Source organism: Tamandua tetradactyla, chromosome 5 (genome assembly GCF_023851605.1).
Source record: "Tamandua tetradactyla isolate mTamTet1 chromosome 5, mTamTet1.pri, whole genome shotgun sequence".
Taxonomy (NCBI): domain Eukaryota; kingdom Metazoa; phylum Chordata; class Mammalia; order Pilosa; family Myrmecophagidae; genus Tamandua; species Tamandua tetradactyla.
The window spans coordinates 138,263,324-138,390,557 of record NC_135331.1 but is presented as its reverse complement, the minus strand read 5'-3'; the positions used below and the strand labels follow the sequence as shown (position 1 = coordinate 138,390,557).

At 35.8% G+C, this 127,234-nt stretch overlaps 1 protein-coding gene, 1 long non-coding RNA gene and 1 pseudogene across 3 annotated transcripts; 1 reads left to right on the top strand and 2 right to left on the bottom strand.

Annotated features, from left to right (window-relative positions):
- Nucleotides 1-12,836: 12,836 nt before the first annotated feature.
- Nucleotides 12,837-118,651, bottom strand: LOC143682774 (uncharacterized). 2 transcript variants are annotated; one of them, XM_077159264.1, is made up of 5 exons: nt 118,554-118,651; nt 115,625-115,681; nt 108,002-108,054; nt 59,073-59,143; nt 12,837-12,998 (listed from the first exon to the last, which is right to left on the bottom strand). In XM_077159264.1, the coding sequence occupies exons 2-5, from the start codon at nt 115,665-115,667 to the stop codon at nt 12,854-12,856; spliced, it is 312 nt and encodes a 103-aa protein (XP_077015379.1). In that variant the 5' UTR covers nt 115,668-115,681; nt 118,554-118,651; the 3' UTR covers nt 12,837-12,853. The 2 variants fall into 2 exon arrangements, with proteins under 2 accessions (XP_077015379.1, XP_077015380.1); XM_077159265.1 differs by having other exon boundaries at nt 108,011-108,054.
- On the bottom strand, nt 25,109-31,889 carry LOC143682353 (T-complex protein 1 subunit zeta-like; annotated as a pseudogene).
- Nucleotides 74,520-84,937, top strand: LOC143682773 (uncharacterized). Its single transcript, XR_013175273.1, has 3 exons — nt 74,520-74,728; nt 82,725-82,883; nt 84,664-84,937. It is a non-coding gene; the product is annotated as an uncharacterized LOC143682773 (long non-coding RNA).
- Nucleotides 118,652-127,234: the final 8,583 nt, after the last annotated feature.

Sequence of the window (127,234 nt, the reverse complement as noted above, 5' to 3'; positions counted from 1 at the left end):
AGAACGCTAGTCTTTGGGTTTAGGGCCCACCCCAGGGTGATTTTACCTTGAGATCTTTTCATTATATCTGCAAAAACCCTATTTCCAAATAAAGTCACAGTCTGAAGTCCCATGTAGACACAAATTTTGGGGAGCACTATTTAACTCATTACAGAAAGAAATAAATTTATGAAGTTTCTTGTAAAACAGCTTTCTATAAACATAATTTGACTTTCTTCTTAAAGTTTTAATATTAAATTAAATTTTTATTTTTGTAAAATGTTCTGTGTATCAGAAAAAAAATGTAATATTTTTAAGTTCCAGCTGGCTTCTACAACCATTTTTTAAAAAAGAAAAATGATAAAATAATATATTGTTGGTTGATAACAGGAGCCACAATATCATGAAGGATAGTCATGGAATTTCACAAAGAGGACAACTTTCTCAAAGTCATAGAGCAGAACAGAGGTTTATTCATGAAACCAATAAAATCATCGTATTTACAGAATGGACCTGCAATATACCTTATACTTATTTGTCCACAGTAAATGTCTAAAATAAATGTCTAAAAGAACAGCCCACAATGACCAGGGAATAAGATGAACAGAACCCACCTCTGTCCCACTTCCAAATAACTGTGGCAAAGCATGTACAAATTTTCTTGGGTGAAATCTGTTCTCATTATTCTGGACACTGCTAACTTATACAAATAAAGTTGGTCTGAACTGATGCAAGAAAAAAGCACAAGCAAAGCAGCACTGAAATTCAAATTGCTGTAGCATATGAACTGATTGAGGGACTCATTGACTGGCCCAGTGAGAAGCTTAAATTAGGTTCTGGCAAGTAGGGTAGGAGTGGTGATCTTAGTTACCAAAACTTCCTCCTGAGAGTCCCTAAAAAATCAGATCTATTTTCTTAAGAAATGTATAAATCTGTTCCACGATAAATTCTATGCTTGCTTGTACCTACCTCGCATGCCTATATTAGTGAGGTAAATACTGAACTTGAAACTCAGTAAGTAATATTTGTTTTGGATTTACTTTTCAAAGTATTTACGAGATCTTCATTTGAGAAAGTTATTAAAAAGTATTGACAACCCTTTCCTCAAATAAAAATATTGCTAAGAAGGAGCTTGAGAACTTAGCTTCCCTCCTATCTCCAGCTAAGCCACTTCATCTCAGAGGCATATTTCTGAATACTAACTTGATGAAAACCATTCTAACACCATAAAATCACACTAAAAGGTTTCTCCAAACAACTGGTTCTATTATCTCATTAGGATGGGATTCTCACACAATTATATAAGATGTTTCAGGCAGAAGTTTGAGTTGGAACACGGTTTTCATTAGGGTTTTCAGTATGTTTGAAGGTTATATAAATCTCAGGAAATCTGCTTTTGACACACCCAATTATCTCCTTGCTATAGTTTACAGTGACCAGGACTGATGTCAGTCTTTCTCCTCCCAGGCAAGGTGGAGTTTAGCAATTATTAAATTTACATATAGAATGCAAAATTTAATACCAGACCTAGTTCCCAAAAGCTTATGATTTATACTTAAATTATTCGGTGTAAAAGAGAAATAACATCATTCTGGAACTTTTTTTTTTACCTCCAAAGGAAGCCTGAGAGAGCAAATCCCATAGCTGGAGTTTATAATTTTTAAAGTTATTCGTATGATGTTTTCAGTATGTGAAAGGACCAGAAGATAAGTTTCTCTTCAATGCAGTAAAATCTTTAAGTAAAACAGATTTCAAATAAATACAGCCATCATTTAATTTTCTCTTTCTCTTACTCTTACTCCCTTCCTTCCTTTAACCTTCATTCCCTTCTTTCTTCTCATCCTCCCTATTCTTCCCTACTACTTCCTTCCTTCCTTTCCTCCTTCATTTCCTCCCTTCTTGCCTTCCTTATAAAATATTTGAAGGAAGAGAAAGAGCAAAATGATAATATCAAGGACTTAAACGTAAAAAATAATGACACTAATTCTATTTGCATGCAAAGTCCTGGAGATAGTAGATTCTAGCAGCATCTGTTTATCTGGGCAACACCTTCAATGCTGTCCCAGGAAAAGTAATTTTTAAATGACAACCCCAGGGTCTGTAGAGTCTGGAATCATACAGCAGTCTTTCGTCATCTCAAGATACTGGCAGAAGTAGAAGAGTTTTTCCTTTGTATTAGAATTTTTTAAATGAAAATTAAAAATCTTTAGTTAGTGTCTGGTGAAACAATAAACCAGAATTTCATTACCTGAACACTCCTTTTTAATCAGTTTTTAACTGTAATTCTTTTAAAATTACATCTCCTGCTGATATTTGGAGAGAAATACGTCTTCTTGGAAGAAGCCACCTAATGGTTTGAGAAAAATGCTCATTTTCTAGGGTACAAATGACATTCCCTTCTGGTATAAGAAGAAAATGTGCTTTATATTTATTTGATTTTTATTTTATATATAATATTCCTAAGTTAAATTGTTTCAACAGTTTTATAAAACACATAACAAATTCAATTGTCATTACATTTTGAGTTTGGGGAGACTTTATAGAGGAGTGACCCTACAAGAAATTGAAAGTGTGGCATTAGAGTGTAGGTAACAGTCGAGGTCTGGGGTTATTAGATACGGAGTGGTCTACTGAGGACTCTTTTAGGTAAAGCTGGACAGAGCTCACCAGAGAGGCTAATTAAGTGAACAAACAGCAGAGTGTTAAAGATAGCACTTTGTGGGGAGGCCACCCACATTTAGGGGACTACAAAAGAATCCAGCCAGGGTATCCAAAAAGAGTCAAAATGATAAACTTATAGATGAGTGCAGTCAGTTGCCCTTAATTCTTTTTACTATCCTCAATTCACCAGAACTGCGTTCTTTATATGAAGGGGTCACTCTTTTGATGAGTTTTGGTTTGCTAAAGCTGCTGGAATGCAATATATTGGAAATTGAAGGGTTTTTGAAAAGGGAATTTATTAAGTTGCAAGTTTACATTCTAAGGCTATAAAAATGTCCAAACTAGGGAAAGATACCTTGGCTCAAGAAAGGCTAATGTGTCCAGAACACCTCTGTCATCTGGGAAGGCACGTGGCTGGCATCTACTGGGGTCTTTGGCATCTGATTTCAAACACCTTCCCTGGGGGTGTTTTCCTCCTTCATCTCCAAATATCTTTGCCTTGTCAGCTCTAAAGCTTTTTCCAAAATGGTTCCCTCTTAAAGGACTCCAGTAATCAACCCTGCCTTGAATGGGTGGAGACATATATCCATGGAAACCACCTAATCAAAAAGTCTCACAAAACTCAGAGGGTCATATCTCCATGGAAACAACTTAATCAAGAAGATCCCACCATAAACAATATTTAATCGGGATCAAAGAACATGGCTTTTCTGGGGTACACAGCAGCTTCAACCTGGCACACCATACTTGGGGTGAATCAGAATCTTGGGAAAGTCCTGTGGTGATTTAGATTATGGTTTAGGGAAGTGGTGTCCCCTTCCTTCTCTGCCCCTGTAAAACATCTTTCAGGAACCAGGGTGTCAGTTGAGAGGAACGAGATTTCATGATGCTAGAAGGAGCAAGCTGGCTTGGTATATAGAAGATTGAATTGGGGTTCAAGAGTTACAGCTCATACATTTAAAGGAACCAATTAGAAAAGCTTAATCATTATCTTTGTCCCTTTCTTTTTAGTGGCAAAGTGAGCATGCTTTTTATTGCATTAGAAGAGGAATTATAATATTAAATTATTGACTTTGAAAATTTTAAATTTTCATCTGGATACAGGCTCCTCTTTGGAAAAAATAGCATTTTACTTTGCTAAGCAAAACAAATAATCTCTCCCAATACTGTCCTAAATAGAATACACTCATGTATATAATAATTATTTTCTTTTGTAGCAGGAAGTAGCCATGTTGCAAATATGGGCTTATTGTTATTTTATAACGTATGCTTTATAATTAGAAAAATAATTTTGAAGCTGAATATTGGAAATTAAAATTTATCAAAATTCAGTCATATACAAGGCACTAGAAGCAATATAAAACCAGTTGCATCAACATAGATTGTAATTTCAAGAATAAATGTTAGGGTAATATTAAATGATATAATGATATATATTAATATCAGTATCTCTTCCTATATCAATTGATATTTATAAAACTTGAAATGGATGTTTTAATGAGTTCAACAACTTTTGATGCCAAAAATATTTTGTAGTTCTTTGGAAATGCAAATAATTGTTCCTTCAAATGACTTTTGATTAATATTCTTAAAATAATAGAGGAAGTCTCACTCATGGAACCTGGATAAGGGTGGTATTTGATTCTCAGACTCTGGACTGTACGGTAGGAGCTCTGCAAAACATATTGCAAACTTAGCTATAGGCTATATATAGAGAGAAGAATAATCAGTGATCAGAAGGAATGTGCCTCCCAATTTGCCTTAATTTTCACTTTCTGAATAAAGCTTTTTAGTGCTCTCTCTCTCTCTGTCCCTCTCTCTCTCTGTCTCTCTCCCTCCTAACATGATACCTGTTCATTCCATCTTCATGTTGTAGATAGTTACTTAGTTGCAAAGATCCCTATGAGGTTAATTACTTGGAAGATTAATAATGCCCTTTCCCTCAGCATTTATTCTCCACCTGACCATGGGGAACTTACCTTGAAAAATTCACATTTTGAGATTAGCGAAAACCATGCTGCTCAATATAGAGCCGATAGCCATATATGACCACTTATATTTAAATCTCAGTTAATTAAGATAAAATAAAATAGAAAATTCAGCTGCTCAGACTCATTACCACATTTTAGACACTCAGTAGCTACATGGCTAGCAGCTACTGCCTTGGACAGTGCAGTTCTAGAGTTGCAGAACTGTTTCATTATTGCAGAATGAAATGCAATGCACTGAGCTAGACTAGATATTTTATGAAATATTCCCTCTCTAATTAGACTCCTATATCTGGCTTGGTTTCTAAAGTTAAAGTAAATAAAATAGTAAATAAATAAAATGGTAAATAGTAATTAGTAAATAAACATGACTGAGCTACTTTAAAACCATATTACATTTGTTTAATGTGGCATATGTAGGTTCATATTAAGATGGAGGCAACTTTTATACGAATTGGTAAAGAAATCCCCAAAGGAAACTTTATGCACACAAAACAGGTCTGGAGGCACCATTTGTTCAGGTGAAACTAACGCTCATATGGCTTACAAAGGACGCTTTCAATGTGACCCCTGAATTATTTGTTCAGTGCAGTTTTTGTAATCTTAAAATTAGAGTGTTTTGCTTCATTTCTTCAAAATATTTTGCAGAACTAGAAAGGAAAATTGAATGCTCTATTTTTGCTTTCCTTTACTCAGTCTTTAGGACAAGCTGTTAAATTAGATCATTAATTTCTATATTACAGAGCCATATTTCCTTAGTCCAGATATTGTCAAACTGTGGCCTAGAGAGATTTAAGCTTCATAATCCCATTTTAAATTTGGAGGAATATAGTGAAAAGAAATGAATGTCAGTCTTTAACTCAGTTAAGAATGACCTGTTATTCTTAACTGAATGTATCTTGACCATCATCTCATACCGTAAAAAAACAATATGAATATGACAAGTAAAATAAAAAGATTTTAGAAGAAAATATAAAAGAATATCTTTGTAACCCTTGATAAAAAGGTACCTTTTACAAAGACAAAAATATTTTAGAGTGTAAAGGGAAAATGATAAATTGTACTGTGTTAAAATTAAAGATTTCTGTTCATCAAGACACCATTAAGAGGTCAAAAGGCAAGCTACAGAATAGGAGTTATTCATATAATGGACAAAGGATTTGTATCCAAGATATATAACTCCTACAGATCAGTAAAAAAAGAAGACCCAATTAAAAAATGGACATGAACTTCAAAACGATGATGTCCAAATGACCAATATATATGAAAGTTGCCTGGCATCATTAACCATCAGGGAAATGCAAATTAGAGCTATAATATGATTTCAATACACATCCATCAAAATGACAGTGAGGAAAAACACTGAAAATAACTCTGTTGGTTGGAGTGTAAATTTGATCAGAACCCTTGGAAAAGTATTTGGCAGTGAAGTTAAGCATACACATACCCTATCACCCAGCAATTCCACTCCAAGATATATCTAACAGAAATATGTACAAATGCACACCAAAAGGCTTGCACAAAAATGTTCAAAGAAGCACTGTTCACCAGAACATAAAGTACTACAACTCAAGTATTCAGCAAGAGTAAAATGGAGGCTTTTTAGTCTAGTCATTCAGCAGGATACTATACAGTGGTGAGACTAAATGGACTACACAATGTACAAGAACCGGAATGTATCACATAAATATAATATTAAATGAAAGAAACACGACATGTTAGGTACATAATTATGGGCACATAATTTATGAGTCCATTTATGTAAAATTAAAAAAATAAATAAACCCACCTATAATATTACAAACCTGGATGGTGGTTGTGCTTAGAAGAATAGTGTCTGAGAGGGGACTGGCTACATGAGTGTGTTCACTTTGTGTACACTTTCAATGAGCACTTTTCTGTGCGTATATTATTTTTAATTAAAATGTGCATGAAAAAGGATAACAGTTTATCAATTTATGACTTTAGTGCAGAGATGATATACACCTGGGCAATAGGCTTTCACAAAGTCCTGTGTTGCTAAGCATATAAAATTGATATAGGTGGAAAGTAAGTCTAAGTATTCAGTACACTTTTATCTTGAGAGAGAACCTACAGAAAATAAGATCAGCCTACAGAAGTCTTTAGAACAGAAGCTTCCTGGGCCTTCAGAAAATGCTAAGGAAAATCCAGTTGGTTCTACCTAGGACCCCTCAGCTGGGCTTTCATTTACTGAGCCCTACCAGAGGATCAGAGAAAGTCTTCTGGTTGTTTCAATTCCAGCACAGGTATTCTGATGTTACTGAAATTAAGAGCATGAGCCTGTGGAGCAAAATTATCTGAGAAATGATATCTGTTAACACATACTGCCCTCAGTGATCTCTGAAGGCCATAAAAATCATGGCCTGAGAAAGCCTTCGTGCATCTGCTTACTCATGAGACATTCATTGGTGTCAGTGCAGAGAACTCAAGGGTGGTACAAAGTGTACTCATGTCACAGTGGGCCTTTTTTCAATGAAATGCTCAGATGCATTTGCCTGAACATCCTGTGCTTATATCTGTACATCTAGACATCCACTAACTGATTTGTTAGTTTATTCAATGAATGGTTAATGGAGGTTTACATTGTGCAAGACATTTACAGAGAAAGCAAAATGGAACCAAATGTTACTTCTGGAAATTAACTATATTTTGAATTCCCCTGGGGTAAAATGTCGTGCTACCAATATTCTCTGGTGCCAAAAATCTGCAAGTGAAAAACTGTATGCTCAATTAAGTCCAGAAAGCCAGACGAGAGCTCCCAGATTGCACTCCTCACAGTTTGTATACTTTATGCCAAGACAAGTTCATTACCTTCTAGGACATTTCTAAGTATTAATATACAAGAGTAAAAACAAACATTGCTTCATATTCTCTGAAATTAGCCGAAGGGCATCAAGAATAGGAAATTTCCTCCTAAAAGAAGTTAGAAAGTAAAAGAAAAATAAGTACTTTCTAAAGAGAATTTTATTTTGAAATTGTAAATTGCAAAAGACTTTAAGAAGAAGTACCAAAAATGCCTGAAAGAAAGTATTTGAAATAATTCCAAATATAGGAACAGAGTACCTTTTATCAGGTTGCCAAAATAAAGATTACTTTGTTGTTGGTTAAAGGACTTGACTCATTAAAATCTACTTATATAGGTGATGAACTTGTTGGGTGAGAAATCCAGCTTTCAGAGAGAGAAATGTTGTAATGCATTTAATGAATCTGTCCATGAGATAGGGGTCCATGAGGAAGAAACTTAAGCCCCAGAGAATATGTTTCACAATATGAATATTAAGAAGGAACCCCACGAGGCCCTTCTTTTAATCTACATTCACTGAAAACACTGGTACCTTCTAAACTCTGCTTATTCATGAACTGGATTAACTAAGTACATAAACTGCTGCTTTCAGCTCGGGTTCTCCTGTTTTCTGCCAGTAAAGGTCACACTGACTCATACACAAGACCTTTTGATTATATCTCAGAGGTAGCTGATCCCATTGCACCTGCTTTTGAATATCTGGCAAGAGACAGGCTTACAAATGAATACAGCTCTTTCAAAAAGTTGCTTATTTTAAAATGAAATTAGCATTTCCATAGGTGCCAAACCACTGGCAGAGAATAGGTACCTCTGTGTGAGCTGAAGACAGGTACATTATGGAATTGTGGCAGTATCTACACGTTCACCTTACACTGTGAATGATGCCTCTAAGTGTTTGCTGAATGAGTGAGTGAACGCACAAAAAAACTATTTCCTTTGTCCCTTTTAACTCCACTTGCCAGCATTTTATTTTGTCTGCATAGACTTATTTTATGACTCTACAGAGCAGGAGGAAGTATGATTTAAGCATGTCACCTCTTTTCACAGTTCTTCTTGCCTTCCCTCAAATATCAACCATACTTGTCACATGGACAAAATCTTTACTGTCACAGTCATTGAAATTCAACCATTAGAATTATCTTCTTTTTAGATTAACCAGTGCCTAAATCTTTCAAAGGATAAGAGGGCAGAAGGAGAAAATTTGTAGGGTATGGAGAATTAAATGGAGCAAAGGGGGCACTGAATGCAACAGCAAGAGGTAAGACTTCATTTTGTGATCCAGTGGAGAACCAGTGGAGGTTTGGGGCAAGGGAATACCATGGGTGAATGTGTGTTTTAGAAAGAAATTTCTTGTGGTTATGTGTACAGCTGATTAGTAGAGCCTAGAAGCAGGATGTTCAGTTCAGTGGTTATCCTTATAGTACAGGCAGCAGGTGATAAGGCCTGACACAACTAATCCGTGCTCTTTAGCAATTAAGATAGTGGTTACCCTTGTGGGGTGTGACTGGGAGAGAGCACAAGGTAAGTTCTAGACTACTAGTGAGATTCTGCTTCTTGATCTTGGTACTGGATATTTAAATTTTTTTTTTTTGTTTTTGCAAAAAAGCATTGAGCTATATATATGTGTGTGTGTGTATATATATATATATACACACACACACATATTTTAAACTCTTTTATTGTATAGCATAACATATATAGAAAACAAAGAAAGAAAAAAGCATAGTTTTCAAAGCAGTCTTCAACAAGGAGTTACAGGACAGATCCCAGAGTTTGTCATGGGCTACCATATGATCCTCTCAGATTTTTCCTTCTAGCTGCTCCAGAATATAGGAGGCTAGAGGGTGTAAATATTTTTTTATCATCACAATTGACTTTTTTCCTTCTTTTATTTTTATTTTATTTTATTTTTTGAGCTATATATTTTTGTACACCTTTGTACATATAATTATTACATGTCAATAATAAGTTTGAAAGTTAGATAATGCTGCCTTGATTAGGGCTGTAGGAACAAATAGGAGGGTCAATTCTAAAGATAGAAAGCCTAAATTTGTACAATACACAGGAAAGAAGCATAAAGGAGAGGAGAGAATAAAAAATGCCTTTGTGATATTTAGTTTTAGAAATGGAAGTCATTCTATTTTTAGAGTTAGGAACTTCATGAAGAAAAACTGCTTCTGGGGAGAATTGATGAGTTCAACATTGGAGATATTTGATGTCAATAAGACACTTAGGTGGGACTATCCAATAAGCAAATATGAATGTTGTTTGGCAGCTGATATTTTTAATAGATAAGAGTTAAAAGTAAGGAGATTATTGGAAATCACACAGATAGAAGTACGTGGTTAAACAATAGGAATATAGGAGCGCCCTAAAAGATCAAGAAAAGAAGATAATTGAGAACTGAACCCTCAGAAAACTTAATCTAGGTAAAAAATTTGCCTTAGTCTTTGGCATTGTGGCTTTGGAATACATTGCAGTTTAGGAACATATAAAATGTATAGTACATGTTTTTTATCTTATGGGTTTTTAAGATTTAAGCCTTTTTATTTTCTCTATTTTTCAAATCATCTTCAACAAAAATGCATTACTTTTGAAATTATATAAGAAAGTTATTCAGTGAAATAAAAATACATTACGTGGAATGCCATGATGCTGAAATTTAAGTTATTAGGGTAATATCTGAAAACAACAGCTACTGTGGTTGTATGATTACATGCTTTTTGTTTAAAGAAATACATATTTTTAAACATATGTTTTTAATTTTTTTCTTCAAAAATATCCAACTAAATGAACATGAACCTTCTTATTTTGTCATGTTCCTTTTATTAACTTGCATAGTTTTATGTAAGGGAAAATATAGATATAGCCTCAGTGTGACTTTTATAAAGAGTCAGGGATCACATACTAAGAAAGTATTATCACAATAAAATAATTCATTGGAATCTGTAAATTTTACTTAAAAATTCAGATATTGCATATTTACATTTGGATTTAGTCCTATTCCAAATAGATTAGTCCTATTCCAAATAGATTAGTCAGCTCATTAAGTGCTTATAAAAGATTAACGGAATGGAAACATCATGAAGGGAAAACATATTCTTAAAAGAAATTCCAAATAATTTTCAACTGTTCCAGAAGGTTTTAATTATCAATATGAATTTGCTGGAAATCTTTACTATTATGTAATGCACATAAATCTTATCTGTGAAAACTATAAATTTAACCCACTAGTCATAATTTCTTTCAGACTTATCGTGATGACACGTGCTGGGAAGGATCTGCTCCAGCTGTCACATGCTCTAGTGCAGTGACAGGCATCTATTATGACAGAGATCGTCAGTTAGACACTAAATTGGCCATCCCCATCTAAATAAATAGCTAAGAGGAATGGGTTTTTTTGTAACAATTCATTCCTCAAAAGGTATGCTAGTTCACTAGTTTTGAGTTTGCTTGGCATGTAGAGAATATTTTCTTGGAGAATGCAAGGTAACTTGTGGGATTTGTACTAAAGATTTGTAAGGATTATAGTTTCCTGGAGAGCAAGTTTTCTTTATTATTTTTTAATATCATCCAATATAACAGTCTGTGTGTTCCTTGTAAATTTTACTCATTGCTTGTTATAAAATGCAAGATGATTAATATTTGTAGCATTTACTTCTTAAAGGAAAATATTCTTATGCTTTTAATTACTTCAAATACATACATTTCACATTTGAAACTATGGACCAGAAAAATTTATCGGATGTACCAAGAAATACAAAGAATCAATCAAAGATCAATATATAGATGATAGCATATTAAAGACAAATTGAAGTTTTTCCCTTTGCTAGGTAAAATGAATTTCTCTATTCTTAAAAGGATAAGATTATAATGCATTTCTTTCACGGGTGGTTGTTTTTAGTGCCTAATATGCTACCAAGGTGCTTGAGTATAGCTCTGATATGAAATGTCAAGTTCAGATTCCTGACATGTGGAAAGAATATCCTAATTTCACTCCCCCACCCATTCCCACCCTTGTCCCCATTTCTTAAAACCCTTCAGTACAATGAACACATTCATTACCATTTTCTCTTTGTTTCTGAGGCAACTGATGGACTCTTCTCCAGGCAATGATGATTCAAGATGTTGGAGGGAACAAGGCCAGGACTGTCACTAGCCTTGCCTTTCAAAATGTTCCAATCACATATTAATCCTTTTCCAAATAGATGCCGGACAAATCCATTTTGACCCAGAACCAGAAAAATGAAGCCAAATCTAGAATCATCCATTCTGGCTAAGGTCAAACCACTGGCAAATGCATTTTTTAAAATTTAGTTTTTTTAAGGAATTAAATCCAATTCCTTCCCACATGGGGAAAAGCCAGTAATGAAAGCTGATGGTGGTAAAAGTGAGACCTAGGAACCACAGGATATATTTATTTTGGAAAGGAAAGTTAAAACACTAAGAAGTTAAGCCATAAAGCATTTTATACACCAGTTTAGATTAAACCAACAGTTTAAAAGATAAATATTTTGCATTTTTATGCAGATATCCTAGATAAAAGGACTGTCATGCTAAGAGAAAATTTAAGATTACTGTAAAAAAAAGCCTCCATGAATGGTTTCTGAGGTATATGTAATTTTATAGCTTTATCTTGTTTTCTCAAAGAAAAATAATTCTCAAAATAATATATGTAAACTTTTCAACCAGATAGATGTCTAAAATAGAGGCCAGCAATTTCTTAAAAGTGATGTTAAAAGTAAATAAGAATGGTGGTTAAGGATAGATATGATTGGAGCAAAGAGGTTTGTTGGCCACTCTATGTGGTGCTATGATCATGTAGTTTCTATCTAAGAGCAAGCAAATGGATAATGTATCTTGTGTGGGGATAGAAGGATCCCAGGGGTTAGTGCAGTAACCTGGACTGATACCACCAGCTCAACTGGTATTACACCTAGTCAAGAAGGGATGGGGGCACAATTGGTACCTGAAACTGAATTTGAATGCCTTGAGAGAAGCAGCACCTTTCAATGGAAATGGCACAGCTAGCTCAAGGGAACATTGCAGGGTGGGTGCCAAGAGAATAAACACCCTGACCTTGCTTTACTGTCTTCCTTTGATCTCCTGTTGAGGCTCCCTGTTGGTTGAGCTGAAATCTAACTGGAAGCCAGAAGCAGCAGGTGGAGGAGATGTTGAAGTAATCCGTTGCAGACCAGTCTCCAGATAGGGAGCAGGTGGAGAAATATCTGGAGGGACAAATAGCTGCCAATGACCAGATGAAACAAAAAAATCTTCCTTCCCATCCTCAGGGATCCATTTACAACCTCAAAGGCTAGAAAACTCTTTATTCCCTTGTGACTTAATTAAATTGACTCATTTCTACTTATTCTTTTATGGTTTTTATTCATAAAATAATCTTTTATGAATTAGAAGATAAGGATTTCTTCCAGCTTTCTTTTTTCTGCAGTTCGAGCATTGCACTTAAAATAAATTTTACCAGAACATCTCTTTCCTTTCTCTCTGGCTGTCCTCTGTATCCTCTTTTAAAAATAAAGATCTCCATCCTGTAAAAAAAAAATAGTTTACTACTGCCATGTACTTTATTGTTCTTGTGTTTGCATGGGCATGTGTGTGTGTTGTCTGAAGTCTAACAGGTATTCATAATACATGTATATGTTTTTGCGAGAAGATTTTTCTCATTAGGTCCATTTTGAATTATAATTCAAATATTAACAGTCTGACCTAGTTTAGTAACACTCATAAATTTGAAAGCATATTTCTCATTCATTTTATGGCTTGACAAATACTGGAAAAGGTGAGGTTCAGGGCTTATTTTTATGAGACATTAGGTGATATCACATAACATCTAATCCTTGCTTAGATATGAACTTGAAGCTAGACATTGTAGTACTAATATTAGAATGGTCAATATTATCCCATCCTAGCTTGGAAATACAAATGTCTTTAGGACTGAGACAAAATTATGTTTCTTGGAAGAATACCATTTCTCATTACTTACCCATTCTTGGCTATCAACTATGTGACTACCATAGAAGAAAAATAGTTCTGATATGATTTCCTATTCACTGCACTGTAAGTGTTGCTTAACAGAATTTTATAGAATGGACCCAGTCTTTGACAGCATTTTCATTAGGACTTTGGCTTAAATTCAGATTGGATTCTTAAGAAGTCCGCACACAACTGACGGTTGTGTAATAGACACCACTGGTGCCCTATGGAACATTTTTAGCAACTTAGTTCCTAGTTTCTCTGTGCATTAATGCCAACTGCTTCAACCCCTGAATTCAGAGGTTTGCTTTAGAGTTTTGGAAACTTTTGTTTGCCCATAAGAAGAGCCAGAAGTCTGAGGAGTTTCTTTCACCCTCTCCCACTCCCAAAATGCCCATAGTTAAGGAATGATTATTGTGCAACTACAAAATCCCACCTCCTGCATTGGTGGAGCAAACTCTGAAGTGTACTTTTTACGCCCTCCCACCACAACTCCAACCAGGGTCAGACTGGTTGAAATCAACTCCTTGTTGTGATTATTCCCCTTCCCTTTTGTACTATCCCTACTCCCTCATTGTTGTTGTTGTTATTGTTTCTTTTTGCATGGGCAGACTCTGGGAATTGAACCTGGGTCTCTGGCATGGCAGGCGAGAACTCTCCCTCCTGAGCCACCATTGCACCTCCCTCACTGGTTTTCCATGAGTGTATTCCTTTAATACTTGCACTAATACTTGCATCCAGATTCCTGACTTAGTTGTTGCTTCTGAGAGGACCCAACCTACGACAGGTTGAAAGGAAGGCCAAAGTCTTTAATGGTTGTTTTATCACAGATTGGAAATTAAGAATATGGAATTTAACAGGCATTAATAAAGAGGCCTGCATGGGAATTGAAAACAAACAAGCAGAGCAAAACAAAACAAAAGAACAAGTGCATGGAAGAAGAAGCCTAGCTTGGTTGTGCTTAATACAATACAAGATCAGGATAGTTTAATAGAATATGATCATTATATAACTCAAGCTTGTATAAGTAAGTTGATGTAGTATTTTCCGTGTAACAGAGGTGAAGAGCCCGAATGCTAGTGCATTATAGTCTCATTATGTTTGGTATTTATGAAAACATTCAGTCCAAGAAACGGGCATTTTATGCATTTTAAACAGAAATAATTTAAATACAGTGAATTAGATTATTGTTGGAAGGGCTGCAGAGGCAGGCGCTAGGCTAGGCCCCAGGAATGACTCATAGTATACCACAGGACTCACCTGCCAGGGGAACTACTATATGTCCTTTACTCAGGAAAGAGTAAAGAGAATCAGGTGGCTGCCCTTGAAAAGAGTGAGTTCAAGAAGATACTGCTGCAGCTGTGATCTTGGGATGAGGAAGGAGCACTTGTTGCAACTGTCTGAACAATGTGGAGCTGAGCAATCTTGGCACACATGAGGTTGGAGATGGGATGCTGGAACCTCTATGAACATCCCTGCCTGCCTGCAGAAAACAGCCAAAAAGCAGCATACAGATGGCCTCCATCTCACTTGCATTCCAAATATCTCATGATTCCTTCTACTTGAAAGACCTAATTTTTCAACCAAAATCCTAGTTCGAGAAGTCTGAGAAATATGGCGCTTAGCTTCTCCCCTTTGAAGTATTGTCAGCCTGCTTGAAGGAGGTGGGAATATTACGGAGTGTTCCTCAAGGCCATCAGGTTGCAGGCTCCAAGGAGAATCATCATTCATATTACAAAGCAGCGGCCTCACACTGCCAATTACCCATATCACTCACAACACTGATAAAGACCATCTGGAATCAAGTGTTCAATTTTAAGTGTGTGTTAGAGAAACTAGTGTGTATTTATGGATAACCTTCAGAATGAAAAGGGGCTTAAAAACCACATCAAAAGATAAAAGGAATGGAAATGGGAATTAAAATAGCAGTTTATAAACATTTGAGGAAGCAGGTGTAGACTTGTTATAGGTTTCAGTATACATCAGAAAGAAAATCAATTCATACAGGCTAACAAAGAAGCAGGTTCCAGTTTTTTTTTTTTTTTTTAATATTTTTATTGAGAAATCTTCAACACGTAGAGTCTATAGAGGGCATACAATCAATGGCTCACAACACATCACATAGTTGTGCGCTCATCACCATGAACACTTCTAAAACAGTTGCATCACTTCCAAAAAAGAAATAAAAAGAAAAAAAGAAAAACAAACAAAAAAACCTTGTATATCTCCTACCCCAAATCCCTCTCTATCATTGCCAGGTTGGGTTTTTCATTTGAAATTTCATCTAAGAGTTCTTTCAAATCTAAGGTCCTATGATCTTGAGTTATTACAGATATTTGCCGATAAGTCTAGGTCCCGAATGTACTCTTTGCAAGGTTCAAAGTAAAGTATGACTTTAGAGGCCCTTTCACTTTCACCATTTTCTAGGATATTCTACTACTTGTTTTTTCAAGGGCTGTGTAACATTTTCATCTCTTTTATTTCTCTATTTTAATTTTATTCAAAAATTAAGTTTTCCTTGAACAATAGTTTTACATCCTACAATTATTCAAGATAAATGTTTTCTGAAATAAAAAAGATGTTATTCATTAATATCATAATGTTATATTTTGAAAATATTTAATAGTTAAGAAATGAATATTCTAGGAAAAATTGGAAAAAACAAGGGAAGGTATGTAGTTTGGTAATTTGGGCAGTTGAGAATCAAAATGAATTCTACCAGGAAAAATTGTGAAATATATTGAAAAATAATCCAAAATGCAGGTATTTTATGGGCAGGAGAAACCTAGACTACTGTATTGCCAAAAGACACTGTGATGAAACTAGAGAGCAAATGATTCTGCCATCTGTGGTGTCAATAAATTAAGACTGATATAACTTTGGCCTGTTAAAGAAGGATCCCCATGGACCAAGGTGGAGATGGTTTTATAGTTTCAACATTGCAATAGTTGGCTTTAGGAAACAGAATTCTAGAAATACATGACAAAGAAATAGGGAGATTTAATGAAGGTATTAGTCAAAATGATTGAGATCTGAAGATGGATACACAGCAGTAAGTTGTATACTTATTATTTACACTTGTAATATTTTAAAGGATATAGATAACTATTGTAAATAAAATACCTAAATTAAAGCACTTTCATGTAATGAATCTTTTGGAAACTGCAATGGAGTATATATATAAAAGAACATTTTCATATGAAAACTCTTGGGTTCAGCAGTAACTGAAAACATTTCCCATCCTTTAAAGGGTGAAATGGAAATTCATCTCTTTAAAGAAATAGAAATAAATATTCATGCCAACTCAATGGTTGCCTAAACCAGCAATAAATTTCACATGCCATGCACTCTAATGAACATGATTTGCTAAAGGAAGAATAATAGAAATAAAATCTCAAATATATCTGTGCAACATAGAACAACATTTAAATAGAAACAACTCACATGTGGACAATGGTGAAATTTAAAAACAGCAGCTTTAATTTTGGTGATCCATGCAATATAAACAAGTGAATTATTTTTTTTCTTGAAAGTCAAGGATACTTTTTCACAGTATACTTATTTTCATTCATTCAATTGTGATCTCTCATCCAGCATATCATAAATTGTGCACCAGTGTGTTTAAGGAGCAACATATGCTGAGCAGATCTTGCTCATTGACTATTGTGTGATCCTGAAAGTAATTACTTAACTACCTACCCTTAGGTTGTCTCTTCCTTGATCACACCACATTAGAAAGAAACAGTTTTGATCAGTTCGTCATTTTTTTTTTCCTACACATTTGCTCAGATAGATAATGTTGGCAGGCACAGATGAAATAGGAGGCTTATGTCAGGCTAGACTTTGTCAGTTTGTGACAATGAGCACTTGGGGATATGAGGTGATTTTCAGTGTGGGCAAAGCAGATGAAACCTGCTTTAATGAGGTTGCTGGCACACTGCAAGATCAATAATAGTGACCATGGACCTGTCAACTACTATGTACCAGGCACTATTCTACTAGCTTATTCTATAAGCTCTATATATATCCTCAGCCTTCTGAGGCAGGTGATAGTAACACGTCATCTCCATTATACAGTGAAGAAAGCACTGAAGAGCAGAGAGGTTAGGTAACTCGCACAAGGCAAACACAATATTCGAATCCAGGTTCCTAAAGATTGACTAAATTATACTGCCTCCATATATTCGGAGTTGTAATTGTTATTTCTAAATTTTGAGATACTGAGCTGTTTGTATATAACCTGGTCATTCCTAGGAACTTTGGGTATTTATGTGACACCTGAGACTCAGAGCTCTGAAACTATGAAAGTTAGCAGTATCCCATGCAGCAACTGTTCGAAAAGATAAAACAGGGATCAGACTTCAACTAGAGATATGAATGAAGCTGATCTGGATAAGACTGGGTGGATCAGAATTCAGGGAATGAATGATATAGCCCATATTTTACAACATCAGCGTCTGTGCGAGACCAAACAGAGATATGTTTATTTGGTGCAAAATGTATATTTTGGGTAGCACATTATTTAATTTGACATGTATATCAGTTTAGTTGAACACTATAAGTACATGGAATCTTGAATAAGGCATGAGATCTTTGGTTTGTACAGGTTAGTGCGGTACCCTGAAACATCACAGAATAATTTGGGGAGAGAATAAAAAGTATTTGCAAAATCGCCTTGCGGTCTGGAAAGAAAGGAGGAAATACTAAACTTCTCCCGTTGGGGAATTTCTGATACTCTTGGCAGTGGAAGGGACAACCAATTCAATAGGCTGAGCTCTTGATCTTAGGGTTCGCCCCAAAGAAACCTATTCCTGCAAAGGAGAAACTAAGTGTATTACTTAGGGTTCTCTAGAAAAACAGAATCAACAGGGAACACTCACAAATATAAAATTTATAAAAGTGTCTCACGTGAGCGTGGGAATGCAGAGTCCAAAATCCGCAGCGCAGGCTGTGAAGCTGACGACTCTGATGGAGGGTTTGGATGCACTCCACAGGAGAGGCTCACCAGCCGAAGCAGGAAAAGAGCCTGTCTCTTCTGAATCCTCCTTAAAAGGCTTCTGGTGATTAGATTAAGCATCACTCATTGCAGAAGACACTCCCCTTTGGCTGATTACAAATGAAATCAGCTGTGGATGCAGCTGGCGAGATCATGATCTAATTCTATGAAATGTCCTCATAGCAACAGACAGGCCAGCACTTGCCCAACCAGACAAACAGGTACCACAACTTGGCCAAGTTGACACATGAACCTGACCATGACACTAAGAGTCACCGCCAGTGAACCCTTTTTGTTGCTGTGATGCAGCCTCTTTCTCTCAGCCACTTTGGCAGGTGAAATCACTGCCCTCTGCCCTACATAGGACATGACTCTCAGGGTTGTAAATCTCACTGGCAAAGTGAGACAGAATTCCCAGGATAAGCCGGGCCCTGGCATCATGGGATTAAGAAAGCCTTCTTGATCAAAAGGGGAAGAGAGAAATGAGACAAAATAAAGTTTCAGTGACTGAAACATTTCAGAGTCAAGAGGTTATCCTGGAGGTTACATTTGTGAATTATATAGATAACCCTTTTATTTATGGTATATTTAATGATGTATATACCATAGTATACCAGGGAAGAACTTGAAACTGTTGAACTGTATTCCAGTAGCCTTGATTTTTGAAGATGATTATATAACAATACAGCTTTTACAGTGTGGCCATGTGATTGTGAAAACCTTGTGCTAATGCTCCTTTTATCCGAGATATGGACAGATGAGTGAAAAAAATAAGGATAAAAATAAATAAGTAATGGGAGGGGTGATAAAGGGTAAAACTTGGGTAGATTGCAATACTAGTAGTCTATGAGAGGAAGGGGATAGGGGTATGGGATGCATGAGTTTTTCCTTTTTTAGTTTTATTTCTTTTTCTAGAGTGATGCAAATTTTCTAAGAAATGATCATGGTGATGAATGCAGAACTATGTGATGATACTGTGGGCCACTGATTATATACAATGTGTGGACTATATGTGTGTGATGAGTGTAAGATTTCTCAATAAAAATATTTTTTTAAATTATACTGTCTCTATTACTTGGCATGAAAATGAGATCAAGTTAGCCTTATTGCTTTATTATTCTGAACATAGAAAAATTGCTGACACTTAAAATAGAAAAATGAATTAATGTTGAACTAGAGGTTTTCCCAATGGATTTATGTGAGGAGACATAAGGTAAATTAGAATTAGTGACTCTTCCTGTTTATTTGCAGATGTGACTAGAGCAGAAAATCGCAAGAAGCCCATCATTTTTCTCCTGAAAAAGACACACTTGTCCTTCAGCTTTATCCAAGATTCTATCTGGTAGTATCTATGGCAGAAATAATTTGATCAATCAAAAAAAGGCTTCTTTGGTGGGTTAATTAGACCCTTGAGTTAGACTTTGGTCTTATTGATTTGACCACTTTATTCAAAATTAAGTGTATACACACACACACACACACACACACACACACACACACACACGCATACTTTTAAAGGCCCAGCTGGCAGGAGGGAATCTCATTTATAATAAAACATCTCAGACTCCTTACCATTCCAAGTAATTCTATGAGAGGTACAATGGCAAAAAAAAAAGATAAAATTCATTTTAGTGTTTGACTCTATGTTCTTGTGGATATTAAAAAGGAACAGTTTTCTGTACATTGTCTTAAAATCGATTTTATAGTAAGCCCTGATGTTTTTTGAGTACCTATCACAGAAATAAGTAACAGTTGATGAGGCCACTGATTTTCAAAGTTAACACATTCCACTTGGAGCAGTAATTCTTAACTTCTATAAGCACATTAAACACTCAGGGAGATTTTAAAATATAAGAATTCCTGGGCTCTACCTCAAGAGCTTCTGATTTAATTGGTTTGGGATACATTCCTAGTGTCAGAAAATTTTCAAAAATCCCTCAGATGAGGGTTGGAAACAATTGTCTACTGTTGTTCTTCAGTTCATAAATCATTGGGAGGTCTATTCTCAAAGAAACATTTATTAAAAGGAAGATCTGTAAGAAGCTTAAAAAGACATTATGGTCAACTTGTAAAAATTAAATGACTCTATTTTTGCTTTCTACAAAAGAATTTTCCAACTAAGAAAATCTATCTTAATAGGATTAATAGAAGAGGAAGATTGGAAGTTTATTCATTTAAGTAATTGAATTCTATATGTGTTACATAATTTGACTGAGGCAAACGCTATATAAGAAACAGTAGGCATTATCCTTACCTTTGTATTGTACTACAGTTTAATTAGGAAGTAGACAAAAAAAAAAAAAGAAGAAAGAAAGAAAAAACAAGCCCAGGAAGATCAAGGAAGGAAGGGAGATGGAATAAGGCTATTCTACCTTACTTTCTATTACCTTGATCATTTCCTATGATGAATCATTTACTTTTTTTCCCCTTCTGTTCACTTTTTCTCTTGCCCATTCCTGAAAGCTCTTACTATTGTGAAAAGGCTTTAAATTTTTTTTTTTTATTGTCAACCTAGATTTTTAGGGATAAGAACTAAAAATTTCATGTCAGAGAATTCAAATGTATGGATCCAACTTTTTCTGGAATATTCTTTTGTTTGGACATTGAGGTCTTTCTTACCTGCTACAGAGACAATGCTATGTGCTTACCAACTCCTGTTTCATTTTCTTTTCTGTCAATATTCTCCAGTTGAAGACAATCAGGAACCCACTTGTAGCTGAAAAAAGCTGAGTTTTTTACTCTTTTGCACTGAAGGAGAACACTGTGTAGAGAGTTGAATAGTGGTCCCCAAAGGATATGTCCATGACTTAATCTCCAGAACCTGTGAACGTGATCTTATTTGGAAGAAATGGTCTTTGCTGATGTAATTAAGTTAAGGATCTCGAGAGGGAGAGATCATCTTGGATTATCTGGGGGTGCTAAATCCAGTAGCATGTCCTTATACGAGACACGTTGACAGAAGAGAAGAAGTCCATAGGAAGACAGAGACATAGACTAGAGCAATATGGGCAAGCCCACAAGTCCAGGAATGCTGACAGTTGCCAAAGCTTGAAGAGGCAAAGAATGGATCCTTCTTTAAAGCCTCTGGAGGGAGTACAGATCTGCTGACACCTTGATTTCATACTTCTAGCCTCCAAAATTTGGAAAGAATACATCTCGCTTCTTTAAACCACCCAGTTTGTGGTAATTTGCTATGATAGCCATAAGAAATGAATACTGCCAGTAAAAGGGTATGAGAAAGAACCTATTATAAGATGTGGGCTTTGGTTGGCTGACTTGGGGGAGAGACTAAGGATGTACGAGTTCAGTATAGATTAGATGCTGTCAGAAATCAGGAGCAAGTTTCTTGCTGAGCATCTCAATAAATCTTATCTCTATGAAGGGGAGACTAGAATGAGGATGCAACTATATTTGGTAAAGAAGTAGCATCACTCATTTGGCCCAGGAGAGGGTTTTTTATTTTATTTATTTTATTTTTTGGGTGGCACAGTGATCGTGTTTATTCCTGTGCTTAGAAAAAATTGTGCAGTAGCTTTTCTTTGTCTCATTTTATCATGACTTCAGAGTAACCATGTCTGAGGTTGATTTCTAAGACTTTATGTCCAGTAGAACATGGCCCATGAGTACCAGACCACCTTCCTAATGTCAGGGGATGCTCTTTCTTCTGTATTGATTACTTTAGTGACAATGCATACATCTTGCATCTCTGCCTGCTCATGGAGCCATTCTGCCATGCCTGTGAGGTAAGTTCACGCAGAATTTAGCTCCAGCATTTTTATGAAAGCCCTCCAGCATTTTCCTATTTGAAGGGGAAAAGTAATACTATTTTATAAGACAATAATATATTTTATTGTTTAAGTTGAACTCTGGTATTTGTTGAGTCATTTGGAAGAAGGAAATTTTGTTTTTCAGATCAGATTTATATTTTTCTTAAGTGAAATTATTTTTTAGCATCCAACAACTGCTTCTCTAATGCCCTGTCTTGTTTGCTGTCTGTCTGCTTGTCTAATGTCTTGAATATTGTTTGTCTTTAAGAGTAAAAATCTATAAGGAGATCATGGACATAGGCCCTGCAAATTCATTCTCAAGTTGTCTTTGGAGGCTGACAAGTTCAGATTTTTTTTCAGTACCCTTTGGACAATCTTTGTCCTATGTCACCATTTCAAAACCTTGTAAGAATTTTTCCTCAGTCTGTTTTTGTGTTCATGAGAAATACTTTTGTTTTAGTATTCTCTGCGTGTAATTAAGAGGTTTTTGTCTGGCCCCCAGTGTGTAATGATTGTTCTTTGAATAAGCTCCCAGGATACATGCTCACACAAATACCACTCTTAAAGATACACTGCAGTTCTTATGGGATCTTTTCAATCTAAAACTGCCTCTTCTAGACCAAACATCTGCTTCCTTTATGTTTCACTCTATAATATTAACTACTATACATATATTCTAATTGCATTTTGTTGTAGCTCTATCCATAAAGGATAGTGATCCTTTTCTTGTGATATCTTTATCTGGCTTTGTTATTAGAATTATTTTGGCCTCATGCAATGAGTTAGGAATCACTTTGATTTTTGGAAGAGTTTGAGCAGGATTGGTGTTAGTTTTCCTAGGATGGTTTGCTAAAATTCATCAGTGAAACTATTTGGTCCTCAGTTTTTCTTTTTTGGCAGGCTTTTGTTTTTTGTTTTGTTGTTGTTGTTGGTTTTTTTTGCATGGGCAGGCATGAGGAATTTTGGCAGGCTTTTGATTACTGATTCAATCGCCTTACTCTTCATTAGTCTGTTGAGAATTTTTACTTCTACTTGTGGGTGGTTTGTGTATTTCTAGGAATTGTTCATTTCATCTAGGTTTTCTAATTTATTGGCATACAAATGTTCACAGTACCCTCTTATAATCATTTTTACTTCTGTAGGGTTGGTAGTAATGCTCCTTCTTTCATTTCTTACACTTCTTATTTCATTTATTTGTATCTCCTTTCTTTTTGTCTTTGTAAGTCTAGCTAAAGTTTTGTCAAATAACCAATTTTTAATTTTGTTAATTCTCTCTATTGTTGTTTTTAAGTCTCTATTTCATTTATTTTCACTTTAAACTTCATTTCCTTCTGTCTGCTTGCTTCAGCTTTAGTTTACTCTCTTCTATCTAGATCCCCCAGTTGTGAGGATGTGGGTCTCTGATTTGAAATCTTTCTTCTTTTTTTTAAAAGAGCATTTAGAGCTTTCAACTGTGCCTTTGCTGCATCCCATATGTTTTGGCATGTTGTGTTTTTGTTTTTATTTGCCTCAAGAGATTCCTTAATTTCCATTTTTTATTTCTTCTTTTAACCATTGTTTGTTTATGACTGTATTGTTTAATTTCCACATCTTTTGTCAGTTTTACAATTCTCCCTCTATTCTTGATTTCTAACTTCATTCCATTGTGGTCAGAGAAGATATGTTGTATGACTTCCAGGATAACATGTTATCCTGGAGAATAATTTCAAAGTATAGCATGGGTTACAGTTCAACAATTTCAGGTATTTCCTTCTGGCTATTCTAATGCATTAGAAATAAAAACATATCTATATAATAATTCAGCAATCCTAATCATGTGTCAGCTCCTAATTTCTCAGTTACAACTCCTCCATTTCATTTGAAGATTCTTCCAATCTTCAGAGATATTTGGGCAATGACCTTTCTAAGTTCTTCATGCTGAAAAGGGCTATTAACATTATGGATCAGGGGAATGCAAACTGATGTTCTTTTTTTTAATGTTTTGTGTTAGGATTCATTGTGCACTGTAGGCAACTCCTTTAGGCCATCAAAAAAATAAAGCTTAGTAACACAAAATTACACCTTCAATGAATGCACAGATACCAACTGTATAAGAACAATTTTGTGGAAACATTTAGGAACAGTAAATTGGATTAGAGTAAGAGGACCCTAGAGGGTTTGGGATGAACATTTATGCATAAGCAAATGCTCAGAAGCATGAAAATATGGCCAGCCTGAAAATCTCTGACAACCCTAGCTTCCTTGGCTACCATGCTCAGGCATTGTCTTCCCTCTGCCCTCTCTATCTCAATTTTTTTTTTCCATTTTGTATTCACAGCTCGTTTACTTTTTTGCCTACAGTTTATGCCTCTTTCCACCTACTATACTATAGAATATAAATTTTTCTTATGGAGTATTTTAGCAAAGCTATTTCTAAAGTGTGAAAAGTCCAGTTGATCCAATAGTTCTACTCACAGGGATTTATACCAAGAAAATAGTGATGCTTTCAAAAATTTGTTACCTAGGTGTTATTTACAATAGTAAAAAAGTTAGAACATAGTCTTAACAATAGGGAATTGTTGGATAAATTAAATACATCCATAGATAATTATTAAATCATTAAAATTTGCTTGTGAAAGATATTTAATAGCAAGGTAGATAACATAAGCTTATCTAACATATAACTTTATGCCACTGAAGCTTATGTAAAACATCGTATTTCCTGGGTAAAAAAGACCTGCTTCATAAGTGTATACTTCAGTGCAATTAAAAGAAAAACACTAATTATAATTTCAGAACTTCATAGTATGAAAAGATGCCAATATCCTCCTTGTTTAATACAGGGAAAAATTCCTTCAAAAATCATTTGAAGCTTGGGACAAAAATTCCATAACTCTGTTTTTAGGATCACTCTGTCAAGTCTTCATGATTCAGATAATACAAGAGAAGCTTCAGTACAGTTTTTTAGAGAACATATTCCAGCTTGCATGATCTCATCAACAAGGAGAATATTGGTGGCAATCACAGTGCAGGAGTGCAGAAGCCGTTTCTTTACACGATAGTTATCCCATATGCCTACTTCTGCTGCTACCATTGGCTCACCTGTGTTCAAGTCTACACCTACAAGTTTATCTGATTCTGAATGTTCTGCGTGTACTTTTACTAGTGTTTCCTGAAGGTCAAAACCAGAGTTCTCAGCAAGAAACTTGGAAATAATGAGCAATGCATCACCAAATGCTTGGACTTCAAGATGGGCTCTACTCTTTCCACTGGGCTTGTATTAAGCAGAGCTTCTGTAATTGCTACTTCCACTGCAGCAGCACCTGTAACCACACAGCCATCATCAATAGCACAGCTCTTAAGTCATCTCTTATTGAATCTTTTATTTGAGTGAGTGTGTGGTTATTTGGTCCTTTCACCAATAGCATCACAGAGTGAGGATTGTTATATTTCTCAATAAAAGTGAACTTCTCTTCTCCCAATGTATACTTATAAAAAAGGCCTGCACGCCCCAAACAGTCAGGATTTAGGGCATCCACCTAATTATTTAGAGCTACCCCACCAAAAGCAGGAGTCCGCCTCTCCACATTTCTGCTTTTAGCTCTTTGCAGAGCTACCGAGCTTTCTTTTGTAAGAACATCTAAGAAAAAGCGGTCAATTCCTTTTTGATGAATAATAACAATCCTTTATCTGAATCACCACAGACTTTCTTTTTCAGTTCTACTTTTTAAACTGATTACAGATTTGCTTAATATTCACTTGTCAATCATGTAGTTGATAATCTTGAGGAGAAAATACATCAAAGGCATATGAACAATTAATAGAATTCTTATTATACATGTAGCATGAAGGATATATTTTATTTATTACTTTTTGCATATTCTAACAGACATTCAAATGAAGATAAACAGGTTCAAACTGGTTGATAAATTGGGTCTTATGGTTGAGGTTTTTCATTTTATTTTTTGTGATGAGAAAATCTAAAATTATTAATGTTGAATTTCTCTTCATAAGTTCATCTAAAAATACAGTTAAAAACTTGTAAAGGAAGATTATAGATTGGTTTATTTAGGTGTTTTGCAGTGGCTTATTATTTAATTAGTTAACTGCTTATTATTTAATTAGTTGTGCTAGAAAAGGAAAAAATGGAGAAAATTCTCACAGTTATTTAGATCTGTTAAAGAAACAAAATGAAAATCAAAACAGTTGCAAAGCTATGCTATTTCTAGCCTAGTTGGTTATGTCTTAATGAACATTCAGTGCATTTTATTTTTCACGAAGGCAAAAATATTGAAAGAAAGGCACATTGGGTGCTTTTTCCCCAAATATTAGATTTTATAAAAATATATACATATGATATATAGAAGCTGGAATTATGCAAAACCAATAAAACACCACAGTAGAGTAAGTAGGGGCAGCATATAGATTACAAAATGTCCCACTGCGGTTTTGGTGCTTCCTTCTTCCTTTACCTATTTCATGATTTTATAATTACATTTAAGTACTATCAAGCAAATAAAGGAATTACTGAGAGTTCTATTTTTTTTTTTAACTCTATCTTCAATGAATTTTCTTTCAGCTTTTACTCGGTTCTGTCTTCTGAATTCTATAAAAAAGAAAGCCAGAGTTCACCTCTGTCATTTCATATTCTAATGACCCAGCACATATGAGGATGTACCCATCTTCTACTCTTTATTTTTTTGTATCAGGATGCCATGCCTCATGGTCCAAAAACAAGCCCTCTGATAAAGCTCGTATCAGTTTCAGATTTATGTATCATTTCCATGATCTCAACCATGAAAAGGTCTATAGGTTCAATTTGTTTTTAATTGCCAAAATCGAGTCTGCTAGAGCTTCTGTTAAGATATGAGCAAGTTCAGCATGAACTTTAGTGCATAGAGATGCTCTAGCCACATCCTTAAGTGTTTCTCTGCCCATCTCTTTGCTAACTTTGATTTGTTCCAAAAACTGAAGTGCTTTTTCTTTTGCGGCTTCAAACCCTTCTGTTATTATTCTGGGATAAAGACCTTCAGAAATGTGCAGATCCACTTGTTTCAGCAGTTCTCTAATGATTAGGACATTGAAAGTAGTACCATCATCAGTTATGTCATCCTGTGCTATTGCTACTTATGCTATTAAGGAGGCTGTTGGGTATTGAATTTGCATTTCATGAAGCAGCACATTGCCAACTCTAGTAAGCTCGATGTCTCTGGCACCAGAAACAAGCCTTGGGATTCAGGGTCTTCACAGCCTCCATAGCTGACCCAGCAGAGTTGGTTGACATTCTTGGAGAGACTGGTACCTCTGGGTTTTAGGGCTGATCTGGCATAGGAACAAACTGGAGGTTTTAAGTTTCTGAAAAAAATAAGCTTAATAAGCAAAACTTTTATAGGGTCTTAGATAGAACCCTGGGTATTCTTTAGGGTTTACAGGAATACTATTGGTTGGGACTTGGCATACCATGGCAGTTTGCAATGTGTGCCTGAAGCTTCCATGAGAATAGCCTCCAGAATGATCTCTCAACTCTATATGAAATCTCTTGGCCGCTGAAATTTTATTTTGTTTCATCACTTTTCCCCCTTTTGGTCAAGAAAGCCATTATCAATCCTAAAATGCCAGGGCCAGTATCATCCCTGGGAGTCATGTCCCAAGTTGCCTGGGAGATTTACACTTCTGGAAGTCATGTCCCAAGTAGGGGGGAGGGTAATGAGTTTATTTGTAGAATTTGACATAAAGAGATAGAGGCCACATCTGAGGAACAAAAGGGGTTCCCTGGAGGCGACTCTTAGGCATAATTATAAGTAGGCTTATCTTCACCATTGCAGAAATAAGTTTCATAAGAGCAAGCTGCAAGATCAAGGGCTTGGCTGATTAAATTGGGAGCCTTTAATGCTTGAGAGAATATCAGTAATTTCCCAGGTGGGGAGGTTTAATAGTTCCATATTCATTGTCCAGTTCCTCAAGGGACTTTACAAATACTTTTTTACTTTCTGCCCCAAATAGTCTGGAATGTGTCAGGTTATTATATTAAGCTATTCAAAATAAGAAGATCTCTTTCCTGTTCTAGACTCCATGAAATTCGGTTGTTTAAATAAACTGGCCAGGCAGGTTAAGTTAGTTTGCATACTACAGAAAATTTAAATTTGGAACAAAAAGCATCTCTTCCTTTGGTCTCACATAGAAGTTGAAGTTTCAAAATATAGACAATATCATCCTTTACCTGTTATTTGATTTACGTTAGTCCCAATCAGATCAGCTTTATTCATAACTATAACTGAAGTCTGATCTCTTTTTCAGCTTCTTTAACAGTTGCTGTATGAAGTGATGCTGACTTTCCAAGCTGCAGAACTCTAACCCTAAGTCTTAGGTGACACACAGGTACCCAAAGTTCCAAGGAACTACCAGATTATATACAAATAGCATAGCAGGAGGTTACTTATTATTGTTATTATTATTTGGCATGGGCATGCACTGGGAATCGAACCTGTGTCTCCAGCATGGCAGGCAAAAAATTCTGCCTGCTGAGCCACCATCACACCACCCTGAGGTTACTTTTTAAAAGTCTTTGTCTTGCATGTCCAATGTCTCATCTTCTTCATTGATTTTTTAAAAAGTTTTGTTGTAAAAACCTAACATACAAACATCCATTCTTGACATACAAACATTTCACATGCAGTGTACAATCAATGGCTCATAATACACATAGTTGTGTATTCATCACCATGATCATTTTTTTGAACATTTGCATCACTCCAGCAAAAGAAATAAGAAAGAAAATAACTCATACATACCATATCCCTTACCCCTTCCTCTCATTGACCACTAGTATTTCAATCTAGTAGATTGAAATTGTTCCCCTTATTATTTGTTTCTTATCAATATTTTTTATTCATCTGTCCATACCCTGGATAAAAGAACCATCAGAACATGAGGTTTTCACAATCACACAGTACATTGTAAAATCTATATCATTATACAATCATCTTCAAGAAACAAGGCTACTGGAACACAGATCTACAGTTTCAGGTACTTCCCTCTAGCTACTTCAATACACCATAAACTAAAGAGGGGATATCTATATAATGCCTAAGAATAACCTCCAGGATAACCTCTCAGCTCTGTTTGAAGCTCTCAGCTACTGAAACTTAATCTTATTTCTCTCTTCCTCCTTTTGGTCGAGAAGGTTTTCTCAATCCCTTGATGCCACGTCCCGGCTCATCCCAGAATTTCTATTCCATATTTCCAGGGAGAATTATACCCCTAGGAGTCATGTCCCATGTAGAGGGGTCAGGCGTGAGTTCACTTACCATGTCTGCTTAGAGAGAGAGAGAGAGAGGCCATATCTGAGCAACAAAAGAGGTTCTCTGGGGATGACTCAGGCCTAATTTTAAGTAAGCTTAACCTATCATTGTTGGTTTATGAATTTTTTTGGGGGGGATCTTTCTTATTTCTTTACGTGTCTTTTAATATTTTATTAAACACTATATGTTTTAATATTTTCATGTGTTAACTCCTGAGTTGTGTGCTACTTTAGTTTGTATACAGGTAATGATGTGACAAATTTCCTTGTGTGCCAAGAGCTAACAAATCAGACAAATCAAGTAAAAGAATACCTTTCACATTCTTTGCAAATTTGTTCTGCACTGGCTGCTTCTGTAGTTCAGAGTTTAGTCTTCTTATCAAGATCAGCCCCAGGTGAAAGTAAGTGCAGGATCTTCTCTATCTTTTCTAAACCTATGTCTTTGCAGGGCTTGTGATAACTCATGGCCTTAAAAATCCCTCTATTTATCGGAATCTAAATGTCCCCTCTACTCTCTATGAAATAGACTCCACACCCCACCACATACACACTAGCTGTTCTATTATGTGTGAAAGCTGGTAATATTTTGCCTCAGGCCATTTTTAATTAATTGTTTCTTTTTTGTGTTTTAACAGTTTTATTCACACACCATACACTCCATCCAAAGTGTATGGCTCTTGGTATTATCACAAAGTTATGCATTCACCACTGCAATTTGAGAACATTCTCATGTCTCTGAAAAAAAAATCCCATACTCCCTTTACCCCCCTATTATTGATACTTGGCTGTGGTAAAGTTCCTTTGTTACAATTGATGAAAGAATATTACAATGTTATTGTTAACTGCAGCCTTTAGTTTGCATTAATTGTATTTTTCCCCACATATTATACCCTATTATTAATGTCTTGTAATAATGACATACATTTTTGTTCTAGTTCATGTAAGAACTTCCTTATTTTTGAACAACTAATCACAGTCATAAAGATTTTGCTGTTATACAGTCCCATGTTTTTTTCTCTAGCTTTCCTTCCAGAGATGTACTGGACCCTAGACTTCCCCTTTCAACCATATTCACACTCAGCATTGTTAATTACACTTACAGTATTGTGCTACCATCACCTCCATCCATTTCCAAACACTTACAATCAACTTTACCTTAATTGTTTCTTATCCTGTTTTATCTCCCTTTAGATGTAGGGCAATTTCTGGGAGGGTGAGCCAGGGAGGAGTTTTCTGGTTCATTCTTTTTTTTTTTTTCTGGTTCATTCTTAAGGAATGCTACCCAATAGAATGGTACCCATACAGGCACCCAGTATGCACATAGGGGTTACTCTGCACCCTCCAGAACAGGGCCTGGGACCTGCAATGGAAGTGCAGACTGGTTTCACACTGCAGAGGAGGAGATGTGGGAGGGAACAGCAAGGGTGCCACAGTCTCTTACCATTTTTAAATCTGTGTTCTTGGCTTGGCTCTTACCCAGTTACTGCAACCCTCTAACTATTCCAACAAATTTTGAGGAAGATGGCTCTGCCAGTTTTGGCAAGTAATTCAATGATTCTGTGGTGGAAGAGCACCTCCCTCTAGGTTGACTGGAACCTTAAGAGATGTGTTTTGAGCACAGACTTGGAAGAGGTCAGAGAGCAAACCCTATAGAGGGCTAGCATTCCAGGCAGAGAGCTGTTAGCCAGTTCCCTGAATTGGGAGCATGCCAGCATGTTAGGGAATCAGGAAGAGACCACTTGAATGGAATGGAAGGAAGGAGTATAAGCACTATAGTAGATGACATCATGGGGTGATGCAGCTAGATCCTGAATAGCCTGGTAGACCCTCATATGGCTTCGAGTTTTACTTTTTAATGGGACAATAAGCCAGGGAAGAGTTTTTTAGCATGATACATAATCTGATTCTCATTTTAAAACAATCACTCTGGCTCTGGTTTGAAACTAGTCTGTAACAGGCAAGAAAGGATGAAGCTCTACTCATTAGAAAGCTCTATACTCTGGATGGAAAATTGTGGTGACTTGGGCCAAGGTGGCGGTAATGAGGGTTGTCAGAAATGGCTAAGCCTGTTATAGTCTACAGGTGGATCCAGCAGGATGTGTGAAAGAGTAGATGTTTTGTGTAGAAAAGGAAGAAGGAGTCAAGAATGACTCCATGTGATGGACTTGCCATTAACTGATATGGGGAGAGTAGCTTTTGTGGGGGCCAGAACAAGATTTTAATTTTGCTTGTGTTAAGTTGAGCTACCTCTTTGATATCTCCATATGAAAGTGAGCTCCAGCAATTTAACATGAATAATATCTTGAATAGTTTGTTATTGCTTACTCTATTATGTTTCCCCCAACCCTAGATATATTGCACTTTACTTGCTGAAGGATATTTTAGACTCTTTCTTATCCTTCATGTTGTCAAGTATAATTTTGAAACCTTTAGTTTCTCTGTATCTGTTGACTTATTATGTAAAAGAATCAGGTGAATGTGTGATAAATCACCTATGAGTTCTTTTTCATATATACTATCTTTTAAAATTCAATTTAAAATTGTTTATACTCTATGGGTTGGCAAGCCCATGTGCCTTATTAACCAAGAGAGCACAAAAAATAAAGATGATTGAGGTTTGATGGATAGAAAAGGTCTCTAATAATTAAGCCCTGAATAGAAAATGTTACCAGAAGTGATTTCTTGTACAATACACACATTTACAAGAAGAATTTCATTTGTAGCTTATCTCATTTGTGATGAAAACTCATGTCTCGCAAACTATAGCCAGGAAATATGCCAGAGACCCAGAGACTGAATCCAGTTTTGTAGAACCCTGCTTCTGGCAGGTGAGAACAATCTTTTCTGCATTTGGCAAACTCAATGATGGTACTTCATTACCACACCAAGAATTCAAAACCGAAGAATGATGAAATGAAATAGCTGAAGTGAAAGATGATTTTTAAAAGAGCCTCTAATGTGTATTTTAAATGAAAAAAATGAGTTCATTTTAAGGCTTTTGTCATCTTTGAATTGAATGTTCATAAAAGTAGTTTGATTTAGGATAACATAAATATGTGACTTTGTAAACGTAAATGCAAATGCTGCCACTGAATGCTAAATTAAACTATTTTCCACTTGCCCAACCCTCTGGTACTAATTCCCTGACACATTAGATTCATAATTTATACTGGTTCCTTTGAATTAGCTTGGTTCAGAGAGAAAAAAATAGAGAGAGAAAGGAGAGGATAATTTTTCATCCTTTCTTTGGTCAGGATAACTTTAGCACAAAGTTACTCAAAGAAACTTTACAAATATGAAATACAGGGGGTACAGGGTAGTTCAGTGGTAGAATTCTCACCTGCCATGTGGGAGACCTGGGTTCGATTTCTGGACCATGCAGTTCCCAAAAAACAAACAAGCAAAACAAACAAACAAAAACCAACCAAACAAATGATTCAACAAACAATGCTGCAGTAACGGCATATTCACATGGAAAATTAATGAAATTCCCACCATATAGTCTACAAAAAAATATGAAATGCAATGGAGAGATTCTATTTCTTATGAAAAGATGGAAAATGAAATGAATATGATATCATTAAACTCAAAATATTTCCAGTTTTAGCTAGAAGATGTCGAGTATTCAAATATAGCATTTCATGGCTAGTCTGTTCATTTAAATTCCAGATATTACTTCATGCTGAGACCACAGTTGAATCCAAAGAGATGATATGCTTTTAGATATATTATGGTATTTTTGGTGTTGGTAGATATTTCCTAAAACATAATCTATGAATAACGACTGATAGAAAAGCATGTGTTCATATTTTCCTTCATTAATGACATTATGGAAAGATTTTATGCGTTTGGATGGGATAAAATTTTTCTCCATCTTATACATTATTCCCTTTGTTATAAAGTTTGATTATTTTAAGATTAGTTGGCTTTGCCAGCTTAAGGTTAGAACCCTAATTAATAACTCCAGCTTGTCGTTGTTGCTTAGCTTTTTCTTTTCTGGAAGTAAAGATTATTCCTTGACAGAAATGGTTTAAATTGAAATTAACAATTCATTTAAAGTCTTTGGCTTGCAGGTGGGGCAGGGGTGGAAGTCAGGGCCCACAGAGAACTCAATCCTACATTTTCTGATGCTTTGTAATCTAGAGCCACGTCTATTCTAGAGCAGAAGTCTCCAAGAAGTCAGCGTTAACATAATTCCTTTTCTCTGGTACCTTCTGCTGAATTTTGCTGCCTTTGTGCTAATAAAATAAATGTTACGGAAAGGGTAAAAGTCCTGCAAAAGCAATTACAATCAAAATGAGTCATAGTGCTAAAAGGTGAAGTTGCTTGTCTACATTTACAGTACATACGTCATTCCAATGAGTCTTAACTAATTAACAATATCACCATGGTCTTTTGTTGCCGTCACAAATCTCTCAGACTTATGTAAAGGAATATTTTTATTTCAAATTTTCTGTGTGAGCTGATGAGAAGAAGCTGGAGCTTTTATTATTTTTTTAAAAAGCTTCACATTTACAGTACTTTTTATTGTGGAAAGATACATATATTACAAATTTCCCCCATTTTTAAGTGTACAGCTCAGTGGTATTAATTATATCCACAATGTTGTGCTATATCACCACCATCCATTACCAAGTCTTTTTTCATGATGCCAAACAGAAATTCTGTACCTATTAAGGAATAACTCCCAACTTTCCCCAAACTCCCAGCCCCTGGTAATCTCTAATCTACTTTCTGCCCCTATGAATTTGCTTATTCTAGATGCACTGTCATTCATTTTGATGGCACTTCAAATATTTTTAAAACGTAGTTGTATAGAATCATGTCCAGTTCTATCACACAATTTCTGCATATGCAGACTTTGTGTATACTCTTGGCTAAGGCAAATACGTTTGCTTTTTGTGGTCTATACTCTGGTTATTAAGTTCAACTACATTTCCTAATCTAGAAGACTTTTTACAGAAAACAAACATCCAACTAATTAATAAATGTTATGCCTTTCCATGTTGGCTTAGCAATAATTAGGGAATAAACAAGCTTTCAATATAAATCCTTCACTTGAAGCAATTATTTTGAGCTAATCATATTAGAAATGCAGTATGGAATTCCCAAAGCACAAATCACTATTAAGAATGCAAAATAAACAAAAACACATCACCCTGGCATTTGTAATTTCTCCAAGTTTACCTGCATCCCTACCCCCCACCTCTACCAACCCTAGCAAGATTAAAACCCTTAAGCACTTCCTTGATATTAGTTGAGATCTACTTAATAGTTATTCACCAAAGGGACAAGATAGCTTCCCTTTACTTTGGGGTTCTGATGAGGTCTCAACCCAGATGACTTTGGGAAAGGAAAGCCCAATGAGTCTGCTCTTTTATTCCCATGGGAGAGATATCCTCACGTTTTTACCATACTGCCCATATACTGTCTGGAGTTAAAAGGGACAGACCCCTAGATCTCAATTACAGAGACAAAAAATCATACTGGCCTGGTTCCAACTCAAAGAAAGTAAATCCAGACCTGTTGTCAGAAAATTTCTATCTGGAAATCTAATGTTACAAAGAGTAGGTATACAGGACGCACAGGTGGTTCAGTGGTAGAATGCTCACCTTCCATGTGTGAGGCCTGGGTTCTATTCCTGGACCATGCACCCCACCCCCACCCCTGAAAAAAAAAAAAGAGTAGATACATAGAAATTTGGTTAGAGCAATTAGAATTTGAGGTAGAACTAGGAATACTTCAAGATAGTTTGGGGAAAAATGCAATGACATTTGTCAAGTTCTTCCCCCAGAATGGTCCTGCAGAAACAATGTGGATCCTTGACCAAAGCCATCTATTTTCATCTTTAAACCTAAAAATTTACTTTACATGCAAAATGCTACTCAACTTTTGAAATCTTTATTATCTGAATCAAGTCCAGGTCATCAAAACAGCCTGCAGGCCAGTGTTTCAAAAACGCTTCATTCACAGTCCATACATAGATGCATAGAGTCTTACCTTCTATTAGAATTTAACCGAGACACAACTTGTCTAGTTCACCTTATGTATGTGAATGGTTCAAATATGTTGTGATTAAAGTCTTTAGTAATTAGTTAGTGAAAGATACATATCTAGCTTTCAGCTGAACACATTCTATGGCTGGACTGATCTGGGTTTTCCTCTTGGTTTCAGTTCAATTGAAGTAATAATTATTAAATGCTTTGTTTATTATGGGCTTTATGTTAGGTACTGAAATAATTCCGGACATGTATTGAAAATGTCTCATATTTTAGCTAGTCTTATGAAATTAATTGAGACTAGTGTGATCTTTCTCTTATTCAAAAGACTTTTGGAGAATGTGACTTGAAAAGATAAAAACCTCCATGACGTTTCCCTAAAGTACATTCACCTACAGAGTTTGACCTTATCAACCATGGTGATCTGAAAACTTTAGCAATATAACTTATTTTATATTAATTCAAAAAATTATTGGGCATGTCTTTGCTTTTTCTCATGGTCATTTATGTGTGGATGTACAGAATATTAAGACAAATAATCCTGATCCTCCTTAATATGTCTTAGTTACTGAACTTAATCATTATGTGAAGAATCAACGTTACCAAGTGATTCTGCAGCATTTCCTGGTCTCTAATGGAAGGCATTCTCAGTGGTGTACACCTTTAAAGGGAGCACTTCCTTTCAGAAACACATCCCTCTATGTCTTAATCTTGTTGGAGAAGCAGTGATTTGATACAACTTGATCTGAACAGGGCTTGGCTTGTCAAAATGGATCTGATTACTGGTATTTCATAGATCCCTATGGCAAGAGCTCTCCAAGTGCCTATTACAGCCGCTTTTCTACTAGGGATTTGTACTTTAATCTTCATAACAAATAACAGCACTGTCCTACTGGCTAGGTAACTTTTGAATATGGTATAATAGTGAAGTGTTAGCATTGATATCAAATAAGAGACCTTTGGAATACTTCACTGAAAATTCTGTGTACAAATAAATTCTTCCTTGATTTGTACAAGAAATTTCCAAAGTTGTCATGTATTCATTGTCTTCACAAGCCTTTCAATTTAAACAAATTAAATTATCTGAAAGAGAATGGTATTAGTAAAATAATTCCTTTTCAATACTGCCTTGAATTTATCAAATGTCTGCTTTTTAGAGAGATCCCATCATAAAATACCTTAAAGGTCTACCAAACAGGTCCTCCTGATTTGTTTTGAACATGGAATAATCTTTTCATGAATCCCAAGAATATGAATTCTAGGTGATTAATTTAATGCCCCACTCTGCTCTCTCTAGGGTATTTATTTTAAACAGAGTCAATTCAGCTTGCAGGTAGAGACTCCACACTTCTTTGGCAGTTTGGGTTGAGCTTGAAATGATAGTGTTTTCTTCCCTTATACCTGCAGTCTTCAGTAGATGTCATTCTGATCACCAGAAGATGTCAAGAAAGCAGAAAAATAGTAAGGGAATGAGGAAAAGTTCAACTATACCTATTAACTGAGGCTAGAACTACTCTGAAGCAATTCTGTCCTCATCTTTCAGTCCCATTTGCCATAACGCAAAAGCAATAAACATAAAAATATAAATAATATATAGTGTTGATACTGGACTATATATTGAACTATATTTATCAATCGCTTGAATTTTTCGGTAGAAATATATTTATTGAGTAAGGGGAAATTAAGAAGAAATGGAATATGTAGTTTCTTCTTCTCATGTAACTGAAACTATGCTCATTTGATAGTAATATATTTATTACTATCTCATTTGATAGTAATCAGGAGACATATGTATAATATATATTATTAGACCCAAAACTTATATTTACTGAAGGAGCTTAGCTTATCATGGTAATTCGAAGGTCTCTTACACTGGTGCTATGTGGATGGAAGAAATTCAGTTCCAAAACATAAAGCATTAACTGATTATATGGTAGATTCTTGGAATACAACATTGGATCATTTAACAAGACAGAAACATTGTTTCAAGGAGCTCACAACTGCATGGGGGTATTGGTCTCAGCTTGATGAAAGGGACTGAGAAGTGAGACAGCTTTAGCCATCTGTTGCTTCAACTCCCTGGAATAAAGTCTAGCACTGCAATCCTTAAAAAAAAAATCACCAATGATCATATTTTCTTTCTGGAGCTGGTTAGAAAAACATATAAATCAGATACCTGAAATATGCACACAAAATTTTTGAAGCCATAAAAACAAGGATTTTCCTTAGTTTGTATCTAATAAAATAGAAAAGCAACCCACTTGACAGAAAGTGGGCTTCCTTTAGGCCCTGGTGAAGCCAAGCTTTGCTGTACACAGTACTGTACATTCAGACTAACTGGGCCATGTTGACACATTGCAATAAATGGGCTCTGCTTTTGCTCCTGCTGCACCACCAACTAAAGGAAGAATTTCAAAGATACATTTTCCAAGGCAAAGGTTTTCATGACTTTTCTTACGGTGTTTTACTCTAGGAAAGTACAGATAGGTCCTGGCTGAACATCTGGAAGGATCATCTATGGACAGCTGAATGCCATTGTGGGGCTGCCAGAGGTGTGTGCAAAGTGTGTTTTCACAAACTCAAGACTGCTGCAGTGGTTGGAGGATGAATCTTGTTAATTATTTTCCTTGCTGAAGTTAATTCTTGGTCTTCCTGTGTTTTTACTTTGTCCCTGTTCATACCCTTTAAGGATAGCTCTCCTAATTCTCAAGAATTCTGCACCTTAAAGAACATTTTGCCTCAGGATATGCATGAAGAGAAAGAGAAATAGGAGCACATTTTAGTCAACTTAGTTTTAACCAATTTTTACGAGTTTTTTTTTCCTCCATTTTCTTTTCAGGGGTTGAGCTGAACGTCTGCATTATTGATTGAGTGCCTTGCTAAGAAACAAAATGGAAAGAAAACTAGAGAAAAACATTAAAGACCTTAGTCCTCAAACAATCAGAAAAGCTAGGCAATACTTTGATAACAATGGCATAGAAGTTATGAACGCACACATGTTTCTAGCATTTCAGTCTCCCCACACCTCCTTTTATTTATCCTCTGAGGGGTATGGGTGGGGCTGTGGTGGTGTATTTTATGCTTTAGGGATGTACAGTGTGGAAGAAGTAGAGAGGATGAGAAGGATCACTTGGGATGGACCCAGAGGAGAAAAGGTTGGGGAGTCCTTAAATAAAAAGGTTAGAAAGCAGCTTTGGGGTGAGGAAAGGGGACTGAAGATAGAAGAAGGATTCTATGAAGTCTGTAGAATACACATTACAAACTTGAGCAATTTTGAAAGTAATTTTTTGTTTTCTGGACTGATTTTCTTTGATTATATTGCCATTCTGAGAGACTGGATGAGTGGCTACTTGCTGTGTCATCCACCCCAAAATAACTTTATTTAATTTAATGTGTGTGGTGGTTTGAAGCTGTATGTACCCCTAGAAAAACATAATCTTAAATTTTATGTATTCCTGTGGCTGCAAACCCATTGTAAGCAGAACCACTTGATAAGGCTACTTGAGTTAAGGTGTGACCCACCTCATTCAGGATGGGTTTTAATCTTGTTATTGGAGTCCTTTATAAGAAAATGAAACTCAGTCAGAGAGGACGAAAGCCACAGAAGCAAGAAGCTGCTATCAGTGAAACTGGGAGAGAAGGGTTTAGACCTTGTGGTAGATTCAGTTGTCAACTTGGCCAGGTGAAGGCACCTAGTTCTGTTGCTGTGGACATGAGTCAATGGTACGTGGACCTCAACTGTTGCTAATTACATCTGCAGTCGGTTAGGAGGTGTGCCTGCTGCAATGAATGACGTTTGACTCAATTGGCTGGTGCTTAAATGAGAGAGCACAACGTAGCGCAGCCTAAGTAGCTTGGCATTCCTCATCTCAGCACTTGCAGCTCAGCCCAGGCCTTTGGAGATGCAGAAAGAAGTCACCCTGGGGAAAGTTGTTGGAACCCAGGGGCCTGGAGAGAAGGCCAGCAGAGACCATCCTGTGTCTTCCCATGTAAGAACAAACCTCAGTGGAGAGTTAGCTGCCTTTCTTCTGAAGAACTAACAAAATAAATCCCCTTTTATTAAGAGCCAATCCATCTCTGGTCTGTTGCATTCCGGCAGCTAGCAAACCAGAACAGACCTGTATAGAGAGTGTAAGAGTATAATGATCATTGCTGCCTCTTATTGAGCATTTACTATGTGCCAGACACTTGAACATATACAATCTCCAGTTTTAACCTTAACAGTGCAAGTAGTATAATCTTGATTTTATGTATATGAGAAGTAGACTTAGAAACATCAAATGATTGCCCAAGCTAACAGAACCATGAAGTGATAGAATCAGGGATGGATCCAAGCTTATCTAGCTCAAGGCAAGTGCTAAGGTTAATTGTAGAAAACATATTTGAGGGCAAAATGAAATCAGGGTCTTGGCACTGCATTTTCTCTTCTCTTGCCCTACTAGCAATCCATTAATCAGCCCTCAAAGCAAGTGGATGTCCTCAGTGACATTAAGATGAGATGGAGGCTAATTAGAATGTGACTGAAAAGTAGTTTTGTTAAGATTTTCCTTGACCCAAGTGATTCCAACCATTTCTCATTTCAGCCTCTCTAAGTGCTGGGAGATGGATGGGCTTTGGATTCCTTTAGATTAATTCTATTTTGTTTGCAATTTATTGTGCGCTGTCTACTCATTAACAAGATATACATCAAACTTACAACCCCAGGTGTCTAAATATTAGAAGCATCAATTAAAGACATTTTTAAAATGTCAAATGATAAAAATATTTTGTGCATAAGAAAAAGGATGCCATTGTCTAAAGACTCCCTGTTAATAATCCTTTCTTGGATGTGTTATATTGTTCTTTGATGTTTAATAGTCTTCATGTCTATTCTATTTTTACCTTGCTTTATACTGCTGCTAGACTTAGACAACTCTCAGGGTTGCAAAGTACCAGGCAAAAGGTGTATTTGACATTATTCACTTTCAGCACAGACTTTTTAATCTATTATTTATCACCATACCTCGGGGTAAGATTTTTTGACATAGTTGTCTGATAATCAGGTTACATCTTACTACTCTCCCTACAGACCAAAATAGCATCAAAACATTTCGGTACTAGAAGTGATGCTAATAATTACACAGATCTACAGTTCAGATTGTGTAGCAGTTTCTGGATTTTCCCCTTCCCCACCTTCCCCCACAACAATGACAGAAGGGTTTCATGCTTGCATGAACTTTGGAAACCATGATTTAGGATGAATTACAAGCATTCTCTATGTATCTATTTTACTAATTAATTTTCATGGTGATTCTCTAACAGGGAATGGAGGATGAGAATTTTTTGAGTTCACTGTGTAGCTATTTCCCATCCCACCCCTTCCCACTGACCTGACTTTTTGGAGCATATAATGGCACTAGTATGCTCCAGAATACATGTTGGGAAAACTGATGCATTTAAATATCTGTTTCATAGATAAACTAAGCCCCAGAGAAGTTATGTTCACTGTGAGACTATGGGCATATCCATGCCATCATCACGATGACTGAACTCAGTTCACTCATAATTTGGACAAGGGTCTAGTGTATAGGACTCTGGTAACCTGTAGTAGCATCAAATAATAATTTATGAGATCAAGGTGGTCTTTTGCTGAAAATCAAATATTTCTGTAATCTGAAACTGAAAGAGCTTGAAATTAGCTTGAAATTGCTAAATTGAAAGCAATTCGAATTAGAATGCTTAAGGAATTATGACTTTTTTGGGGCTTTTAAAATGACAATTTAAAATAACTGATGATTTTTGTTAATGGGATTTGACCCAGCTTCACAGTTCAGAAAAGCTTTCTTTAATCACTGGAAAAACTAATGGGCCTTTTCTGTCCAGTGTAAAGCCCTATTCTTAGGATTTCAAAGTATTTCAATACTTTTAAATGTATAAAATTATCTAATTGAGATTACATTATGAAAAATAAAAATAGTCCGGTGTTTTCTGATCACATTTATACAGCACTAACTCTTCTTTTTATAACTTTTTTATTGTATAGTGTAACATATATACAAAGCAAAAAAAAAAAAAAAAAGCAATAGTTTTCAAAGCACTCTTCAACAAGTAGTTACAGGACAGATCCCAGAGTTTGTCATGGGCTACCATATGATCCTCTCAGATTTTTCCTTCTAGCTGCTCCAGAATATAGGAGGTTAGAAGGCTTGAATATTTTTTTATCATCACAATCGACTTTCTTTCATTCTTTTTTTGTGAAAAATAACATATATACAAAAAAAAAAAACATTTCAAAGCACAGCCTCACAATTAGTTGTAGAACATATTTCAGAGTTTGACATGGGTTATAATTCCACAATTTTAGCTTCTAGCTGCTCTAAGATACTGGAGACTAATAAAGATAACAATTTAATGATTCAGCATTTTCATTTGTTGAATCCTGTCTTCTCTGTATAACTCCACCATCACCTTTGATATTTCCATCCTTTTGTTTAGGGGTGTTTGGGCTATGGCCATTCTAACTTTTTCATGTTGGAAGGATCTGTTACTAATGTGGGGTAGGAAGATGGAACTATCTGATATTCTGGAGAGGCTGGACCTTCTAGGTTTCAGGACTTATCTGGTTCAGGGACCCTTCTGGAGGTTATAGGTTTCTGAAAAGTTTCTCTAGTACATGGAACCCTTGTGGAATATTATATATTGCCCTAGGGGTTCTTTAGGAATGTACAGCATTAACTCTTATAAATTTTATTTTTATTTCTGTCAGGAGTGTCCATTAATTTTAGAAATCTAGTTTATTTTGAAGTGGAACGGATTATGCCATTGATGCTACCTCACTCATGAAACTGGTTTAGGTAAAGTACTTATTTTATGTGTATAAAAAGAAGTATAGGAATAAAAGATAAGGCTAAAGTGGGAAATAACAACTGTCTTTTTTTCATCATGTAATCTGGTAAGAAGAATCAGGCAATCTGGATTGCTCTTAGTATATGATTTTAATGTCTTTTAGGGGTGTATAATACAAGAGTGAAGAAATTTCACTTTTGGCTTAAGTGATAATTATGATAAACTTGAAAATTGTAAGCAGTTTTACTTTACTTCTGCAGTTCCTTCTCCTCTACTCCAACCCCATTCTATTTTTCCCTTCTTCTCAGCATCTTTTTTTTTAACCATTTTTTAATTGAGAAATCTTCACACACATACATTCTATACATTCTGTACAATTAGTGGCTCACAACATTATCACATAGTTGTGTATTCATCACCGTGATAGTTTTTTTATTAATTAAAAAAAAAGAAATTAACACAACATTTAGAAATCATTCCATTCTACATATGCAATCAGTAATTCTTAATATCATCACATAGATGTATGATCATCATTTCTTAGTACATTTGCATTGATTTAGGAAAAGAACAAGCAAAACAACAGAAAAAGATATAGAATGTTAATATAGAGAAAAAAATAAAAATAATAATAATAATAAAAAATAAAAAAAATATGTGAAAAAAAGGAAAAAGAAAAAAAACAAAAGACAAACAAACAAACAAACAAAAAAACTATAGCTCAGATGCAGCTTCATTCAGTGTTTTAACAAAATTACATTACAATTAGGTATTATTGTGCTGTCCATTTTTGAGTTTTTGTATCTAGTCCTGTTGCACAGTCTGTATCCCTTCAGCTCCAATTACCCATTATCTTACCCTGTTTCTAACTCCTGCTGGTCTCTGTTACCAATGATATATTCCAAGCTGATTCTCAAATGTCGGTTCACATCAGTGGGACCATACAGTATTTGTCCTTTAGTTTTTGGCTAGACTCACTCAGTATAATGTTCTCTAGGTCCATCTGTGTTATTACATGCTTCATAAGTTTATTCTGTCTTAAAGCTGCATAATATTCCATCGTATGTATATACCACAGTTTGTTTAGCCACTCATCTGTTGATGGACATTTTGGCTGTTTCCATCTCTTTGCAATTGTAAATAATGCTGTTATAAACATTGGTGTGCAAATGTCCGTTTGTGTCTTTGCCCTTAAGTCCTTTGAGTAGATACCTAGCAATGGTATTGCTGGGTCGTATGGCAATTCTATATTTTATTGCTTAATTAATCTTGGGTAGGAGAAGTGGAGGGAACATAGTTAACTTTCCTCTCCTGTTTGTCTCTTTTTTTAACCATGTAGTTAAGGCATTGCTAATAATGATATCGTATACTTGTATGGATTGTGACTTATATGGTACTTTGAAAATGCTTTTATTTAATTCTTACAAAATATATCAGGCAAAGGAGATGTTGCTATTCATCTTCACACATGATGAAACTACAGAGAAGGTAGATAAAATGATGTGTACAAGCTAAAGAGTAGCAGACTGGAATCAAATTCAGGCATACTATTTTATTTAAATAAAGTATAGAATATATTTTTCTCCATTGCAAAACAAATTCATATTTATAAAATGTTAGAAAAAGTGAAAAAAAAAGAAAAATTTGAGAAAAATTATCCATATTTCCAATATCCAAGATAATTATTATTCAGTTTTTGGTATACATATATTTTCTTTTTTAAATAGAGCAATTCAAAAGGGATTTTTAAAATATAATTTTGGTTAAATTGCATCTATACCCACAGTCTGCTTTTTTCTGACTAACATTTTTATATAAGAATTTTTAAATGTTATAAAATCTTTTTTATTTGAAACTTCAAAACATAAACATTAAATTTGCTAATTTAACAAATAAAGTGACATAGAAAAACAAATCATTGCTTACTGCTGGGGCCAGCATCAATAGCCCCCAGATGTACAGCCTGATATCCTTACATGTGTAATTTGAACTCTGTTTTCTTTTAAATTTATTAATAATACATATATTTTAATATATTTTATTTTATAATTTATATAAATGAGATCCTATCATACATCTCATACTGGCCAGGTTTTTTTTTTAAGTATAATATTTCTTTTTCTTCTTTTTAAAATTGCTGTGTCTCCAAGCATTTCTTTACCTCTCCCTTCACACTGCAGAGATATCAATAGAACATACATTTCTATTAGAATAAATGTTCTAAAATAGAGGAAGTAAAAGGTAAATCATGACACCTTTAAATTTTGAACAAATTTCATAGACTTTAGAGATGTTTGTGGTGAGTATGCTATATGATTGGGAAATACTTATTAATGCTATTATTGGGAAATACTGATATTAATAAATATGTGTTAAATATTAATATTTATATTATCTAGAAGATACTGGGGTCTAAACATTTTACATATAGTGTTTCATCAAGTATGTAAAAATTTCATTGAAATAAATTGGGAAGGAAATACACCAAAATATGCAGCGGCCTTCTCCATGTGACATTTTAGAATTCATAAGTATTATTTTTTACTATTTTAAATAATCCTAATAATAATAAACACATTTTGAGGTTGAGATGGGCTCTCAGATGTATTTGCCCTGAACTTTTCTTCAGCTGTCCTACTCAGTGAAGGATCTTTTCATTTGAAGGACTCTCTCCTAGTCTATGGTAATTCCAATGTGAGCTATTGCCCAATTTACTCTTTCTCATATTGGGTCTCCCTAATTTACCCCATGTATAGATTGGAAGCTTATATTTTAAATGGCTGGCCTTCTAAACCTCCTCTTGATTAAATGGGCTCTGCTAGAATAAAAAGGGAAAATTTACTTTCTTTCTATTATACATTAGTAATACATAATAAAATAAATGAGGTTTTAATGATACACATGAACTAAATCTTTATTAGTGAGTCATTTGGGCAATTACGAAGATGTATAAGGCATTGAAGGCAATTACGAAGACATACAAGGCATTGAAATTAAGAAAAATATATAAAGAAAATCACTGAAATTTAAAAGCTTTCCTTAAAATCTTGTGGTTGTCAGTAAATTGCAAAGTACTTTAGAAAGGCTTTTAGGAGCTCAAGAAGTATAAAGGCACATAAGGGATCCTTTGCCTAAGTCAGGACATATTTTTAAACAGTATAAAAATGGATGCTAGGCCCAGTTTAAATTTAATTTCTCCATTTTTCTATAATGCACAAAATATATTGAAAGCATTTTATATATTCTTTTTGTGAGATATGCATCTTCTGTGACAATAATTTATCACCAAGGCAACCAAAGCTTTGCTTAATGTCCTGTACTTTGGTGAGATAAAATGCATGTCCTTATAAGTGTAGTTTTTTTTCCATAGAGATAGTTTGAAATTTTATCTTGAATGAAAATGAAACTGTTTGTAAATATATTTTCCACAAAAACTCATTTTTCTAAGTGTTGAGCGTGATCATTCTCAGAAACACAGTTGTTTCTAGATCTGAGGAACCCTTTTTCCTCTGCCTTCTAAGCTTGACACATTAACAGATAATCAGATTTAGATTTGATCTCCACCCTCCTATGCAAATTGAACGTCCTTACTCCTGTTTGAAACACAGCTGAGTATAAATAAACAAAATATGCAAAATGAATAGGAAAACGAGACTATTACAAATTTGGCTTATAGAGAAAATCTTTATGGACAGCTCTACCCTAAGAAGTGTTTTTTTTCAGTAATTTTAATTTCCCTAGGGATTATCAAAATTAATACTGATGCTTTTTTGCTTCAGATTTTAATACAGTGCCAGATATTTGGGACTTCTCCACATTTGGCTCTTTTAGGATTCCATGACCTGCTTTTTTATTTGTAAAATATTTTATCTCTTGGAGCAACTGTTGCCAATATTTGCCCATGTCCAAACATCCTCATGTTTGTCAGGGAGAGTACGTTGTCTAAAACCACAAATAAACTCGGTTGGTTGGTATATTCATTCAAAAGAATATTTATGGCTAAAACGTGGGGAAGAAAGAGATGGGGACAGAGGTTTGATTAGCTCTCCTCCCTGGGTCCAAACAGAGAATCAAACACGTACTGTCTCCTCGTTACCTTCTCAAAAGGAAGTCGTGACCAGCAGAACTTTGTAAGATTCTCAAACTTTTTTACTTACTCCTGTTCATTGTTAGTCATTTCTTATTATCATGATATATTTGGCTTTTATCAGCTTAAAGCAAGTGGGTTCTATGAGCTGGTCTTCAGGAACCATGAGAGTTAGGAAGATCAGAGAGGGACAGGAAGAGAGGAGACTCCATCCAGCTCCTCAGCCATTTGAAGGGTATGGAAACAGTCCTCAAAGAATAGAGTGAGCGATGGTGGCATCAAAGGCTGAAGGAACATCCACTGAGTTCCTGAAGCTACACCACGAAAGAAAGAAGGTTGTTCATTGGGAATGAACCTGAGCTTGAGATGGGTCAGGACTAACAACGGAAGGGCCTGCCAATTTCATTAGACTGTTCCTATTTTTCTTATGTGCCTCCCTTCCTCAATGCAAGCTCCCAAGACTTTCAAACTGGCCCTTGTGATTTCAGGGGATATTTGGACTGAAGAAACCAAGGTCAAAACCCTTTGTATATAATGAGGTGGGTTACATAGTGTTTAAGGGCAGGGGTGACCTCTTGAGCCTCAGCTTTTTCATGGGTGAAGAGAAGATGATAGTACCTACTCCAAAAATTGTTTTTGACAAACAAATTTAACAATGCCTGTTATCTTTTTTGTGGTTATTTATCTTTTAAATTACATATTTTGTCTACTTAGTTGGTTTGTAAAACTCTTAAATACTGAACCCATGACTTAAACTTCTTGGAGTTCTAGTGCCTAGTACTGAGGGCCATAGATTCTAGAACTCAATAAACAGATTTTCATAAATTTTATATGCCTTACCTGGAAAATGAGAATCACTAAAATTTATAGAACACTTACTACATGCAAGATTCTAAATGATCTTTATTTTTCTTACATTTTACAATTCTAAGGGAAAATGATCATCACTACTTTAAGGATGAAGAAATTGAGGCTCAGAGTGGTCCAACTGGGATTTGAACCCAGAAACCCTTCTCAATAACTATGTTCTTCTGGGAACCACCTAGCATCCCTCATCAGACCAATAACTACATTAGGGAAAGGAGAGGAAATACTCATGCCTCACAAAACGAGAAAGTGGCTCTTACTCCAGAAACCGAAGCGATTTTTATATGTGCTGCATGCCCAATAGCAGAGCATGTTCTTCCTTTTCCAGGAAAGTGTGAGAAGTAATCCAAACAACTTCAGGAGCAAGATAGTGGGTCAGATTTTGCTGCTTCAGCAGTGAACCATTGTGCGAGCATGCTCTTTTTCCTTCACTGAGCAGTTTCCACAGAGAAACTCTCTTACTTGAGGCAACTAAACAACCAGAATAGCAATGACAACCACAGCAGTAACAAAATCACACTAAAGATATGAATCCGTCTATGTGCTGTCACTGTCCAAGTAATGAGTTTTGAAATGGTGGGGACTTACTTCCATCATGTTTATACACGTATTATAGTTTTATGACTTATTTGGAATGGTGGGATTTTATTTTCTACAGTTGATTCTCAGCTGTACAGAAAGGGGTGGTATAGTGGGAAGATTGTGGATTTAGGGACAGGCAGATCTGTGTTCAAGCCTATCTTTGCTATAAATGAGCTGCATGACTTTGTTTAAGTGATTTAATATCCTTGAGTCTCAGGGGATAGTAATGCATGACTTGCAGAGCCTTTATGAATATTATTTTTAAAATTCCAAACAATTTACATGGACAATGAGAATTTACTCAGTTGCCTCAAAGCGAGCTCTACTTGCCTTACCAGTATGGGTGCCCATGGTTGCCCAGATTCACTCGACCATTATATAATTACATATTTCCTTTTGTCTCCACAAATCTGAACATAGATTTCTTTCAGAATTCTTAGAAAATTCAAAGGGCAACTATAGTTCCTTGTTTTGGACACTAAAATGTTAACACCATAGCTCCAGGTGTGCTAAGAAATCTACGGACATACTATTCTGTGAATCATCATAATTTTCTTATAGGTGACAGTGGAGAAAATTATAATTGCATGATTCAATGGCTTAATAATGAACTGTTAGGTCTTAAGATGAGTTTGAAATATGCCCTGTGTTATCCTAAGTGCTGACGTAAATGTTAGCTAGATGGATTAGTATCTAATCAATGAAGCAGTTGTTTAGTTTCCCAGTATTAATGTGTTAAATACAGGTGGTGTGACCATCTGGTTTCCTGGGATGTAAGACTTTCTGTGCTAAAACCAGGAAAGGCCCAGGCAAGTCAGGACAAGTTGGTAACCCTACATATAGAGGTATAAGGGTTCTGTGTGAAAGTCAGTTACACAAATTTACTTATTAACCCACTAAAATTTCAAATAATTATTTTTACTCAGGTGATCCTAAATGAAGTGATCATACATTTTATTCTCAAATTAAATTTCTAGTTTTTATACTGTTTTAAAGTTTACATCAATGTAGGAATAAACTAAATTTATAATCAGAGAGATTAATCAATTTTATAACAATGAGTTAAATTAAAATTAATGAAAAAGTTTCAATTTGTAGGTTTGAATGGTTTAAAACTTAAGTAGATGATGATATTCAGACTTTAAAGTTGTATTCCTTTCCAAATCCTTTTTGTTTCCTGTAAATTGCTGCCTTGGTGCCTTAGCTCGCAATTTTAAACATTATTAGCTTATGAATTAAAGTTACTGTTTGCTTTCTGGCAGGCTTTGAGTCATACCCAAATTCTAGAACAATTTTAGTAAAACTCATTTAAAAATTCACAAAGGAAATATCCTTCAGAAAACTACCACTTACTAAAATTAAGAGAAAACAGAAAAACTTAGAAAGAGAGTGGGATTCCCAGAACAAAAATAGTTCTCCTTTTCTGTGATAGAATGGGTAATGCAAATCTCATTTTCTAGCAAGAATGCATAAAGACTTGAGTTTAAAATTGTGGACTTAGTTTATTTCTGTTCTCTTGGAGTGGGATGGTCTTTCATGCCCCTGATGAGTTTCTCTTGCTGCCCACCGACTCATTTTCAACTTACCATCTTCCAAGCTGCATCTCTCTTCTGCTTACCAAAACTTGTTTTCAGGCAACAACTCAAAATTAGTTTGTACTGCTATGTAATAATATGGAGATTAAATAATTATGCATCCCCTAGACACATTTTAATATGAGTAAAAGTCTTAGTCTAAGAAACAAATATCTAAAGGTACAATTCCAGGTGCCAAATACTGCAAGGTAAATAATGCACATCACTGCTGCCTCTGAATTCATACCATGTGGTAGTCATTTTCCTTAGTGAAAACCTATGTGGTGGTCTTTTACTAAAAAGACTATAGCCTATGTCTGAAACCAGTTGTATCTTGTGCTACCTTATCTACTACTTATCAACTTTCCTTTCTCAGCTGTGATCTCAAAGTGTATGAAATACATTGCCATCTCTGAATTTCTAGAGGCCAGATTAATTTTACACTCTTCATTCTCCCTGATCCATTAAAAATGCACAAATCCATGCTTGAGACAAGAATCTGTCATTGATACAATGGAAATTGATGGCTCCCAGGGATACATTGTTGGGGAACATTAGTTCCTGTATGTCTCTCATAGGCTATCTGTCAGGTATGTGGCAGATTGGGTCTGTTCCTGGTGATGGAACCACAACTGCGTTTACATAACAGGTAGCAATCCCTAATTCTCAGGAAGGTGGATTCTTCAGCCACCCCCAGGGCATGATTCATGTTCATTCTAAGGAAGTCATTGTAATTCCACTCCATTTTACTTCTCTTTGCTTCTAAGGGTGTTTATGATCCAGTTCTGGTCAATGGAATATAAATGGAAGCCTGCCAAGGGCTTCTGGGACAGAATTTCTCCTAAATTAAAAAAAAAAAAAAAAAAAAAAAAAGGCAGAGCCTCAAAGAAGATTCTTTCCTTCCTGGCTTGAGTATTGTTTTGTGAGAATGTGATACTTGGAGCCTTAGTAGACATCTTTAGATTGTCCCTAGGACAAAAATGAAACACCTTCAGATGGTGGAGCAGATGACACGGCTGAACTGCTGTGCCAAACCTATATCTTGATTTCTATTTTATAAGGTAATTATGTCTTTATTCTCTAACATTTAGCCAAAATCTTCTTAAATATGACAGCCCAAAGTCTTCTTAAATATGACAATCCCATAATTATAAAATAATTTATATGAAGTCTTGAAATTTTAAAATCTTCATTTAAACATGAATAGAAGCATCTTTAGAAGAGTTTGTTATATTTAGTTTCAAATAAACTTACTCTTGTGGAAAAGTAACACCATTTTTATAAAACAATTCCATGATTAGTCATTTGGTCATCTCTTCCAACCAGATTGCTACTCCTTTATAGAGAAATTCTGGAAGCACCACTACCAACAGAATTTTGGAAACTTAGGGTTTTAAATATTTCAAATATATCATAGGTTAAGTTGAGTAGTTTGGAGTATACATAGCCAGATGGATTCATGTCTCATCATAGAATTTGCACCATTAACCTATCCATCTATACACTCTTCTCTCAACCCAAACAGCAATTTAACTGCTGGCCTTTCCTATTTTCCCTGCTCACATTTTCTGCAGGTTTAGTTTCATTTGTGTGTTTGTTTGTATTCTCCTTTGTTTTTCTTATTGCTGGATGTTCTAGTTTGCTAGCTGCCGGAATGCAGTATACCAGAAACAGAATGGCTTTTAAAAAGGGGAATTTAATAAGTTGCTAGTTTACAGTTCCAAGGCCAAGAAAATGTCCCAATTAAAGCAAGTCTATAGAAATATCCAATCCAGGGAAAGATACATTGGTTCAAGAAGGTCGAAGAAGTTCAGGGTTTCTCTATCAAGTGAGAAGGCACATAATGAACACAGTGAGAGCTTCTCTCTCAGCTGGAAGGGCACATGGCGAACACAGCATCATCTGCTAGCTTTCTCTTCTGGCTTCTGGTTGCATGAAGCTCCCTGGGAAGCGTTTTCCTTCTTCATCTCCAAAGGTCACTGGCTGGTGGACTCTGCTTCTCGTGGCTATGTCGTTCTGCTCTGCTCTCTCTGAATCTCTCATTCTCCAAAATGTTTCCTCTTTTATAGGATGTCAGAAACTTATCAAGGACCCACCCAAATGGGTGGAGACATGTCATCACCTAATCCAGTTTAACAACCATTCTTGATTAAATCACATCTCCAGGGAGATGATCTGATTACAGTTTCAAACATACAGTGTTGAATAGGGATTATTTTGCCTTTACAAAATGGGATTTTTATTAAAACATGACTTTTCTAGGGGACATACAGCCTTTCAAACCAGCACACTAGGTGTCTTTGTTACTCTAGATTTATCTTTGGTTGCCACCTTGTTTTTTCCCTTAATTTCACCTACCTATCATTTACTTCTGCTTCATATATGCAGCCATTCCTGATCTGGTCACCAAACCATCCATCTCTTTTCTATACAGCCCAGTATAGGGGATTCAGAAGATTCAGGTCCCAGTGACGGATTTCACTGTGATTTGGTTTCTTGTGTAATAGCTGAAGTACCTATATTTTTATCTTCTTCCCATAGTTGCCCTTCAATACCTAATAAAAGCGACATGTAGTAGACATTGGTAGAAAGCACAAGAGTGATAGAATAAGACTGCATGTTTCATCTGGTGCATAATCTTAGCAATGAAAGGAATCACAGGCTCAAACAATATAGCCCTTTGAATTCAAATAAGAATGTATATATCTGTATGGATTCAAAATTTGTGAGACTTCAATCGTTATGATTACAAAATGAGGTTATACTTATTATGTCCAAATTATTGAGCCCTGACCTGGTTGGTCTAATTGCTAGGAATCAGACTTCTTCACAGTGTTCCCCGGATATTTTTTAAAGTTCCTATGAAACAGTGTCTTTAGAGCTTTTACATGTTAGCAAATGTGAAGAAATGTAGGTGAGATGAAGTTTTAAAAATTGCTATTTTGTTGTGCTATGGAGAAATATCTAAAAATATAAATCTTAATTGGGAAGTGAGGGGTGGGGTGGGAATGTCTTCGAAAGGGCCTGTCCTTGGAATGCTTTTCTGCCACTCACTTGCATCACAGGTTTTGGGGTTGCCTTTGCTCAACACCAAAAGCTCTTTACTGAATCAATCATTATAGTTTTACCTGTCAGTGTTTAAGTAACCAACATCATAGAAAGAAGAAACAATTGCCAAAGAATAAGTGAGTTTATTAATAATTTATCAATATTGGTTGATCAATTGTAACAAAGGTACCTCTCTTATGCAAGATGTTAATAATAAGGGAAACTCTGGGTAGGGAGGAGAGGGACTATATAAGAACTTTCTGTACTTTCTATGTACTTTTTCTGTAAAACCAAAACTGTATAACCAGCATCTAAGTGTCAGATTCCATGTTGGATTAGTCTTTTTTTTCAATTGTGAAAAAAAACATATATACAGAAAAGTGATAAATTTCAAACCCTACTGCAACAATTAACTCTCAAAATTCACCCATTAATGTTAGTTCATAATAGTAAGACCATACAGTAGTTGTGCTTTTGTTTCTGGCTAATTTCACTCAGCATAATGTCTTCAAGTTTTATCCATGTTGTTACACGCTTCATGACTTTATACTGTCTTGTAGCTGCTTAATATTCCATTGTATGTATATACCACAGCTTATTTAGCCACTTGACTATTGATGGACATTTGGGCTGTTTCCGTCTCTTCGCAATTGTAAATAATGCTGCTATAAACACTGGTGTGCAAATGTCCATTTGTGTCCTTGCCAATACTTTTTAATTATCTGCTCAATCTATTCTGGGAATGTATCTGGGCATTATATTAGGCTATACAGAATTACATGCCTTCATTCCCATTCTGGGCCTCCTGTGTTCAGATTGTTTAGATGATCTATCTAGATAGGTTGAGTTAGATTACATGCTACTGAAAATTTAGGTGTTGAACAAAATAAATCTCTCTTCTTTGAGCCCACAGAGTAGGTGAAGTTCTAAAATACATATAGTGTCCTCCTTATCCTCGTATTCTGGTTTACCTTAGTACTGACCCTATTGGCTTCTTTCTTATCTCCAATTGAAGCCTGATCTCTTTTTCAATTTCCTTAACAGTTGTTGCATGTGGCAATGCTGAAGATGAGTCTTTTATTAAGACTTCTATGGTAGCATATCTCATCAATATTGTGTAATTTTTTTACATTTTGTCATCTCTGAAATTCATATGCATTTTATATTGATGGCATGTCATTACACCTTGTCAGCTTTTTTTTTTAGCAGTTCTTAAAATTATGGCGTACCTTACATTCAGATTTGATGAAGTACAGTATATTGCCAAATAACTTTGAGAAAAGTTCTATTAATTTACATTTTCATCAACACTTCCAGAGTAGTTTTTGAAAATGGAGTAATTCTTATTTGCCAAGTGAATATGGTAACCCATGGTTTTAATTTATATTTGTTTAATTTGATCACTTGGCAAGCACTTGTTTTTGTCATTTGCTCACTTTCTATTTAAATACCAGTTTTTTTCTTTGAAATGTGTTGCTGATAATAACTGGCTTACTGAATACCTACCAAGAACTTGTCAGGTAACACTTTCTGCAAAGCAGGCATTGATTTCCTTATTTTACTGATGAGGCAACTTATTTGGAGGAGCAATTTATTTATTTACTGATAATATTAATCTTATAGTCTTTGAGAAATAGTTATTAGATTGTTATTAATTTGAAAATCGCCTTTTCTATATGTTTATATTTTGTAATTGTTTATTTAATGTGGTTGCCTCTATTGATATTTTTCCTATGAAAGTTATGCCTAAGAAGGCAGGGTGATAATTATTATTTCTGGATTTCGAGAGGCTATATATCTATCTATAACCTGATATTTAGAGATGGAAATGAGCTTGATCAGGTTGGAGCTAAAGTAATTCAGGACACAAGGATAAGGAAGATGTTGTGTATACTTTAGAACCACACACACTCTTTGAGAACAAAGGAAGAAAGATCTATTTGTTCTGTAACTGAAATTTCTTGAGAGCACATAATCTACCTCAACCTATCTGTATAGCTCTTGAAACGCAGGGAGCCCAGAGTAAGAAGGAGGTCCTTTAATCCCATGTGGCTTAATGTAACGTTGGATACATCCTAGAGTTTATTAAGCAGATGATTGAGAAAGGTTGGAAGGGTTCCTTTGGTGATGGGAGAAAAAATAGGGAACTGTTAAACTTTATCATCAGAGTATCCCCTGATACTGTGTCAAAATTTTGGGACACCCAAATCAATAGGCCATGCCCTTGATCTTGAAGCTTACTCTTGTGAAGCTTATGTAGGTAGTGGAGAAGCTTAGCCTACCTATAGGCATGCCTAAGAGTTACTTCTGGAGGACCACTTTTGTTGCTCAGATGTGGCCTCACTGTCTTTAAGCCCAACTTTGCAAGTAAAATTACTGCCCTCCCCACTATATGGGACATGACATCCAGGGGTGAAAGTCTGCCTCGCAGCATGGGAGCTGGTTCCCAGGGCTGAGTCTGGCCCTGGCACCAAGGGATCAAACTATTCCATCCTGACCAAAAGGGGGAAAAGAGGTGTAACTAATAAAGAATCAGTGGCTGATAGTCAAATAGAGTCAAGAGCCTACTCTGGAGGTTGCTCTTATGCAAGCTTCAGTTAGAAATTGCTTCCTATCCTAACCTGCCAAACCCCAAGCAGGACCATTCTTGCTAAAGAGCATTTAGGGCAATATAGAAGATTCCACAAGGGTTCCATGCACTAGAGTAACTTTCCAGAAACCTACAAGTTCCAGATGGGTCCCTGGACCAGATAAGTCCTGAAACCTAGAGGGCCCAACCTCTACAGAACATCAGCTAGTTCCATCACGCTAACCCATATTTTTGACAGACCCTTCCAACATGAAAAATTTAGAGTGGTCATAGCCCAAACAACCCTAAAAAGAGGGACAGAAACATCAAAGGTGATCGTGGATTTACACAGAAAAGATAGGATTTAACAAATGAATATAATTGCTGAATCATTAAATTGATGACTCTTTTAGTCTCCAGTACCTAAAAACGGCTAGTGATGAAAACCAAAAATTCTGGAATTGAAACCATGTTAAACTCTGAAATGTGTTCTAGCATCAATTGTGGTGTGGTGCTTTCAAATTTCTTGCTTTTTTGTATATATGTTATTATTAACAAAAAAAAAAGAGAAGAAAAGTCATTTGTGATGGTTAAAAAGCATTCCTGCTAGCCTCCAATGTTCTGGAGCAGCTAGAAGGAAAAATCTGAGAGGATTGTTTGGTAGCCCATGAGAAACTCAGGGATCAGTCCTGTAATGACTTTTGGAAGAGTGCTTAAAAACTATTCCTTATTGTTTATTTGCTTTGTGTATATGTTATATTATACAGTAAAGAAAAGGGGAATAAAAAGACTTTTCTCACCCCTAAGATCCATTAAGTATTTACTTCTACATTTGTCAGTCCTTTTGATAATTTACTTCTAATACTCATCTCTTTGTTTGGCTCAGAATTTTGTGTCATTGTTGTGTCATGCTGGGTTAAGACCTTATTATAGTTTTCCCAATTTCCTGAGTTTTCCAATATCATTTAAAAATGTTATTCATCCTTCCTTTATTGGTTTGTGATATTTACTTTAAAATATATTAAATTTATATAATTAAGACCTCCTTCATAGCTACTGTAGCTATTAAATTTATCTCTTGTTGAGTTTTTAGCAGCACCGTATTAGCGATCACTTTCACTTTAAATTATATTTTAGCACTTTGAAGGGAAAATTCCTCACAGCACTTTCTCTCTTTTTGTTTATTCCCACATAATCTCTCATTATTCATCTTTTTCAAAATTTTCTTTGGTGTTCTTATTTGATCATCCTAATGGATGGAATATTTCAACATGTTTTTTTCTAGATCTGCCTTCATTCAGCCAAAATGGCTTGCCCCTTTTTGCGATTTTGATTGAACTTTTATTAAATTCTTAAAATATTGAAAATTGGCATCTGTACAATATCCTTTCTTCTCATCTAAGCTAATTTAAAATTGATTTGGTGCGGGCCATGGTGGCTCAGTGGCAGAGTTCTCGCCTGCCACGCCGGAGACCCGGGTTCATTTCCTGGTGCCTGACCGTGTAAAAAAAAAAAAAAGAAAAGATTTGACAATGACTTGAAAGCATGATAAAAGTATAGATTTCTTACCTAAATCTATAGTTTATTGTTTCATTCAATGTATCATCTATCGAATGTCACTTTTGTGCCAGTCATTGTTCTAGTTGCTAAGAATGCAAACTTGAATAAGATAGTTAGGTTCTGCCTTAGAAAATTACATTCAAATTGGAGAGAATTCTAATAAACATGTAAATATATGTACCATAACTATAATTTCAGGTAGTGATAAGTGCTGTGAAGAAAATCAAGCAGAGGAAGGCATTAAGCAGCGAGTAAGGGTGAGTGTTATTTTATGTAGAATGGATGGAGAGGTCCTCTCTGAGTAGTGGATATTTCAGCCTCTAGAGCCAGTAAAGGGAAGGGAGAATCTGGAGGAAGCACTTTCCAGGCAGGGGTATGGCAACTGCAAAGGCTCTGAGGTGAGACTGAATGTGGCATATTCAAGTAACAGCATTACTGCTAGAGTGGCTATGTGGAGAGGTCAGGGGCAGAGTGATAAGTGTGAGAGGAGCCAGAATAATAAAGAAGCCAGATATTTTGTGGCCTTATATGCAATAAAAGGAAGTTTAAATTTTATTTTGGGTGTTTGGACAGGAAGCCATTGCACAGTTTTGAGTAGGGAAATACCATGATCTGTTTTGTTTTTGAAAGATACCCTTGGTTTTGAGGAGAAGCAGCTACAAGATGATAAGAGAAAGGACAGAGGGACAAGCCAAGGTTTCTAACTCAAATCCAGGTGAGAGATGATAGTGGCCTGGATCAGGGTCTTAGCAGTGGAATGAGGAAGAGGGATCAGATTCCATATAGAGTCAACAGGAATGGCTGCTAGACTGAATATGAGCAGAGTGAGATTGAGGAGGTCAAAAAGACTCCTAGGCTTGGGACTGAACAGCTGTGTGGTTTGTAGCACCTTTGCTGAGAAGAACAGAGCCCAAGGCAGAGTTTAAACTGGCCATCCATGCAGAAATGTCAAATACCTACTACATGGGTCAGAAACTCAAGACATACTGGAACTACAGATATACATTTGGATATTATTGACACTGAGGTATAAATAGCCCCAGGGCTTGATGAGGCCACCCATAGAGAGTATAGTGAGAGATGAGACCTGGTGGAGAGAAGGAAAAGGAAAAGGGAGAGATGGTTCATCAGGATCAGCCAGTGAAGGGGGAAGAGAGCCAGGGAAAGCGATACACTGAGAGATGGGCTTAGAAAATGTAAGGAAGAGTGAAATGATCAATTGTATAAATGTAGCTGAGGGGTATGTAGAATGAGGACCATGAATTAGCCCCTGGATTTGTTAAACTGTATGCCACTGTTAACCCAAATTGTTAACCTGCTTTACTGAGATACAGCTGTATGAGAGAAAGCTTATGTGGGAGTAGGTATAGGAGCTTACGGAAGGGAAATGGTGGAAAGAGAGTACATAGACAATTCCTTCAAAAAGGTCTATGATGAGCAGGAGCAAGAAGTGAGGTTGAAGAGAGACTCAGGGTCTGGGGGAGTGTGCTTTATAAGATTTTATAGTATGTTTGTATGCTGATAGAATGATCTAGGAGAGAGAGGGGGCACAGGAGCTAAATCTATAAGAGACAAGAGCAAATGCAGACTCGAGTGCAAGTAGAAAGTTAGACTTTAGGCAGGAAAAAGGGGCTGTTTATCAAGTTTTCCCTTAAGTAATTTCTATTTTAAGCTGATCTGAGATGTAGTTTATTCTTTAAAGTATGCTGACTCTCACTGCTTATTCAGGTATTTATGATGAAATGTGGGTGATCTGTGATCAAAAGAGCAAAGTAGTAATTGGTGAACTTGTAAACATGCTATGATGAATGCCTTTGAATCACCTTATGTGCAAAAGTAAAAAGAAAAACAAAAATTAAATCTGTTATATCAACCTTAAACGCAATTTGTTCTGTCAACTGAGTTCTTTAGGCATCTGTTTAATACTTGGTATGCATTTTTCCACATTCAGTGCACATTTCCATTTTACAGTTGTTCTCTACTTGAATGTATTACTGAACTGCAGAAGGAACCTATTGTGAAATAAACAACAGCTTGGAGCATTTCGTGGAAAGCCCCAGGCTCTGATTTGCTAACCTGTGGGGACAATCAGCTCTGCATCCTAGAAATCTGGTGGAGGCAGTGCTGTTTCAGAAGCACGGAGTTATTTAAAAATTTTTTTATTTTAATAAACACATTATTAAAAATAAAGGTTATTGGATATTTTGTACTTATATTACTTCTGGAAACTACATGGGGAGGGAAAGGCAGAAAAGTGTAATAATGGGAAAGTGTTTTAATCATTAGAACAGGTTGGTGTTGAGTACAACATAAGATTATTTGTGTTGGAGTCAGATAACGTCAGTCATCTAGTATGATAATTATTTTCAAAAACTTTGGCAGCACACGTTCATTTGTTTGAAATATCTCTCTTAAGCTCCTAAGCACATTTTCCCCATTTTTAAAGAAAGATAAATGAAAGTGTTACTTGACTCACCTTTTCTTTGACGCTAACACGCTCTCTTCCTGAAGCCTGTGGGTGCACTTGTCGCTCAGGTTGAGGGTAAGCTTAAAAGGTAAAAGAGGACATTAAGCAAATCTCAATGTGTCTTTGTGTAAATGGCCAGAATTACTTTCAAATATGATGACTGTGACCCTCTCAACAGGCCTTGGTGGCAGCGTGTCCACTTTGCAACACACTGCCCAGGGACCGTTGGGTGATACAATTCACTGTAGCCACAGAAGCCAAAGAGCTTTCCAGAGCTTCTTTGTTCCAACACAATCTCACAGCCATCTAAAAGCTGAAAATCCAAACTTATTAAAGGAGAACAAAATTAACCTAAAATTTTAGGACCTCATTAATGACATACAGCATTTGTGTGTAGCTCTTTCCTCTTGCAGACAACTCTGAGGTCATGTGCACAGAATTACATTCTGTGTTGGACATAGCGATCCTTCTTCCTATTTATTATCTCTATTGGGGATGGTGCTGGCAGTTGTACAGTGGATCATGCCGCACCTATTGCCAAGAGGGACTGGACAGCTGTTAATCATAAGTGTATTTAAGAACCTGGATGCCTATACCAAATAACATTTAAGAATACTCACACTTTCCATAGAGGATTATCTAAGAAAAGGGCTTATCTTACTGACATAGTAGTAGGTAAAGAAAGCCAACATTTGTTGAGAAACTATTAGCCTTATGACTGTTACTTTACACGTATTACTTCATTCCTTCAATAAGTTATTCAGTAATTCAACACATATTAATCATTTATGATATGCCAGGCATTGGGTGTGGCCCTGGAATAACTCTGTGAGCAAGGTCAACATGCTGCCTACCCATCAGAGCTTACAGCCTAAGAAGGAGGCAATGATAATGAACTTAATAACATTTGTTGACTGATTGATACTTCATACCCATTGTATTAAATGTCAATTCATCGCCACTTCACAGATGAGAGAAGGCTTAAGAAGGTGAAGTAACTCGCATTAAGATTTAAACCCAAGTCTTTTTGTCTCTCTGGTGACAGTTTGAATGCTAGTTCTGTGAATTAACAACCATGTAATTCTGAGTTTCATCTTTCTGTCTGAGTTTCCTGATTTTCATGTGCTATTTTCTTCCCTTCCTTAAAATCTCAGCTTAGACATCACTTCTCAGGAAACTCTTCCTTGTGGACCCTTCTCCATCTCCCCCAATTTTTTTTTTAGTGAATGTATTTTATAGTGCCTTTATGGCACTCCCTTCTCATAACTCACTGTAGCATAATTACCTGTTTGTTGCCTTAAAACACGAAAATTAAGAGCATGGACCGAGGAATCAACTAAGTTTTATCAGGTTTTGCTGCATATAGGTGATAAGTTTAACATACCTTCTGCTACATTCCTAAAATATGCCACATCTGTTTTGATTCTATCAAAGTTGGGAGGATGAAAGCGTGGTCCTATTTTATTCTGGTATGGGTGAGATTGCCTTTGCGTGAAAACTTAATAAAAGAAGCATAGTTAGCAAGAAGCCAGAGCAGTGGCTAGAGACGAAAGGCAAGATGAGGTTGCCAGTGGCGGGCAGGACTTTATAGGGAAGTGCAAAGAGCTCTACCCTCCTGCTCAGCGCCTCATACCTCCTGGCACATTCACTCAACACCTCAGTCTGCAGACTGATATATTTTTGATGAGGAAAAAGTTAGGGAAATCCTGGAGAGTCAAAACAGACAGAAGACACAGTTCTTCTATCCTGAATCAATGGGACCATTTGGGCCATAGCTTTGCCTTCCTGCACCAGGGTCCAATCTGGTGCAAATCAATATTTGTTGATGCATAATTTCATGGAGCAGGCTTGTGTTTTCTATAGCAAGGTTGTCCTCTAATAAGATGACCAAGCACGATTTTATAAGGCAAACAAATGAAATAAAACCTTCCAGACTACTACTGAAATGTTCCTTTTTTTTTTTTTTTAACTCCAATACAGAACTTTCAGTGAAATGACCTGACAGTTTTATGTGTTTCTTCCTGTTTAGCATGGCAGTAAGGGGTGGAATTTTGGCTTGTACTGTCTGAATTAGGGCCCACCATGACCTGTTGAAGTCACTTTCTCAAAATAAAGACAGACTTAAATAATAAGCTTTAAAAAAATCTTCCTAAACTACGACTTTATAGCATTTTTCTCTGCACCTGTGATTTTCTTTTTAATGTAGAGATTATGAAAATATAAAACTAATGAATTGTAACTGCTATGCTGTCCAGAATTTGGGTTATCTTTGTCATATGGAAGGATGTGTTATAACTTATTTGAACTGAGACTGTACTGGGGAGGAAAAACACAGAACATCCAAGGGGAACTAAGGTCACTTAAGAACAAGGTTTATAGGCTCTTTCTATTACTTAGCTAAAGAGGGAATCAAGCTGGAATGTCTTAGAGTGACTGCAGCAAGCCCTCTGTAGGACAGAGATCTAGGGGGTTTCAGGCAATCTGATCAATACTTGTTGAAAGGGCAGCTTTCCATTCAATTTTGAAAGTTACTTCTTCAATGTGGGAGAAAAGCATGGTGTCCAGACACAAAATGTAGCTGGACCAGAGAAGAGAAACCTGGCTATTAGATTGGAAGTGGAGCAGAGGGTAATTTTAGTCTAGAAGATGTCTCTGGGCTTTATATATTTACCTTAAAAATCAATTCAGGGGTACTAAAATGGAGGTCAATTCCAAGTTAAGGGCAAACTAAACTAGGGGAAATTATAAGTACTTTAAAATATACTTATTTCATCAACTTAGTAAAGTTAGGTTTGACTTTATTTAGTTCACGAAACCTAATGTGCATCAGTTTAGTCTGGTACTTACAAAGTAAGCAGCAGTTCTCCCGTTTTGTAGTTGCATCACCAGTGGTCTTTTGTCCACCAGCATCTCACATTTCGGAGTTGGATTTTTTTTTTATCTAGAGGCATCAGAGCTCAGCTCTTACCCTGCCATTCCAGTCATTAGGGTCTGTCACTTTAAGAAACCAGTTAATCTATAAAATGATACGATTTGCTCCTCTGTCTCTGCTAAATTATCTTGAGGTGCAGAAGCCCCGAGACTGTCCTTCCACTGTGAATGTAATAATGGCCTCGAGCAAAGTAAAAGGTACAGAGGAAAGAAAGAGGAATGAGGACGGGAAGCTTTCATTTTCTTTTTCCTCTATCACTGTTCCTTTTTTCCTGTACACCTCACCCTCCATTACCTTTTGCCTCCCTTTCAGAAAGTCTGCCCTCTAAGCAGATAGAAATCTATTCTTTGGCTCTGTCAAGTACTTAATAGGCTTGGTTTTTTATAGAACATTCATTTTTTTCTTTTTCTACAATGTGTTTTGAGATTTTACAATTTGCTTGTCCTTTTCTACTTATATGTTCATACAGACAGTCCTTGCTTTGCACAATATGGTGTTAACAGAACTCATGCCTATTGGTATCTTGTCCTTGCTTTATATGATTCTGTGAAACTGAGATTTGATCTGGATTAAGAGCCTCACACTTGACTGGGAGAATTCTTGCCATCAGACATAAACTCTCATTTTTTCATTTCTAAACCAGCCCATCCTTGCACCCATTTCTAAAGAAGGAAGTGCCCCTCTCCCCCAAATTAAACTCTGCATCCCACCCTCTTTTATCTTTCCAGGGCTTTGAGAAGGGAGAAGTGTTAAAGTGAATAGAAAGTTCAGTAGGAGAAGAAATCACTAATATTTCAAAATATCATCCATTTAACACAGTCAGTGATTTGCTACTTTTGCATTTCCTATGCCTGGCTCTCTCTCTTTGAAATACTGCTCTGTCCTTCTTTCCTTCCTTCCTCAGTCCATTCTTTCTAAAACTTTCTTTGCTGGCCGCTTTTCTGACCACCTCATGTTGAAGTTATTCAGGTTCCATCCCAGGCTATTATTTTCCATCTCTAACCTTTTTCCCCCAGTGATCCCATCAGTTCATATCACTGTAAACTCTCATGTGCTCGTCATTCCCAGCTTTCCACTGGAGCCCACATCTTTCTGCTGAGCTCCTTAACCTCATGTCCAAATGTCTGCCTGGAATCCCCTCCTTGAATATGCCTCACCTTCTCCAATTTAACAGATCCAAAATGGAATTCCTGATTTTTCCTTTTCCATATCCACCTTCTCCATCCCTGCTTTTCCCATTCATTAAAACCATACTATTCTTAGGTTATTTAAGCCAAAAATCTGGAAGTTGCTTCTTTCTGGTAAACCATACATCACATATATTAATGAGCTTCATTGATTTTACCTTGAAAAATATATCTGAAACTCCCCTTTACCAGTGTCCACTGTTCCCTTTGTGGTCCAGGCTTTCACCATCTTGTGCCTTCATGAACACAAAAAACTCTGACTGGTCTCTCTACTTTAACTTTCGCTTCTCATCCACTACCCAACCCCCATAGCTGCCTCCATATTTTCTCCAAATATCAGCAACAGGGATCTTTTCCATGATAGTCAGATAATGCTCCTCTGCAATGGCTCCTTATATTTAACATAAAATACAAACCTCCTCCTGGAATGTCCTTCATAATTTCACTCAGCTTCCCAGCCTACTTCTTTCCACATTTCCTTCATTCAGTTTGCTCAAATATCACTGGTAGTATGTGGAAGAAAAGAAGGAAGGAAGGAAGGGAGGGAGGGAGGGAGGGAGGAAGGAATATTCCTATTTTGTAATGAGGAACTAAAGCACAATATAATGTATTAAGTAAGTGGCAGGGCTGAAATTCACCTTCAGTTCTTTTTTTTTTTTATTAATTAAAAAAAGAATTAACAAAACAATTAGAAATCATTCCAATCTACATGTACAATCAGTAATTCTTAATAACATCACATAGTTGCATATTCATCATTTCTTAGTACATTTGCATCGATTTAGAAAAAGAAATAAAAAGACAACAGAATAAGAATTAAAACAATAATAGAAAGAAAAAAAAACAAAAACAAAAAACCTATACCTCACATGAAGCTTCATTCAGTGTTTTAACATAATTGCATTACAATTGGGTAGTATTGTGCTGTCCATTTCTGAGTTTTTATATCCAGTCCCGTTGTACAATCTGTATCCCTTCAGCTCCAATTATCCCTTCTCTTTTTTTTTTTTTTTTTAATTAACGGAAAAAAAGAAATTAACCCAACATTTAGAGATCATACCATTCTACATATGCAATCATTAATTCTTAACATCATCACATAGATGCATGATCATCATTTCTTAGTACATTTGCATTGGTTTAGAAGAACTAGCAACATAACCGAAAAAGATATAGAATGTTAATATAGGGAGAAAAATAAAAGTAATAATAGTAAAATCAAAACAAAACAAAAGAAAACAAAACAAAAACCTATAGCTCAGATGCAGCTTCATTCAGTGTTTTAACATGATTACTTTACAATTAGGTATTATTGTGCTGTCCATTTTTGAGTTTTTGTATCTAGTCCTGTTGCACAGTCTGTATCCCTTCAGCTTCAATTACCCATTGTCTTACCCTGTTTCTAACTCCTGCTGAACTCTGTTACCAATGACATATTTCAAGTTTATTCTCGAATGTCCGTTCACATCAGTGGGACCATACAGTATTTGTCCTTTAGTTTTTGGCTGGATTCACTCAGCATAATATTCTCTAGGTCCATCCATGTTATTACATGGTTCATAAGTTTATCTTGTCTTAAAGCTGCATAATATTCCATCGTATGTATATACCACAGTTTGTTTAGCCACTCTTCTGTTGATGGAGATTTTGGCTGTTTCCATCTCTTTGCAATTGTAAATAATGCTGCTATAAACATTGGTGTGCAAATGTCCGTTTGTGTCTTTGCCCTTAAGTCCTTTGAGTAGATACCTAGCAATGGTATTGCTGGGTCGCATGGCAATTCTATATTCAGCTTTTTGAGGAACCGCCAAACTGCCTTCCACAGTGGTTGCACCCTTTGACATTCCCACCAACAGTGGATAAGTGTGCCTCTTTCTCCGCATCCTCTCCAGCACTTGTCATTTTCTGTTTTGTTGATAATGGCCATTCTGGTGGGTGTGAGATGATATCTCATTGTGGTTTTGATTTGCATTTCTCTAATGGCCAGGGACATTGAGCATCTCTTCATGTGCCTCTTGGCCATCCGTATTTCCTCTTCTGAGAGGTGTCTGTTCAAGTCTTTTTCCCATTTTGTAATTGGGTTGGCTGTCTTTTTGTTGTTGAGATGAACAATCTCTTTATAAATTCTGGATACTAGACCTTTATCTGATATATCATTTCCAAATATTGTCTCCCATTGTGAAGGCTGTCTTTCTACTTTCTTGATGAAGTTCTTTGATGCACAAAAGTGTTTAATTTTGAGGAGTTCCCATTTATTTATTTCCTTCTTCAGTGCTCTTGCTTTAGGTTTAAGGTCCATAAAACCGCCTCCAGTTGTAAGATCCATAAGATATCTCCCAACATTTTCCTCTAACTGTTTTATGGTCTTAGACCTAATGTTTAGATCTTTGATCCATTTTGAGTTAACTTTTGTATAGGGTGTGAGAGATGGGTCTTCTTTCATTCTTTTGCATATGGATATCCAGTTCTCTAGGCACCATTTATTGAAGAGACTGCTCTGTCCCAGGTGAGTTGGCTTGACTGCCTTATCAAAGATCAAATGTCCATAGATGAGAGGGTCTATATCTGAGCACTCTATTCGATTCCATTGGTCGATATATCTATCTTTATGCCAATACCATGCTGTTTTGACCACTGTGGCTTCATAATATGCCTTAAAGTCAGGCAGCGCGAGACCTCCAGCTTCGTTTTTTTTCCTCAAGATGTTTTTAGCAATTCGGGGCACCCTGCCCTTCCAGATAAATTTGCTTATTGGTTTTTCTATTTCTGAAAAATAAGTTGTTGGGATTTTGATTGGTATTGCATTGAATCTGTAAATCAATTTAGGTAGGATTGACATCTTAACTATATTTAGTCTTCCAATCCATGAACACGGTATGCCCTTCCATCTATTTAGGTCTTCTGTGATTTCTTTTAGCAGTTTTTTGTAGTTTTCTTTATATAGGTTTTTTGTCTCTTTAGTTAAATTTATTCCTAGGTATTTTATTCTTTTAGTTGCAATTGTAAATGGGATTCGTTTCTTGATTTCCCCCTCAGCTTGTTCATTACTAGTGTATAGAAATGCTACAGATTTTTCAATGTTGATCTTGTAGCCTGCTACTTTGCTGTACTCATTTATTAGCTCTAGTAGTTTTGTTGTGGATTTTTCCGGGTTTTCGACGTATAGTATCATATCGTCTGCAAACAGTGATAGTTTTACTTCTTCCTTTCCAATTTTGATGCCTTGTATTTCTTTTTCTTGTCTAATTGCTCTGGCTAGAACCTCCAACACAATGTTGAATAATAGTGGTGATAGTGGACATCCTTGTCTTGTTCCTGATCTTAGGGGGAAAGTTTTCAATTTTTCCCCATTGAGGATGATATTAGCTGTGGGTTTTTCATATATTCCCTCTATCATTTTAAGGAAGTTCCCTTGTATTCCTATCTTTTGATGTGTTTTCAACAGGAAAGGATGTTGAATCTTGTCGAATGCCTTCTCTGCATCAATTGAGATGATCATGTGATTTTTCTGCTTTGATTTGTTGATATGGTGTATTACATTAATTGATTTTCTTATGTTGAAACATCCTTGCATACCTGGGATGAATCCTACTTGGTCATGATGTATAATTCTTTTAATGTGTTGTTGGATACGATTTGCTAGAATTTTATTGAGGATTTTTGCATCTGTATTCATTAGAGAGATTGGTCTGTAGTTTTCTTTTTTTGTAATATCTTTGCCTGGTTTTGGTATGAGGGTGATGTTGGCTTCATAGAACGAATTAGGTAGTTTTCCCTCCACTTCGATTTTTTTGAAGAGTTTGAAGAGAATTGGTACTAATTCTTTCTGGAACGTTTGGTAGAATTCACATGTGAAGCCATCTGGTCCTGGACTTTTCTTTTTAGGAAGCTTTTGAATGACTAATTCAATTTCTTTACTTGTGATTGGTTTGTTGAGGTCATCTATGTCTTCTTGAGTCAAAGTTGGTTGCTCATGTCTTTCCAGGAACCCGTCCATTTCCTCTAAATTGTTGTATTTATTAGCGTAAAGTTGTTCATAGTATCCCGTTATTACCTCCTTTATTTCTGTGAGGTCAGTAGTTATGTCTCCTCTTCCATTTCTGATCTTATTTATTTGCATCCTCTCTCTTCTTCTTTTTGTCAATCTTGATAGGGGCCCATCAATCTTATTGATTTTCTCATAGAACCAATTTCTGGTCTTACTGATTTTCTCTACTGTTTTCATATTTTCAATTTCATTTATTTCTGCTCTGATCTTTGTTATTTCTTTCCTTTTGCTTGCTTTGGGATTAGTTTGCTGTTCTTTCTCCAGTTCTTTCAATTGAACAGTTAATTCCTGCATTTTTGCCTTTTCTTCTTTTCTGATATAGGCATTTAGGGAAATAAATTTCCCTCTTAGCACTGCCTTTGCTGCATCCCATAAGTTTTGATATGTTGTGTTTTCATTTTCATTTGCCTCGAGGTATTTACTAATTTCTCTTGCAATTTCTTCTTTGACCCACTCGTTGTTTAAGAGTGTGTTGTTGAGCCTCCAGGTATTTGTGAATTTTCTGGCATTCTGCCTATTATTGATTTCCAACTTCATTCCTTTATGATCCGAGAAAGTGTTGTGTATGATTTCAATCTTTTTAAATTTGTTAAGACTTGCTTTGTGACCCAGCATATGGTCTATCTTTGAGAATGATCCATGAGCACTTGAGAAAAAGGTGTATCCTGCTGTTGTGGGATGTAATGTCCTATAAATGTCTGTTAAGTCTAGCTCATTTATAGTAATATTCAGATTCTCTGTTTCTTTATTGATCCTCTGTCTAGATGTTCTGTCCATTGATGAGAGTGGTGAATTGAAATCTCCAACTATTATGCTAGATGTATCTATTTCCCTTTTCAGTAATTGCAGTGTATTCCCCATGTATTTTGGGGCATTCTGGTTCGGTGCATAAATAATTATGATTGTTATGTCTTCTTGTTAATTGTTCCTTTTATTAGTATATAGTGTCCTTCTTTGTCTCTTTTAACTGTTTTACATTTGAAGTCTAACTTGTTGGATATTAGTATAGCCACTCCTGCTATTTTCTGGTTGTTATTTGCATGAAATATCTTTTCCCAACCTTTCACTTTCAACCTATGTTTATCTTTGGGTCTAAGATGTGTTTCCTGTAGACAGCATATAGAAAGATCCTGTTTTTTAATCCATTCTGCCAATCTATGTCTTTTGATTGGGGAATTCAGTCCATTAACATTTAGTGTTATTACTCTTTGGATAATATTTTCCTCTGCCATTTTGCCTTTTGTATTATATATATATCATATCTGACTTTCCTTCTTTCTACACTCTTCTCCATACCTCTCTCTTCTGTCTTTTTGGTTCTGACTCTAGTGCTCCCTTTAGTATTTCTTGCAGAGCTGGTCTCTTGGTCACAAATTCTCTCAGTGACTTTTTGTCTGAGAATGTTTTAATTTCTCCCTCATTTTTGAAGGACAATTTTGCTGGATATAGGAGTCTTGGTTGGCAGTTTTTCTCTTTTAGTAATTTAAATATATCATCCCACTGTCTTCTAGCCTCCATGGTTTCTGCTGAGAAATCTACACATAGTCTTATTGGGTTTCCCTTGTATGTGATGGATTGTTTTTCTCTTGCTGCTTTCAAGATCCTCTCTTTCTCTTTGACCTCTGACATTCTAACTAGTAAGTGTCTTGGAGAACGCCTATTTGGGTCTAATCTCTTTGGGGTGTGCTGCACTTCTTGGATCTGTAATTTTAGGTCTTTCATAAGAGTTGGGAAATTTTCAGTGAAAATTTCTTCCATTAGTTTTTCTCCTCCTTTTCCCTTCTCTTCTCCTTCTGGGACACCCACAACACGTATATTTGTGCGGTTCATATTGTCCTTGAGTTCCCTGATACCCTGTTCAAATTTTTCCATTCTTTTCCTGATAGTTTCTGTTTCTTTTTGGAATTCAGATGTTCCATCCTCCAAATCACTAATTCTATCTTCTGTCTCTTTGAATCTATCATTGTAGGTATCCATTGTTTTTTCTATCTTTTATACTTTGTCCTTCACTTCCATAAGTTCTGTGATTTGCTTTTTCAGTTTTTCTATTTCTTCTTTATGTTCAGCCCATGTCTTCTTCATGTCCTCCCTCAATTTATCGATTTCGTTTTTGAAGAGGTTTTCCATTTCTGTCGTATATTTAGCATTAGTTGTCTCAGCTCCTGTATCTCATTTGAACTATTGGTTTGTTCCTTTGACTGGGCCATATTTTCAATTATTTGAGCGTGATCCGTTATCTTCTGTTGGCGTCTGCACATTTAGACAGATTTCCCTGGGTATTGGATCCAAAAGTTTGGAAGATTTTTCTGTGAAATCTCTGGGTTCTGTTTTTCTTATCCTGCCCAGTAGGTGGCGCTCGTGGCACACGTTTGTCTGCGGGTCCCACCAGTAAAAGGTGCTGTGGGACCTTAAACTTTGGAAAACTCTCGCCGTCCTGGGGGTTCGCTAGCCGAAGCGGCTTGAGCCGGCCCGGGGTCCGAACGCAGGGAGGGTTGCTGGTCGCCGCAGCCAGGGAAAGAGCCCGTCCGAATTTCCTAGTCGGCCCTGGGCAACAAGCGTGGCGGGAGGGCGCCAGCGGCAGCGGCCCGCCCGAGACAGTGCACGTTCCCCGGGAGTCACGGGTTTGGAAGGGGCCTCCCCCACCTGTCACCGTTCTCCGCAGCCTGGGGGTTTCCGATCCAATTCTCTCAGTTGGTCCGGGGGCTGCGCATGGTGTGGGCGCCAGCCGCCTTGGTTTCAGGGGACCGCCTCTCCAATTCTCCCAGCCGGCCCGGGAAGGGGGAAGGGAGTAACTCCGGCTGCTTGCCACCCCGCCCGGTAAGGCCCGCGCGCCTCAGCGATCTCACCCGAGCTGCTTCTCTCAGCCAGCCAGCCATTCCAGGATGGGGTATGCTGTCTTTTTTATCCCTGTTGTGGGTTTGGGCGCTTTCTGTATCGTTTCTACTCCCCTAGTAGGTGTCCTGGAGAAGAAACTAAGATCCGCGCGTCTTACTAAGCTGCCATCTTCCAGGAAGTAGATCCTTCAGCTCTTTTTTAACCTCCAGAGTCCATCCTTTCCCAGTACTTCCATTTTGTCTAATATAAATCAAGTGCAAAATTCTTCTGTAATGAATAAAATCCAGTTATTTAAGGAATTAATCCAAATATGCAAAGGAAAATAAATTATGAATTCAGATAGGCCTATCATTTACTTCTGATGGAACTATGGGTGCTGTTTACCACACTGAGCCTCATTTCCTTCATCCATAAAATTGGCATAACATGGTTGGTTTGTAATACTATATTTGCCTGCTTATGTAGTGGTTCTCAAAATCAGTTAATTTCTCTCTCTCTCCTCTTCTGTTTTAAACACTTTCCTTGGACTCCTACAAAATTTGAAGTTTTAAAATATAGACCATATCATCTTTTACCCTGCATTCTGGTTTACATTAGTCCTATCCAGATCAGCTTCATTCATATCTCCAGTTGAAGTCTAATCACTTGTCCAACTTTTGAAACAGTTGTTATATGGGGTAATGCTGACTTTTGTAGCTTCTGGGCTCTAACTCTGAGTCTCAGGTGTCACACAATTAGGCAACGTGATTCTTGAAGAAAAGTTAAACACTTTTGCTAAATATGAAAAATCATACATTCCTTCTGGAAAGTTATGTGACTTTAGCTAGAAAATTATAGGTTTTGAAAAGACTTATAGTAAATAAGGTTTCATTAACTTATGTATCATCATAGAAATTATCCCTCCTTCCCTAACATTTTGTTTGTGTGATGTTTGTATACAGCAACTGCTTACATTCTGTAGCCCTAATGTTCCTGGGGATACATATTTTGATTTTATGTACTAGAGTTCTGTTAATGCCACTTAAGATTATGTGAAAATTTGGTAAAATAGTGTACTCCAGTCAACATTATCTTATTTACTGCTTTCGAAGTTGGGTACCATTCATTGTTGTGTCCTTCATTCATTTCTGACTTTGATGGGATGGGTTTCCTCTGCTGTGAAATCTATTTCCCCCTTTCCTCATCACAGATCATTCTGTTGTTCATTACTGAAGCTAGTATTTCTACAGAATGTAAAAAAACAAAAAGAAAATATGACCCAGAGAGGCAGAGATGCATGTTAACCTGCACAGAATTTTTGGGGAAAACTTTGAAACACAATGGCTTTTAGTCTCATCCGTGTTAAATTAAATAGATTTATTTTTTTGCTAGAATTTTAAGCCATTATATCAAATGTGAAAATAACAATGACTTATTGAGTGTTAATTTTTTTATTTGAAACATATATTTCCCATTATAATTTAATTTATTTTCAAAGTTTATTGAATTATATGTATGATTTAATCATGCCTTGAGACGGGAATTGCTAGGATTAAAAAGAAAAGAAGTTATAAAATTATACAACTTTTTAGGAGCCCTTAGGACAAGGATCTTGTCCAACTTTTGTTTGAATTAAGTAAATCATGATAGTGTCTGGCACAAAGCAGCAATTCAATAAGTGTTTAATAAATGAAAAAATGTTTCTGTTAAAAGAGGGTCGTTTGTTCTAAAACACTCAGCTGACAAATAAATACACTTAAATTTCCTTAATAAGTACTCTAATATTTCAGTTTCTCAATTTTTTATTTTTTTTTTAATTTATAATTTCTCAATTTTTTAGAGCTAGGTTTAGGTTCTTTTAGATTCACTCATTCCTTCTAAGAATGTTGAAGGATAGTTATCTAAGTTGTTATGCTTTTCATATTTAAAAAAATAAGAATTTGTTTCCGACAATTTTTGGAAGAACGATGGAGGGGATGTATAGAATTAGGATTTTCATCAAAGACAAAACTTCTCCCTATTTCCTTCATGTTTTCTTAGAGTTCTTTAATTCTTTCCTTCTTAAGTTTTCTTTATCTAGTCTAATGATTATACATAATACTAAGACTTATTTTTTGTCCATTTTCCTTGGAGCTAACATGAGAATAGCCGAATTAAGAAATTATTTGATGATAGCACGTTGGAAGAAGACATTTTAGCTCGAAACAAAAGCATGTGAACTAAGTCACCTTTATAATTGGGCAAAATAATGGGCATTTGGAAATTATGGAAAACAGGCAGAGGCATTATTCAGTAACACATGTTTAGTGACCTTGCTTTCTCCCCAAGATGAGTTTATGCCTTTGTGGTGCTGAATTTACTTTAACAATAAGGTGAAATTCTGGTTACAGTAAGAGGAATCATTTAACGTTTAATATAAGGATGGTGGTGTACGTGCTAGAAAATCTAAATGACAATTACTCTCCCTCTTAAGTCCAATAGGAGCCAAAGGAAATAAACTGAGATATGCTACATCTGTTTCTGCCTGTCGAGCCACCTGACTTCTAAAAAACTTTACGTCTTTCGCTGAATAAATTGGAAACATCATCTAATATGGAGGAGGTGCCTGTGTGTATACAAAAGTGTGTGTGGTATCTTCTCACTATTTTGTGACTCATGAAACATAGAAAAATGCAACATGAAAATGAAGTTTAAGAAAAGAATTTTGCAGGGCATCATGTTACTGCACACATTAGTAATATTAACAAAATTTTTATGAGTCACAATATATTGGCTAAAAATTCTAAATTGTTGACGTAAGCTGAGTAGTAACACAGTGCAAGGGTATCTTAAGTCTTCCTTGCTAGTAGGAGCTTGCTCACCCCAGCAAGTGAATAGAAACCTGACCATCTCTGGCAGCAGCTCCATTCATTATTGGGTGGCGGTCACATGTTAAAAGTCTTCTTTATGTTGAACTACCATCTACATCTTTATCTCTACAACTTCCATCACCCTCTGCCCTTTCAGCCTACAAAGAAGAAATGTCACAGTCTATTACAGCAACCCCTTGCATCCTCTGTCCTACAGAATAAACATACTTGTGCCTTTCCTCATTCCTCATGCACACGGTTCCAGTTCTCCCTACTACTTTTCTCTTTCTAAGGAGTTGGAGTTTATCGAAGTCCCTTAAAGTGATCTGAACATAGCTCTGTAGGTCTTGCTTGACCAGAACAGATTCTTCTATCCCATGTTCTGGATGCTCTGATAGTATTATGTAACTTAATGCATTAGTTTATTTGCCAGTCACATCACACATGACAGCACTGATTTCTCTTTGTATTTTGAATTAAATCCAAAATCCTTATCCCACCTTCATGTCCTTGCAAAACCTAATTGTATTCATTTATCACCCTCTACTCTCCACTGAAATCATTTGTTCTATTATCCTATGTACTTTGCCGTTTTGTTCCTTCTTCCTAAAATGCCCCCATGGTGGCCTATTTCAAAACCAAATGTTTTAAAATATTTATCTTTGATGTTTCTTTGTTCCTGAAACATTATCTTGCTCTTCCTGCCATGTGATGTCTCTAGAAGGGTGCCCAGCTAGTAGTGGCACTTGTTCATTAGACTGTCAAATTAATTGAAGGTCTACTTTGGGTCAGACATGGCTAAGTATTACATAGTATGCATTGCATTAGAATATAACCCATAGTTCACATTTGTAATCACAATAACTGTAAGAAAGATATAACTTTTATAAACAAAGATAATAAAACTGAGCCTCTGTTGTTTTTCCACTGCAACTGCTGCTGCCAGTACAGCCTTATTTTATAGGCATTATCAGGATGTATCACATATGCTGCTAGGGAGAACCTTATCTAAGAGTTCTTCTTAGGGAGGTAGCTGCATCTCGTTTGGGAAAATAACCTAACAAATTGCTGGGGGGGGGGAAGATAATGGGGTCCTGAAGTCATACTTAGGTTAGTATCAGTTTTATTTACTCTTATTTCAACCACAGCATTCAGACACATATTTTATATGAAGGCTCACCTGGAATTTCTTCCCATTTAAAACTTCTAAGAAGTGATGTTAATTTAAGAAAAAAAAATAACAGTGAAAATCTATTTTGCAAGTCAAGTGTTTCTTTAAGAATGTTCATTGTAGGGTCACTGCATATTCCTTTACACTCAGTGATCCATTTCATTGTTAGCCTGAATTTATTAAGATTAACTTGGAGAATTATCTAGTTTCCATAGCAGTTAGGACAGCTGTAATACCTTGATAGCAATTTAGGAGTGGGGATAATTTCTTTATATATTTATAATGATATGAGTTTGTGTGCCAGTTTGAGTCTAATGTGTACCCCAGAAAAGTCAAGTTCTTTAATCCTCATTAGTTATTGCTGTGTAGAATCTTTTTTTATTGTTTCCATGGAGATGTGACCCCACAATTGTGGGTGGTAACTTTTGATTAGATAGTTTCCAGGGAGATGTGTCTCCACAAGATGGGGTTGCCTACTGGAGCCCTTTAAGAGCAAACCATTTTGGAAAAAGTTTTAGGGCCACTAGAACTGACAGAGCCAACAGAATGGACAGAGCCCCAGGGAAGCCATTGGAGAAGTCTGAAGAGAAATGTAGCAGATATTATCATGTGCCTTTCCAGTTGAAAGAGAAACCCTGAACTTCATCTGCCTTCTTGAACCAAGGTAGTTTTCCTGGATGCCTTAATTTGGACATTTTCACAGCTTCAGAACTGTAAACTTGCAACTTAAAAAATTCCTCTTCTTAAATACTGTTCCATTTCATGTATATCGCATCCCAGCAGCTTACAAACCAGAACAGAGGTTTTTAATGCTGTAATAGAAAAATAAAATATAGTGAAGGCACTGAATTGGTAAACTTTGTTTATGGTGAACCAAATTAACCAACCCTACCCACTGTGAGAGGGACAGCATTTGCATTTCATGAATTTATACCTAGTATTCTTAAATAAATGATTTAAAAAGTGCATCAATATGAGTTATCATTATATTTATATACCATTTACTAGAATACTAGGTGGTGATCAGGTGGTCACAACAGTTAACTATGAATCACAGACACTAGGTTCTGGCTGTGACTCTGCCACTGACTAGCTGAGTGAGCTATACATATGTCTAGCTCTTAATTTTCTTCTAAAATGAGAGGAGATGTTGTGGTCCTTTTCAGTGCTAATACTATTTATAATTCTCAATTGTGACTCCTCATGGGAATTAAAGCTATTTTCTAAATTTAAAAACTCTTAAAAGCAAGGAATTCATTTAAGAAAATACTTTTAAACATACTGATAAAATATTGAAGGAAATGCCAAGTTCTGCTCATTATGAAGGTAAACTTCACAATTTCCAATGACATTATTTTCAGGGGATCAAACATGTCACATATGCTCGATTTCAAATGCTGTGACTCATCGACCCAGTATCTTGTAGGAAGGACATTTATTTATTTATTATATTTTGTTGTTTTCATTTCACACTGACAAACAAGGCTGTAACTCCAAGTAGAACCAGAGAGAACAAAACAAACTCCCAGTCCAGAGAGGGCATCATTAAAGAGGGTAGGCGGAGACATGGTTCTTTGCCTTCTGCCCTTTCTCTGTGTGGGGAAATTCTTTTTGGCACTTTGCCCCTTTTTATCCCCAAGTGCCTTATTCTTCTCTTTAGAGTTTAAAGACAATTATCAGATTTCATCCCGTCTGGCCAACTTTCAGGGAGAGTTTTCCTAGAATAATTGCATGAGCAGTCATTTCATTGTGATGTGGTTTCTTTGGAAAAATCCTTTTAAAAACTTCAACTGGGAAAGAGCCCATTTCTCAAAGACAAAGGAATGAAACAGCCAGTGAGTGAGTGGCTCTCCCAGAAGCGTCGTAGTTTCCAAAAGAACAAATAGATAAATTCTGTAGTTTAAGAAAGGAGGTGGGAGGATAATGGGTCAGGAATGGGGACACTTTATCTTGAAAGACACAATCTGTGATTTTAATAAAAATGTTCGTATGTAAAAAGTTTAGAAAGATATTTCAAGATGATGTATCTTGGCTTTCGTACTGTTTCCTTCTTTTTCTTTGGTTTCAAAATTTCACAGAGTGAAATGTTTATATAGGATACAAACTCGGTTCTTAATTTTTGGAGTGAGGATAAAATCATAGAGGACTAATTGGCTAGGATGTATTTTGTACATTGTAGCTGAGCGTGGATAAAAGTGGTAAGAATGAAGCCTTACTTATTACTTGTCCATTATGTGAGAGCAAACTTCCAAGACAGCACAAGATTTAATTTCTATCCTCCTAGATACATTCTGATAGCAGGCCCACTGTATTGATTATGTTCATCTGAGTGCTAAAGAGCAATACCAAAGATTTGATCAATAATTCAGGCAACATGGTTAATTTGAGGCACAAATGTATTTTTATACAATAGTAAACTTTGGCATAAACTATGGAGTCAATACCTTCAGACTTCCACTCCTCTTTGCTGTGTACATTTAGTCATTGGTTTAACAATGTGCTCTCTTTTCTATGATTTAGGGTCATAAGCAAGAGATCTTTCCATTCTAGAGACCTCAGAAAGAATATTTGGATATTCAATAGTTCAGATTATTACTTTAGCATTTATATCATATGTGGATTGATTGTCAGGTAGTCTTATGGATGACTTTTTTACTAGGGAGGAGGCATAATTTTTGGCTCATCTTAAGTTTTGGAATTATTGTGAGTCAATTATTGGCCTACTTGATTTCTTCTGCTCCTCACAGTTGGAACAGATTAGAGACATTTACCTGCATTAGGCTAGGACTAAGAATAAAGGGTTAATTTTCAGGTCTGGATAAAGCTATGTTCTTATCTCCAAATGGATTTAATTCAGCAACAATCTGTCATCTAATAGGTAAGCTCTCTAGACAATTTTTTAAAAGGAGGCTTAAAACAAAATAAATGTACATTAGAACTCTGATTACAAAGTTCAGGTACATAACATAAACTATGCAAAATACAATTTTATTAAAACTGAAGGAAGAGAAGAATTAATGAATTGTGGAATGGGCAGAGGCACAACTGGATCATCTAGGATTCAAGAACAAAAAGAGTAGTAACTTTACACTGCCAGGACATTCTGTCATGTCCTCTCATGTCTCCTTCATCCTGTATGTTATTCTTCTCTCCTTAACTAGACCAGCTTAAGCTATGTGAAGTGAAATTTGAACATAAATGGCTTCAAAGCTCATGTGTTGCTGCATTGTTAACCCATCTAGAGTAGACTGATTTTCTCTGTCAGTTTCAGGTCAGAAAAAAACCCTAGAAGAATTCTTAGTGGTTTAGTAAGGGTCATGTACCCAATTTACACAAGGGCTTATATGGAGGTGAAGCTGGAGCTGAATCTGCAACTGACCTTAGGACACATGTTCATTCAAAATATTGAGTTTTAATAGCCACATAAGGATAGGAAGCAAGAAGTTGGACCTGTCTGAGAGATGGACTCAGAAATTGAGATCCAATCTCCATGAAAGTGGAAGGGGGACAAGAAAAAATGTTTCTAGGTAAAGGGAAATGGCAAAAAACAAAAAACAAAAAACTTAATCTAAGCTTGAACTCTGGTGAAAAAAAAATCTACCTTTAGAAATGATAATCAGCCAATACACTCATACAGTTCCCATGACTGAATTTATACCTCCTGAATGGTGTAGGAAACTCAGTTTGAGAAACTAACCTAAAATTATTCTGGGTTTTTATTGTCCTGGACACCTTGACAGAGATAAAAACAAATCCTTTCTTGATGGATACAAAGCCCAGATCTTTCAGGATTCCCTAGATAAAGAGCTCAGTTAAACCTGAACCCATGATCCAAACTTACAAATCACCAAAGGAAACAAGTTATGAAAGAGTCAGAAGGGAAAAAAACCCTGCAGAAATTGTTCTGCCAGTGTCTCAGATATTGATATGATTCAATATAGAATATAAAACAAATTTGTTTAAAATACTTAAAGAAATAGAAGAAATTAAACATGCAAATAAGTGATAAGATTTACAAAACTGGCTAGACATATCTGAAAAATAACCAGATAGAACTTCTAGAAATATAAATATTTTAAGTTAAAAGTTAAACTGGATAGGCTAACAGAATAGCAGTCACAGGAGAAGAGAGAATTAGTGAACTAGAAGGTTATTTGAAGAAATCACCCAGGTTCTTGCCCAGAGAGACAGCATATGGAAAATATAGAAACAAGATATTCTGGTTTCTGACTCTACGAATTTGCTTATTCTAATTATTTCACAGCAGGGACACCATACAATATTTGTCCTTTTATATCTGGCTGTTTCACTCAACATAATGTCTTCAAGGTTCATTCACATTGTCACATTGTATCAGAATTTCATTCCTTTTTGTGGCTAAATAATATTCTATTGAAGGTACAAACCACAATTGTTCATCCATTTGTCTGTTGATGGGGATTTGGGTGGCTGCTAGTTTTGACAATTTTAAATAATGTGTCTATGAACACTGGTGTGTATGAATCCCTACTTTCAATTATTTGGAGTATGTACTTTGAAGTGACAATCAATTGCCAGGTCATATGGTAGCTCTACACTTGACTTTCTGAGAACACACCAAACTGTCTTCCACAGCCGCTGCACCATTTTATATGCCCCAAAACAATGAACAAATATTTTTATTTCTCCACAGCCTCTCTAACACTCATTCATTTATTATTTTGTTTGTTTGTTTTTTGGGGGTGTATGGTCTGGAAATTGAACTAGTTCTCCCACATGGAAGGCAAGCATTCTACTACTGAACCACCCATGCACCCTGTTTGTTTTTAATAGTAGACATTCTAGTGAATGTGAAGTGGTATCTTTTTGTGGTTTTGATTTGCATTTCCCTAATGGCTAATGATATTGGGCATCTGTTCATGTGCTTTTTTTCCATTTGCATATTTTCTTTGGAGAAATGTTTATCAAAGTTTTCTGTCCATTTTTTATTGCATTGTTTGTCATTTTGTTGTTGAGTAATATCATTTCATTATATATTCTGGATATTAAACCCTTATCAAACATGTAGTTTCCAAATATTTTCTCTGTTTCTGTAGGTTGCTTTTTACTTTCATGATGAAGTTCTTTCATTCACAAACATTTTAATTTTGATGAAGTCTCATTTGTCTGTTTTTTTCTTTTGTCAATCATAGTAGTGGTGTAAAGTCTAAGAAACCATTGCCTAATACAAGGTCTTGAAGATGCTTCCCTATGTTTTCTTCCAGTTTTATACTTTTGCATATTATATTTATATCATTGATCTATATTGAGTTAATTTTTGTGTATGGTGTGAGATAGAGTGTCACACTTCATTGTTTTGCACATGGAAATAGGATTTTTCCAAAACTGCTTGTTGAAGAGATTACTCCTTCCCCATTGAGTGGACTTGGCTGCCTTGTTAAAATTCCTATTGACCATACATTTGAGGGTTCATTTCTGAACTCTCAATTCAATTTACTTAGCTTGTATGTCTGTTCTGGGGCAAGTGCCATGTTTTGATTGCTGTGGCATGGCCTTGTAATAAGTTTTAATATTGGAAAGTGTAAGTCCTGCACTTGAGAACTTAGCTACTTGATTATTAAAACCTAACTCTGCTGAAGTCACCCTCTGGTGTGCATTCACATGGGACACAAATATCTTCATGTTTTTAGCCCACTCAGAAAGGTCTATCCACATACTTCTTCCCCAGACCTCTTTGTCACCAATTTTCCAATTATGGTCTTTCCAAGTCCCTGGCCATCCAGCCAGACCATTAGCAACTGCCCATGAGTCAGTATACAAATGCTCCTCTGGCCAGTTTTCCTTCCAAGCAAAATGAACAACCAGGTACACTGCTCGAAGTTCTGCCCGCTGGGAGGATTTCCCCTCATCACTGTCCTTTAAGGACACCTCAGAAAGGGGTTGTAGTGCTGCAGCCTGGAGGTAGGGTGGCTATGTCCTCAGGGCAGACTATTACAGGGCTATCTAGAGAAGACTCAGCATGACCTAGGGTTTCAACCTCACCCCCAACATCATTATCAATCCATATGTCACCATTTCATTTTTCAGGGTCCCACTCCTTTCTAATCAATGCCCTCACTTTAATGGCAGACACCATGCAACATTGAGATTTGAGTTTACATTGTTAAATTGCTGCTTGAACAATAAGATTCTGAGTCTGATTTTCAGAGATCTCAAGTCTACAGCTACAGGAAATAAGATTTTCCTTCAGGACATTCATAGAAATTTCTACATCTGTCAGATGGCGCTTAAGCCCATCCCTTTCACTCCTTAATGTAGCCAGTGTATCTAACAACAACCAGACAACATCTCTATACTTCTTATTTCCACAAACCTCTGTAAAGGTGCCAAAAACATCCCTCAGTGCCTAGCTTCATACAAGCAAAGCAGCAGGAGAATCGAATGGTGATATTTTGACTCTCTTTTGCCAACTCACTCCATGGACTGGGAGTGTCATTCGGATTATGGGAAAATCAGAGTCCTTAGTGCCTTTGAGTCCAGTCAGAGTAGAAAACCATTCATAAAAACCCATTTTTAAGATTCTGTTTCTTAAGAACCACTACTGGTACCAAGTTGCATTAGTTAGGGTTCTCTAGAGAAACAGAACAACAGGGAACATTCGCAAACATAAAATTTCAGAAGTGTCTCACATGACTGTAGGAACGCAGAGTACAAAATCCGCAGGAAAGGCTGTGAAGCTGATAATTCCAATGGAGGGTCTGGACGAACTCCACAGGAGAGGCTCGCCAGCCGAAGCAGGAAGAGAGCCTGTCTCTTCTGAATCATCCTTAAAAGGCTTCCAGTGATTAAATTGAGCATCACTTATTACAGAAGACACTCCCCTTGGCTGATTACAAATGGAATCAGCTGTGGATGCAGCTGATGTGCTCATGATTTAATTGTATGAAATGTCCTCATTGCAATAGACAGGCCAGCACTTGCCCAACCAGACAAACAGGTACCACCACCTAGCCACAATGACACACGAACCTGACCATGATACATGGCAGGCACCGGGAATCAAACCCGGGTTCTGGCATGGCAGGCAAGAACTCTGCCACTGAGCCACCATAGCCTGCCCTCTTCTGTTTCTTCTTAAGAAGTCTTTGTGTGTTTCTAGAATCTGTCCATTTCAAGTAGGTCATCTGATTTGTTGAAGTACAGTTGCTCAGTGATTTATTTCTGTGGGATTGAGGGTAATGTTTCTATTTTCAACTCTAATTTTAGTTATTTGCGTCCTCTCACTTTTGGTTTTGTCAGTCTAACTAAAGTTTTGTCGGTTTTTTCAGTCTCATCAAAGGTCCAACTTTTGGTTTCATTGAGTCTCTCTTTTGTTTTATAATTGGCTGTTTCATTTATCTCTACTCTAATCCTTATTCCTTTCTTTCTTCTGCTTACTTTGAATTTATTTTGTTCTTTTTTTTTTTCCTTGATGCTATTGTGTGAAGTTTGGTGCCTGAGTTAAGATGTTTCTATTTTTTTTATATAAGTGTCTAGGACTCTAAATATCCCTCTCAGCACTGCCTTTGCTGCATACCATAAGTTTTAGTATTTTCTGTTTTCCTTTTCATTTCCCTCAAGATGTTTTCTAATTTCCCTTGTACTTTCTTCTTTAACTCATTGGCTATTAAAGAATGACTTGATCAATTTGCACCAATTTGTGAATTTTCCAGTTTTCCCGGTGTTACTGTTTTTTAGGTTTATTGTATTGTGTTAGGAGAAGATACATTGTGTGATTTCTATATTTTAAAATTTATTGATGCTTGTTTTGTGACCAGCATATGGAATATCCTGGAGAATGCTCCAGCTACACTAGAGAAGATATGTATTCTGCTGTTGTTCAGTAAAATGTTCTATATGTTTTATTGGTTTATAGTACCCTTCAAGTCTAGTATTTCCTTGTTGATCTTCTGCCTAGATGTTCTATCCATTATTCAAAATGGTGATTTGAGAATTCTCCTAATATTAATGTAGAACTATCTATTTCTTTCTTTAAATATGTCAATATTTGTTTCATGTATTTTGAGGCTCTGCTGTTATATATATATGTATATATATAGTATATGATATAATATATATAATATAATATAGATGGATAGATATATAATTATGTCTTCTTGTTGAATTGACCCCTTTACCAGTATATAATGGTCTTCTTTGTCCCTTGTGACAGTTTTTTACTCGAAACCTAGTTTATCTGATATTAGTATAGCTACCCTAACTCTGTTTTGGTTAATATTTGCATGCCATATTTTTCCTATCCATTCACTATCAATCTATTTGTGTCCCTGAATGTAAGGTGAGTCTTCTGAAAACAGCATATAGTTAGTTCATGCATTTTTTATGCATCTACTAATTTCTGCCCTTTACATAGAAAGTTTAATTCATTTACATTTAAAGTAACTACAAGTAATGCTTGATTTTTTCCTGCTATTTTACTATTAGCATTGTAACTTTTTACAATTAGCATCTGTAACTTTTTTTGTCCCATGATTCTTCTGCCAATACCTACTTTCATATGTATTTGATTTTTTATAGTATGTCATTTAGAGTCCCTTCTTATTTCCTTCCAGGTATACTTTTCAGGTACTTTCTTTGTGTTTATCATGGAACTTAAATTTAACATTGTTTTAATTTCCTAGGCTGCTGCAGCAAATAACATGAAATGGGGTGGATTATACAATGGGAATTTATTACCTTAAAGCTTTGACACCAAGAAAATGTCTAAATCAAGACATCATCAAGGCAAAGTTTTCTTCCCAAAGACAAGTAGTGGTGATCCTTGGCTCCTCTCCCACATGGTAAGACAAATGGAGGCATCTACTGTTTTCTCCCTTCTCTTTTGGTTATCACTGCTTTCAGATTCTTGTTTCCATGGCTTTGTCTCTCTCTCTCTCTCTCACTGTATTCATTCCATTTAGAAAGAACTCCAGGAATAGGATTAAGACCTACCCTGAATGAGGTGGCTCATGCCATAACTGAAGTAGCCTCATCAAAAGGTCCTATTTAAAATGGGTTCACACCCACAGGAATAGATTAAATTTAAGAATATGTTTTTCAGGGGTTTGTACAGCTTCAAAAACCACACTCCACACTCTGAACCCCAAAAAGCAATGCTATTTTTCTACATGCAAAATACATTCATTCTGTCACAATAGCCTTAAGTCATTTCAGAAACAATGTTTAGTACAAACTTGTGTCAAAATCGGTTATAGTTGCAGCTTTTTCTGGGGAACAATACCCCTTTATCTGTGGACCTGGTAACCTAGAGAACAAGTAATATGCTTCCAGTGTACAACAGAGTGGCAGTCATAGTATAAACATCCCCATTATCATAGGGAGGATTAGAAGGAAAACAGGGGTCATAAGTCCCAAACAATTCTGAAACACTGCAGGGCATATTCTATTAATTTCAAATCTGAGAGTTTTTTTATGAAATGGCGTTTTGTCCTCAAGACCTTATGGGATAGCAGCCCCACCCCTTCCAGGTAATTATTCAGTGGCCTTATTCTCCTCAACACTGAGGTGAAAGCTCTACCTTCTGAGAACATTGGGGTAATGGCCAGACTCTATACAATCCCCAGGGAATATGCTCCATCCACTGAGAAAACTGGGAGACTCTCTACAATCCATGGGAAATACATTCCAAACTTTAAGAACACTAGGGTGGTAGCACTCTTCCTGAGCAATGGGGTAGAAAGCCTGACCTCTCCATGCTTCAGGGCAGAGTCACCGTTTTCATACACATGGGTGGACCTGCCCCCTTGGCCCAAGAGATTTCTTCAGTCTTGACTTCAGTTTCCATGGTTTTGCCCTTGAAGTGCTGTTTCTTTCAATCTGCCCCTTTTCTGTCCCTTTTAGTCCAGGCTGGTAGTGTTTCTGTTCATATAGATATTGCAAAAAAAAAAAACAAAAAACAAAAAAACAAAAAAACACATCACTTTTGCTTCTAGTACACAGGGATCCAAGCCATCAGAACTTTCCACAGTTCCTTCCTGGATAACTGCACCTCTAGTCGTGACTTGCACTGAAATGGCTGGCTGGATCCATGTGCAGTTAAACACTTACATGAAGTGCTATTATCTGGACACTTTCTGAAAGTTCAGAATTTTCCAAATCATCAATTTCTGTTTTCTCTGTTTCCATGATTTCAGTTCTCAGCTTATCCCTTTCCTCTTGCATTTCACTAAAAGCTGCAAGGAGAAACCAGGCAACACTTTCCAAACTTACCTTGCAAGTCTCAGCTAAATATTCAAGCTCATCCTTTTCAAATTCTACCTTCCACCTGACATCAGCACTCAATTTTGCCAAGTTTTCTGCTACTTTAAAACAAGGATCACCTTTCTTCCATTTTCCAATAGCACATCCATCATTTCTACTTAAGATCTCATTGGGAATACTTTTAGGATCCATAATTTCTACCAACAGTCTCGTGAAAGCAACCTAGGCCTTTTCTATTAAGCAGTTCACAGTTCTTCCAACTCTACCCATTACCCTGTTCCAAGCCATTTCCATATTTTGTGATATTTGCAATAGCAGCACCCCACTCTCTTGGTACCAAAATATGTTTTTGTTTCCTAGGCTGCTCCAACAAGTACCATGAAATGACTTGGCTTAAACAATGGGAATTTATTGGCTTACAGCTCTGAGGCCGAGAAAATGTCCCAATGAAGACATCATCAAGGCAAGGCTTTCTTTCCAGAGACTGGCTGCTGACAATCCCTGGCTCTTCTGTCACATGGCAAGGCTTATGGCCATGTCTGCTGGTCTCTCCCTTCTTTTCTGGCTTTCATTGCTTTCACCTTTTTGCTTCAGTGGCTTTCTTTCTTTCTGTTTATTCATTCTGTTAAGAAAGGACTCCAGTAACAGTATTAAGACCTATCCTAAATTAGGTGGGTCACAACTTAACTGAGGTCACCTCATCAAAGGTCTTATGTATAATGGGTTTAAACCCACAGGAATGGATTAATGTTTAGAAAATTGAAAGTTACTGTTTTTCACAATTGGAGCCGGATTTTTTTGTTACCCCAAATTAGTCTCAGATAATTTTCAAATTTGGTCCAGTGTCAGGATTCAAAGTGTTAGAGTCTTTTCTCAGATTTTTTCCTTTCTTCTTTTGAATTGTTTTGGATATTTCTACTTCTCTTCCACTCAGCTTATGGTACCAGTTTCCTCCTTGGCAATGTTGAAAGTCTCCTGAGTAGTGATCTGTAGGTTTGTTTGTCTTCCTAAGTTTAATGATAAGAGAATGCTATAGAATTTGGACTCATTTATCTTTACCAGGCTTGCCTGCATTTGTGGACTTGATCTCATTTTCTCCAAGTGGGTTTCCCTTAAACTGTAATGAATACTCCGCTGGAACATGAGAACCAGCAAGTGAACATAGCTATGCCTCAAGTAACACCCTCCTTAGTTTAAGTAAGATAATAAAAGGGTACATTGACTATGAACCAGGATGGTTCAAATTTGTCAGCTGCCAGAAAGATGATCCATTCTGACTGATACGATTTTTTGAAAATGAATTATTTGACTCATGGAATTTCTTTGATTGTTAAATGCAAGTTGGGTTTAGCTTCACGGAATGCAACAGGATAGTTAGTTAAAACATCTTCTGCCAAACCATCATTAATTCTGCAGCATAGCTTTTCAAATAATGTGCTTAGTCTATATTTTGAAACTGCAACCACGTTAGAGATTTTTTTTTTTTAACATGGGCAGGCACCGGGAATCGAACCCAGGTCCTCGGGCATGGGAGGCAGGAATTCTTGCCTGCTGAACCACCGTGGCCCACCCCACTTTAGAGATCTTAGTTGTGTTTTTTGGTTTTAAGCTTGTTTGAATTCATTCCTTTCAATGTTTCAGGAGGGCATGATATTTAACAAAAGGCAAGGAAAATGATGCTTAGCATTTTTTCCCCTAAATTGGAATGGGTAGTAGGGAATTGTGTTAAGAAGAGTGTTTTAACACTGTATGTCATTTCCCCTACATTTTAATTCAAGTAAACAACAGCTTTGCTTATCTGTCTGAACATTTTATTTGACATGAACTACGCTGCATTCCCTAGTAAATGGGAGAAGTCCAGCTGAACATCATGTCTCATTTGGTTATTGGTCATTTAGCAGCATGTTAAGTACATACTCTAGGATGGATTGTTCTCACGGTTGCAGATGATTTGTAGTACAGCTTGCAGAGTTTCCAGACTCAATTTAATAGAATAACTTTTATATCTTCCTCTCTTGGAAAGTTAATGTTGACTTTCGTGGCATAGTTAGCTATTTGTCTCAATACCCATTCTTTCTTTCTTCCTTAGAAATTGGAATTCCAGTTTTTTAACTGGACATATTTGTTTCCTGATAAAAGATTCCATCTCCCTGCCTCCTTTGAATCTGGTTATGGCCATATGATTAGTATTTAATCAGTGTGAGATAAGCAGAAATTTTGCCTCTGAATTCCTGGAAGTTTCATTAAAGGAATGGTTGATTTCTTCTTGCCCATCTCTTTATCCACAACCTGGAGAGAGGAAATGATTGGAGCTCCAGCCTATCACTTAGTCTATGAGAATGAAGGTCACACTTTCAGTATGTTGGAAATGAGCACTAGAAGGGGCTTGTCTCGTATCTTCTCTTTCATGAGAGATGAATAGACTTATATTTGTTAGAGCCAACAAACAAATTGAGCTAGGTTTTTCCTATTATGTGCAAACATTCTTAACTAGATGGCAGAATTTTCTACTGGAATTAGACTTCTGCAATAATTACAACTAAAATGTGACAGTGGCATAGTAGTGACAGTTGGGTAATGGGTAGTTCATACCCTAGAGTCTTGGAAAGCCACTGCTATGTAATGGTAAAACATTTGGTCAAGCTCTCCATTTGGTAGACTTGGAATACCATCTATGGACTAAAGTTAGATGAACTCAGAATGTGAGAGTGTCTTGGTCGCGACTTGATGTTCTTCGGAAACTTTTAAGATAGAAACTGCGGCTGAATTTAGATAGTCTTCAAGCAGAAATAGAAAGGCAGATTTTTCCTTTTCTACAAGAGGAATTCTCTACCCATGGTTAAAACTGTCTTGACTGGGAGTCCCATAATTTGAACCCTTGCAGAGGTGAGGAAATGAACTGTTCCTGTGTCAAAAATGAAGTAGAAATGCTAAAACTGAAGCCTTAGCAGGAGGTAAGCCTGTGGTCCCTTTAAAACTCCTTGACTAGTTAATGGAGTTAAACCTCTGGGAAAAGGTTAAATTAAAGGTATAATTTTTATTCAGCAAATATTTATTGTGCTATAGAAACAGAAAATAAAACAAGAAACCATAACAAAAAATAAACAAACAGGATAAGGGAGGTTAGGAATAAACAAGATAAATAAGACATTCAGAGTAATACTCATTGCAAATGTCACTCATTGCAAAGGTGACATTTATTCCAAGGCTTGCAAGGTTGAGGGAGCGGCCCTGTGGTTCTGCTCTGGGCAAAGAGTATTTCAGGCAGAGGGAGTGGCCAGTGGGAAAGGCTAGGAGGTATGCCAGGTGTGTTTGTGGAATCACAGGGAGGCCAGCCTGGATGGAGTGAATAAAGTCAGAGAATGAGTGGGAGAGAAACAGTCCACTTGCAGGCCACTGTGATGATTTTGCTTTTTGCTCAGCTTGGGAGCCTTTGGAGAGTTACAGCAGAGAAATGAACTGATAGGACATGTTTTATAAGAAACTCTTGAGCTGTTTTCATTGTAGTCAGTAGAGGGATAAGAATAAAGAAGCAGAAGATTAGGACTGCCTATCCAAATTCATTTTTTCTTGAGGACATGAGCCAGTGGTCATTCATGTGAGATAAATCAGAATTAGTAGAAAATAAGTAGAACATGGAGACCAGAAATTAAAAGACAGGAATCTTCAGATTGAAAAATTCTATGTGGGCAAGGCCTTTGCTTATGGTTGTCCACAGAACTGAGTGAAAACAGTAGGTTGGATGTCCTTTGGACTTTTGAGGGAGTGAGATTCCCTAAAAAACCTGGAGCCTGGCCTGTAGCTGCGTGGGGCTTAATATTTTTAATACCTTTCCCCCCTAATTCTGCATTAACAGAAATAAGCTGAAAAGCTGGGTTACTTTTTGGAGTGGTTTGATGGCTAATTCCCACAGCTCCAAGCGCATTTCACTTGCTAGTCTTTGTCTGAGTTATCCTTGTATGTAAAACAAAGATACTAATAGATCCTACTCAAAGTGTTGTTGTGGTTTAAAACTTTGTAATTCTTTATTTTCTTTAGCAAAGTCAACAAATGGATGACACATATTCTATCCTTCCAAGATTGCACAGATATTTCTAATACTTCCTGCATGTTTTCTGATGAGCCCAGATACAGAGTCAGAATTCTTTTCAACATGGTATCTTAGGCAGTGAAAATTAGGGAGGGCATGAGGATTGGAAAATATTTTCATAAGCTAATACACAAATTTTTAATTTGACATGCAAGACTTCAAGCTTCTTATTTCTCTGAAAGTTTCTCTATTGCTGTTCCTTTCTTTATTTTCTCCTCTTCCTTTTCTGCTTCTTAGACTTCTTTCTTTTCTCTCAACTTCTTTGTTCTCTCCCTAATAGGCACACATGAGCTTATTCTCTAATCACACTTAGTAACACATTCTTTAAACTAACGTGAACTTCCACATATGTAGCTTTGTGACTCCCACAACATCTAAAAGGATTTTCCTTTTTTATTCTCAAACTCTATCAAGAGCCAATGGAAATATTCTTTTCTCTATGAAGCTTCCTAAGATCTCTGACAGAAGTATCCGCTTCATCATCTGTTCTGTCCAGGCATACTGCACATCTTCTATTATATTATTACCGTAAGAATTACCATTTAGAATCTTATGTATGTATGTATGTGTAAACATATGTGTCTCCCAAATTAGGCTGTGGACAGGATGAGGTCAAGTGCCACATGATCATAATATCGGGCACAATAGATGATCAATAAACATTTGCTCATGATTGCCGAATGGATAACTTCTAGGTTTATCAATTGAAATTGGTTTGCAACATAGGACTTAAAACATGCAAAATGATTGTGACTTAAAAATGATAAAAGACTTTTTTTCACCTCGTTCTGTTATGAAAAGGAAGTCAGAGGTAAGATGTCCAGGATTTTAATAGCTCCATACATCATCAGAGACCCAGATGGCTTCATACTCTCTGCTTTGCGGCATGTAGGGTATTAACAAAATGACGACTGGGGCTCCATTCTTCCAAACTGTATTTCATGTCATCAGACAGAGGAAAAACAATACAAGGAAGCATATTCCACCTTTATAAGGAGTTATCTGATTCACACAACACTTTTGCTTGTATTTTATTAGCTTGAATTTAGTACATAACCAAATTGCAAGGTAAGTTGGGAGATCTAATTCTTTAGCATTGAAACAGTATGTCCATCTAAACACTGAGGTTCTGTTATTAGCCAAAAGGTGAGTTATCTGGCAACAACTGGAAGTCTTTAAATAAAAAGAGAGGTCAGAGAATGAATCCCTAAGGAACACCAACTTTTAAAATGTAAGTGTGTAGAGGAAGAAAATAAGTTAGTGAAATGGACTGAAGGAAACAGCTAGGAAGATAAGAGAATGGAGGGGTGGAAAATAATATCAAAACATCAGGGGATACAACAACTGAATAAAAGCCAACTTAGTTTGGTGCATAGGAGGCCATTGATGATATTCAAATGTTCATCCCTCTTAGCTAGTGTTGTCAGTGGAGAGCCTATCCAAATGCTGCAGGGACACTGGCTAAAACATTGAGCGGAAAGTAGGGAAAGGGAAGACAAAACTGATTAGCGGTGTTCTACACATATGCAGAATTTTAGTTGCCTGAATTCAGTTGCCTTTGCAATCTTGAATGTTTCTCAGGTACATTTGAGGCAAGATAAAGAAGTAGAATCCAGAAATAAACCTTATTTTGTGGTCTATTGAATTTCAATAAGATTGCCAAGACCATTCAATGGTGGAAAGAAAAATTTTTGCACCAAATTGTACTAGGACAACTAGATAACCACATGCCAAAGAATGAAATTACCTCATACCATGTACAAAGACAAACACAAAATGGATCAGAGACTAGATGTGAGAGTTAAAACTACAAAAACTCCTAGAAGAAAATATGGTAATATAGTCTTTATAACCTCAGATTAGGTAACAGTTGTTTAGATATGACATCAAAAGCACAAGCAGCAAAAGAAAAAAATGGATAAGTTGGACATCATCAAAATTTAAAGATGCACTTCTGAACATACTATTAAGAAAACGAAAAGACAATCTATAAAGTAAGTGGAAATATTGGTAAATTAATATCTAATAAGGGACTTATATCTAACATTATATATAAAGAACCCCTACAGGTTAATAATAAAAAAGCAAAATAATCTAGCTTATCAACAAACGAGTAAAAAATAAATAATAGGGGTAACAAATGTTAAAATAAACTTAGATTGAAATGCTAGTGATCAATGAAAGGGAAGGGTAAGGCGTATGATATGTATGAATTTTTTTCTGTTGGCTTTTTACGTCTTTTTCTGAATTGATGCAAATGTTCTAAGAAATGATCATGATGATGAACATGCAACTATGTGATGATATTGTGAATTACTGAGTATATATGTAGAACGGAATGATCATATGTTAAGAATGTTTATGTTTGTCATATTTTTTAAAAATTCAAAAATTAACAAAAAATTTAAAAAATAAAAATAACTCAATTTAAAAATGATCAATGGCTTTGAACAGACATTTCTCAAAAACTATATATACAAATGGCTAATAATTACATGGCCAAAAGATATTCAACATAGTTAGTCATTAAAGAAATGAAAGTAAAAATCACAATAAGAGACTACCTCACACTCACTAGGATGCTATAATAAAAAAGACAAATTGGAACCCTCATGTATTGGTGATGATAATGGAAAAGTGGTTCTGCCCTGTTGCAGAACACCCTGGCAGATCCTCAAATGTTTAAACATAGAGTTATAATGTGATGCAGCAATTCCATTCCTAGGCATATACCTGAGAGAAATGAAAATATATGTTCACATCAACATTCCACACAAATGTTCATAGCAGCATGATTCATAGTAGCCAAAAAATGGAAGCAACCCAAATGGCCATCAAATGATGAATGGATAAATAAAATGTGTTATAGCCATACAATGGTATACTGTTCATGAAAATGAATGGCATACTGATACATGGTACAACATGGATGCGTTTTTAGAACATTTCTCCAAACAAAAGAAACCAGACACAAAAGGCCACATATTGTACTATTCCATTTTTATGAAATGTCCAGAATGAGCAAATTCATAAGTAGCCAGTGAATGGGGGGAGTGGGGAATGGCAAGAGGCAGCTAACAGGTATGGGGTTCATTTGGAGTGCTTAAAATGTTCTGGAATTACATAGTTGTTGCTGGACAATTCAGTGATTATATTAAAAACTCTGAATTGTAAACTTTAAAGAAGAGTGAATTTAATGTTATGTGAATTACATTTCAATAAGTTGTTACATAAACAAAACATAGAAGGGTAGAGAGTCCAGACTGTGTTTAACTGTTGCCATTGATTGACACACATTTGACTGATTATTAAAGTAAGTGACTTCACTAGTGCAAGGAACCTGCTGTCATGAGCTTCAATGTTTGGATCTTCTTTACATCCTTTCGGTGGTGATGACAGAATTTTACCCATTATCAGCATGCTGTGTCACTATTACACTTATTTCCCCCAGCTCCCTCATCCCATTGGCACCCAGAACAGCGATTTGATTAGGTCTGGAGAAGCCCCAGAATGCCTATCTCTACTTAGCCTCACAGTTTCCTTCTTCAACACCTCTTTCTGCCTAACATTTCCTTTTTAGTGAGGAAGATGGTGCTAAGGTGTGAAATACATTATATGAGTAGCTGGGTTGAATGTGCGGCTGCCTGCATGAGTTTCTCATTTCAACTCATAAATGAGGAGGGGCTTTAACAGGTTGCTGAACCCAGTGTTAATTGAATTGGAGTCGATATCCATTTAAACTGCATTTATAATCCCTTGTGCTTGAATGAAGTAAAAACGATTGTAGCAAAGCATTAAAATATTGATTCAATGAGCAAAGTTTCATTGTATTTATTATAACATCAGTGTAAGGTTGCTCAACCCTAAATACTAGTCCACGCTGTATCCTAATAAAGTAGGCAACATTATTATTCTTGTTTTACGGATGAACGTAACTGAAGCTAAAAGAGGTTGGATAATTCACCCAACTTGTCACAGAATTATAAGTTGCAGAGCCCAGGGACTCTGATGTAGTCAGCATCCCTAACTATTGGGCTTCTGTGTGTCTTACACAATCTTTTACACACGTGCCTCTCAGGCTTTCTTCCGGTAATTTATGTTTGCCAGTCATAGTAATATATTGCTTATATCATTATTATAGTAAATATTTCTGCTATGTGGCAGGCACCAAATAGTAGGAACTTTATATAATTACAAGGTAATGGGGAAGTAGAAAAATCTTTAACTTTGGAATCTGAATTCAAAACAAATGTACAACTTTTATTAAACTGGAGGTGGCAGAGACTACAATATTCCAAAACTTTATTTTTCTTCATTTGAATACACAGAAGGCTTTATTTCCCAGACTCCCTGGTGTTAACTGTGGTCATGTGATTGAGTGTTAATGAATAGAATCTGGATTCCAGAGCTAGTTTATACAAATCTTCCATGTACTTTTCTGTCCTCTTTTCCCTTCCCAGTTGACAGGGATAGCACCTGTAAAGGTAGTCTTAATAGCCACAGTTTGAAGTTAGTGTAGCTATTGACAATCTAAAATTGTGAATGACTGTTAAGAGGAGTTGGCTCACCTTTCTTAAATGAACAGGGCTGTAGTATAAACACATAATAAATGTCTATTTTGTTAAACTGTTGAAACGTTGGGGTATATTTGTTATTGCAGCATTGCATCCTAACTAATACATTGTTGTTTTCTGAATTGCGTATTTTCTAATTATTAAGAGTGAATGCATAAATAAATGTGAGGAGCTGGAGGATGTCAGGTAAGCATTCTTGAGTCCTTGGTATTGGTAGAATATATGATTGCAAATCCTCACAACCCCCCTGAAGTGAAAATTGACTCAAGGACACATACTAAATGTATACTTTCTATTACTCCAAGCTGCCTCAAATCATGACAACTTACTTTTGCAAATGGAAGGAGGTAGAGGAGGAAACCCACAAAAGTCAGGTCTGTTGCTGTCTCCATAAGTGAATGCGTGGATTGGTGAATTCCATAAGGTTTTAGTCTTCCTAGTCAAAGAGTTTAAAGGTTTAAGGCCATTTTCAGATGATTTCTTTCTCTTTTAATAGAAATAGTTTCTCTTTACCTTCAGATATTGGCCATCTTTCTAAATTCCATCAGTGCCTACAGTAAATGTCTAGTAAATGTCTGTGGGCACTGATGGAATTTACTTCCCTCATTTTTATTTTATAGGTTTACTATCCAAAGCACTAAATCTACAACAATTTTTGCTGACAGATACACTGCAACAATTAAGATATAAAGAATTTCCTTAAGTAATTGAAATAATTTATTTGTATGTAAAAGAAGACACTTATCTAATTGAAAGTTTTTCCAGTTATCTTCTAAGTCTTATACAGTATAATATAAACAGCTTATTAGTATGAGGGTGTCCTTCATCATATTATGTGAAACTTTAATATATATATATATACACATAGACTAAAACAAAACAAAAAATTATATTGCAAATTTTTTAAGAGTTAGGAAAATTCATTTCTGTGTTTAGGGTAGCTATTGATTGTCATGGTACTGTGCCAGTAATTAATATATGAGGATTTCCTTCTTAGCAGATGGAATAAGTGGAGTGAATTGGCAGAGCTACAGTAGAAAATGAGTCTGTTCTTAATTTAAACTGAAATATTGGGACTATGGTGACAAACCCCAGGCTCTGTCCAATTTGAACATCATTTGGATTTGATTTTAGTTTGTGACATGCAAGCTGATTTCTTGCTTTGATTTCAAATTGGCAGTTGCAGATGCTTTAAGCACTGTTTGTTCTATTAAATGATGAATCCCCTTTTTTCTTTATCTCCCCAAATCAGTATAGATATTTATTGGGAATTTCGATCTGAAGAAATTCTTCAAGGCATAATCTAAACCCACTTAGCCAAACATGCGAGATCTCTTACAACATGTAAAAGTTTTCTTTATGTACAAAGCACTGGAGAGTGTTACACAGCACCTGCATTCATGGTCAGAACTGTTATTCGCTTATTTTTAGCCTTGCTCTCCGTGTACTTGAAGTTCTTATCCATAAATCATTTTTATGAAACGAATAAACAACTCCTTTCATTGATGAAGTAAAAACTGACTGCCCTGGTTACATTATAGCTAAGAGTAACATATTGATAGAGAGTCCTGCAAAAAGGAAATGAATGCGGGTTTGTGCCTGAGAAGGAGAGAGCTCATTAAAGCAAAAGTCAAATTAGATTTGGAATCATGACAAAGAGCAAAAGTCAGGTTTAGTGAGACTTAAGTCTATTGACATTTGATTAGTAGTTATTTAAGAAGGGCGCTAATGAATTTTCATCAGGAATTCTGGACAGTGATTGACTATTGATGAACATGAATAAACTGCTTAAATATTTACTAGCAATCATCAAAGCTAAGGAAATGGCCTGATGAAAATAGAATTAGAGAAGCTAATTTTTGCCTGATATTTAATGTGAGAAATTTATTTTGTAGTAATCATCACACCATAACTGTTTAGTGCTTAGTAAACATCCCCTTTGTTATATATAATAAAAGGAATTTGAGATTAGGATCTACAGAATATAATAAAAGACAGAGTTCATGAAAGCTCTAAAATAGCCAAATAAAAGCTCCCAATAAATTTCCTATAGAAAAAAAAACAATTAAACAATTTTTACCCATATAGAGATAGTGAGTGAACAACATTAAATGAATGATCATAATGCATTTGTCTTGGCAAGTTTAGTCATTTCGATAAGCATCAATTAAATAGTCATAATTGGATATTTGATTCCTGTAGGCCAAACATCTGGATTACTGGCTGAAAATTTAACTGAGATACTTAAACTGAAAGGTATTTTTCTGAACCCTGAATAGATCTAATATTTTATATTGTTTTCTTATTTTAGATTATACTGTGCCTTCGATTTGAAATACATTCAAAGCATTTTTCAAACTTGATATTTACTGAATTGCATATGATCTAATAACTAAAAATAGGATCTCTTAAATAATGATGAGATCTCAGAAATTAAGAAAAAACATGTAATATCTTTTAATGTAGAATAAGAGCTATATACTGACCTCGAACTACATGTTGTTGAAGCTTGCAAATAACAAAATAACAATTCTCTAAAATTGGATATTTTACCTGCAAATTTACAAATGTAAACATCATTTTCATATTAAGATCTTAGTAGGGTCACTGATCACAGAGCCATCAGATTTATGAATTTTTTCCACTTACGCATATGTTCCAATAAAGTTAAACTTGTTGAAGTTCCATGATCAGTGTCAGATTTATTCACAAAACTTCCTTTTGTACAAACACTTCCTGTAGTACCTCCTAATTCTACCCTGGAGATCCATAAACTTATTCTATGGTTGTTGACTTTCCACTGATTCCATTTCTCTGTGTTTTTCAAGCCATCTCAGCTGTAGTGGGCAGGCTTTGCTCATAAAGCCCTTTTCCTTAAAGATTAGTTCCGCTTTCATACACCCTTATTAATTCTATCCCTTTATTTCTTCTCCTACTTTAGTCCTTTTGAATGCAGCCCATCCAATCTTAAAAGTATTAGAAGCATTTTCCTAGCTCATTAAAGATCATTATCATTATTTTTGCATATATGCTAGCTAGAAAAATCTATTAGTATACCACAAGGAAGTCAAATCATTTTGGAGGATTAGGAAGCATAAATGCAATCTGTGAAACAGAAATATCAATCTGGATACTTCCGAAAGCAAATCATAGTGGTAAGCTCTAGCAATCAAACCTCACATTGGCACCCATCAGCAATCCCACTGTTTCTGAGTTTCCAATTAAGAAAAAAGTGTAAAAAATGAAAAGCCAGCCATATTCTCAAGACAGAAGAGGTTAAGTGTGAAAATAGATGAAAGCTCAGGTCTGATCTTAAGAATGGGATTCATTGTTGGGGGGGTAACCTAGAACTACCTCAAGCTCTGGTTGCAGCCCTCTTTTTAACTCTTTCTCATCCATGTTACCTGAATGTCATTTTCCCATGACTCCATAATTTGTAGAACTCCACTTGCTCTCTACTGTCCTCTTTGTTTCTAGGGAGCCCTTTACATAATTAGGCTTAACAATTTCAGCTTCTGGAGACATACACTTTCCCAGGTAGACTATTCCCTATGAGATAGTTCTATTAGACAGTACTTCACCCTGAGTTCTCATAGTTATCTCTGTATCTTGCTCCTTCTGCCCTCATTTCTGGCTTCTGAAGCAACTCAGAATCCATTCAATAACTCTTCAGAATGAGAGCCCTTCACAAATGTGAAGCTGTCCTTTCTGCTCACTTCTATTCCAAAATCAAACCCTCTAGTCCTATAAAACAATCCACATAAACGGGATTCTTGTCAGATCTTTATGCAGGTTTATCTGGATTACTGGCTGAAAATTTAACTGAGATACTTATACTGAAAGGTATTTTTCTGAACCCTGAATGGATCTAATATCTTATACTGTTTTCTTATATTAGGTTATACTGTGCCTTCAATTTGAAACAAATTCAAAGCAGTTTTCAAACTATATATTTACTGAATTGCATATGATCTAACAACTAAAAATAGGATCTCTTAAATAATGATGAGATCTCAGAAATTAAGAAAAAACATGCACTATCTTTTAATTTTAATAAGCCTCTTCTGGATGTATCACTTTACCAAAGTACCTTTACAGTGGAGGTGCCCAGAACTAAATCCAAAATTCAAAATATAATCTAATTTTATCTAGACATATACTACTATAAAGTAGTAACTGCTGGGACACATCAGCTTTTCTAGCAGGCTTACAATTCTTTTGGATCTGTTAAATTTCAGATCGACAAATGTTTTTATATGAAACATATCTTTTTATATAAAAATATTTTCAAGTCATATTTTCCCATAAACTCACTGCATTTTTGTGTAGTTTTTTAAATTGTATATTTAAATGTACAGTAAGATAGGGAAACAAGATTGTTAAGAGCTGTAACCCTAAACATCTAGAAGCTTGGTCAGAGTATGTAAAGAGTGACAAGAAACCTTGCTTGTTATAGGTAGAAGATTGAGAAAAAGAGCAAGAACCCAGAATTCCATGTAATTAAATCAGACATAATGTAAGTCTGAAATATGAGATAGAAATATGAGTTGCTAGGGAACATTGTGGCAAAGGAACATTTTTTTAAAGTAATTTTATTGAGATATATGCACACATCATACAGTCCATCCAAAGTATACGATCAGTGGTTCAAAGTATTATTATATAGTTGGGCATTCATCACCATGATCATTTTTAAGACATTTGTATTACTGCAGAAAAAGAAATGAGTAGAAAAAAGAAAACTCAAGAGGTAGCTAAATTAGTTACAGTATTAACTGTAACTTAACTGTAACTAAGACAGTGCAGTATTGTTATAAATAAATAATAAATAAATATGATATATCTATATATATCTATATCTATATCTATATCTATCTATCTATCTATCTATCTATCTATCTATCTATCTATCTATCTATCTATATATATATATATATATCAGTGTAACAGAACACAACATCCAGAAGTAGATCCATTATATAGGGGTAACTGACTTTTTTTTAAATATATATATATAGTTTTACAATCATTATCAAAGATCAGTGCTACTGGATTATAGTTCAACAATTTCAGATATTTCCTCTGGCTATTCTAAAACATTAAGACACTAAAAAGAAATAGCTATATATTGAGTCAGTAGTCACAGGCATCTGTTACATCCTAATTTCTGTTATACCTCCTCCTTCTCATCTAATTTTCTCCTCAGTCTTCGGAGAAAAATAAACTTCCTAAGAAAAACTTTTATATAGACATAGAGCCTAGAGCACTCCCTAGAAGTTTTAGGAATACTGTTGGTTGGGGCTTGGCATACTGTGGTATTTTGTGGTATTTGGCTGAAGCTTGCATAAGAGTAACCTCCAGCATAACCTCTCTACTCTTTTTGAAATCTTTTAGCCACTGCAACTTTATTTTGGTCCATTTCTTTTGCACCTTTTGGTCAAGAAGGCATTCTCTACCCCATGGTGCTTAGGTCCAGGTTCATCCCTGAGAGGCATATCTCACACTGCCAGGGAGGCTTGTACCCCTAGGGGTCATGTCCCATGTGGGAGTGGGATGTGACTTTATTTGTAGAGTTTGTATAAAGAGAGAGGCCACCTCTGAGCAACAAAAGAGGCTCTCTGTAGTTGATTCTTAGGCATAATTACAAGCAGGCCTAGCTTTGCCATTACAGAAATAAGGGCGGTCTCAAGATCAAGGGCTTGGCTTATTAAGCTGGGAGTCCCTAATGCTTGAGAGGGTATCAGGAATTCCTGAGGTGGGGAAGTTTAATAGTTTCCCAATCCCTCAAGGGGACTTTGCACATACTTTTTAAATTTTATGCCCACACAACTCTGGGTATTACATTAACCTGCATAGAATAAAAAGATCTCACTCCCTATTCTAGTTTCCATGTAAGTAGGTTTTAAAATAAACTCACCAGACAAGTTAAATTAGATAATGTGCTATAGAAAGTTTAAATTTTGGATCAAATAAACATCCTTTTCTTTGGTATCACACAGAAGTTGAAATTTTAAAATATAAACATCATCCTTTACCCTGTATTCTGATTCACCCTTGTCCTAACCAGGTCCATTTCATCCTCATCTCCAATTGGAGTCTGAGCTCTCCTTCAACCTCTTCAACATTTGCTGTGTGGAGCAATGCTGACTTTCATTACTGCAGAAGTCCAACTCTGATTCTCAGGTGTCACACAGATATCCCCAATATTCTGGGGAACCACAGGTCACATACCAAGTACATAGTATCTCAAAATTTAGAAATAATAGTTAAAATTCAGGTACACACGTGACTGCTGCAAGAACCCACAATCCAGGAACCCTTATAATGACCCTTACTTGAATGTTCTGTACTCCCTAATCGTTGACCACCCAATCTCTACCACTCTTCATCCCATGACAACCCATGGACTCTGAATTCAATTCTGAGTTGACTTCTTATAGCTAGTTCACATCAGTGAAACCAAACATTAGTTGTCCATTTGTTTCTGGCTTCTTTCACTCAACATAATGTTCCCAAGGTACATTCACTTAGTTGCATGTCACATGATTTCATTCTTTCCTGCAGCCACTCAATATTCCATCTTTTGTATATACCAAAGTTTGCCCCTCCAATCATGAGTCAAAGTACTGTTAGGCCACCTATGTCCATTGCAAGTTGTGACTAATGCCACCATAAACACCAGTGGGCAAATGTCTGTTTTTGTCCCTCCTTTCATTTCTTTCATGCCTTTTTCTAATAATGGGGCAACGATCCTATACCTAACCTCCTGTGGAACAACCACACTACTGTCCAGATGGGCTGCACATTTCTACTTTCCCACAGACAGTGAATAGGTACATCTCTCTCTCTTTACATCTTCTCCAGCACTTGTATCCTTCTGTTTATGTTTTAAAACATTTTATTAACAAGCATACAATCCATCCGAAGTATACAATCTATGGTTCCCAGTACAAACACATAGCTATGCATTTACTACCACAATCTGTATGAGAATATTTCCATTTCTTCTGCAAAGAAAGAATAAGAGGAGTAAAGAGGAAAAGGAAAAATAAAGAAAAAAAGAAAGAGAAACAGCAAGAATTCCATACCCTTCCTTTATATTCCCCTCTGATTGACTTTGGTATAATGCCCTTGTTACAATTAATGTAAGAATATTATAATGTTACTGTTAACTATAGACCCTATTTTGCATTAATTGCATTTTTCCCATATATCATCCCATTTTTAACACTTTGAAATGGTGACATTCAGTTGTTCTCTCTTGAGTAAACCTTTCTTGTATTTGTACATTTAATCACCATCATTATTCACTCTTAAGTTTTGCTATTTTGTACAGTCCCAGTTTTTAATCCTCTACCATTCCTTTTGGTGTCATACATGTCTATAGCCTTACTCTTTCAACCATACTTACATTCAGTTCTGTTCATTATACTTAGAATATTGTGCATCCGATCACATAGTATTGTGCTATCCATTTCTGAATCTTTACAAAAAATCCTGTTGAACGTTCTGTATACCTTCAGGATCAAGTGCCCACACTCTGCCTTGTATTTCTATCTCTGGATGACCTGTGTCCTCAACTTCAATGCTCAGAGCTTGCTCAGTTAAGTAGTTCATATTAGTGAGACCATACAGTATTTTTGTTCCTGACATATTTTGTGCAACATAATGTCCTTAGGATTCATCCATGTTGTTGCATGATTCATGACTTTATATTATCTTACAGTTCTGTAGTATTCCATCATATGTATATAGCATAGTTTGTTTATCCACTTGTCTGTTGATGGACATCTGGGCTGGTTCCATCTTTTAGCAATTGTGAATAATGCCACTATAAACATCAGTGTGAAAATGTCCATTTGTGTCCTTGCTTTCAGTTCCTCTGAGGATATACCTAGTAATGGGATTGCTGGATCATATGCAATTTTATACTTAGCATCCTGAGGAACTGCTAAACTGCCTTCATGAGTGGTTGAGTGCAAGAGGAATTTTCACTTTTTAATTGTTTGAATCTTTTACATTTTTAACCATGTGAATATATCACCTACTTAAAAATGATCATTTTTGAAAGAAAATGATGGATTCCTCCTTATATACTTGGGCATGCTTAGTGCTTTTTTTTTTTTAAAGCTCTTATACAGGATTGATTAATAAAGGTTATTTGGGGGTGGGAGTATTGTTATTTACTTTTTAACTGTATTGTTTGAGTTTTCTAACCATAAGTATATATTAAAATGTCAGCTGGGATTATCTGTCACCTATGTTGTCTTCATGAAGTTTTTTCTATTTAAAAAAAAAGACATTTTACCAGGATGCAGTAAGAGCAGGGAAATAACCTGAAGCATCAAAACTCAGGATGTCAATAAAATGCAATTGAAACAGCATTTGTTTTAGTTTCTTCATAAACAATATTAAGAAACAGTCAACTTTTAACATGCATGATGATTTTTTCACTCCAAATTCTTTTCTTTGCATAGCTTAGTACACACATGCCTGAAGATTAAACTTGGTATTTTCCTTGTGATCGATTTTCTAATTTGTGACTGATGACTTATGTTTGCTGTTGTTTTGTTTCTATTTAGATTATTTTTTCACCCACATAAGGTCCATGGAGATAGCTCAAAGAATGGTCTAAAGACAATGACTGTATCTTTTGTGTCTTTTGAATCTGCTAACAGTGTTGGCAAGCAAAAGATGGCTAATAAATTATTGTTGATGTGAAAACTTACAAAGAAAAGCAGACACTTGGTCCAAAAGACATTCTCAAATAGAATAGTGTTGATCTTGAACAAAGATGTTGTATTAAACTGAAATCCTCTCCATATTTCAGGAGATTCAACAAGGGTCACAACCACAAGTTTTTCCATCAGAAAAAAAAAAAGATCCAAATTTCAATAACATCAATGCTTTCCTATGTTCATTAAACATAAAACACATGTTCCAGTGTGCATGGAAGGTACACATACCTAAATCCAACCAAACCCCATTATTGAAAGACCAACATAAGCCAAACATCAAACTCTCAATAGATATCCCATTTTTGTCTTTTCCTCTGAGGTGCTATTAAGATTCTATATCTTGCCTGCCATGCAGGAGACCCAGGTCCGATTCCTGGTGCCTGCCCATGCAAAAACAAACAAACAAACAAACAAAAACAAAAAGATCCTATAGAAGTGGTGTGCTTCCTTATTATGGTAAGCCATAAACTCAGCTTTGCTTACACACACACACACAAACACATACACATATACATCAAAAGTTGTTGCTTTTAAAAAACAAATCAAATCCCTTTTGGTATTTTCTTGATGAATGGTATATAGATTTGATATAATTTTAATATCACTCTTGTTACTTTTAGTGCTACTACTAAAATTATAAGGAAATTGTTTGCAAATGATAGTAGTAACTAATACTTTTAATTTGTCTTTAAATTTTGCATGAGGGAAAGTATGGGTAAGGTATAGAGTTTTACTCTGATGATTCACCCTTCAGGTATGGTGGGAAACAAATTGCTTGATAAGTGTTTATTTAAATTCATTGTGACAGGGACCTGATTAATAGAAAATATGAATCATCATGTCTTCTTTTAACTTGTGAATGTAATGTTTTCACTTCCTTTTATAATCCCCAAAGATTTGAATCTTTATGTCTAGAGCACAATTTCTTGAGATTCCCTGGAATTACACTTTTCATCACCATCCCTTTGGGTTTACTTTTCCTGGAGTTTAGTTAGATTTAACATTATGTTACAGATGATTTGTTTTTCTCTAGAGTGAGCTTTTACAAATATTCCCTGTAGTAATTAATTTGACACAATGTTTTGAAAGACTGAAATGTGCTAGAAATGTTTAGAAAATTTTGAGGACATAGAGAATCTTCTTTTCATATTTTGTTTGTATTCTATTATTATTCACAATACTCAATATTTTAAAAGATGGTGTTTTTCCTTTGTGTTGTTGAAAGAATCCAAAGGTGTAGAATACTGAGTTGAAGGTGTTTATTTCACAAAATCTCATTACAGAGGGAACAAATAAGGCCCAGATGAGACATAATTCCATTTCCTGTTGAGTAACAAGCAGTTTTCACTCTCTTCAGTTTATGACATTGGGACAGTGTTGGCAGATCATGAGTTCTTTTGGTGACATCAATGAAAACAGACTTACTCGGTTTTGGTTAATGCCCCAAAGCTGATGAACACATTCTTTGCCAGTGAGCCACATATGTGAAGCACATGAGCAGGTGAAAGTGTGATTGATTGCATGGTTGCCTCTTTCTTTGCCTATAATTTATTCCTCCCATGGTACATTTGAACATCTGTTTTATATTTCAAGATTTAAAAAAATGAATTTATTATTTTTCTACTACCAAATTGAACTAATCATCTAAATTACAAATACATTATGAAATGATATGGTTGTACACATAAATCCTTCTACTATTTATCTAGAAACCCAAAATGTTAGTTTAATTTCATAATAGCACTTATTGATTGTTAGAGAGAAATAGGTTTTAAGATGAATACTTCACTTGCCTGAATAAGAAGCTGGATGCCCATCCATAATAGATGGAACATTTCATAACTTTTGATGACTAGTTTAGTTAGTAAGTAATTCTCTACTGACTGGTAACTACAAAAGACTGTCCTCTCCCAGCTCCATTCTCATAAAGCTTGTGCCATCTTTGCAACACATTTTTCTTCAAACAGATAGGTAGAGGACAGGGAAATTTTTATATGTCAGGATTATTTGGAAGATTAGTTTTCCTAATGGAAAAACTGAGCCGCTCCCTTGTAGAATCACTAAACTAGTCTTGAAATTAGGAGAGCATGTCAGGTCCACACCTCTTGATACCACTCCTCTTCTTAAGACCAACACTCTCTCCTATTTGAGGATGCTTTTCAGAATCATCCAAATTGTCACTTTTCTTTTTAAGTTTTCAAATCATCAATAATTTATTAACCAACTTTTGTTTGCCAAGTACTCTAGGGAATTTCAAAAGAAAGGAAAAGTGTCGCCACTCTCTGTAGTGGACATACAATAAGGTCACCCTAAGTAAGTCACATCCTTGTATAAAACCCTTCCCTTGCATACAGGCAGATCTGGTGACTTCTTTGTTTATAACCAACAGAATATGGACAAGATAATGGGACATCTTGCCATTGATTGGGTTGCATATATGGCAAATGTGAAAGGATTCTGCAGATGTATCTAATTTCCCAAATCAGTTGATTTTTAGGTAATCCTACAGGAGATTATCCCGAGTGGGCCTTACATAATAAAGTGGAAGACTTTAAGAGAAGGACTGGGTCCACTCATGAGACCCTGTCTTGCCACATGGCCCTCTCCACAGAAGAGGGAGAGTCACCTAGCAAGAAACTGTGGATGCCTCTGGGAGCCAAGAATGGCCCCTGGCCAATAGCAACAACCAACATGGTCCTACAACCACAAGGAATTGAATTCTGCCAACTACCACGTGAGTTTGGAAGGGGACCCTCAAGGTCCAAAAAGAAACATGGCTGGGCTGACACCTTGACTGTAGGTTTGTCAGACCCAGAGCACAGAACTCAGCTGGGCTTCACTCAGACTCTTGACCCATCGAAAATGTGAGAAAATGGACGTTGTTTTAAGTTTTTGGTCATTTGTTAAAGTAATATACTGTTTCTGGACCGCTCTCTATGGTCCCTGCTTGGATTTAAAACAATACAATAGAAATAAAGCAAATTAGGAAATTAAACATGTTATTGGTAGTAAATTAGAAAATAAATTGCATACGCAAAAAATACAAGTTATATATTTGACATGCTTATCAAGTTCTGTAAAGAAAAAAAATTAGAGAGAAAAATCAGCACATGCATGCATGTTGAAAGCTGTTTGTTTCTTGAAACAGTTTTGTTTTTATAAAGAAACTAAAATAACTGCTGATTGAGCATCATTTCATTTTCATCCAGTTTTGATTTGTCAAGCTTTGTGTTTTTGCTGTTATTGCTACTATCTTTGAAAATCATGTATTTTTTCTACTTGAGACAGAAGATATTGGACGTTTTAGTTTAATTTCCCAGTGCTTATGATTTAGGTCTTCTGGAAAGATAACATACTTTCTAAAAGGGCTATACATATTTACTGAGCAATTGTATTTTAAATACCAGACTAATTCATGTGAATCATTTGTTTTCTAAGAGGAAAAACATAGAAAATGAAAAATATTTTTGGTAGCATTATTCTATTCTTTTTGGAGAAATTAAGAGCATGGTTTTAGATATAGGTGACCGTAAAATTTATCATCCAACTAGGACATATTCCAAATGAAAGAGGGAATAATTGAAAATTAAGCTGGGAGAATAGGCACATACCATAACTATCCTCAGCAAACCAGTTTTTTAGGACACTTCTGTCACAAAGCATCTTTTAGGTAATGCACACTATGCCATCTGTTGTTCTTTGACTTTCTTTGGAGATTTGTTATTCACAATTATGACTGATACCAACAAACATTTTAACCTAAAAGAATGTAATAGATTTTCTGAATCTATTAAAATTTAAACTAAGAAAAGCAGTTCTATGCTTTACTTTTAGGCATCTTAATAAAACTATCTGGTATGCTATCATACATACATATTCTGACTTAATTTCCCTTGTTTCTTTGCCAATTGCCCTAAACACATTCTGCTTAGCTCACTTGATATGGACCAAGCCTTCTTTTTTTCGTTTTCCTTTCTATTTGAGGTGCTTTCTACTTGAGAAGCAGTGTAATTTTGGTATTAAAAGCACACACACTGAATTCCAAATGGCTAGGTTCATAACTTAGCTTTACCATTTGTGACCCTGGCAACAGATTCATCTCGCTACACCTTAATTGTCTCACCTGTGAGAATATAAAATAAAAAATGCCTCATGGATTGTTGTGAGATAGCATTTGGTGCATAGTTAAGCACTCAACAAATGTTAACTGTCATTATTATTTTCCTGTTAATAAAGCTTAGCAGAAGTTTGATCACTTGGGTTTTGAAGTGTAAGACAATTTTCATATAACTAGGAAAATAAAATTAACTCTTCCTAAAAATCAGTTTGCTAGCTTAAAAAATAAAACCTGCTTGGCATCTGCTGGCCAAAGTTTCTTTTTAAGGCTCTGTTAAGCTCAGAAAGGAACATGGTAATATGCTATGAATGGTGATATCATTAAACAAATATTGGCTTTCATTCAGAATAGCTATAGTCAAATATTTAAATCTAAAAATAGCATTCTGTGTTGAATAACAAGATAAAATTGATATTCTTCCCTCTTTATCTCAAGTAACTATCTCATGTTTTTTTCAGTAATTGAAGAAAGCTTAGTTAAGGAACTATAGATTTTAAAGACTTTAAGATGTTAACCAGTTCTCAAGAAATGATTTTAGGATATGTCTGCATGTTAAAGCCAAAATGCACTTCCATGACTTTGGGTCGTTACAGACTAAAGTTCCAGCAGGATTAGCTGACTGAAATTATAAGCATGCTTGATAGTTATAATCAAGTTCAACTATTCACATTCACAACCAGTGCCCACAGTCAAGTACAATGGAGGAATCATTACTCATGAGAACTACAGTGCTGTTAGTAATATGGCATAGAGCTTTTGGAAGAAACTTCAGGTGACTCTATGGTAGAAATGTAATAAGCCTGACCAGAGAATGTTTGCCATGATTCATTTTGATAATTTGGTACATTAGCTCAAATTTGCCATTAACCTTAGCAAACACCCAGGTTACTAAATTACGAATAATAATATTAATAATAAAAAATCAAGGGAAAAATGAAGGTGATTTTAGAGATTGAGTCAATTTATCTCTGAATATTTTGGAAAGGTGAGTCACCTCTTGGATATATTGCTCCTGGTCACATCATTTGGTCTGGAAAAAACCAATGATGCCAAAAAACAGAAACTTAGAAAAAGCATCCTCAAAGAAGAAAATTGAGGAAAGAGATTCTTTCTCTCTCCTTTCCCTCCTTCCTCCCTCCCTCCCTTCTCTCCTTCTTTTTTTCTATCCACCCTTACTTCCTTCTTTCCATCATTCCTTTCTTCTCTCCCTCCTTCCTCCCCTTCCTTCTATCCTTCTTATCCACTCGCTTTCATTCTTTTTCTTTCTACCCTTTTTTCTTCCTTCCTTTTTCTCTTTCCATCTTTCGGTAAACTTTAAGAAATTCAAATAAAAGATATTGCATAATACAGAGAGATGAGTTAAGAAATAACTTGTAATCAAGCTGTGTAACTACAGAACAAGGTGGACGAGAAAACTGAACAATTCTCAAAAGAATCTACAATGCAAATAACTCAGATAGAAAATTTAAACCCAAATCCTCCCTTTTTAGATAGGGCAGATGATCCTTCACTCTTTCCTTTACTTGAATAGCATAACAAGAGATTCCATAAGTATTATTTAGATTTTGATTTTATACCTACATATTTATCTCTGATGTCTTGCTTGTGATCTTATTTTCAACTCTCCTTAGGATAGCTCCACCTTTATATTTCCCTCAGGCACTTCAAATTTTACCTGATTGTTCGATTTTCAATTTCTCATCTGGTCACATTTAACTGTGTTCTATAGTCTCAACTAATGTTAACAGTATCACCATCCACTCAGTAGTGAAAGCTACATAATTTTTACCATGAACAAATATGCTCTTTAGTAAAGTAAAATCTACAAGAAGTTCTGCTGTAAAGAAACCAGTTTAATTTGGTTTAATCGGGTTTACCACCCAAAGAATCTTTGTTCATAGAACACCTATTAATACTTCACAAATATAAAAACTAAAATCCTTTCAATGGTTTGTAAAGTCCTATACAATGTGACTGCTGTTATTTTTCTGACCTCATCTCCTTTATCTCTCTCCTCACCCACATATTTCTAGCCATATTGGCCTCTTTGCTGAGCACTAGTTTTCATTTATCTTAAGACTACAGGTTTAGCCTGCCTATAATTGACCCTGGATAATAATCTCAAGGAATTGACAGCTTCAGGCTCCATTCAAAACTGTGAGACAATATTGCATCTCACCTTTCTCACCTCTGTCTTTGTGAGACCTCCTGCACGTCTTCTCACAGGTGTACCTCATAAAACAAAACAAAACAAAATAAAAGACTGTGAGGCCAGTAAAATGGCCAGACCAATATCTAACCTCAGTAAGATATTTGTAATCTTTTTGTGAATTTATTTGCCTACAAATCTCAACTCATGATTATTCATTTCTTAAAGCACATCTCAAAGGGCCATTACTTTGTTGGTGCCATTATTTTGTAGATGCTATTATTTTTTAGATGAAATTTACCTAAATATTTGAATGTAGTAATTAAAAGCAATGCATTAAAACTTTTCTGTAATATAGGCTTTTCATCACTTCATTAGATTTTCTAATGAATTCAGACTGCTATAGTATAGTCAGTGAAAACAGCAAAGTGGTTAACAGCATGACATTTGAATCCAGGCAACTACACCTAAGTTTTGCTTCTACCTTTTATTCATTGTGTAATTTTGGTCAAGTCATCTCTGTTGGCTCCCATTTTCTCATATGTAAATCAAGAATAATAACTGACCTTTTCAGATAAAAAGTTTTTACCAGTGAAGACAGAATAGATCAATACTTCTCAAATTTTAGTATGCATAAAAAATCATCTGGAGGGTAAGTGTTGATCCTATGCCTGTCCCTCCATTGTATATTGGAAGTTGTTCTAGTTTCTTAAATGCTTAATTCAAGGAAAGTTGATGGGTCAGGGACACCTCTGTCAGCTGGGAAGTCATGTGGCTGGCATTTGCTGGTCCCTTGCTCCTGGGCTCCATTGCTTTCAGCCTCTGTTCCTGTGGAGGTTCCTCACTTAGCTTTTCTGGGGATGGCTTTCATCTCTTGGCTTTCCTTGGCTCTCTCCAGGTTCTGGCTTGTTTAACATCTCATGGCAATGTCTGCTGGGCTCCAAGCATCTCTAAACATCTGTGTCTCCGTTCTCCAAATGTCAGCATCTGTGTCAGCTCTGCTCTGAAGTTTCTGTCAGCTCTCTCTCTGTTGGCTCCGAGCTTTCTGTCCTTTCTGGCTCTCTCCAAAATGTTTCCTCTTTTAAAGGATTCCATTAAACTAATCAAGACCTACCTGGAATGGGTGGAGTCACAACTCCAGCTAATCAGAGGCCTCACTCACAATTGGGTATGTCACATCTTCATGGAGATAATCAAATCAAAAGATTCCAACCTACAGTATTGAATCAGGATTAAAAGAAATGGCTACCCCCACAAGATTGAATCAGTATTAAAAAAAATGGGTACATAATATTTTCAAACCAGCACATAATTTGTTTTCTAGGTTTCACAGGTCCATAGACAGAAGGGAATTGTGTCCCAAGAAAGATCACGCCCATAACCAATTTAATTGAGACTTTGTGCTTAGCATTGTTACTGAGAGGACTAAAGGGTGTAATGTGTTGGATGCTGTGATGGAATGAATGTATTTTGCATGTGGAAAGAACATGTCTTTTGGGGGTCTGGAAGGCAGAATGTAGTGATTTTAACCACAGAAAAACATGGTTTTAAACAATCTTTTTCTGTGTATGTGAAACCATAGTAAATAGGATCTTTTGAAAAGGTTACTGCAGTTAAGGTGTGGCCCAACTGAATAAGGATGGCTCTAAATCATTTTACTAAAGGCTATGTGGGGAAGACCACAGAGAGAGAGAAAGCTACAGGAAGCAGCCGAAAGTTGAAATCAATCGAACTGGAAGAGAGGGAAAAGCCAGGAGAGGCCATGTGTGCATTGCCATGTGACAGAAAAGCCAAAGACCAAGGATTGCCAGCAGCCAGCCCCAGAACACGACAGCATTTTGTGAGAAAGCATTGCCTTGATAACCCCTTGATTTTGGATTTCTTTAAACGCAAAGCTGTGAGACAATAAACTCCCATTGTTTCAGCCAATCCATTGCATGGGTTATCCAGGAAACTAAAACAGCCTACTTAAAACGAATTGCTTGGCTCCACCACTAGAGCTTCTGATTCAGTAGGTTTGGGGTAGGACTCAAGGTTCTGCATTTCTAATAAGTTTCCAAATGATACTGATACTGATACTGAACTGATTTTAGTAATATCAGGCTCTTCTCTCAACACCAATTCTGCTTCTGGGAACCTTTCCAGCCTCAACTTCTGGATCCTATTTCTTTGATTTTGTCTATTCTGTTGTTAACAAATAGCTAAGAATATTGTTCTAAGTGTTTTACCTATATCCTCTTCTTTGATCACTAACTATATAATCCCCATTTAGATAAAGAACCTGAAGGCCAGAGACCCTATGACTATAATCTAACACTTGCCCTACATCTTCTTCCTTGGTCTTGATGCTTTGGGCTTTGCCTTGTTTCAAGGCCCTCTTGGTTTATAGACTCCACATCTCTGCACAGACTGGCTCCTGGAAAGGAGGCTTGGATTTTGGATGATAAATATGCCTACTCTTCTGTGCTTCCCAAGGTCATTGGAGAGCTATGACATGTTACAAATGCTTTCATGAGAGAGCTTTAAGCTTTTCAAAAACATATAGGGTGTGAGGAATTGCTTTTTTCCATTTTGGTTTCATGCTGACTTTCTTTGGTGAACTCTGTGCTCAATGAATAAATTTTAGCAATAGCATAGGTCACACTTCTTTGAATTTCCTCTACCCATTTTTAAATCTCACCTTATAAAGACAGGGAAGTACAATGGGAAGAACATAGATTTTGGAGCCACGTAAACCTGGGGTCAAGTCTCTGCTCTACCACTTAACAGTGGGGTTTTGAGGAAGACACTTGATCTCTCTTGACCTAATCCTTATTTGTGATATTAGAATAATAGCCATTACCTCAAAGGAAACCCATTTTTAGGTAAAGCATCATTTTTTCTGGACTGCAAGGGCCTGCAGGAAAATCAAACAGGAGGCGGCTGGATCAGTAAGAGCTTATGCAACTGTAATTAATTAATGAGATATGTGGATCTGCTCTTTACAATTTTTTCATTTTATTTGTGCTGCCAAAAGAAGAGTTCTCAGTCTCCAGAGACTGGGATTAATAGCATGAAGAATTTGAAGTGATCCTTCTTTTTTAGCATGACTGTTTGTTTTTCATCTTTGTTCAAACAGCCAAGTTGATTTATTTCATAGTTCTAGATTTGCTTTCATAATATCTGATTATTTGCTTTTCAGTTTACAAGTACATATCATGGAGATCATGCACTTTAGCATTCTGTTAGGCATTACTGTGGATACAAGAAAATTAGAAAGCACTGACCCTATACTAGAGAGTTTATAAGTTTATTGAAACAAAGTCAAGATTCCAGAACAACTCTAGAACATTTCAAGATTGTGTCATATATATATATATTGGATTGTGAGTATAGACACACATCTATAATGTACAACTGGAACTTTCCTTGCCCTGAATTTTGGGAGAAATCACATGGAAACTCTATAGGGGGCATTGTATTATCTGGTAGATGATATATTGGTGCGTATTTTTTCAAGCTACAGAAGGAATGAATTTCTGTTATGTCAGCCCTCAAACATATGCCAGGTGGGTCTTATCAGAAAACTGGATTAAGATGAGGAGGAGTAAGTAATTTTCCCTTCCAGAAGATAAACCCTCTAATGTTAAACAAAGTCTTTCAAAGTTCATTGCTTTCTCTAATTTGTTCTCCACATTGTTGCCAGTATTATCCTTTAACAGTGCAAACTAATCATATCATCCATTTTCAACTTTCAACAGCTTCCATTGCTTTTTCTTATTTTATTTTCTTATTTTTTTTTTCATGGGGAGGCACCGGGAATCACACCTGGGTCTCCAGCATGGCAAGGCGAGAATTCTGGCACTGAGCCACGGTTGCATGGCCCCTTCCATTGCTTTTAAGAGGAAAATCTAAATCCTTACCATGGCCTTAAGCTTCTGTTGGCTGACTTGCCCTGACCTTTATGCCTTCCTTCAAATTAATGGGACTCTGAACATGAGTCACACGGACTTGTTGACAGTCCTTCTAACTTAGCCTCAGACCTTGGCACCCACTGCTCCCTATGCTGAAATGCTTTTTCCCTAAATGTCCCACTGCTTGGCCAGCACCCTACTTATTTTCAGACCTCACCTAAAAATTCCATGCTGAGCTGTGTAGTTTTGAGTAAGCCATTTAAACTTTTTAAATTTTAGTTTCTTCATCAATTAAAGGTAGATAACCACACTGTATCTCACAGGGGGTTAGGTGGGATTAAGGAAGATCATATATGTGAAATTCTCATCACAATGCTGATACATAGTAAGAACTCAATGTTTGAACTATCATCGTCATTATCCTCAACAATATCATCATCATTCCTCAGGGAAGCTTTTTCTTATCCCTGAGACAAAGTCAGTCCTTTGTTTTATGGCTTTTATGGTACTCTGAATTTTTTTCTTCTAAATAGAATACTTAGATTTTTAATGATATGTTTTTTCATCTGATTGTTTTATGATCTATCTCTTGTATTAGACCATAAACTCCAAGAACTCAGGAGTTTGACTCACTGCTAAATCCCCCTTTCTGGTGACTATTTATCGAATGCATTTACATTTCAAAAAATATTTCTTGACTGAAGAACGAAGTGTGGCTTACCTATGACCCCTTTGTTAGAAGGGATTTGAATCCAGAAGCAAAGTCTTAAAAAACCGAAGTTCAGAATGTCAGGGATTTTGTTCTCTTTCTGTATTTGTCACATTTTAATAAAACTCTCAGTCTTGAAAAACATCTTACTGGGTCAGGGAAAAAAACATGTATGCCTATTTTAGGGCTGGTGTTAAGAGATTTTACAGTTGCTCATCTGTTCCATCGGTATTATCTTATCTGAGTTTCAATCTATAAGTACTTTATAGAGGAGCAATTTGTGGGTTTTCTAATTCAGTCCATGTGAGCAGAAGGGATAACCGAACAGAAGGCATTTCAGAGGGCCAGGCTAGTCTGTGTTAGAATCAGGATCAATTTACGGTGATAGGTAAACTATCATGACAGAACACTCACCAAGGTGGCTTTTATTGGTCAAAAAGTCCTGTCAAAGTAGACTATGGGAATAGGGTAAAATTCATAACTAAGTGAGCACATGAGTGAGCAGTGAGCGGAGAGACAAAATAATAAGACTGTGTCTTCCAAACCTTATCAAATGAATATCCAGATTTACATTTATAAGAAAAATTTAAACTGAAGTCTGAATACACTTCTTAATAATTTACTTTTGAAAAAAACTCAATCCCAGTGTGGTAGTTCACTCTTCATCCTTAAGGAGAGAGAAAAACACTTCAAGAAATCTTCTTCTACCAACTTCTGGTCTACACAGTAGTTCTTTCAATTGTCTTTCTTACATCCTTCATATCATCACTTCCTCTTCCTTCATTGAAAAATTGATCCATTGACTATCTGCATGATATCAGGCACTCTGATGAGTATTAAAGTTAAAGCAAAAATAAATAATGCTTGATTGCACTTCAGAAACTTCTGTAATAGGACATTTCTCTTATTCTAACTAGGAACTTCTATTCTAACTAGGAGGCAGCTGAGCAGACAAAAACTTAGTGTGATATAAAATAGAGATTCATAGAGGAGGGATCCCTAACCCAGACTCAAGAGATTTGAGGTTTTTACAGAGAGTGTGATGTGATGTCAGGTTCAATTAGAAAGTACAAATAGGAGTTGATTAGGTGAGGATGTGTATAGGAAGGGTGCTTAGGAAGAGGGAGCAGCAAATCCTAAGCATTAATGATGAGGAAGTAAAGACATTATGACTATTTCACATGGGTTCTGAAATAGATAGAGGCAAGAGGTGTGACTACATCATAAAGGTCTTGTACATCTTGGGAAGATTTGTGGTAAGATTTCTACAGATTATTATTTCTACATTTAAGTATTTTAAGCAGGGAGTCGCTATGTTACCTGACATTTATATAAGGCCCAACCAGCTAACAATCATTCTCCCTTTCTCTGGAGACTTTCTGGTTAAGATACCTGGTGCGTTTGTATTATAGGACCTTTTCTCTCTAGCCATGGGTGGTTGGATAAGTGTTATATAGACATCTTAATTCAACTGGCCCAATCAGTTGTTCTGTTTTGTATAGAGATGGGAATGTTAACTTGGTAGCAGTGGAATTCCATATTCTTTGAGGTAGCTTTGGAAGAAGTGAAGGAAAAAGGGAGAAGGTATCAAGAGAAAAGCAGAGGACTAAGACAAAGTGAGACTATTTTCTTGTAATACTTGTCATTGTTTGTGTTTTTTATCTTAGCTCCTTTCAAAGCCTGAATGCATTTCTGGTCTTGGATCTTGTGAGACACCTTGTGTCCTTATTTTAGGCAGGGTTTTTCATGTACAGACTGTAAGATATGGATTGAGGACAAAGTGATTTATTTAAGAAGTGTTCTCAGGAAAATGAGAAAGTGGGTAAATGGGGCTAGAAAGGAAAGAATGGCATGATATAAAACAAAACCCAATAGGCACAACTCAGGCTCAAGACTTGAAGGGTGTTCTATTGGCAGGGTAGTTTGTCCATGGGTGTTTCCCAATGAGGGGCAAGGGACCTGTGGCATCTTAACCTCTGCATCTGTCAGTTATTGATTAAGAACTGCTCCTAAGAGGACCCAAATTCTCACCAACTTCCAGTCTCTGTGCTTGTAACAGAGGGAAGCTTTTCAATGGAGATACAAGTACTGGCTGTTGTGAGTGTGAACACACAAGGCGCCAGTGTGCAGGACAATGGTGTAGGAATCCTAGGGGATATGAGCAGAGCACTGACAGCTCGGGCCACGATCCTTAAGGTTCCCTTTTACTATTTTTATTATTATTATTTTTTTATCAAGCTGCAATTTATTTTCTATAACCTTCAATCAAAAAGTTTAAAATAACAGCATGGCATATTAGGTTGGGTTTTGCAATAGCTTTCTGGCTGTGGTGTGGAGAATGAAATGAAGGAGCATCAAATCAGGAGGCAGACCAGTGAGGAACCCATTGAAGGAATCCAATGATTAATTATTTTATTTATCCAGTAAATATTCATTCAGTTTCTATTGTGCAGCAATTGATGAGGTAAAATAATAAGACAAAAAACGTACAGATATTATGTCTGAAGGAAACAATGGGAGAAGTTGCCAGAAAAGTTGTAATTGGATATGATGAGAAATGAGTGTTTTAGGGAAACATTTGAAGACACTCAATCTGCATCTGAGTGAAAGAGAAAGTTTCCTAGAAAAGGTGGTGTAGAAATTGGGTCCTGAAGGTTGGGGGGAATAATGATGGCTTACAAAACTACAATGTAGATGAAAAGAACTGAATTCATTAGAAAGATATTACAGAGTTAGAAGCAATAGGCCACGGTGACTGTTTGGATGTGAGGTATTTCCCACTTGGTTAAGTAGAGGTATTATTAATTGAGGCAAAATACACAAAAAGTAGATTTGGGGGTTAAACACTTCAGTTTGTCTTGGCAATGTTAAGTAGGAAATGTTACGGGACCTCCAGCTAGATTTGTGTTCTTTTTCAACGTTGAGGGCTGACCTGATGAAGGCATAGAAATGGAGATATAATTAAGAACTGCAGACTTCTAGCCATGACCTGACTTTGAAGGAAAGTTTGGTCAAGAAGATTGACTTAATCAGTCAGTATTAAGAACTTACTGGACATGATCCCAATGCTATTCAGCTTCTCCTTGAATTTCATTTCTTTTAGTGGACCTGTTAAATTAGATTTATATTTAAAGAAAGCCAAGGAATAGCAATTTCAGTAATTATTAGGAAAATATAATATGCCTTTTTCGTTTATTAAAAGCCGTGTCCCCAGATTTCATCAATTGATTTTCCTCTTTATGTTTTTGCCTTAGCCATGGACTACCTGTACTCTTTTCCTTTAAATATGCTCTCTTCTTTTTCACTTTCCCAAAGCATTAATATCTACAAAATCATAGACTTAATATATGGCTATATTTTTATAATATTATAAAATAAATGTATAATTGTCATGCATCATCATTATTCGTGTATCACATCAAATATTCTCATATATCAATGGTGATATATATATAGACTGCATTTTGGGAAATAATTGTTAAAATAATTAAAACTGTGAGAGATTTAGATTCTAGTTTTCCCCCAGGTGTGATAATCACTTAGTTACTTAACCAAAAGCAAAGGTTGGTTTTACCAACGGCAAAAATGTATATAGGTTGGAGAACACACATTTAAATTTGGGGTAATTTTTTTGAGAGACTTAATAATCCCAGAGCTAACATGGCAACCCTATTTTCTAAGTTTTGAAGAGTTTCTTTGGGGGATGGCTCACTGCTTCCTTAAGGAAAGAATGAAAGCAGAGAATTTGACAAGAGCTTTCAACTTCTCCAGAACACTGTTCTTTAGTTAAAAGGTAATATAGCAGTTTTACTTTAGTGGTTTGCATTAATTGGACCATATCTGTTAGATTGGCAATTTTATAAAGAATAAAGGAGTCAATGAAAAGCTATTCGTATTGAAAAATGGAGTGGCCTAAAGCAAATAGAGTTAAAGGCGAAGCATATGAAAGAGCCAACTATCATGAAAGAGGAAAGAACAAGGCCTGTCAGAACTAAACTATCTACAAGCTGCTCACAAAAGTCCTCTGTGACTGAAGTAATGAGAGTGATTTCTTCTTGGGGAGGCATTTCTTAGGTTTCTACCTGAGGCCAGAGAATGTGTTTATTAGATACCTGTAGGCCTGCAGGCAGCCTGTCTGCAAAACAAGGAACAAACAGCCTATGGGCTTCATTATCCAGCTAACATATTTCTTTGGAAAAAAGTTCAAGAGTAAATTTAACAAGCAAAAGTGCTTCTGCACATATTGTTCTATGATTCTATAGAAAGTCTCAATGGTAAAGTCAAATCCTGTCAGAGGTAAAACATGAGTCTAATCAAGAAATCAACAAGTTCCTTTTCAGCTTTCCTTCCTGGTCATCTCTACTTCTCTCCTCACTCTTTTATTTAATTTCCCAGTGATCAGGGCTCTGCATATGGCCTTCACCAAACTGACAGGCACCCAGGGCCCACTGCAGCTCCCTTTCATAAAGTGCTTGCAGTTCTTATTTCTTCAGGACACTAATCTTTGTTCTGAAAACCGATAACACCAATGAACATTTAGGTAGACTCTTACTGTGTACAACAATTAAATTCCACATACAAATTTCCTTTTAATCATAATAAATTCTCTGCTAAGGGTTTTATTTTCCCCTATTTGAAGATAAGTAGACCAAGATTTAGCCAAAAACCACATAGCAAATTAGTGTTGGAGATGGACTGGACAGTCTTCACCATTTTAAATATATTCTGGAATGAGGAAGAATTCAAATTAAATAGGCATGCAAATGGCTCAGCTACTTCTCCCCAATTCAACCTGGAATTTTAATGGCTAACCTTGCTTATATGCTGCCTGTTCAGATAACACTGTTTCCAATGCCATACCCCAAAGGAAAAAACTGATGGTGACTATTTTTTTCATTGGAGGGCACTTTAATAACCAATTTGGCCAAATATGCAACCAGTCAGACAACATCTACCTTTTAAAACTTGCTTTTACTGTTCTTTAAGTAGAGCTAAGGAGTAGTGGTGATCTTTTCTGAAAGTAGAAAAAATTGATAATAGAGATATGGTCTATAAGGTGTGAGCAAACTTCCCAACATTTTATAGGGCTGTTTGCTAAGTTTAAAAGGGAAAGTTTTATGTGGAAGTTAATATTGCACATAAAAACACTATTAAGTGTTAAATCTATCATAAAGACAGATCCTGGAAGTAAATACTGAAATTAGAGTTAATATTTGAAAAAAGGAAAATATTAGCGCCTCAGCTGCACAACCCTGACATTGTGTTTTAATTAAATGTATTCATATTGACAGCCCTGATCATTCCTCTAATTTCCTTAGACTTCCCCAAACCCTCTAAGAAGTTTTCAGCTATTGTGTAGGCTTACGAACATTTTAAAAATACCACTCTTGAGTAACATGTTGTTTGGAAATAATGAGCTGTCTTCACTTGCCTTTCTAACTTCCGGCCAGTCCACTCTATTCTCAATGTATCAGTGAAGTGGAAATCTATTATTTTGCCTATTTAGAACCCCTTTCATTTTTCTGGAAACAACTTTCTTCTGGTGGAGAACTGCTCTTCATCTATTTCAGTTATCTATCTACTAGAGTGTGTGCCCAACCTTGTTACTGGTACTGAGGAGTTACTATTCAGTTATAGTCAGTTCGCTCAGGGGTTGGAATGTGATCTAATCTATATTTCCCAGAATCCTTTCCTAGGATTTAAAAACTGGATGTGAGAAAAAAATTCAGCTACTATTTGGTGATCAAAAGTATGCGAAATGTCGGACATACCTAATGTTTGTTTCCAGACTCATGTTGGAAATCAGTCTTGGACAAAGAAATCAACAAACACAGAAAAGCAGAGCCAAGATACCAGAGAGCCCCTTTGGGTGCAATTATGCAAGGTCCCTTTTTGCCTCAGTTAATTTGAGCAGTTGGTTTCCATTCGTACTCAATCCCTTTCCCACTAGAAAAGATTACAGTCATCAAAGGACATCTACCTTGTGGAGGAGGGTGGGTGCCATTATGGACACTATCTTCTTGGCATTGTCCCAAGGAATGACCCTAGGAAATGCAAGACTCTACAAGGAATCAGACAAACTGTTTTTTCTGTTTTTATTGCTAATTCACAGATTTTGGACTCATGAGGCTAATGAGTCCAAAATCAAGTAGTTTTTATTTAAAATTTTATCAGTCACTTGCCAGATCACTGAATACATCAGATAATTTATTTATTTTCCCTGTGCCTCAGTCTCCATGTTGCTACCATAAGGGAAAATAAGGCTTGTTCAATCTAGAGATATTATTCACTTAAGTATTAATGATGCTTTCAAAGTTAACATAATTGTTTTTCCACATTTTTGAAATGTATGATTTAAATGCTGGCATGTTACTTTCTAAAAAAGATACATCATTTACATTTAGGTTTGCATTTTTAAAGAATACCAATTATTTCAAAAACTGTATGATTGTGAGGGCTGAAGAGAGTTGTTAGAAATTAAAGTACAGTTTAATAAGATGAAAAAATAAATTTTTTTAGTGCACAAATCATAAATTTGCAGATGAGTAAGTTATAATCTAATGAGCACACCCAATTTACCCTTAATTAGATTAAAAAACATAATATTACTAGCACCAGTGAAGTCCCAAATTTCTCCTTCTCATTTATTACCCTTTTTTCTAATAATAACCACATCCTGTCCTCTAATAGATCAGTTTCACCTGTTTTTTAACTTTATGAAAATGGAATGATTCAGTATATACTTTTTTTTTATGGCCTGGTATCATTTACTCAAATTTATGTGTGAGTTTCATTTATATTGTTTCATGTCATGGTACTTTGTTAATTCTCATTTCTGCATAGAATTCCAGCCTATGAAAATACCACAATTATGTGTCTACTATCCTGTTTATGGGTATTTTGCTAGATTCCAAATTTTAGCTATTTTAAACAGCGTCTGTAAAATTATTTTAGAGCAGGCGTTTTGGCAAATATATGAACATCTTAGACAATACTTAGTAATATTATTCTTCTAAATTTTATAAATTTTAAATTATATGACTGAGAATTATATAATGGTTTACCATAATTTATTTGCATAATTAATTTATTTTCATTTCCCTGGTAGACTAATTATGCAGATCTCATTTTCATAAATTTATTGGTCATTCTTTAAAGAGTCTGTTCAAGTCCTTCACTAATTTTTCTTTTTCTTATTGATTTGTAGGGGCTATCTATCTTTGTGCTTTTCTTTCTATTATGTGTGTAGGTGTGCATGTTTATGTGTGTATATAAATGAATGTTTTCAAATGTATTCTACTCTGTAGTTTGTCTTTTCATATTTAATGTGTTCTTTTGATGAAATCAAGTTATCAAATTTAATGTAGTCTCATCTATTAGCCTTTTCTTCATTTTTCCTGTTTAAGAAATCTTTATTTAACAAAAAATGAAGTTACAATTTTGTTACATTATTTTTCAAGGCTTTCTTGTTTTATCTTTTAAATATAGATCTATGGAATTGAATTTTGTTTATGGTATGAGACAGATGTTCAAACTTTTCTTTTCTATATGGCTATCCAATTTATCCTGCACATTTATTGAAAACAGTATTTATTCTTCTGCTGTACTATATTGTCATAAAACAGATGTCTGCATATATGTAGTTTTAGGTCTGGATTATATTCTATTTCATCACCATATTTGTTCTTATTTGCACAAACATTATGCACTCAATTACTGTAGCTTACTAAAAAGCCTTGATATCTGATATTGTAAATCCTTGAACTTTGTTCTTCAATATTGTCTTGGGTATTCAAGGATACAATTTTTTTTAATGTAAAATATTAAATGTTTATAAATTTTAACAACAATAAAATGTGCTGGAATTTGAGTGGGACTACATTGAGACTTTGGATTTAGTTGTGGGAAATTGACATATTTATAATATTGAATCTTCCAATCCATGGGTATTGTATACCCCTCCATTTATACAGATTTCTAGATTATTTTCAATAATGATTTGTTTTGTTTTCAGTGAAGATGTCTTATACAGCTTTTGTTTGATGTCTTCATATGTACCTGATTCATTGGTAATGCTATTATAAATGGTATTTTTTAATTTAAATTTTGTTTTCTAATATTTAATGTTTATGTATGTGGAAAAAACAAATTGATATATAAAAATGGGATGTTGATATGTTGTTTATATTGAGCTGTGAAGTATTCACTTAGTGTATTAGTTAGGGTTCTTTAGAGAAACAGAATCAACAGGGAACACTCGCAAATATAAAATTTATAAAAGTGTCTCACGTGAGGGCGGGAACGCAGAGTCCAAAATCCGCTGGGCAGGCTGTGAAGCCGACGACTCCGATGGAGGGTCTGGACGAACTCCACAGGAGAGGCTCACCAACCGAAGCAGGAATAGAGATGCTCCTCTTCTGAATCCTCCTTAAAAGGCTTCCCATGATTAGATTAAGCATCACTCATTGCAGAAGATGCTCCCCTTTGGCTGATTGCAAATGGAATCAGCTGTGGAGCAGCTGACATGCTCATGCTCTAATTCTATGAAATGTCGTCATTGCAATAGCCAGGCCAGCACTTGCCAAACCAGACAAACAGGTACCACAACTTGACCAAGTTGACACATGAACCTGACCATGACACCTAGTTTCTATATTGTGTAAGATTGGTATTTTTTATTTTTGATAAGTTTAGTAGAAATATCCAGAGTCTGAAATCTTTGCTAAGAGTCTTAATTACAGATTATATAGAGAGAGCATTATATAGTATACAGAGTCAACTCTTTCACAGGTATGTACTTACTCATATTTTCTATTTGTTGTTTTGTAAATTTTTCTAGGTATTTGTCCATTTCATCTAAATATTCAAATTTATTGACATAAATAGTTTATTACACCCTCATTTTATCTTTAATGTCTAAAACCTGAAGTTATGTATCTTTTATTCCTGGTATTAGTAATTTTAACTTCTTTTTTATTGACAATCAGTATTTCAAGGATTTTGTGTTTTTATTAGAGTTTTCAAGAACCAAATTTCGGTTATGTTGATTTTTCTCTATTGTAAGTTGGTTTTCAATTTTCATTAATTTTGGCTTACTTTTTTTCTTTGACCTTTATTTGGGTTCAATTCACTGTTTGTTTTCCCCCTAACTTCATGAGATAGACAGTTGATTATCAGCTTTTCTGTTTTTCAGAAATTTGGTTTGTATATATGGCTTTAGTGTTTTACACTGTCTTTTCTTTTTTTCTATTTCTATGCTTTCATCTGGGGCCTTTTTCCTTCTAGATGAAGAAAATTTTTTAGAATTTCTTTAATTGTAGATGTTCTGGCAACCAATTCTCTCTTGTCTGACAATCTTTATAGTTACCTTATTTTTTTGAGATTTTGGCAGTTTGTTACACAGAGGGATTCAAAAACAACATATTTCTCAGCCATATAGAGTCCACATAATACAGCAACATTATAAGTAGGAATTTACCATTTATTTTTTTCTTTTTATTGAAATATATTATATATTCACCTACCATATAATAATACAAAATATACACTCAGTGGTTCACAGTATCATCATATAGCCATGCACTCATCATCATAATCTAATTTTGAACGTTTTCATTACTCCAAAAAATTAAAAAAAATAAAAATAAGAATACAAGTAAAAGTATAAAAGAACACCCAAAACATTCCATACCCTCTCATCTCCCCAGTTTATTTTTAATTTTTTTTCTTACTCATCTGTCCATACAGTAGATAAAAGGAGTGTCAGTCACCAGGTTTCACAATCACATAGACACACCTTAAAAGCTCTACAGTTATCCAATCACGTTTAAGAATCAAGGCTATTGGTTTATAGTTCAACAGTTTCAGGCATTTCCCTCTTGCTACTTCAATACACCAAAACTGAAAAGGGATATTGGTATATTGCTTAAGAATAACTTCCAGAATGACCCCTAGATTCTATTCGAAATCTCTCAACCACCGAAACTTGATTTTGTTTCATTCCGCTTCCCACTTTTGGTCAAGAAATCCCATGTTGCCAAGGCCAGGTTCATCCCTGGGAACCATGTCACACGTTGCCAGGGAGATTTACATCCCTGGGAGTCATATCCCAGATGGGGGGAGGGTAGTGAGTTCACCTGCAAAGTCGGCATAGAAAAAGAGGCCACATCTGAACAATAAAAGAGGTTCTCTGGGGGTGACTCTTTGGCATAATCATAAGTATGCTCAGCATCTGCTCTGCAGGAGTAAGTTTCTTAAAGACAACGACAAGATCAAGGGCCTGACCCATCAGATTGGCAGCCCCCAATACTTGCAAGAATATCAGGTCTTTAATATTTCCACCTTTTCCCCCAGTCCCCCAAGTGGACTTTGCAAATACTTTCTAATCTTCTGCCCAGATTACTCTGGAATATATTGGAGCATCCCACCAACCTGTAAAAACCCACAAAATTTCACTCATTCAGGGTTCCATGTAATTATGGTGTTCAAATAAGATGATCGTACAAGTTAAATTAAGTAGTATGCTACCAAAAATATAAATTCTACACCATATACTTACCTTACTTTTGAAGAATACTTTCCCTGTGTATAGGATTCTAGATTAGCAGTTATTTTCTTTCAACACTTTAAAGATATTAAGAAGTCATTTTAGTGTTTTTTAACTTGCATTGTTTCTGTTGAGAAGTCAACTGTCAGTTGTATTAGTACTCCTTAGAGAGTGATGTTATTATTCTCCCAAAGACTTAGCTGCTTTGAAGATCTTTTAAATTTTATTTTTCAAAACGTATTCTAATGTTCCTAAGTATAATTTTCTTGGTATTTATGCTGTTTACAGAGTTTTCGAATTAGTGACTGATGTATTTTCATCAACTTTGGAAAGTTCTTGGCCAGATTTCCTCAAAATTTTTTTTCTCCCTTTCTTCTCTTTCTGGAAATACAATCACATGCATGAAGCCCTTTAGTCATATATAGGAATTACACTTTTCAGTTTACCTGTTTTCTCTTCTGCTCTATACAATCAGCCATTCAATCCATCTATGGAGTTCTTAATTTCAGTAATTGTGGTTTTCATTTCTAGAATTTTAGTTTATTATTTATTTTTAATAAATTTCAGTTCTTCAGTGAAATTTTCTGTCTTGTCACCTGTATCTTATACATATTTAGCATGATTATTTAAAATTCCATGTTTTGACATCTTTAATATCTGGCTCAGTGGTGGGCATATTTCTTTTATCCTCTTTTTCTCCAAGTTCTCACTCTTTAATTCTGCTTCTGTCACACTGGCAGCTTGTGCTTGAATTACATTTATTATGAATAAAAATTTGTAGGAATAATTTGAGGTTCTGGCTTCTCTTCCAGAGAGGCTTTATTTTGTTTTCTGTTAGGAAATTAAGAGTAAAGGTATATATCCTTAATACTGATTTGGATTAAGCTGATTGGAATGATGCTGCATTTCTGTATCTTGTGATGTATGGTTTACTTCCTATTTACCCTTATTCTTAAAATAAAGTTGGTTTGGATTTCTAAATGGAGGCTATGATCTGTACCAAGGACTTTGTTATGGCTTGAACCATGTCCCCCACAAAGACATGTTAAAGTCCGAACCCCTAGTCATGTGGATATGAACTCATTTGTAAATCGATCTTCAGAGATCCTATTAAGATGAGGCCAAACTAAACCAATGTGGGGCTTAATCCAATGTAACTGGTGTCCTTATAAGCAGAGGAAACTTGGACACAGTAGTAGGAGTTGGGAGGAGATGGATGGCCATGTGGTAGAGGCAGAGACTGAGTTATGGATTGCTGGCAAGACAACACCAGAATGCTGCAGACTTTGGAGAAGATATGGCCTGCTGATAGCTTGATTTTGAAATTCTAGTTTCCCAAACTGTGAGATAATAAATTCCTGTTATTTGTTTTAGCAGCCCTGGCAAACTAAAATAGCCTCTCTTCCTTGGAGGACCTTACACATTATTATTTTGTCTCCTCAATCCTGTGGTACTGCTAAAAGTCTGGTGTTGCCTCCATAACTCTTAGCTGCCACTATACTCAGCTTCTTTTAGAAGTGTACCACTTATAAAATGTCAAATCCCTTGAGTGGAAAAGCAGCACAGGATTTTGATCTCCCTTCAATGCGATTTCCTTCTCTCCATAATCACAACTCCTCAGGACTTGGCTGCCTAATAACTCTCTGATATCTTCAAACAGCTATTTTGTTTTGTTTTTCATATTTTACACAGCTTCCTACTTATTCTTCATGGATTGAAACACGAAGGTGTGAAATAACCTAGTCTAATATTACCAGAAGCATACATATAACAAGATCTAAATTTCAGATAAAAAAGCTTTTTCTGCTGTAATTGTCATTTTCTCACTTCATGGAGGTTTTCCATCCAGATGATGGAAATAAAGAAATCTTTCATTACACTGCTATTTTCACTGAAGCTTATTTGAGAAAATGTTGCCTTTATATCCTTGTTTAATTACAGAAATACATTTTTTCTTTTATGACCATCATGGGTCTTTAGATACTCACTTAAAAGTTAATTAACATTTTAACCTAATAAATATATGTCATCCTTTAAATTTGGATTTTGAGGACATTTATTATTTATTAATTCAAAAGCAGCTTGAGCAGAAGCACTTATTTAACATTTTCAAACTTTCCATTAAAATGGTTATGAGAGACATTAAAACATTTCATTAAAACTGAATCAAAATATTAGAAGCCAAATTAATATCAATATTTGCATAGAATCTTCATTAACAATAAGGTAGTTGAAACTGGTGTAAAGAAATAAAAGAGCAATATTTGTTTCATGAAAATGAGACCATATGAGGAAGCATGGGGAGACTACTATTTTCTCCCAGATTCAGAGGCCTGGAGTTAAGTTATGAAATCAGATGGCTGTTTATTTGCCGGGATCAATTTGAGAGGTTCCTCAGCTTCCCCCTCTTCTCCATCCTTCTGTGGTGTCTTTCATAATCAATGCAGGGAGAGAACTCCCAGAAAACAACTGAAAGGAATAGGAATAAAATAGCTATGGGGTATCCTATCCTGTGAGTTGTAGCTTCCTAAAGTTTCTAAATAAAGAACTGCAGGGTTCAGAAAAGGACTTCAGCAGCAGGATGCATTGAAAATTGGAGATTTGCATAAATTCTTTCAATTCTGAGGAAGACAGAACTTGGTTGGGTGTGTGTGTGTGGTAGGTAGAAGACGTTGCTAGAGCCATAGCAAGTAAATATTTCCTTAAACTGCAAATCACAGACATCTGAGCCTATTAGACCATAACATGTATGACAGAGGTCAGTGGGGGCCTAGGATGATTAATCACACTCTGCATTATTCGAGGATGCTCTCCGGTCTCCTATACAGGTCATTACTTGAATTATCCCTACATAGTCAACCAGGAGGCTATGCATGTGCGTGTCTAGCAGAATTGTAAAAGCCAAATCATAGAATTCTCTAACACTTCTGCTCTAGCACTCTCCTCTTCATTTCGGCATAATATACCTGGCAAGAATTAGGGTATCATTTTCTGGCAACAAGGCATAGTTGAATCCTAGCTCCACTGTTATGGTTCCAGATTCATGCCATCAAGTTGCAGTGGATTCTTATCACTTTAAAGGGACAGAATTTTTTTTTTCCTTTTTTATTAATTTTTAAGTTTTTTAAAAAAATAACAAACAAACATTCTTAACTTATGATCATTCCGTTCTACACATATAGTCAGTAATTCACGATATCATGACATAGTTGCATATTCATCATCATGATCATTTCTTAGAACATTTGCATCAATTCAAAAAAAGAAATAAAAAGAAAACAGAAAAAAATTCATATATACCATACCCCTTACCCTTCCCTTTCATTGATCACTAGCATTTCAAACTAAATTTATTTTAACATTTGTTCCCCTATTATTTATTTTTATTCCATATGTTCTACTCTTCTATTGCCAAGGTAGATAAAAGGAGCATCAGACACAAGGTTTACACAATCACACAGTCACATTGTGAAAGCTATATCATTATACAATCATCATCAAGAAACATGGCTACTGGAATACGGCTCTACATTTTCAGGCAGTTCCCTCCAGCCTCTCCATTACATCTTGACTAACAAGGTGGTATATTTTTAATGCATAAGAATAACCTCCAGGATAACCTCTTGACTCTGTTTGGAATCTCTCAGCCATTGACATTTTATTTTGTCTCATTTCACTCTTCCCCCTTTTGGTCAAGAAGGTTTTCTCAATCCCTTGATGCTGAGTCTCAGCTAATTCCAGGATTTCTGCCCCATGTTGCCAGAAAGGTCCATACCCCTGGAAGTTATGTCCCTCATACACAGAGGGAGGGCAGTGAGTTTGCTTGTTGTGTTGGCTGGAGAGAGAGGCCACATCTGAGCAACAAAAGAGGTTCTCTTGGGGTGACTCTTAGGCCTAATTTTAAGTAGGCTTGACCTATCCTTTGTGGGGTTTAGTTTCTTATGAACAAATCCCAAGATTGGGAACTCAGTATATTGCTTTGATAAAGAGACAGAATTTTAGTTCAAAAGTACAGCAGGCAAAAAAGCACCAAAGATTTTAATGTTCACCAGCACCTAAGCAATACCCATTGGGATGGTTTGAGCACTATGAGCAGGGTTCCAGCTTAAAGTGAC

Bases quoted from the DNA above. Each gene is read 5' to 3' on its own strand.
- LOC143682774 (XM_077159264.1), bottom strand. From the start codon at position 115,667: ATGAAATTCAAGGAGAAGCTGAATAGCATTGGGATCATGTCCA. The intron at 59,144-108,001 runs GTGAGATGCAAT...TTACCTTTTAAG, and splicing joins CAAAGACAGAGGTGAGAAAG to CTTACCCTCAACCTGAGCGA. The intron at 12,999-59,072 runs GTGAGTCAAGTA...TTTTTTTTACAG, and splicing joins GTGTTAGCGTCAAAGAAAAG to GATGGAGATCTTTATTTTTA.